Raw genomic sequence first — 144179 nt, 5'->3', positions numbered from 1 at the left:
TGAAATTGATCGATTTTGTAGCTGTCGGGTTCTTGTTTCTGTGACTGCTCCAGGTTCCAATATGATTTTTCCTTCCTTTTCAATTTCTGGAAATATTGTTTGAATTGGGATCTTTTGCAACTTTTAAATAAGTGGCCATACTTCTTCGTCCTTCTTCCATTCATCCCTTGATTCATTTATCCAATCAGGTTGGATAATAGAAATAGCACAAAACAATGCTTCCACATCCTCATCCTTGAAGAGTCTTCCCATTCGGTAAGGTTGCCATTTTTTAAGTGCATGTAGTATTTCCAACATTTCCTTCTCATAATAGCTTGCTTGAGATGTAGCAGTAAAAATACCCAATCACCTACATCAAAACATTTTTCACCACAATGTTGATCTACATGTTGCTTCATTTGATTTTGCACCAAAGTGGCATTGTCCTTTAAAAGTTGGAGATGCTCGATGTGATTTTTTTCTGCTTGAACCTTTTTCTTCTTGATATGTTCTATCTCTAGAATTTGAGGAGTGGTAATTTCTTCCAATCCTTTACAAGATATGGTCAGATTCATTTCTTGATGCTCGATTTGATCTTTCACTTCTTGAACATTTTTCTTCTTGATATGTACTTCTATCTTGATAGTTTGAGGAGTGGTAATTTTTACCAATGAATTACAAGATATGGTTGGATTCATTTCTTCTTTCTCGATGTGATCTTTCACTTCTTTCACCTTTTTCTTCTTGATATGTCCTTCTATCTTGAGAGTTTGAGGAGTGGTAATTCTTGCCAATGCTTGACACGATATGGTCTGATTCATTTCTTCTTTCTCTAGGGTGGGGTCTTGGCGTATATCCTCCTCTTTTGATGTTTCTTGTTCCCTTTCTTCCTCCTCTTCATATTCTATGTAAAATAATTTCTTCTCAGCACACTTATTACCTTTAGTGCATTTGCTATCACAATTGTAACAAATCCATTTTTCTCTTTTTTCTTCCAATTGTTGTGGTGTAACCCTTGTAGGTTGTGGAAGGCTAGGAGAAACAACACTTCCATATTTATAGTTGTGAGGGGTATGCTTCCTGGTTTCCATAATTTTGCTTTCCACTATGTCACAAAGCCCTTTTACTCTTTCCAAGTGTTGTGGTGTTGCTCTAAAGAAGGTGTTGCTCTTTGTATCCTCATAATGTGCTACCATTTCCTCTGTGAATATTGACCACGTAACAAGTTGTTTACGAGAAAAAAGCCCTTCATACCATAAAAATTGATCGGGTTCTAAATATGAAGATGCAATACATACCTTTTGTAACAGTGGTACACAATGTAGATCAAAATATTGCTCCATCTGAAGTATCCAATTTACCGGATCCTTGCCATCAAACTTCCTCATCTTGCTTTTTATTGATTTTAGGAGCTCGATCTTGAAACGACTGTAACTCTGTACTTTCGGATTTTAAGTTCTGAAATTGCAACCTTTAGTAGCCCTCTGCGTCCTATTTCCAATGCCACCAGTCTTATCCAAATTAGATTCTCCAAGGAAGAGTTATGCACAATCTCCCAAGATGACTTGATTATAGACTAGTTCAGTAGAGCGAATTTGTACGACGTGCCACGAGTCACTGTTTCAACCTTTGGATTTGAAAAAGATATACAAGAAACTACAGTCTGTCCTCTTTCTGTACCTTCTTACGAAATTTCAATCTGATGCCCAGAGAGAAAGTTATGAGTATTTTTCCCAGGTCACTTGTTTGGAATGTAATTCAGGAGTCTGCAAAAAGACCAACTTCCTTAGATCATATCTCCGCAAATATAGCGCGAAAAGCTCTGAAATTTGGACCTGAGATTTAGAGCGATTTCTTCTCAAACGGGATTTTTTTTAGCTTCTGAAACATCGCAAACAAAAATTTATAGTGAAAATGCCACGATGACCTGTTTGGAGCAGCGAAACCCTAGAGTCCAAAGCTCCGGTACCAAATGTTATGAAACCAGCTCAAGAAAAGATAGAAAAGATAGATCAACACCTTAGAATTTAGCCTCTTTGAGGGGTCAACCTCCTTTACATTACATAAATGAACAATTCTTGGATGATACAAATGAAAATACCACCTTTCTATATATAGGAGTCTAAGGGGTCATAACATAATCAAAGCCGACATAACAATAATAATGTAAGGGCACAATAATAACAATAGTAGGATTCTATGGGGCACAATAGTAACAATATGGGCACTACATGGGTACATCAATATAATAAGTGGTTTGTACTAATAATAATTAGGGGTTACACTAGTAGTATAGGGGCCTAACAAATTTTCCTCAATGTCTGCTAAATAAGTCTTTCATCAGATGTCATAGGAATAGTGTGTTGGATAATAGAGGTGTCGTATGTTTTGAGATCTTCATAGTTCCATGCAAAGATACTCTTATATCTTTTCAAAAAACTTATAGAAACTTCTTTTTCATTTGATGTAAGGCCTAGACCTAAGTTAATGTTTTGAGGTTTTAAATCAGTCCCAAGATTGATCAATTCAAACCTCAGATTTGAACTCTTAAATTTTGAATTAGTAGATCATTTATATATGTCTTTGAGGTCATATAAATCTTCCAACTTAACTATAGACTTTGGTATAGCATTAATGACCATTTCTTGTTTAAGTTGGTTATCGTGCTAGTCTTCATCAACTACCTGGTCATCGTATGAGCCTTCTGAGGTTAGGAATATTATGGTATCCAGATTTTCACTGAAGACTCTCCAGTTGGTGATATTGTCAGGGATGGAAGGCCTAAAGATTAATTCGATGGAGAATTGATCTAGGCTATAATCTTCTGAAGAGATAAGCTTGGAAGCAACATTACCTATAAGATCGGCACTAGCATTCTGGAGTCTTGGGATAGAGGAGATATTAAATGCAGTAAAGTGGAGAGTCATATCTTGAACTAATGATTGATAATGTTCCAAGTGTCCTGATAAATAATGTGTAGTGTTTCTTGCCTATTTTATGACAATTTTTGAATCCCTGAACACTTGGAGGTATTTTACGTTAAGGCGAATTGCCTTATACAAACTTTGAACTAGTGCCTCATATTGAGAAATATTGTTGGTGCAATCAAATTCAAGTATGCATGCTAGCATAGTTTTCTCCCCCTCTTGGCTAACTAAGATGCAACATGCTCCTGCTCCATCATTGGATTTAGATCCATCAAAAATAATTTCCAAAATACAGATTTAACTATAGGTTTATCTACAAAATTTACACATTTAGAAGTGTGTGTTTTTTGAGAAAAAAATTCAATTTTAGAGACAACAGAGTTTTCTAAGAAAGGTGAAGTATGAGCATTGAAATTTCCTAGAAATGATTCTACAGAATAATTTCCAATGATATTGTTGCTATACGCAATTGGTTCGTTTTCTCCTTCTAATTTTGTCACTATGAACTTCTAATGTTTCTCACGATCAACCCTTATTTGATTTGGTTTACTGTTATAGGGAAGCCATAGGTGAGACCAGTCAGTTGCAAAATAACCATGAAATTTTTCTAACCATTCTCTACTAAGGATTAAACCATAGAACTGAAGAATGTCAGCTACAAGTATGTCAATGAATTGGAAAACTTTGGGGTTTGATGAAATTCTGATGGTTACTTGATTAAGTTCCTTGACGACTTCGACTGGAGAGCAATATAACTGAACTATTCATACAAAAAAAAATTTAGGCTAAACATCCAACTTCTCACAAACTGTTCTGGAAAATATGTCAGATGAAGCTCCTGAATCAACCAGACAATTGTGTAAGTTTTTGTTAAAGAATTTGAAAGTAAGAAGAAAAGGTGGAGTGTGTGATTTTGGTCTTCCTCCAATTAAAGTTATATCAATTGGATCTATTTTATTCAAAGAATCTCTAGGGGGTCTTCCCATTTTTTGGGCAGTGGGAGAGATTACGGCTCTAGGAGGTGGTGTAGTAGGTACTGCTTTAAGTTCTTTCAGAAGTAACTTTTGTTGATGTTTCAATTTTCTAAGCTCATGAAATATAATGTTTGCCCTAGTTTTCTTCATATCATCGATAATGTTATATTCCATTTCATCATAAACTATCAAAGTTTTAGATGAAGGAGAAGGATCCAATTGAGTAGGCGTTGTCTGAGTGGGTTTCGGTACCGATTTCTTACTTATTGCTTTATCCCTAGCGGGTGGCATTGAAGCCTTCTATTTTTCATTTGTTTGTGACATCTCAATAGGATTTTTACTTCGGGTAGCTACAGTTAACGCTTCTTGAGTTTCTTCATCGGGAAGTATAAAATCCCACATCCATTGTAACTCTACTACTTCCACCTCGTCTGTTTGTTCTTCACTAGGTGAGACTTCATCCTCATTTGACTCGACATTTGTTATGGCATTTGGAGGTTCAGGATCAACAGGGGAATTCCTTTTAAATGGTCTGAAAGGTTTTTAGAGGAAGTCTCTTCTACCTGTTTCTTAATATCAACCATTTCATTAGACATGGTTTTGAGGAGTTTCTGTAATACTTCAAGATCAAAAGGATCTTCTGGTGGTTTCTTCTTAGAGTCATCTCTGAAGGTTACTTTCTTAGACTTTTGTTCTTCTAATGTGTTTCTATTTTCAACAACTAGGATGCATTTTTCTACAGCTATTGCCTCTTTCGTATTTTCTACCAAGGTTTGTTTGGCAGCTCTATCAACAAAGATAGTTGTGTTTGATGGTAGATCAGAGATGTACCATTAATTTTGGACCTCATCAATAGGATTAGATTCCACTATTATTTTATTCAATAGTTTATTAAAGTGGGAGTTGAAGTCCTTGATAGGCTCTCTTGGCTCAGCCTTCAAATTGAAGAGATCATTAATTAAGGTAGTTGTAGATCTATCATCTCCAAACTTTGTTAAAAATTTCTCTTGAAAAGCATCCTAACTATTAGTAGAACCTGATGGTAACGAAAAGTACCATGATCCTACTACTCCTTGCAAAGTATATGGGAACAATATTACAATTGCATCTTCCTCCTCTACTTGATTCAAGTTAATGGACAACATAAAATTATTTGTATGTTCCTCAACCAATAGGCCATTATCAGGATTGAATTTGGGTAGCCATTTTTCTGGATGTGCTTGTAATTGACGTAAAGGAGCAGCAATCCTAACATCCCCTGGGTTTTTCCATGGCCTTGGAGGATTTTGTGGGGGATTCTGTACCATTGTTGGTATGTGGGTAGGGGAAGGTGTTGTAGTAGGGTTTGAAGGTGATTGAGTAGAGGAATATATAGCTCCTGTACTTGTGTGATTCACGATTTAGAGTGGTGATATGGATTATTGATCTTGTGAGGGTATAGATGAGATGGATGAAGGTGATGATAAAACCTCACTGTGAGATTCATGTGGTGTCTTCTTAGCTTTTCTCAACTTGGAAGAGGAAATTCGAACAAAGGTATTCCAAACTTTTCACTTAGTGCTCTAGTTAACAATCGAGATTGAGTGATCTTAGAAGTAACACTATCTTGGGATATCTCAGATCCTTCTTGTGATAGTGAAATTCCCTGTAATTTGTGAATCAAATATTGAACTTCAGGGGCCTTGGTAAGAGAAGAAAGCTCTGGATTGATTGGTTTTTCAACAATGGGTTGTATAATGTCCTATGCAACTTCTCGTTTAGGGTTAGGGGACTTAGAAGACTTTCGAGAAGTTGGAGGAGAGGGTGAGGGAGTTTTACACTTAGAATGGCCTATTAATTTGGATTTACTTGCCATTCATTGTTCAAGCCCTCCTCCTAGCGCCAAAATGTTGAAGCCTAAAAAATCGTTGGCTCAACATGGGGGAAAACCACCTAGTCAGGACCTTAAAGCAACTCCTTTTCCATTTGGAATAGTGGCTCCGACTGCAGATAATGGGACCAGTTTCTCAATATGTTTAATGTTAGTGCGAAATGGGGTGATGTATGATGTGTTTGAAATAGTGCTTTAAGCTAACGTTAATCTAGTCTAAATTAATCAATTACAAATGCATTTAACTTCTAATTTCTAAAGCTATCTAATCATAATATACCCAGGATAAACTTGATGTATGCAATCTACAATAATTTCTAAAAGCAATTTGTAATAAAGATCATTCAATTACGATTAGAAGTGAATCCGTTTTAACAATAATCGTTTCCTATAAAACGTTAGCCGAAACAATTGTGAGAAATGTATCACATAAAGAGTTATTCATATATTCAACATAAAATAAATATCATCGTCATACAAAAGTGCAATAATGATAATCGAAATTCAGACTTTCATACATAAATAATTCGAAAGGAAAAGATTGCTTAATACATAAGTAGAAAGGATTACGAGATAAAAGTACCATTTATAATCCGTCCTACTCATGTGTTTCAGCAATATTGATCTACCTTTAATCCATTCAACATCATATAAGTTTACAAAAGTGCAATTTCAGTAGAAGATGCTAAGTCAGATAAAAATAAATCATGTTCCATATATTTCACCATAACTTCCTAAAGGGACAAAAGTGCATGTTTTGAAGAGAGTTTCTGATACAATTCTGGACCCCTCTCTAAATGCATGAGAGGGGTTTAAATACTAAAACTATAAGGCTAAAAATAGATTATTACAAAAATAGTTGAGGAGGTTTAAATGACCTGCCTCAATTTATGCAAAAATAAAATCAAAATTAAAATAAACAGGGTGACCAATTGTTAGTGTGAGTATATGCATACTTCCATCAGGGATCAAATCTTCTCTTTTCATTTTCATTTTAGGTGTCTCATACTGAATTTTTGATCATTCCACTAGGCCATGCCAAAATGGTCCACTGATGGTTGTCTTCTTCTCAGAAAATCAAATTTTTCCTCATGAGGTACATTTGCTGACCCATCTCCATGTTGCATTTAGTTATGGTTTCAGTTATGTTGCATTCAGTTATGGTTTTAGTTATGTTATTTTTAGAGTCAAGGAAGTCATGTTTCCATTAGGTCTTAGGGTTCATTTCCAAGGTCAAAAGCATAGTTTTAGTGTAAATAAAGGGCAGCAAAGGTATGAGGAAGACCAATAAACAAAGAGTGATTAGTAGCGAGTCATGGTTATTGTACAAAGTTCTTATTTCACTGATGTAATTTTCATCTCAAAAACATGTTTTTGAGATGAAAACTGAGTATTTTAGTTTTTTCATATTTTTGATGTAATTCAAGTCATTTTATGTAATAATTGTTCCCATAAGCTTCCCAAGCATTTCTCGTTGCTGCAAGAAATGAACCATTGAAGAAATCAGCTCAATCAAAGCATCATCCACCTAAAAAGAGATAAAGAAAGAGAAGCATCAGACAATGATTTGAAAACAAAATAAAAATTTCCAAACAAACATTATAAAGTGGGTTTTTCTAAGAAAAAATCAAACTCATCCTCTATATAAGATTTCAAAGGTATATTTCAAACTTCATTTGTTCTTTTGCACCCTAAGCTCTCCTTGGCAAAGAGGAAATTGAGTGAAGGTTTGAAAAAATCATGACGAAGTTGTGCATTTCACTTGGATGCCACATGCTGGGTAGATTCGTTGTGCGCTTATGCAATTAAGGGCGCATTTTCCCAACCGAGCTAGAGAAAATTTCAACAGTGTTGCGCGCCTGTCCACTAAAGGGTGTGTTTGCTGAGGACATTGTGCACTAGCACTTGGTGCTACACGTTCAACCAAAGGAGCTTGGAAAACCATTGGAGAGACAAAACATCACTTTCTTTCATTTTCTCAAGCCACAAAAGCTTCAATTACCTGCATACAACAAGTGGCCCAATATCTCTTTTTCTCCATCAATTAAGCAAATTGCCACCCTAAATTTTGAAACCCTAGAAAAGCTCTCTTGCATGTTTCCAAAATAACCTATTTGATCAGAGTTACATCACTTCATAGACTTTGTCACCTTCCAATCATCCTGATTGTGTTTCACTTCACCTCCTCATTTTTTCATTCACCTTGACATATATATTAGTCCCTCAAGTTTTCACCTAAAAACCATGGCAGAAGATAGTAGTTCGGAAGAAGGGGAAAGATAGCCAAGGAGGCCAATCAAGAAAGGAGGGATAATTATCATATTTCTGATGCTACAGAACTTATGGCATCACCACTTGCAGTATCATGTTTCAAGTACATGGGTTGTTTTGAGTTTTTCCAAAGGGTTGAAAGGGTGAATTTTCATTAGCATTTCACCAAGGAGTTCATCCTCAATTCACAAAACAACTAGGTCCCTTTAGCCGTGGTCACATTCACTATATCTCCTGCCATCATATCATAGGCCACTAGAATTCCAAATGCAAGAGCGAAATGGTTCAAGCAAATAAATCTGCGTCACAGTCTTTATGAGCCATATCTTAAGACAAGGTTCAAAAATGATAAGAAAAGAATTTTCCCTTTCTCTTATCTTTTGGACAAGTATGTGCCATTAATGAAGATCATATTGAGGTATTTCACATGTGAGGGTAGGTTTTCCAGACTATACTCGTATCATATCAGGCTTCTCATGCACTTTGCCAGGGTAAGAGTGCTCAGTTTTCCATATTACCTTTTCAGAAGTATTGACAAGATGACATATATTGCTAAGAAAAGGGATCCAACTCATCATATGCATAGTATTTTCCATGATTCTCTTATCAAAATGATAGTTGCTTGGGAGACCTTCATAGCTAATGAAATATTTAATGAACCACCTACTCAACCAACTCCCCACATTCCTCCATCATCCTCCACTCATCCATCTACTTCTTCTCATTCACCATAGATTACTTATCACTCATCCTCAATAGATCATGCTTCACCAGACACCTCCACACCATCTACATCACCATTTCATGTATCCATTCATTCACCCAATGGAGATGATGATAGTGATGAGGAACATGATGAGCATGATGGAAGTGAGGGACATGATGTACACACTGAGCATGGTCAGAGCAGTATACCACAGAGGAACAGTTTGCAGCCATTTTCTTTCACCTATCAGAGGGGAAAGAGGCAGGTGTTTACCCCATGGAAAGTGGGAGGGGCCTTGCCTTTGTCATCAACATTACAGGTTAAAGGAAAAGAGAAAATGGTAGAGGAAGCAGAGATCAAACAGTAACATGAAGAACATGACATTGAAAAGGAGTTTCTCCTTGTAGACACTAGTGATGAGGAGGGAAACAAATCTTCCCAAGCTGCCTTAAGAGAAAAGGATGCCAAAATCACAGAGCTTGAGTTCAGTTTACAAAGAGTCCAATATGTTATCTCCTTTTATGAGCAATATAACAAACAACTAGAGGTTAAGGAGGAGTTGATGCAAACCAAGTACATCAAGGCAAAGAGGGAGGTTGAGAAAGCCAAGTTTCAGCTTGATGAGGCTTATGGAGATTATGGAGAGCCAGATGATTAATAGGGAAAAAGAAAAAGGCCAAGAACAAGAGGATTAAAAAATTCCTTAGAGCTTGAAAGACAAAAAGAGATATAATTGGAGGAGCAGCTCACTGTAGATGAGCAATTGCTCAAGGACATAGCGGAGAACAAAGACTCTTAGCTTGAGAAAGTGAACACACATTTGGAGACCATCTTGGACAAAGAAAATAGGGATGTTTAGTTACAAAGGAAGATGGCCAAGTATAATGCAAGGAGAAACCAAGTGACAAAGAGTAAGCTCAAAAGAGCTCATGAGAAAATTGACAAATTTACCAAGCAAGGGAAGAAGAGGAGACTTGACATACTTACTGAGGCATCCCTACATGCATCTAACCTTTGATCATTCATAAAAACACACTTTTGGGCATGTTGGACCATTTTTGAGCTTGAAGGAAGTTTTTTTTCTTTTCAGTTTAGTTTTTTCACAGTAATGGAAGGAAAACGTGCAATTCCTTGGGCGCTGCACTCTTTTTTGAGGCATCTAATCAGAAAAAGGTCAAAATTTTTGGGTTTCTAGTGATTAAGACATACATCTTGTACTTTTTCTAAGGATTTGGAGGAGAACTAGTTGGACAAAAGGTCAAAAAACACCCAAAAAATGGCCTTTCTGCCCTCCGTTTTCCTCGGGCGCTGTGCGCTGAGAAGTGTTAGGATATTTGGTTTTTGGCTGGGCAAATGATATCCAAATTTAGAAATTAAAGTTGTTCTAGAAAGAAGATAGGCAGAGCTTTCCGAAAAGCTATTTTGGACCCAATTTGGACATACAAAAAGCCTCCAAAAGTGCAGCTAAAGTTGAAGGGTGCGCCTGCACTTGGCATTGCGCGTTTGACACTTTGCCCAAAATTTCACATGTTCAACCCAATTTTCACTTCTACCATGACAAATGATGTTTTTACCCTTGTAATTCATAATTTGAATGTAATTATGATGCTTCTAGAGCTTAGTAGGGTAGATTCATTAGGTAAAACAAATTTATGAGGTGTAATGTATCAGTTTGTTTGGATTAGGGATGAGTCACTTTGACCACCCTATTTTCTTGTTAGCAATTCAGATTTTGTTGGAAATAGATCCTCCTATCATGGATTCAACTCCCTGAGCTTAGGATGAGTTTTTTTGGGTCTATATGATGCTTTTCCTTAGTCATTGTAATGGTTGGACTCTGTGGGATGCTCAGGCTTTGATAGACATCATTCTGTACTAGTTATAGCAGGAGATTAATGAAAAATTTAAGCTATTTCTTTGGGATCCATGCAGTATGATGTTCAATTCATTTTTTCTTATGTTTTCATGTGTTAAAATGTATTGTTGACTCCATTTCATTATTTCATACTATTTATGTGAATGTATACAAGTCTAGGGTAGACATTTCACAGTTTGTGTTTTCTTTAGTTTAGGAAGAATCCATGAGGTTTACATGCTCTTCCTAGCTCCTCACCTATCTTTTCACCTCATCCATCCAACCCTAAGGTTCTGATCATTGTGCCTACCTTGCCCCATCAAACACCCTGCATTTTTGACCTAATTTCCTTTCCTTAACTATTTGGCTCCTCCTGGTCCAGGAAAGCCCTTCAAAAGCAAATCATATATTAGTTTCTACATCCAGTCAATTTGGTTGAGATCCTTATGGAGAGAGCCCTCTCTTGGCCTAGTAGGGCTAGCTACTTGGCTAAGCGTGGTTTGTGGTTACCCTAGCATTTCCTTTCTTTAGCCTGAGGTTCAATCCAGGTACTAGCACTAACTATGCTACATTTGATCCTTTAGATCACAGATATCCACCATAGGCTTCTGTTGTGTAGGTGTGCCAACTTCAGCTTTCAATTTTCCATTGAATACAACATCGGTCAGTGCTAGTGCCATTTTCTCGGCAGAGGTGGTTAGGCATCGCAGGGTCATCCATTGGCTGTGAGGCTTGACCAAATGTTACCAATATGCCTCCCAGTTTAGTCTGGTCTTTTGCCTTATCACTTCTGCTTTGTCTTCTGCAACCTGTTTCCATTGTTGTTCGAGCTATTTTGCGTCTAGAAGGAACCCTAGAATGGACTTTACTACTAGATTGGGACCATGAAAATTCTATGATGATGTTTGCTATCACTGCCGCTTCGGTTGTTTCCTTTTTTGCTTCTTTTAGCCAAGAATCCCAACTTGCAAATAGAATTTCCTTATGTGATTCTTCTAGATTCGGCAAGTTGACCTTTCTTCCCTCCTCTATATTTTTCCAAGTGATGTGATCAGAGAACTTTTTAAAGATCTCATCATATTCAAGTTGCATTTCTATGACTTGAATTGTCAGTTTATCACTTGTTTCACAATAAGGTTTCCAGTGTGAAATTTTCTGGCACTGTAATTCTTTTTGACGTATCAACTGGGATAAGTCTAAGTGCTTTGGTGATGAACTGATCGATTTTTGGATCATATTTATTAAGATTAATTATCACCTGTGCCTGTGCTTCCTTCTCAAATAAGCTGATATGATGTTCTATTTGCATTTTTTCAAATTCCTGTTGATGCTTAGCCAATTGTATCTTTGCTTACTGATCGGATTTGACTTGCTGTGACTGTTGCTCGAGCGACGTTATTTTATTTTCCTTTTCTCTAACCAACAGTTGGACTTTTGTTGCTTTATCTATGGTCGTTGTATCATATGCATGTGCAAACAGAAAGAGTCTAGTTAAGTTGTCAGATGGATCAACAGGTGAGACCTTCCATAGAACATCCATTAGTTCATTTTCAGGGGTAGTAATTGCTACGGAGTCCAATTTTCTTTTCCTTCTTTGCCTTTTCACCACAGTCTTATGCTGTGGGCTATAGAATACATCTAGAGGGGGTATTTCTTCAATCTTTAGAATTATCTCAGAGGTGGGGGTAATAGGGTATGCTCTACTCCTGGTTCATTTGTAGTTTCTTCTACTATAATTTCCAGAGCTGTCTTGTGTTGTAGCATTTGTAGCTTTGACACCTATTCCTCTATATGGAGACTTTTATTAAAATTATCCGACTCCTCCTCTATGTCAATTACCATGGGTTTCACTGGTTTCACAGAGGTTGTAGGGATTTGAACCTACTTGCTAGCTAAAGCTTGTTCAACTAGTTGTTGTGTAGATTGGGCCATATCCTCGATTCTTCTGCTTTTTCCATTATGTGATGAATTTCGGGATTTCCTAATAGATTTTTCTTCAGACTCTGCTCCTGAATCGGATTTGGAGTTTTCTTTAGTGTTGTTAGGCCTCAAAATAGTCCCTATTCTCACTCCATTATTCACCAATACCTTCACATTACTTCCATATTACCTTCATGTCACCTCCATTCCACCTCCACATAATTACATTTAGCTCATCATTGGGTTATAACTATGCTTTTCCAAAGTTTATTAATTCTTAACATTTTTAAGTGGATTTATGGTTAAACTTTAGAAAATAATATGCTTATACTTATACCTAACAATTAGAATGAGTTTGTTGAGATGTGTAGGTACAAAGGAAGCTTCCAAGGCATCTTTATGTGGCACTCTATGTTCAAATTCGAATTTGAGGAGATCATGGACTTCATGGATAAGATCATGGACCTCATGGAGAAGATCATGGAGGATAGGGTTATGTGTCACCATTGGTTGAGAGATATGTGGATTTGAAGAGGGAATAGTGGATCATCATTATGAGTTTGTTATCCCATCTTGTTGTATAAATAGGAGTGTTATCTTCTTCATTTGTAATCTTAATTTTTAGAATCTAGAAACTTAGTCCTTCATTTGTAATTTTATATTTTAGGATCACTGTAATGGAGATTTAGAACCTTTTGGAAGGTAGAACTTGGAGCTTGTAATTGCAATTTGTAATTGACGATAAATAAAGTAGATTGGATTTTCTTCTACATTTGACTTCTTTCTAGGTGTGCTTGTCGAGCTATGGAGGACCCCCGTTGCCTCACTTGCATGCTCATTTTTTTTTGGTAAACTTTAATTTTATGTTTGTTTGTGAGTTTAATTAGATTAAATTACTAATTCATATGCTTGAGATATAAATGAATAGTCTCTTGTAAGAGAGCTTTAATATTTCATGCAATCAATTAGAATTAGATTTAAGTGTTTTAATTTCATTAGTTTAAATAGTTTGTTGATTAAGATGATTAGAAATATTAATGAACAGTCTCCTTTAAGGGAGCTTTAATATTTCCTACACTTGCCACAATGTCTTTAGATTTCATTTTGTTAAATGATTAAATGGGTGTTGGAGATTCCAATGAAAAATCTCCAGTCAGAGAGCTTTGGCATTTCTTCACCTAGGTTAGTTTAGTTTATGTCTAAGTCCATATATATTGGATGATCCTCGAAGGTTACTTACCCAAATTGATAGTAATGAAACTCTAATTTGCATCCACATTTTAGACCAAACAGGTGTCACCTTCTATAGTCACACTGGGAGTAGGCTCCCTTATTGGTTCAATTAACAATTGGTCCAATGGGACTATTGCCAGCCTTCTTTCTCTGTAACTGTAAAATGTTTCTAGATCTTCATGGTAAAAAATTAGTTGGGCCATATGTTTCACCTCTAAAAAGGTGTTTTTCTACAAAAATATATCATCAAAAGCATCCTCCTCATTGGTGAATACTTTTATTTTCACCATGGTGGTGAAATTCTTGACTGTGCCAAACGGGTCATACTGCTGTCCAGGGAATTTGGGTAATTGCAGAGATAGCATGTTCTCTGCTTCTTTGAACACGTGTCCCAGGTCATGTAGTGCAAATTCTCCACACTGTATAGGGAATGCAGGCCAAATGGCCTTCTTTGACTCTTTAATTGTATGGCTCATTCCTCTGTCACTAGCTGTCTGGTAGGCTATCTACTTAGCCATCAATTTATCTGGAACATAGTATGGGACGATGTGGGGGGAGGTGATGCTGCCAAAAACTCTAATGTATGTAAATGTTTCCTCCCCGAACCATTTGGCCACTGAGAGGATGTCTACTTTAGCTTCTTGGGAAAATCTGGGGGCATCTCGATTATACAGCCACTTGTAAATAGTAAGCATAACTCCATGGAAAATATTGAAAAAATGTGGTTGAAAATTGGATTCCCACATGACTTTATGGTACACGTGAATGGGAAGTGGATTCTGAATAGTCCATTTCCATCCCATGATGGGGAACTTTGAACTAAAACAAATAGCATCCATAACATAGGTGCTCATAAAAAATGGAGGGTAAACCCTCGAAGCAATGCTTCATCTCCTTCTATACTCAATAATTGTTTTTGCTAAACTATCTGACAAGATTTGGGCCCAATTCATGATAGTTGTGTTAATGACTGCTTCAATTAGCAACAACCAATCCAGGGAGAACTTGGTACTATCAGGTCTACCAGCCAATTGACATAACATAGCCGCAACAAAATTATAAGGGGGACAAATAGATGCAGTAGTGTAGATACCATTTTTGTCTTTCTTGATCTTATCTTCATTATTCAACCAGTCACGAGTGCAATCTGCTCGGTCATTGTTCTCTTTAACAAATGTTTCCACGAATTTCCTATTATAGATGACCTGTGGCTCTGGTAGGTGGTACATAAGCCATAAATTGTTAGGGGTAAAGGATCTAATGACCCCTTGGCTTCTCATCCTGAATTGTCTATCTAAAATATCTGCTTCATCGATAACCCATTTTACCATATCGGTATAGGGGATTATCTTTGGCCGAACAACTATGTGGTGCAAGAATGAGCAAGTCGTATCTAGCATGGAAGCATCTAAGGAATCTCGGCCGTCAACTGTAACATTTGTTTCCATAATCCTCGACTATTCCTCCTCCAGTATGTTGTACATATTCTCCCATGTATAGGTTCCTCCCTCTCTGTTGCATGTGGTGTCTATGAATAGGGGAGTCATCTCTGTCTGCTCAGAGGCTACAGCCTTTGCTTTCTTCCCCATTGTTCTTAATTCTCTACTCTACGGGTTTTTCCTAAAATGAAGAACAAAAGCTATTGAATAGTCAAAGATGAACATAAAAATGAAATAATGCAGATAGCTTGTAAAGGTGGTAAAAGAAGAATTATTTGAATGCACATAACAAGATGTCGTATCAAGGTAAAAGGATTTTCACACATAAATGTAGTTATATCCCACTAATGCCTACTAATGATTCATTATCCCTTAACTTTATTGCTCATAAATGTTTGCATTGAAAAACGGGATGAAGTCTCCAAGGGTGGTCAGCCATTATACTGCGATGATGGCAATTGTGCGATTTGCGAAGCAATATCACAGATCACAACATCGCAATATGTGCCTTTTAACATTCTTACCCCTTGTTGTATGTCCATGAGATGCGATATGTGAGCTGTCCATTAGCTATTTCATGTATGGTTAATTAGTAAGCTCATCCTAGGCAATCGACTTGACAGACTCAAAATATTTGCTTTTAGTACTTTACGGTGTCGGTCCGTGCGGAAATTTCATATCGCAATATCGGCTTATGGTAAGTGAAAAGTATTTTCTTGAATACCTGAAATGCGATGCGATAAAAGCCAAAGAGCCATCGTGATTCGCAACTTGCAAACCTTTCTATATCGTATTTAAGAGAGAACTCTTAATGGGTCGTGTTTATGCGAAGCGAGACTTAAGCCTAAAAAGTTTAAGGACTTCCATTTTCGTTGGATTTTATGATAATTTAGACCATGGAGGACTTATTTTAAATGCTTTTCTTGATTTTTTGGAGGTTTTTTAGAAAGGTCCTTTAGTGGGTTTTTAGACGTGCTATATATGAAAAGGTAAGTCTTTAGTAGTTCCCAAAAAGGTTTTGATTGTTATTTTTCTTTATTCAAAAATTAAAAGAAATGACTAAATGCTAAGTTTTGTTTTTTAAATGAAAAATTTTAAAGGGTCCCCATTTAGTCAATATAACGTTAACTGCTATTATTCACAAAATGGGGGGTTGTTGAATACCACAACAATTGGCAATTCACTTGGAAGAACTAGTTATCTCTGAGAGTTTTTTGAATTTTCTAAAACTTCCAAAATAAAGATAGTTTTGAAAATAAAACAAATTATTTGGAATATAAGGTAAGAATTATTTCCTTTGTAATAAAACAATCATTTGCCTAACTACCATTCTTTTGACTATTCCATTCTTATAAAAAGGTAACATTGTCTACATCAGTCTTTACTTGGTTTTTTAAAGATAAAGCCATGAGTCTCTCCCCATATTTCTTTTTCGGTTTACTTTGTTGTCATAGGTAAAGCCTTTGCTACCATCAGGTGTTCATAGCCTCGACAAGATTACATTTTAACCAACAATGACCCAGTATTCCACTTAAATCAGAATGCAATTTTAAAGATAAGCGTGTAATATATTTATTGCTTTCTTTATTTTCTAGATTAATTTATTTGTTGCTTCAGCTTTTCATCTATATTTCCTAAAGGACAATGTCTTGATTTGGTGACCAACATTGACAATGCCATTCCCTTGATTCGTAACATAACTGAACAAGTTGGCTCATGATGAGACCCCTTGTCTTTTGATTATTATAATGATAAGACATTACCCTATTTTAGTATGAAGTTTTGGTAATGTTGGTTCAGTTATAATCTTATGATCATGGTAAGCCAGCTCTTGATGAGACCTCTTATCCCTTAAGTTTAGATATATTTTACAATTACACTTTAAAAATGAAAACTGACTAAGTGTAGAGGATCATTGGCCCCTTAAGAGGTTCTGGATCACAGTTGTAGAGTTTTTAGAGATGCATTTCTGGAGAGAGACTTTTCTTTGTATAGATACTTTTCTAGATTGATATAAAGGAGTAGTTTCTCTTTCAAAGTTAAGTTTTATCAAAATAAGGTAATTAAGGAGGAAGACAGTCAATTTAAAAGCAATCAAACTTAACTATACATTTCATATGTGAATATTATTTTCATAAAAATCTTTACTTATACAAGCGAAAAGTCAAAATTAAAAAGAGACTATCCTTTGTAAAACCAAAATTGAATGCTTTTGAATTGGTATTATTATTTCTAAAAACAATTTTAACTATGCACAATAATATACAATGAACATAAGAGATCATCTTCTATGGAAAGTATTTCTTTAGGACCTGTCCATTAACAAGTAGAGATTCTCTCTTACCTGATAAATCATGTAGCAGAAAAGTTAATGGACCAAACTATTCCACAATCTGAAAAGGAACGAGCCACATTTGTTGGAACTTGGTATGCTTAGCTTTCTCTTCATGGGCTTTATCCCATTTTAATACTAGGTCTTCGAGTTGGAAAGATTTTGAAGCTACAAAATTTGAATCAAAGGAGGCTTTGACTAACTTTTGATGATGTGCATGCATAGTCCTAGCTTTTTCCCTTTCCTCTTCGAGCTTAAGAATTTGTAATTGTCTAACCTGGATAGATGAGGAAGGGGTTTCTCCAATCAATTGAAATAAGGCTAAGGAAGGAATGGCTACATTTGTTGGTAAGACTACTTCTTTCCCATATACCAAATTAAAAGGAGAAGTGCCAATGGAGGCTTTCTAAGTTATTTGATCTTCCCATAGAGCAAACACTAAAGACTTATGCCAATTCTTTTGGCCTTGGTCAATAGTACATTTAATGATCCTGATGAGGTTTTTTTTTGTGGATTCGGCTAGTCTATTTCCTTGTGGATAATAATTTGCCAAATACTTAAGCTTAAAACCTCTTTTAAGAACAAATTATGTCATTGCATTGCCTGAAAAATAAGATGAATTATCAAACATTAAAGCAAATGGTAAGCCAAATTTGGTGATGAAAAATTGATCTATAAATTCAATAATATTTTCTGAATTGGCTACCTTCAGTGGGATTGCCTCTACCCATTTGGTGAAATAATCAGTGGTCGTAAGAATGTATCTATGCTATTTAGAAGAATGAGGAATGATCTCACCTATTACATCCAATCCCCATTGCTCAAATGGTTGGTCGATGTTGATGGGTTGTAATGGTAGCATAGGTTTTCTCTGTCTTCCAGTAGTTCTTTGATAAACCTTACATCTTCTTACATAACTGTGTGCATCTTTGAATAGAGTTGGTCAATAATAGCCGGCGTGTAGGATTTTATGTGTTGTAGTGTCACCGCAAAAGTGACCGCCAGATGGTCCATCATGAAGTTCCTGCAACACCTTCTCTGCCTCAGATTTCTCAAGACATCTAAGAAAAATAGAATCATAATTTCTTCTAAAAATTACATCATTGACATTCTAATATTGCCTTGCTTTTAATCTCAGGGATATTTTCTTTTTGTAATTCAATTGAGCTGGTGTGTATCCATTTTTCAAGTAAAATATGATATCAACATACCTTGATTCTATGTTGTTGAGTCTTACCTCATAGATTTGTACATCGTCACCTGAATGCTTCAACTATGATAGATTTGAAGCGTCAGCGAGTGTCCTACAAAAACCTTGACCTTTTACAATTTTAGCTGGTTTAATTTCTATGTCATATTCTTGTAGGGCAGTGACCCAATTTGCTCTTTTTTCTCCTACGTCCCTTTGTATTGAAATATTTCTTACTGCTGAGAAGGGTACTATGACTTTAGTGTGCTTCTTGAGGAGAAAAGGTCTGAAGTGCTTTATAGATTTGAAAACAGCAAAAGCCTATTTTTCAACATCTGAGTAATTTAATTCAACTCCTTGCAAATTAGAGCTAAAGAAAGAGATAGGAGCTTCAACCTTATCTTGATTTGATTGTGTTATTATGGCCGCATATGGTTTCTTGGAAGAAAAAGTGTATAAAACGAAATGATTGGAAAAATTCAGGGTTGCTAGAGATGGGGTGTTAATAATTTCTTGTTTTATCAAGCTAAAAGCTTCATGTTCCGAATGTCCCCATTTAAAAAAAGAATTTTTCTTTATCATGGATTGAAGAGGCAAAAAAATTCTTGAGAAGTCAAGGACAAATCTTTTAACAAAATTTATTTTAGCTAGGAAAGATTGCATTGATTTCTTGTTATGTGGTAAAGGTATTTTAGAGATTTCTCTAATTCTACTAGGGTTAATATGAATTCCTATTTTGGAAACAATGGATTCAAGCAGCTTTCCTTCACTTAACGTGAAAAAAGACTTTTTGGGGTTTACAGAAATTCCATACCTTTGGCAACGTTCAAAGATTTGTTTCAAGTCTCTTATATGATTACTGCATTTTTTGGAGTATACTGTTATATCATCTAAGTAGATCACTATTGATTTATTTAACAAACCTTTGAAGGCTATATCCATGGCTCTCTGGAAAGTAGCACCACCGTTGATCAATCCAAATGCCATCTTCTAATAAGCATAAGTGACCCATTTTGTCTTGAATGTAGTTTTCAACTAGTCATCTGGATGTACTAAAATTTGGTTATAACCCAAGAATCCATCTAGGAAAGACATCAGTTCAGAGCCTACTACTGATTGCAAAATCTGTTCCATAGGAGCTAATAGGAAATTGTCCTTTTCGCAAGATTTATTGAGTTTGAGGAAATCTATAGATATTTGAATATCATCATTCTTCTCTTGGACTGGGACAAGATTGGAAACCCATCGGGAGTGCCTGACAGGAAAAATAATTTTGGCTTTCAGCAGTTTATTCAACTCAGATATAATTTGACCTTCTAATTTAGGATGGATTTTCCTCAATTTTTACTGAATAGATCTTTCGTTAGATATCATAGGAATAGTGTGTTGGATAATATAGGTGTCGTATGTTTTTAGATCTTCATAGTTCCATGCAAAGATACTCTTAAATCTTTTCAACAAACTTATAAATGATGCTTTTTTGTTTGATGTAAGACCTAGACCTTGTAGGTTTTATCCCCATATAGAAATTACTTGCATAAGAATTCTAAAACACAGAAAATGAACAATGCGAGAGCATAACACATAAAACACATATACACAGATATTTTCCCCTAGATCCCAAAACCAAGACTACTAGCTTGATTTTTCATTATATTCCTTGCAATGTTACAATACATATTTATACATGTTGAAGCATCCAATACCATGGACCAAAAACCATCGTGTCCAAAACCATGTGCAAAAATCATGCACAAAACCATCGGTAGGTCCACCCAACCCAACATAGGATCCAAAACCAAAATTTTATGGGGCACTCCCTCGGACCCCATAGAGTGGGGATACCTGCACCCCTTAAACCCCCTGTGACTCCTCCCGTCATGCAATCAGTGCAACGAAGAGGGGGCTCTGCCCCCCTTCTAACCCCCTGGTTAACTACGTGGGCTAGTCATGGAAAGAATATAACAAAACCCAACATTATCCCACTTGTTGTTTTTTTTCCATAGGGGGCCACAAGAGAGCTTAGTCATTTATCAAGCCCTGCAATGCCCATTGTTTCTCTACACCAAGAGAACTTCTCAGAGCTCATAGATTTTGTCAATGCATCTGCATTATTTTTCAAAGTGTCCACCTTTACCAGCAACATCTTTTTGTCTTCTATCATATCCCTCACAAAGTGATACTGAACATCAATATGCTTTGTCTTTGAATGATATGCAGGGTTCTTTACCAAGAAAATTGCACTTTTCCTGTCACAGTCTATCCTTATAGCTCCCTGTACTAACCCCATGCTTGAACACAATCTTTGCAACTAAACTGCTTCCTTGCTTGCATGAGTGGCTGCCATGTATTCTATCTCTGTAGTTGATAGTGCCACTACAGATTATTTCTTACTCATCGAACTGATTGCACCTCCAAATAGGTTAAACACATACCCACTCGTATATCTTCTCTGATCTAGATCTCCAGCCCAGTCTGCATCAACAAAGCCATGAATATCCAACACTCTGTCCAATCCTGGTCTTCTTTGGTAGCACAAACCATAATCACTAGTGCGACGCAAATACCTGAAAACCCACTTCACTGTTGTCTAGTGCTCCTTCCCTGGTTTTGACATAAACCTGCTCAATACTCCCACTGCATGTGCAATGTCTGGTCTAGTATAGACCATCACATACATCAGGCTACCGACTGCACTTGCATATGGAACATGGGACATTTCCTCTTCCTCTTCTTGTGTCTTGGGACACTGTTCAACATATAACTTTATACCTACAGAATAGGAACCTTCACCGGTTTACTATCCTACATATTAAACCTCTGCAATATTTTCTCGACATATTTCCTCTAGTTTAACTAGAGGTTCCTCTTTGTCCGATATCTTTTAATTTCATATCGAATTTGGAGGACGAATGGGTCTTCAAATCCTGGATGATTTCTTTGTCATTTCTAACCAGCAACATATAATCCACATACAAGACCAAATAAATAACACGGTCACCAATTAATTTAAAATACACACAGTGATCTAATTTGCTTTTGGTGAAGCCAAGTCCCCGTATAAATGTATCAAATTTCTAATACCACATCGTTGGTGACTATTTTAACCCATACAAAGATTTCTTTAACTTTCATACTAGTTCTTTCTTACCTTTCACCGCAAAGCCTTTAGGTTGCTTCATGTATATCTCCTCTTCCAGATGCCGGTGAAGAAATGATGTCTTCACATCCATCTGTTCTACCTCAAAATCAAAAGCAACAACAACAGATAAAAGTAATCTAATAGAAGTTACCTTGGTAACAGGAGAAAAAATATCACCAAAATCAATTCCCAGCACCTGGGAATAACCTTTTGCTACCAACCGAGCTTTGTATTTCTCCACCTTTCCTTCTGCATTTGGCTTCTTCTTAAACACCCATTTGCTACCAATGGGTTCCTTCCAGCTGACAACTCCACTAGATCCCAAGCCTCATTTTTGTACAAAGATGCCATTTCATCAACCATGGCCTCTTTCCATAGTTTTCCATCCTCTGAATCTACTACTTCCTTCACAGTTCTAGGATCATCATTAGTAATAAATAAAGAAGAATTTGAATAGAAAGAATATGGACTATACCTTTCTCGCTGCCTTCTTTCTCGCACTGACCTTGTCACACCTAGAGTTTGTGGCTCTTCATCTTCTGATTCCTCCTCTACTATAGAGTCTGGTTCTTCCTCCTTTAGCTCAAACTCTATCTTCTCAGGTTCCTTGGTTGGAATTCATGTTTAATAACATCTTTCACCTCTCTGAACACGACATCTAGGCTGTACACAACCTTCCTTGTTAATGGGTTCCAAAGCTCATAACCCTTTAAACCATCCTTATACCCAATAAAGATGTACTTTTCAGATTTACTATCCAACTTGGTTCTTTTCTCCTTTGGAACGTGTACATATGCATCACATCAAAATACTCGTAGATGTGAAAGAGAAGGTTTCTTACCAGCCCATACCTCTTGTGGAGTCTTATCTTCCAATGTTGATGAAGGTGATCTGTTGACCAGGTAACATGCAGTCTCTGTCACCTCTGCCCAGAATTCTTGTCCTAACCTGGCACCACTAAGCATGCTTCTTTCCCTTTCCATCAATGTCTTTTTCATTTTTTCTGCAACTCCATTTTGTTGAGCTGTATATGGAGTAGTCTTCTGCCATGCTATACCTCACTTCTTACAGAATTCTTCAAATTCTTTACTGCAAAACTCTCCATTGTTATCTATCCTGAGCACCTTTATCTTCTTCTCTACCTGGCTTTCCACCAGAGCCTTAAATTCTTTAAACCTGTCAAAGACTTCAGATTTCTTCTTAAGGAAATATGTCCATGTATTCCTTGAGAAGTCATCTATAAATGATACATAGTACACAAAATTACCCAGTAATGGAACCTTCACAGGTCCAAACACATCCCTGTGCACAAGCTCTAATATCTATTTCACCCTCTTACCACGAGAGGGGAAACTCCCATTATTCTGCTTCCCATATACACAATTTTCATAGAAATCAAAATCCAGAGAGCTATTACTCATACCTTCTACCATACCTTTACCATGAAGTATTAGAAGGCCCTTCTCTGCAATTTGTCCAAGCCTTTGATGCCATAACATGGTCTTCTCTCCAGAGACCACTAGATTTTTCGCTCCACTTTCAGGAACCACAGAACTATTGCACCGATCGAAAATAGTGCTACCTTGCAGCTTGTACATAGTTCTGGTCCGAACTCCCTGCATCAATACCAGTGCTCCCTGAACCATCTTGCAGGTATCCTTCTTGAACACTATTTTTACACCTGCATCATCTAGCTTGCTTACAGAGATCACATTTCTAGCTAATGTAGGAATATGGAGAACATCTGGAAGTGTTCTAAGCCTTCCATCTTTCAACTTCAACTTTACTTTTCTGCGACCAATGATTCTAGCCTTCCTATCATCCCCTAAGATGACATCACCACCATCATATTTCTCATACTCGCAGAACCACTCTCTATGGGGAGTGAAGTGAAAGGATGCACCTGAGTCAATCAACCATCCCTCATGATCTACATGTGTACTTGAAGAAGCCAAATACACATCCCCACCTTCATCATAGGTGGTTTTCGCCTCTGCAGAAGGAGCATCATCAGATCCCTTTCCTTTGTCAGGAGCTTTAGATTTACAGTCCCTTTTGTAGTGCCCTTCCTTTCCACATTTCTAGCAAACCACCTTTAAAGGTTTTCCTGGAGATTTAGATCTCCCTCCAGATTTAGATCTCCCACTCGATGACTTATTTTTGTTTTTGTTCTGGGACCGTTGTTGAGTCTTGGAAATGTCATTCATTTCCATTACACTTTCACTATTATGTCCATTATATCACCTCCATTTCACCCCCATTTCACTACTATGTCACCACATTCATCCCACTTTCATTATCATTGGGCCACATTTATGTTTTTCCAAACTTTATTAATTCTAAGCTTTTTAAGTGAATTTGTGGTTAAAAATTAGAAAATAATGTGCATATGCTTATACCTAACAAATGGGTTGAGATTGTTGAAATGTGTAGGTTGAAAGGAGGCTTCTAGAAGACCCTTATGTGGCACTCTAAGGCCAAATTCGAATTTGAGTGGAAAGAATCATGGGATCATGAGGATATGTGCCACATCTCCTAATTATATTGTAACTCTAAGAAGACATGTGTCTTATCAGTTCCTATTTTGATTAGGACTCTAGAGGTAGAGGGAGAGATTCATGGACTCTCATTAATGAGATGGCTTCTCATCTTTTTGTATAAATAGGAGATCTCTCTCCTTCATTTGTTAGTTCTTAAGTCTTAGTTTGTTAGTTCTTAAGCTTGTTAGCTTGTGAGATGGCTTTCGAAAGATTTGGAGAGCTTTGTTGTACTTTGTAATTTTGAAGAATTTGAATAAAGCTTTGATGTTCTCAACATGGAATGAGATGTGATGTAGATTTCATGGAGCATATTAGAATGTAAGCTAGAGTAGATTTCATTTTGTAATTTTTCTTTGATTTCATTTTGTAACTTTTCTTTGAGGAACAATTTATTCACCAGAGACTTAGATTGGTACAAAGTCCCTAACCTATCCCACAAAGCCTTCACCACAGCTTCCCCTGATACATTCAACAATATTGAATCTGGGACACATATTCATATTGTGCTTTTAGTGTTCCAATCCAACTTCTTTCACTCTTCATCAGAAAGTCTTGTCGGTTTAGTACTTGGATCTACCGTGACCCACTGATCATTATCCACCAACAGATCCTCCATCTTGAGTTTCCATAACTCAAAACTCTTACCATTAAAATTCTCGATCTCTATCTTTCCACTACTCGCCATCTTATTTCACCACCAGAATCAATCCCGTAGATCTACCACTGAACAGGGTCCACCACAAGCTCGAGCAAAACCCCTCAGCAACAAAGGTGTCCCCTTGAAACCAAAACAACTTTGATACTAAATGTAGGTTTTAACCCCGTATAGAAGTTACCTACATACGAATTCTAAAACTGAGAAAATAAATAATGTGAGAGCATAACACATAAAACACATATACACAAAGATTTTCCCCTGGATCCCAAAACCGGGACTACTAGCTTGATTTTTCATTATATTCCTTTCAATGTTACAATACATATTTATATATGCCGAAGCATCCAATACCATGGACTGAAAACCATCGCGTCCAAAACCATGGACCAAAAACCATCGGATCCAAAACTATCTGTGAAAATCATGCACAAAACCATAGGTAGGTCCACCCAACCTAACATAGGGTCCAAAACCAAAATTTTCTGGGGCGCTGCCCCAGACCCCATAGAGTGGGGTTACTTGCACCCCTCAAATCCCCTGTGACTCCCCCCGCTACGCGATCACTGCAACAAAGGGGGGGCTCCGCCCCCCTTCTAACCCCCCGGTTAACTACGTGAGCTAGTTGTGGAAAGAATATAACACAACCCAACAGACCTAAGTTAATGTTTTGAGGTTTTAAATCGGTCCCAAGATTGATCAATTCAAACCTTAGAGTTGAACTCTGAAGTTTTGAATTAGTAGATCGTTTAAATCTGTCTTTGAGGTGATATAAAGATTCCAACTTAACTACGAACATCGATATCGAATTAATGACCGTTTCTTGTTTAAGTTGGTTATCATGTTGGTCTTCATCAACTATTTGGTCGTCGTATGAGCCTTCTAACGTTAGGAAGCTTATGATATCCGGATCGTTATTGAAGACTCTCCTGTTGGTGATATTATCAGGGATGGAAGACCTAAAGATTAATTCGATGGAGAATCAATATGGGCTATAATCTTCTGGAGGGATAAGCTTGGAAGAAGCATTAGCTACAAGATTGGCACTAGCATTCTGGAGTCTTGGGATGGGGGAGATATTAAACGCGGCAAAGGGGAGAGTGAGATCTTGAACTAACGATTGATAATGTTTCAAGTGTCCTCATAAACAATTTATAATGTTTCTTACCTATTTTATGACAATTTTTGAATCCCCAAACACTTGGAGGTATTTTACGTTAAGGCCAATTTCCTTATACAGACCTTGAACTAGTGCCTCATATTCAACAGTATTTTCAGTGCAATCAAATTCAAGTCTGCATGCTAGCATAGTTGTCTCCCCCTCTGGGCTAACTAAGATGCAACCTGCTCCTGCTCCATCATTGGATTTAGATCCATCAAAAAATAATTTCCAAAATACAGATTTAACGATAGGTTTATCTACAAAATTTACACATTTATAAGTGTCTGTTTGAGAAAAAATTTCAATTTGAGAGACAACAAAGTTTTCTAAGAAAGGTGAAGTATGATCATTGAAATTTCCTAGAAATGATTCTACAGAATAATTTTTGATGATATTGCCATTATACGCAATTGGTTCATTTTCTCCTTTTAGTTCTATCGCTATGAACTTCTGATGTTTCTCACGATCAACCCTTATTTGATTTGGTTTACCATTATAGAGAAGCCATAGGTGAGACCAGTCAGTTGCAAAATAACCATGAAGTTTTTCTTAGCAGTATCTACTAAGGTTAAACCATAAAACATAGGAATGTTAGCTACAAGTATGTCGATGACATGGAAAACTTTGGGGTTTGATGAAAGTCTGATGGTTACTTGATTAAGTTCCCCGACGACTTTGACTTGAGAGTGATCTAACTGAACTATTCGTACAACAGATTTCTGAGGCTGAACATTCAAATTCTCACAAACTATTTTGGGCAATATGTTAGATGAAGCTATGAAATCGACTAGACAATTGTGTAAGTTTTTGTTAAAGACATCAAAAGTAAGAAGAAAAGGTAGAGTGTGTGGTTTTGATCTTCCTCCAATGAAAGCTATATTAGTTGGATCTATTTTGTTCAAAGGAGCACTAGGGGGTCTTCTCATTTCTTGGGAAGCTTGAGAGATTATGGCAACATGAAGTGGTATAGTAGGTGCTGCTTTAAGTTCTTTCAGAATTAACTTCTGCTAATGTTTCAATTTTCCAAGCTCATGAAATGTAATGTTTCTTGTAGTTTTCTTCATATCATCGATAATGTTATATTCCATTTCATCATAAAATATCAAAGTTTTAGATGAAGGAGAAGGATCCAATTGAGTAGGTGTTATCTGAGTGGGTTTCGGTACCGATTTCTTACTTATTGCTTTATCCCTAGGGGGTGGCATTGAAGCCTTCTGTTTCAAATTTGTTTGTGACATCTCAACAAGGATTTTCTTCGGGTAGCTACAAGTAAGGCTTCTTGAGTTTCTTCATCGGGAAGTATAAAAGCCCACATCCCTTGTAACTCTGCTACTTCCTCCTCATCCGTTTGTTCTTCGCTAGGTGAAACTTCGTCCTCATCGGACTTGGCATTTGTTATGTAATTTGGAGTTTTAGGATCAGTAGGGGAATTACTTTTAAATGGTCTGAAAGGATTTTTAGAGGAAGTCTCTGCTACCTGTTTCTTAATATCAACCATTTCATTAGACATGGTTTTGAAGACTTTCTGTAATCCTTCAAAACCAAAAGGATCTTTCGGTGGTTTATTCTTAGAGTCATCTCTAAGGGTTACTTTCTTAGATTTATGTTCTTCTAATGCATTTCTCTTTTCAACAGATAGGATGTGTTTTTCTATAGCTATTGCTTCTTTCATATTTTCTACCAAGGTTGGTTTGGCAACTCTATCAACAAAGATAATTATGATTGATGGTAGAGCAGAGATGTACCATTCATTTTGGACCTCATCACTAGGCTTAGATGCCACTGGTATTTTATTCAATAGTTTATTGAAGTGGGAGTTGAAGTCCTTGATAGGTTTTCTTGGCTCAACCTTCTAATTGGAGAGGCCATTAATTAAGGTAGTTGTAGATCTATCATCTCCAAAATTTGTTAAAAATTTCTCTTGAAAAGCATCCCAACTGTTAATAGAACCTGATAGTAATAAAAAGTACCATGATCCTGCTACTCCTTGCAAAGTGTATGGGAATAGTCTTACAACTGCATCTTCCTCCTCTACTTGATTTAAGTAAATGGACAACATACAATTATTTATATGTTCTTGAGCCAACAAGCCATTAACAGGATTGAATTTGGGTAGCCATTTTTTTGGATACACTAATAATTGATGTAAAGGAGCAAACATCCTAACGGCCCCTAGGTTTGTCCATGGCCTTCCAGGGTTTTGTGGGGGATTCTGTGCCATTATTGGTATGTGGGTAGGGGAAGGTGTTGCAGTATGGTTTGAAGGTAATTGGGTAGAGGAAAATATAGCTCCTGTACTTGTGTGAATCATGATCTGGAGTGGTGAGAGGGATGATTGATCTTGTGAGGGTATAGATGAGATGGATGAAGGTGATGATAAAACCATGCTGTGATATTCGGATGGTGTCTTCTTAGCTTTCTTTCGACTTGGGAGAGGAAATTCGAACAAAGGTATTCCGAACATTTCACTCTATGCTCTAGTTAACAACCGAGATGGAGTGATCTTAGAAGTAACGCTATCCTGGGATATCTCAAATCCTTCTTGTGATAGCGAAATTCCCTGTAATTTGCGAATCGAAAATTGAACTTTAGAGGCTTGGGTAAGAGAAGAAAGCTTTGGATCAATTGGGTTTTCAACAATGGGTTGTATAATGTCTTGTGAAACTTCTTGCTTAGGGTAAGGGGACTTAGAATACTTTCAAGAATTTGGAGGAGAGGGTGAGGGAGTTTTACTCTTAGAATGGCCTGTTAACTTGGATTTACTTTCCATTCATAGTTTAAGCCCTCCTTCTAGCGCCAAAATGTTGAAGTCTCGAAAATCGTTGCCTCAACATGAGGGAAAACCACCTGGTCCGGACCTTAAAGCAACTCCTTTTCTGTTTGGAATAGTGGCTACAACTAGGGATAATGGGACTGGTTTCCCAATCTGCCTAATATTTGTGCTAAATGGGGTGATGTGTTTGAATAACGCTTTGAGCTAACGGTAATCTAGTCTATACTAATCAATCAAAAATGCATTTAACTTCTAATTTCTAAAACTATCTAATCATAATATACCCGAGATAAACTTGATGTATGCAATCTACAATAATTTCTAAAGCAATTGGTAATAAAGATAATTCAATTATGATTAGAAGTGAATCCATTTTAACAATAATTATTTCTCATAAAAAGTTAGTCGAAACCATTGTGAGAAATGTATCGCATAAAGAGTTATTCATATATTAGCATAAATTAAAGATCATCATCATACAAAAGTGCAATAATGATAATCGAAATTCAAACTTTCATACATAGATAATTTGAAAGGAAAATATTTCTTAATACATAAGTAGAAAGGATTACGAGATAAAAGTACCATTTATAATACGTCCTACTCATGTGTTTCAGCAATATTGATCTATCTTCAATCCATTCAACATCATATAAGAGTACAAAAATGCAATTTCAGTAGAAGATGTAAGCTAGATAAAAATAAATCTTGTTCCATATATTTCACAAGAACTTCCTCAAAGGGATAGAGGTGCATGTGTTGAAGAGAGTTTCTCATAAAATTCTGGACCCCTCTATAAATGCATGAGAGGGGTTTAGATACTAAAACTATAAGGCTAAAAATAGATTATTACAAAAATAGTTGAGGAGGTTTAAATGACCTGCCTCAATTTATGCAAAAATAAAATCAAAATTAAAATAAACAGGGTGACTAACTATGCTTCATTCGATCCTCTAATTCACAGATATCCACCACAAGCTTCAGCTATGTAGGCTTGTCGACTTCATCATTGAACTTTCCATCGAATATGGCATCGGTTAGCGCTGGCACCATTTTCTCGGCAAAGGTGGTTAGGCATCACAGGTTCATCCATTGGTTGTGAGGCTTGACCAAATGTTGCCAATATGCCTCCCAGTCTAGCCTGGTCATTTTCCTTATCACTTCCGCTTTGTCTTCGGCTGCCTATTTCCATTATTGTTCAAGCTATTTTGCATCTGGAAGGAACCCTGGAATGGACTCTGCTACTAGATTGGCACCATGCAAATTCTCAGTTATATTTTCTATGATGATGTTTGTTGCCATCACCACGTCTGCTATTGCCTTTTCTGCTTCTTTTAGCCGAGAATCCTAGCTTGCAAATAGAATTTTCCTTATGTGATTATTCTAGCTTGGGTAAGTCGACTTTTCTTCCGTCCTCTATATTTTGCCAGGCGATGTGATCAGAGACCTTTTTAAATATCTCATCATATTCAAGTCACATTTCTATGACTTGAATTTTCAGTTTATCACTTGTTTCGCAATAAAATTTCGAGTGTGAAATTTTCTGGCATAGCAATTCCTTCTGATGTATGAATTGGGAATTAAGTCCAAGTGCTTCGGTGATAAACTGATCGATTTTTTGATCATCTTTATGTAGATCAGTTATCGTCTGCACCTGTGCTTCCTTCTCAGCTAAGCTAATATGATGTTCTATTTGCATTTTTTCAAATTCCTATTGAAGCTTGGCCAACTGTATCTTTGCCTGCTGGTCGGATTTGACTTGTTGTAATTGTTGCTCGAGCGATGTTATTTTATTTTCCTTTTCTCTAACCAATTTTTGGAATTCTTTTTCTTTATCTATGGTTGTTGTAGCATAAGCACCTACAAACTCCGAGAGTCTAGTTAAGTTGGCGGATGGATCAACAGGTGAGTCCTTCCATAGAACATCCATTAGTTCCTTTTTGGGGGTAATAACAGCCGTGGAGTCCAATTTTCTTTTCTTTCTTTGCCTTTTCACCACAACCTTATGATGTGGGCTATAGAATACATCCAGAGGGGGTATTTCTTCAATCTTCAAAATTATCTCGGAGGTGGGTGTTACACTAAAAAATGTCACCATGACTATTTACAGTTAGTATGGCTCTATCAACAGTCATGCTATCCTCTTAGGCAAGTCTTATGCCTCTGCTCTCCATGTCAAACTGCAAAAAGAGAGAAAGTCTTTATAAATGTATTTATCTCTGGGTACGCAGGTTCTCTCAACCTTACCTGCGGGTACGCACCCAATGTTCACAAAAGTTGCGTCCTTGGATGCTCTGTATGTAAAGGGGCAGGTGCGTCCCCCTGTAAAGGTCAAAATGCGCAAGTTTCATCTTTAAAAAGTTACTTGTGGTCATTTCTAGAGCATTCTAGAAGGTTGTTCGACGTGTATTGAGCGCCTCCAGATGGTTCATGTACCCCTACCAAAGAGGAACTTATCCCATCAATAAGGGAGCTATCCCATCCAAAGAGGGGATTATCCCATTGATGGTGGACCTGAATAACTTCCTCTTGAGCACTATAAATACAGGCATTAGGCCAGAAGGAGGAGAGGTTGGAAGCTATACATTTCTAAGGGTAAATGCTGCAGGAATTAGGACTCCCATTTAGAAGCTTGTGAGGAGAGATTGTCATCTTTACTTGTTCTATTTGGAAGTGGGTGAGCTTTGTCAAAGTAAAGGAGAACTCTTGATGGACCCTGGGAGGGACTTGCACAACACCAAGGCTCAGGTTGTAATTGTTCCTTTTGTTTCCTATTAATGCAAATGAGTCCATTCTTCTCAATAACTTGTTATTTATGAGTTGTTTCATGTACTCCTTGGTCTATGTGTTAAATATGTTTTATTCTATGAGATTATCAAGTGCTATTTAATCGTTTGATTGTTAGTGGATGCAGGTTTCAAAGTGAAGGAGGAGCTCATCCGGATCCGCGGAGCTGGACTGCTACAACAGCGTTGGACTACAGGTAGGATCTAAACACTTGATTTCTTATATGGTAAATGCATGTTTAGAGAAGGATTGCTCTTGTTTGTCTTGTTTGTCACTAGAGAGTCTTAAGCTCCTAGGGAGGTTGATTTGTGTCCGCACTATCGACTCTTTCTGCCTGACAAAATGGCGACTCCGCTGGGGAATCCATTGATGTGAAAGTCTTTTCCTTTGTATGCAACTTTGATCTGAGAAAAGTCATTTATTTTCTGGTTTTTGGCTCTGTGACTTTGTTTTTGGGTGGGTTAGCTTAGGGTTAGATTCAATTTAGTTTTTCTTGAATTTTCCAGTAGGACGCACCCTCTGAGTATTGCACAGTGCGTCCCTGCACGCACTGTCGTTGTGTGCACAGAGTGGGCCCGCACCTGTCTTAACGGGTTGCCTGCGTCCCCTGCTAAAATTTAAGAAAATTTCATTTTTTGCATTTTTTCTCTTAGATTTTGCTTTTTCTTAGTTTTTACTGCCCAGATCCATTAGTCTCTTGTCAAAGATCTTCACCTAAGATTTTTTCATTGGCATTCCTGCTTTAAGCTTTCATCAATTGGGTGTTTTGAGTCTCTTTTTTGAGGAATTCTTGATTTTATTTCCTTTGGTCATTACTTGGCGGTTTGTCTCAGTCTTTTCACAATTTTGCATCTTTTTGCTTTCGTTTTTGCAAAAAAATATCCCCCTCATTCGCCGGGGGGGGCTAAATTGTGTATGAGTGTTAATCGCCTTTGAGTGTTTTTATGTTTTGATCTTTGGAACTCTCACCCAATTTTCTCAACTTGCACTTGGTTGGTTCTTAGATCACATTAGAATCGTCTTGTGTTTGAGAATTCTCTTGCATAGATCACATTTGCATAATTAGAATTCTCATTTTCAGAATATGAATGGAAAATGTGTATAGATTACATTTGCATACTTTTCAAGTGAATTGTGCATAGATTACAATTGCATAGTTTACATTCTGAAAAATCAATCGTAGATTTAGATCAGCTTTCTTTGATTTGAATTTACACAACATAAAAATAAAAATAAAAAAGGTTTGGAATTGATTTGCATTAGTTTTTCTTGATAAAATTAGTGCATTAGAGAATTTGTTATATTTTCTCTTAGTGATCAGTTTTGCGTTGTTGGAAGTGAATGGAAACTCTCTCCTTACTTTAGTTAGGATTCATCGAATTGAAAAGATTACATTATCATATTCGATTGCATTCAGTTGAGTCGGGTCATAACACCATTGGTTTCATATCCATTTACCCATTTGAGTAATAACAGCCTTAATAACACAACGCTTAATTAAAATTCATCTAGTAATTTTTACATTTCTAGGGCTCTGAAACACCAACATAGCTTAGGCTAGTGTCTTGGAGTAGGAGAGTAATTAACTCTCCAAGATAGTAAAACCAAACAAGTAGCTCATCTTGTGGTAGGATAAATCCAACTGTTTCATTTGTACTCTGGGAAAGCTCCTCTTAAAGGAGAAGCACGAGCTCGTGTCCAAACCAGTGAGGGGATCAATCCTCCCTCGTTGGGAATGACGCCAGACACGCATGTATTACAAACGGTAAACCTCGGATTAACCATTGTCGAGGAGCCAGGGGTCACTTGTCGGTAAACCTTAGATTATTGTCAAGGAGCCGGCAAGGGGATTGAGCTTGATACTCTGCCCTTGCGTGCTGTCGGAGTGTAGACTGTTCCCCCAGGTGCATTTGTTGCTGTTGGTAACCTTAGTGACCATTATCTTTAGGATTCTACCCAAGGTGACGGTGGAGGGAAGATCCCACTGTACCTGGAGCAGACGTCGGCTAGACTCACTTGGATTTTCTGGGGGGTTCACTTCACTCGAGACGGTTAAAGTGGAGGAACTTGGTCCAGTCTATTCATTAAGCAGGTTGCCGGGGTAACTGTTCCACCCACCACTTCTATACTGAATTCAGCGATGTTGGGTTTCATCACCAACTAGTGTTTTCGGTCCGGAAGGCTACTGTTTGTGTATGGTTTGACTCCTAGATTTTATAGCGCGTGTTAATTTGTTTGTTTTTACTTTTAGAGACCATAGGTGTGAATTGTGAATTTTAATTGTTAGGTGTGAATTGTGAATTGTTAATTTTAGTTATAAATTGTTAATAAAATTCACTGAAGTTGAAAATAATGGCAAATGTTCCGGAATTTACCAACCTAGGAACCCCTCCTAATGAGAATCCTAGTACTTTTCCTTACTTTGGAAATGTTGGTCCTCCTTATATGGCTACTTTGTCATTACCTAGATTTACAATAGGATTACCGATATGGTTATTTTCAACTTCGTTGGCCCAAAGTACTCCAATTGTTCCATCTCAACCGGATGCTTCACCTCAACAGAGTTCACCATCTCAACATCACCAACCTTCTTTTGACCCTTTACCTTCTTCGCCTAATTTTTCTTCCTCCATTTCTTCCTCTTCGCCTGGTAAAAGCCTTGATGCGAGTAACCAGGAGGCTAAGAAGAAGAAGAAAGGGAAGAAGAAGAAGAAGAAGAAGAAGCAAGATAAGAAAGAAGTCAACCAACCAACCATGGTTGTAAGTGTTAGTTGTGTTGAGGAAAATTCCGACATGCACCGTAAACCCAAATACCCTTGCAGGCTTTGTAAGGGTGACCACTTCCTTGTCAATTGTCCTGGTATTCCAAAGGTCTTGGAAGTATGGTCAGAAAAATCTCATCAACTTTCCGTTGATCCATCAACCAGTGATAGTCAGGTTCCTGGGAAAAAGAGTAAAGTTAGGTTTCCTTGTAAGTTATGCAAAGGGAGTCATCAAACTCACATTTGCCCTCACATGGATGAAGCCTCAACATTGTTGGAAAAACTTACTGTTCCACAGCAAGAATTTCCAACTGGTTACCGTAAAATTTCTCCCAACCTACCATCAACTGACAGAGTGATTGATCTGAATTCAAGTACAGTCGATCACACTTTTCCATTGGAGAGTGAAACTCATGTCACTCAGGTTGATGATCCATTAGTTGATCAAGTGGTCGATTCAATTTCACATTCGGTCGATCCCACTTTCCCTTTAGAGAGTGAACTTCATACCGCTCAGGTTCTTCTTGTTACATCAGATTCTTCTATGCCAGGGGGCATTTCACCTGTTTCTATAGAACCCCCTCCAAGCACTGAGGTATTTTCCTTTGATTGGAATAGACTGACAGAACCTCGTCTTCCTTCCTCCATCCCTTTCCAAATCATTGTCAAGGCTAGGGACATACATCGTACACAGGTAGATGAAGGTGCTTCTATTAGTATTTTATCCTCAACTGTTTGGAAAGCTTTGGGTTCCCCTCAGCTTGTGCCTATTACGCAGAATCTGAAAGCTTTTAACAGAACCATTAGTGAACCTTTAGGGATCCTTCCTAAGTTTTCTATTACCTTGGAGGGTAAAACTGTCTGTATTGATCTTATGGTAGTTCGAGGTCCCTTGGATTTCAATTTACTCCTTGGGCGAGATTATGTTTATGCAATGAAAGCTGTCGTATCGACACTCTTTCGCGTGATGTCTTTCCCTCACAATGGAAATATTATGACTGTAGACCAGCTTTCGTTCCCTAGTCTTGTTTCAACTACTAATAATATAAAATCCCTAAATGTTCCTGATTCTAAAGTGGTATCTACCCTGCCACGGGTTAATTATGTGGCAACTGGTCCCATGTTTTCAGTTACCGATGTAAGTGAGCCTCTCACTGTTTGCTCATCTTCCTTTGATTTAGATCCGGTAATTGACATGGAAAACTCTATGGGATTACTTGAACACGATGTCCTTATCCCTTTTGAGTCCCTTGACATGTGTTCCTTCCAGAGAACTATTCTTCCTTCTGACGAAGATCTCTTAGAAGCCATGATCAAGGTGTGTCCATTGACATGTCCTTCTTCCAATTGGAAGCCATGATCAGTGAGCGTGAGGATAGTTTCTTCTAGTCTCAACCTCATTAAAAATGAAACTGGAAGTCATGAGCATAGTTCCTTGTCTTGTGTCAAGCTCATTAAAAAATGAATCAAGGTTTTTAGAGTAGAGTTTTTTGTTAGGTAGTTTGTAGAGTAGTCATGAGCATAGTTCCTTATCTTGTGTCAAGCTCGTTTAAAAAATGAAACAAGGGTTTTGGGGATAGTTCTTTTCCTGTTTCAACCTCACTAAAAAATGAAACATATCCCACAAGTCTTTCCAAGATCTTGAAAGTAAAGCTTCCATCCACCTCATTGAATGCAATGAAGCTTGGGGGGCATGTACCTCGATTTGCGTCATTATGCTGGGGGCATGTGAACTTATAACAAGCATAGTTTTTCGTTTCAAGCTTGTGTAAACATGAAACCGGATCCGAGCATAGTTCTTTTCCTGTGTCAAGCTCGTTAAAAAATGAAACAAATCCTCCTCTACTTGAGTCGAGAGTTTGACTTGATCTCGTAAATGTTAAGTTGTATATTTAGGTTAGTTATTTTAGTTTTTACAGTTTTAGGTCGAGTCTTTCAAATGATCTCATAACTCAACTTTCATTCCATCCAGCTTGTATTTAGTTGAATGAAATGAAGCTGGGGGGCATGCGCTCTAGCAGTTACGCTTAGGGGGCATCAAGCACAGTTTTCTCTCTGTTTCAAGCTTGTGTAAAAATGAAACTACTTTGAAGCATAGTTTTGGTCTGTTTCAAGCTTTTGTAAAAATGAAACCTATCTCGAGTCAATTTCAGTTATTTTCAAGACTCGTTAAACTCATGAAAATCCCGAGATTATTTTGCTATTTTTCATTCTCGTACAACAAATGAAAATGCCGAGTTCTTTCCGTCGTTTCCTGCTCGTAAATTAAATTGAAAGTCGGCCATATGAGTACATTTTTATCATTTTTGCGAACTCGTTAAAACTTATGAAAAAATGAAACCTCAGAGTCATCTTTTAAGCCCTTTTCTGACTCCTAAAATATGAAAAGATTGCCGAGCGTTTCTTTTACACTCGTTAAAACGGAATTAAAAGACGGTCCCCTTATAGCCCTTTTCTGACCGTAAAAACAGGAAAAGATTGCCGGGTTTTTGTCGTTTCAAACTCGATACTGGAAATAAAATGACGTGTCCTTGATCGCTTTTTACTTTTCAGGTCAGTGGCACTAATTATGAAAGTACTCCTTGGTCGCAAGATCAAGCGATTCCCCCAGGTATTATTTTATACTTTTTCGGGCTTGAGGGACACCAATCTACGAAAAAGTTCAACTTGGAGTCTTCTTAAGTTTTTCAGACTCTCTAAAATTGAAAAACGCCGAGTTTCTCCTATACTGGGCTCGTTAAAATTTCACAGTAAAGGACCTGTTCAATTACAAACAGGAACGAACCACTCCTTCCTAGGGTTCGAATCAAAACTAGGTTGGACTCATCCGAAGGATGAGCTTATAATCAAGCATATGTTATCCTCCTCAAGCTTGTTAAAAATAAAGAGGTACTTGCCAGAAATGGTGGGGGAAAAGAGAGAAGAATGAACCTATTGTTATCTTTTGTCTCAGAAGAAACTTTATTACCACTCTTGAACACGACACTTTTCATTCACCTGGGTTGGGAAATCTTTTACCTCACAGTTGATCAAACCACATTGAAAGTCTTCAGCCGGGTTCCGGGGATTAACTTTGAGTCATTCGTCACCAAGCCATCTGTTGTGTCGTTATGTGTTCAAGAGGTCTGCAAGCAAAACTTTCATCTGCAAAATACTTGTCATCCATTTGACCATCCCTGAGTCAGTCCTTACAGCAACATTTCTTCAACTTGAACAATGATTTCGTGTTGTGGGCTTGCCTGCAACGGGTCGCTTTCTATCGACATCAGCACATTATCTAGAGAGATGACTTAGAAATCGTCAGTGCCTTGAAGTCTGCATGCATCAATGGCAGGTTTCTCGCCTTTGACGTCAGTTTACATCATTGACTTTCGATCGAAGGATACCGTGAAATGTTTGACATCAACTCATTCATTCACATCTCATGGATTGTACTGGGTACTTTGAGAACCATTGACATTACTGGTGGTCTCTCTCACACTTGTTAACAGTTTACATCATCGACTGGTAATCAAGTGGTTTCTACCATGTTCGACATCAACTCATTTATTCGCATGGCTAGAATCGTACCAATTCGGGAAGCAGAAATGAAGACCCTGGATCTAGTTTCCACCATCCAGGCTGCGAGGAGTTTTGTATTCATTATCTAAGTAGACTAATCATAAACAGATGGCTACGCCCATACTGTGTCTACAAAAGTCTATGATTATGATGTACTGCAAGATCATTCCTGTATCAGAGTAGTTAGTCTGTTAGTTAAAGTTTTGATCTGAGTATGGGAATGCCTACCTCAGTGATGATATAATCTTATACGTGTATTTTGTGTTGAAAATTGCAGGTTCTGACCAGGCTCTCCACGAGATAATCCTTGAAATGATAAAGCGCTTCACCCTTCCTAGATAATACAAAACCCTAATCTACTACAGGCTTCGCACTTTAGGGGGCAATCTGTTACACTAAAAAATGTCACCATGACTATTTACAGTTAGTATGGCTCTATCAACAGTCATGCTATCCTCTTAGGCAAGTCTTATGCCTCTGCTCTCCATGTCAAACTGCAAAAAGAGAGAAAGTCTTTATAAATGTATTTATCTCTGGGTACGTGGGTTCTCTCAACCTTACCTGCGGGTACGCACCCAATGTTCACAAAAGTAGTGTCCTTGGACGCTCTGTATGTAAAGGGGCAGGTGCGTCCCCCTGTAAAGGTCAAAATGCGCAAGTTTCATCTTTAAAAAGTTACTTGTGGTCATTTCTAGAGCATTCTAGAAGGTTGTTCGACGTGTATTGAGCACCTCCAGATGGTTCATGTACCCCTACCAAAGAGGAACTTATCCCATCAATAAGGGAGCTATCCCATCCAAAGAGGGGATTATCCCATTGATGGTGGACCTGAATAACTTCCTCTTGAGCACTATAAATACAGGCATTGGGCCAGAAGGAGGAGAGGTTGGAAGCTATACATTTCTAAGGTAAATGCTGCAGGAATTAGGACTCCCATTTAGAAGCTTGTGAGGAGAGATTGTCATCTTTACTTGTTCTATTTGGAAGTGGGTGAGCTTTGTCAAAGTAAAGGAGAACTCTTGATGGACCCTGGGAGGGACTTGCACAACACCAAGGCTCAGGTTGTAATTGTTCCTTTTGTTTCCTATTAATGCAAATGAGTCCATTCTTCTCAATAACTTGTTATTTATGAGTTGTTTCATGTACTCCTTGGTCTATGTGTTAAATGTGTTTTATTCTATGAGATTATCAAGTGCTATTTAATCATTTGATTGTTAGTGGATGCAGGTTTCAAAGTGAAGGAGGAGCTCATCCGGATCCGCGGAGCTGGACTGCTACAACAGCGTTGGACTACAGGTAGGATCTAAACACTTGATTTCTTATATGGTAAATGCATGTTTAGAGAAGGATTGCTCTTGTTTGTCTTGTTTGTCACTAGAGAGTCTTAAGCTCCTAGGGAGGTTGATTTGTGTCCGCACTATCGACTCTTTCCGCCTGACAGTGGGGGTAACAGGGGTATGCTCTACTCCTGGTTCATTTGCAGTTTCTTCTACTGTAATTTCCCGAGCTGGCTTGTGTTGTAGCATTTGTAGCTCTTGCACCTGTTCCTTTATGTGGAGACTTTTATTAAAATTATCCCATTCCTCCTCTATGTCAATTACCGTGGGTTTTACTAGTTTCATAGAGGTAGTATGGATTTCAACCTGCTTGCTAGCTGAAGTTTGTTCAACTATCTGTTGTGTAGATTCGGCTATATCCTTGATGCTTCTGCTTTTGCAATTCTATGATGAATGTCGTGATTCCCTGACATATTTTTCATGAGACTCTGTCGTTGAATCGGATTTGGATTTTTCTTTGGAGTCACCTTCTATAGTCACACTGGGAGTAGGCTATCTTATTGGTTCAATTAACAATTGGTCCAATGGGACTGTTGTCGGCCTTCTTTCTCTGTAACTGTAAAAATTTTCTAGATCTTCATGGTCAAAAAGTAGTTGGGCCATATGTTTCACCTCTGAAAATATGTTTTTCTGCAAAAATATATCATCAAAATCATCCTTCTCATTGGTGAATACTTTTGTTTTCACCACGGTGGTGAAATTATTGACTGTGCTAAATGGGTCATACTGTCATCCAGGGAATTTGGGTAATTGCAGAGATAGCATGTTCTCTGCTTCTTCCAACATGTGTCCCAGGTCATGTAGTGAAAATGCTCCGCACTGTATAGGGATTGCAGGCCAAATGGCCTTCTTTGACTCTTTCAATGTATGGCTCATTCCTCCCTCACTAGTTGTCTGGTAGGCTATCTCCCTAGCCATCAATTTATCTGGAACATAGTATGGGAGGATGTGGGGGGAGGTGATGCTGCCAAAAACTCTGATGTATGTAAATGTCTCCTCCCCGAACCATCTGGCCACTGGGAGGATGTCAACTTCAGCTTCTTGGGAAAATCTAGGGGCGTCTCAATTATACAGACGCTTGTAAATAGGAAGCATAACTCCGTGGCAAATCTTGAAAAAATGTGGTTGAAAATTGGATTCCCACATGACCTTATGGTACGCGTGAATGGGAAGTGGATTCTGAATAGTCCATTTCCATCCAATGATGGGGAACTTTGAACTAAAACAAATAGTGTCCATAACATAGGCACTCATAAAAAATGGAGGGTAAACCCTTGAAGCAATGCTTCTTCTCCTTCTATACTCGATAATTGTTTTTGTTAAATTATCTGACAAGATTTGGGCCCAATTCATGATAGTTGCGTTAACGACTTGTTCAATTAATAGCAACCAATCTGAGGAGAACTTGGTACTATCAGGTCTATCAAGTAGTCGACATAACATAGCCGCAACAAAACTATAAGGGGGACACATAGATGCAGTAGTGTACATACCATTTTTGTCTTTCTTGATCTTCTCTTCATTATTTGACCAGGCACGAGTGCAATCTGCTGGGTTGATGTTCTCTTTAACAAACTTTTCCATGAATTTCCTATTGTAGATGAGTTGTGGCTCTAGTAGTTGGTACATAAGCCATAAATTATCTGGGGTAAAAGATCTGAGGACCCCTTGGCTTCTTGTCCTAAATTGTCTATCTGAAATATCTGCTTCATCGATAACTCATTTTACCATATCGATATAAGGGATTATGTTTGACCAAGCAGTTATGCAGTGCAAGAATGAGCAAGCCGTCTCTAGCATGGAAGCACCTAAGGAATCTCTACCATCAACTGTAACATTTGTTTCCATAAACCTCGATTGTTCCTCCTCCAGTATGTTGTACATAGTCTCCCATGTAGTGGTTCCTCCCTCTCTGCTGCATGTGGTGTCCATGAATAGGGGATTCATCTCTGTCTTCTTAGAGGCTACAACCTTGCCTTTCATCCCCATCATTCTTAACACTCTGCTCTGCGGGTTTTTCTTGAAATGAAGAACAAAAGCTATCGGATACCCAAATATGGACGTAAAAATGAAATAATGCAGATAGCTTGGAAAGGTGGTAAAAGAAGCATTATTTCAACGCATGTAACACGATATCGTATCAAGCTAAATGGATTTTCAAACATAAATGAAGTTATATCCCACTAATGCCCACTCATGATTCATTATCCCTTAATTTTATTGCTCATAAATGTTTGCGTCGAAAAATAGGATGAAAGCTCCTAGGGTGGCGAGCCATTATACTGCGATGATATCGATTGTGTGATTTGCGAAGCAATATTGCAAATCGCAATATCACAAGATGTGCCTTTTAGCATTCTTACCTCCTGTTGTATGTCTGTGAGATGCGATATGCAAGCTGTCCATTAGTTGTTTTATGTATGGTTAATTACTAAGCTCATCCTAGGCAATAGACTTGACGGACTCAAAATTTTTGCTTTTAATACTTTTCGGTGTGGGTCTGGGCTTGAATCGCATCTTGCAATATCGGCTTATGGTAAGTGCAAAGTATTTTCTTGAATACCTGAAATACAATGCGATAAAAGCCAAAGCATCATCGCTATTTCACAACTCGCAAACCTTGCTATATCATATTTAAGAGGGGACTCTTAATGGGTCGTGTTTATGCGATGCGAGACTTAAGCCTAAAGAGTTTAAGGACTTCCGTTTTCATAAAATTTTATGATAATCTAGACCATGGAGGCCTTATTTTAAACACTTTCTTGATTTTTTGGAGGTTTTTTAGAAAGGTCCTTTAGTGGGTTTTTTAGACGTGCTATATTGAAAAGGTAAGTCTTTAGTAGTTCCCAAAAAGGTTTTGATTGTTATTTTTCTTTATTCAAAAATTAAAAGAAATGGCTAAATTCTAAGTTTTGTTTTTTGAATAAAGATTTTTAAAGGGTCCCATTTAGTCAATATAACATTAACTACTATTATTAACAAAATGGGGGGGTTATTAAATACCACAACAGGATGATAAAATACATCTTTGGCACAATAAAGTTCAATAAATACAAATTAGTGGAAAACATATAAAGGATTTTGCTAAGATGAAAGAGGATTCCCTAAACCATTTCATTTTTTATTTAGAACCTAACCACTCCTTCATTTAGGATGAGGAAAATATTTTATAACACATACTGCAATTTATTTCTCTAAAATATATAACGGGATGCTCAATTTACCTATCTCTATGGAAAGAATATGGTAAAAAATCTCTTCCTTTGATCTTGATAAATCTCCTAACCTAGACAGATTCATAGTTAAATTATATAGGAAGTAATGGAACATCATTAAATCTAACTCACTTGGGATGATAAACTTTTCTCAATGAACAATTTAGTTGGGAGGAGGAATAAATTCAACCTCTCTTACCCTAGTTCCAAAAGAGGTAAATCCGTTTTTCAATATTATATCCAATATCTTTATGTAATGTATCTCATAAAACAATTCTTAAAATAATAACTAACCATATAAAACATATTCTTCCTAATATCATTTTTGAAAACCAAGCAGGATTTGTGGGGATATAGAAAATCACGGACAACATAATCCTTATACAAGAAGTAATTCAATCTAGTATAAATTGAGGAGAAAAATATATTGTAATAAAATTGGATATGGCCAATGCCTTTTATTATCTTTACCAAAAATTCCTCTTCACTATTCTTATGAAAATAGGATTTGGAGAAAACATAATTAACTAAATCTCTACTTGCATTAGAAACCCCTTAATCTATCCTTTGATGAATGGAAAATCTATAAGGTTATCCAAAGCCACAAGATTCCCCTTGCAAGATGTCCTCTCTCTCCTCTTTTATATATATTGATGATTGAATCTTGAACTATAAAATTATAATATGAAATATTGTCATGGTAGCTTCCCAAAATCAAATTCATCTACAGAGTCAAAAGTATTAACCATGCCCAATTTTCTAACGATAATTTGTTTCTATGAGAAACCTTAGTAATGATATCCTCTAAATTCAAAATTGTTTGAATTTTTTTTTTCCAAAGCCTCTAGAGGAAAACACAATTAAAAATAAATCCATTTATACACCTAGAATATCAACAATCAAACTCAAGCTACCCCACATAAAGTTTTGTGTTTCCCAATACAAAAATTTGATCTAATTTTTTTATTTAATCTAGGAATCCCTGTTTATGTCAAGTCCTTCTATCATCCTTAATTTATTCCTCCTCTTACCAAATTAAAAAAGAATCATGTAATGGGTTGTGCAATGGTTAAGCCTAATTAGGTGATTAACTCTTAAAACTAGTTCTTTAAGCCCTCCTCTCTTCCAATTCTCTCCTCTATTGGTATCAATTGAGGTTAGGATGGAATTTTTTCAAGAAATACATGGATAAATATAGAAATAAAGGAAATAGAACAATAAGTATTATCATTTGGTAAAATCGGTAGTGATTTTCACCCAAACAATTCATGGAGTCTTGGGAATCAGAGACCCTTATATGATGAATATAATAGTGGGAGCCAAATCTATTTGGAATTTAATGACATATAAGAATGATTGGTGGAAGCAAGTTTTCCATAAAAATATCCTACAAGAGAAATAAAATGTTATTTAGATTACTCTACTCTACCAAAAGGGGGATCACAAATATGGAGACTTCTAGAAGAATCCCTCCATCTAATCAATTCTTAAGTCACATGGATCTTGGGCTGTGGGTCTCAAATTAATTTCTTAGAAGAAATCATCCTTCGTTTTCCTCCCTTGTGACTTAATCGATACCTTTTATCTTTGTAATAATGGATGGAGAACAATGGGAATAAATATCTTATTGAAATCTCAAGTTGAGCATCCAATGGGAAATGGATTGGGAGGAATTTTGGAAATTTTCCCTCTCATTTACAATCAACATTATGCCTTTTTATATTGTCTCATAAGGTGTTCTCTAAGCCACAGAAATGAAGGAAATTATAGAAGATATGGAGACTTGATATACTAAATGCACAAACGGCATGAGTATATTCTCTTCCCTAATGGACTCACAACGAAATCTAGGCCTTGGAAGAAAATTTGTAACATAGATAGGATTCCTAAAATTAACATGTTCTATCACATACTAATGCACCAAAAAATTCTTGTTGTTGAAAACCTCACTAAAAGAGACATCCATGGACCATCATTCTATTTTTTCTTCCCAGAGAGTCATGAATCCATCTCCCATTTATTCTTGTTCTATCAATTTACCAATCAAGCATGAACTACAACCTCCAAAGTCCTAAATCCAAGACTTCAATTATCTTCCCACATACATAATTTTTGTGATGCTTGGTATAGCTTATATAAAGGAATATTTTTAGGAAAATATGTTTTAAAAAAAGAATCTAATAGTCTTTCCCCAAATTTAGATGTTGGAAATTATGGTTAGCCCATAACAGAGCTATCTTCCAGGAAATTTATTCCCATCCTATAATTGTCACTAAAAAGGAAATATCATTTCTCATTGAAGATATCAATACCAAAAGTATAGTTAGCTCTTGGGAAAAATCTTTGGACAAACAAGAAAACCATTCGTTTTTTTCCTTCAATCTAAAAAATCATAGCTCACCTAACTCTCCCCCCTAAAGAAAATGGAATTCAATGATATCTTCCAAAAAATTTTACCATTATATAACATCGCAACAAAGATATGATATCTATTTTGATGGGGTTTTGAAGCATAACCCAACAGTGCTAAGTGTATTATGGAGGACGGGGGGTGTGGTGGTGCTAGTGCACCCTAGAAGACAAGAAAAGATAGCCTTTACCTGGATCTTGGGTAGAGCCTTGAATAATTAAATAGAGGCCTATGAAACTTATCAAGGAATCAAACAAGCCACAACACTAAAAGTTAACATATTAGTCATAGTGGGATACAAATTACTTATATTAAAGTATCTTCATTCTAATTTTCTTCCCATAGAGGATAGAATCAATATTCAAAATGATTTGTTAAACTTTGAATCAAGTCTAGAAATTTCAAACGATTTATTGAGTTGATAAGCTCATTCTACAACCCAGTGTAGTGTCGATGTGTAATTTTTCGGTGCTCAACGTGGAGTTCACACGTGTCCCTTCTAAAATAAAAGCAAAATAGTGTTTAAATTAAAAAATAATGTCATCTATACTCAAAATAAAAGACAAGTATATATATTTTCTTAGTTTTACTTAAAAATATTATAAAACTTAGCCCCACTCTAATTGTACTTTCTTTATTGGTTCTCTATATTACAATACAAAGGGGACATGGTAAAAATATTTCAATCACACTCCAAGTTGTTAATAAAATATTTCCATCTCAACGTGAAATAAGATAGTTTTATATCAACTTTTAAAATACTTTTAAAGTAATTAAAACAAACATATATATATATATATATATATATATATATATATATATATATATATATATATATATATTTCATATTTCAATTGGATAAATAAACAATAATATTTATTTTAACTAATTTATTTTAATATCAATTTAGGAAGACACACACACACACATATAAACCACAATAAAATATTTCAATGAGCAAAGAGATAAAGTAATTAAAATTAATATTGAAATGTATTTAAAAATATATTAATAGAAAAGTGTGCGAGAATGTAATCCATAAATAAAATATATTAATGGTCATGTTAACTAAAGTATTCCAATGTCAACCATTTATATATTATATATGGTTTAAAATAATAATAATAATTCTAACTATTATATAAAGTAATTGAAATGTTAAATTCTTATTGTCATAGAATTTCAAGTATCAATGTTTCACATTTTGACCAATCTATTAAAGGCTAATCTTGAATAGAGCATATATTTGTATGAATTGCATGTTTTATCTATTTTATTCCATGTACTGAAGGGATTTTCAAGGGTTGTGAATCCCTTAATGCATTAACAAATACAACTTAAAAATTGTATCTATATATATATATAGAGAGAGAGAGAGAGTGAGAGTGAGAGCGAGAGAGGGAGAGAGAGAGAGAGAGAGAGAGTGAGAGAGAGAGAGAGAGAGAGTTGGGCGCGAGATCCCCCAAGGGAAGTTTTGGGGCTTAATGCCTAGATTTTGACTAAATCCAATGTAAAGACTTTGCATTTTGTGGGCGCAGAGCGCAAGATTGTAAATGAGTCATAGGATTGTCCGCCCTTGTTTTTGTAATGTAATGTCAGCTTTAGAGATCTACGCATAGTCCGCGGACCATGGGATTGTATAAATAGAGCGAGGCTCTAAGTTGTAAATCAACGAAGATAAGGAATCAATTGAGAAAGTAATAGATGGAGAATTGAGTCTTATCTAAGTGTAGAGTCAAGTCTTGGGTTGTAGAGTAGGAGAAGGCTCTGCAATTGAGTGCGCAGAGGCCTAGTAGTCCGTAGCTGAGTGCGCGGACCCCTGCAGCTAAGTGCGTAGGGCGAGTTGAGTCTGTAACCATTGGAGAAGTAATAAAGAGAAGTTTCATATCATTTCTGTGTATCTTTTTCCTGTTTTGTGCATTGAATGTATTGGGTATAAATTACAATTTCACTATTTATATGTTGCGCGAACTTATATGATTGTGTTGATTAAGTGAATATAAGATAAAGTATTTGTTTACGCGAAGTTAACTAACAGTTATAAGAAGATAAGTAAGATATGCAGTGTAACTTGGGGAAATATCACAAAACGCTGCCCTAGCAGCTCGAAAGCACCTAAGCCCCTGGTTAGGGTTGCGTGAAGGGGATTATAACAGATCGCAAAGGCCTCGCAAGGTAGGATAGTGCTTGAAGTGACCTGCATGAAGGTATTCACAGTTCGACTAAATCGACCCCTCAGACATCTCAAGGGTGCAGAAACTTGGTTCCAGCATCCCCCCATACTGCTTCGTGTGAGACCTTAGTCCGCGCTCCACGGGCTATTGTCGAAAGGGCCAGTAGCGTAGCGATTTGTTTGGCTAATTAACTCCGAACTTGGGTCAGGCCCCCTCAAGCCAACAAATAGTTTCGTTGCCAAGACCGGAATCTGCATAGAGATGTCTGATGTCATATCATTGGAATCCAACTAAGAAGGAAATTGAAGGTTGGCTGGACAGAAGAATTCACGAGTTCGCGGCACTAGAGAACAGGAACCCACGACTGACAAAATAAGAGTGGCTAGACTGCTACTTGTACACAAAGATCCATGAAATATTTTTTGCATCTTTCCCTGCTGAGTTGTACGAGTGGATCGAGGAGCTCGCAGATAGCCAAGGAAGGTGGAAACTCGACAATCCTATTGTGTGGACACCAGAGTTGGTGCGCAGATTGGAAGCATTGGAGAATAAGATCATGCATGATGTTGATCATTGGTTCGATCGGATTATAGGAGGACTCATTACTGAGTTCGCGGTATATACTTCAGTTAGCTATAGTGAAGCGGAGAGACGCTTTCTCAAAGGACCACGAGGTAAGTATGTAAAGTCTCTGAATACTTGGATTAAAATACTATTGTGTGAAAAGAGGGTTATGCAATTACCTTGATGTCTGGAGCTATGCGAAGTAGAAAAACCTACAGAAATGAAGGAAGTAAGGGACCTGAGAATAGCCCTTTGATTTCACCTCCACGAGGGGATGAGGAACAACTCATGAAGGTGTCTGCGCGAAGTTCGATCCATCTGATAAGGGGGAGAATTCCGTGCATACCACCCCCACCCACATGACCACCAGCTTCACCGCCTTCACCTCCATCTTTGCCCGTACCATCTCCGCCACCACCACAAGTCAAAATGGAAAGCACGGTAAAGTTGCCTATGTTCAAGGGAGTAGGAAATGAAGATCCAGACTAGTTTCGGTTCGTGATAAGAGCCATATGAAAAGTGAAGGGAGTTACAGATGATAAGAGACATTGGTCAGCGCTCTGTAAGATCATGCGCTGACCTGGTATATTAAGCATTCTAATGACAATCTGAATGCAGGAATCACGGATATCCAAATTGCACTAAACAGGGAATTTAGCAGGCCAAAGTCAGAAGTGCAGTCGATCATTGGATTCAAAGAGATCACAATGCTACCAGAAAAACTCCTTGGGAGCTGGATCAGAGGTTGAAGTGTACAATTTTTGAAGCTAATATGAATCTAACGGATGGAAAACATTGCGAATGGTTTGTAGCATTGCTAATGCCACATATGAGTAGCGCGATGTCACACCAAAAGTTAACGACTCAGGCAGAGTCCTTAGAGATCGTGATGAGGTTAGATGAAACCCCGATGTAGGATCCTAACTCGGGAGTTCAACAGATCCACACGCAGCTGAAAAACTTATGCCTTGAGATGTAGAGTCTGAAACATGACAGGACAGCTCGATTAGAAGTGCGCGAAGAGGTGTGGTGCGTAAAATGAAAGGGTCAGGGTCATGATAAGGACCGCTACCTGATGTTCACAAATTACCTCATGGGATGAGGACCGTTGCCGTTAAGACCGGAGGCACAAGTAGGACCTAGCGCGGAACCTTCTTTGTGGTGCGCGACTTATCAAATAGGAGCAAAACATGCTACTGACAATTGCCATTTGTTACAGAAGTATACACAGAATTCCCAATAGTTGTTCTGTAAATTTTGTAGATCAGTTGGACACGATGAGTGCACTTGTAGAAGCTACGAGCTGATGATGGATAGAACTCCCACCTATAGAGTTCAGGCTAAAACATGGCCCCTAGACTAGAACAAAGGAGTAACACAAATAGGATTTTAGGGGTGTGGATGAGGCCGAGGTGGAGGAGGACCTGGAAGAGGTCGCAGATAGCTGATATGTTACAATTGCAGAGGGCCTGGACATTATGCCCATGATTGTACGAATCCAACGCGTCTATCATGTTCGTATTGTACCTTGTTTGATCATGAGACAGAATATTGTCCTACGCTAATAGCTAGGATACGTGACGAGGGAGCGGTACCACCTCCCCTAACTCAAAACCTACAGATGATGAGGTCTCAGCTGCACGAGGAAGATCCAAATGTGAACATTGTGCTCTGAAGTGGAATCGTGACGGGAGATGATAAAGGAAAATAGACTAAAGATAGTACTTTGGTTCACAATGCTCTGACAAAAGAAGTAGAGTTTGATTTGGAGCACACTATGGAAACCTTCATGGAAGTTAAGAAGAGCTTCGTTGATGCCTCCACTTCAAGAAGTAAGGATAGACTGGAGCCAGAATTGGACCCATCTATGATTACGACGTTTCTGGAGACATGAATGAAGTTACTGCGTGACACTAAGGCTGTAAAGGGACTACATGAATTCATTAATAGATGCGCTAGGAACACGCTAGGAGAACTGCACATAGTCCGGAAGATTGGAAAGCATACGATGAGGATGGGAATAGAAATGAGGTTAACTGTGCAGATTGGAGAACATGAGATGGACCAGGTAATTTTAGATTTATGATTGGATGCGAACATTCTACCGAAGCAAACATGGGAGCGCATGGGGAGGCCTACACTGTAATGGCCTCCTATTTAGCTACGAATGGAAAACCCACAAAAGAGAATACCCATGGGACGATTGCAGGGAATCACTGTGGATATTGAGGGAGCGAGTGCGCTAGCAGACTTTGAAGTGATGGAGATTGTTGATGACAACAATCCTACCCCGCACTCTTAGGAATTTATTGGGCCACTGACATGAATGGGGTGATTAATCTAAAGAAGCGCAAGATGAATTTTGAGAAGAAGTCTCTGTGCGTAGTTATACCCTTAGAAACTGTTGAGGGATTGGGCTACACTGAGCTGGTGCGCGGCTATGAAAGCGGCGATGATTTGGACTACATCTACAAGAAAATTGTGCGAGAGCAAGAATGGGTAAATCCCACCACAGACGGATGGATCTCATGGGAGCGCGAAAGCTCTTGTACGTCAGATTTTGATGAGGAGATAGAGCGATGGAAAAACCAGTTACACGAGGTAACCATGCTAAATTGTAATATGATGACAAGATCGTTGCACTGCGTATCGACAGAAGTAAGGGATCCACCTACTTATGATGGGTTAAGTGAGGTAGATACTTTCCTAGATAAGTTTGAAAGGGAGGTGTTGGAAAAGTAATGTTTCCAGGCCTTGAATTAGGTATTGCGCGCTATGCTCACGAGGTGGTGGGGTATGCATAAAGGGACCTTTAAGGACTGGCACGAATACAGTAGAATGATGTGCACATAGTTTGGGAAGTGTAGAGTGCGATTGATAGATAAATGCAATAGGAAGGATAAATCGTGCTCACATTTAGCTAGATGGATGCTGACATATGGAAAGAAACCTACGGGGATGCACATGAACTTCAAATTAGGAGATACGGTCAATAAGCATGTGTTGCGGGGGCAATTGCGTAAATGGCTCCTTGAGTTGGAACGACATAATTATAGAAATTCTCACTGTAGATCACCTGATAATGCAATATACTAAAGAAAAATACTTGATCTACTTCTATAAACAAACTTGTCGAAGCTTAATCGATGTTGAGAAAGATCAAATAGAACACATATAACAAATGAAGAAGAAATCAATCACACATGAACACAAAGAATACTCTAGGGAAAGTCTCAGCCAAAAACCCCGATCTCTGTATTATCACACAAGTGGAAATATCTCTGGATTACACAAAGTTTTAGCTCAAAAGCTATCCAGCTCTCAGTAAAATCCCTCAGTGCTACTCATAGACTAAACAGACACATCATATGCCTTCCTTGAGTCCTCTAAGCCTCCTATTTCCTTGTGCAATTTCTCCTATGTCCTCTAGCTACCACCTGTGTGTTTCTCACCTCACACATTGCTTTGACCTTTGAAATAACTGCGCAATCGTGAAGGAGATAATTCCTTCTGCATGGATGAGTTTCCTATATAGGAAAATTCCTCCAACTGATAATACACTATCCCATACTTTAATCTCAACTGGGTCTCTGTCTAAACTAACATGCATGAGTTATTTATGAGAGAATATTCAGTTATCTAAAGTACACTAGTTGCATGCATTGACTAACTGAACTCACAATCAGTTCCACAAACTGTTGGAACCAATCTAACTAGACATAACTGAGTTAACTGAGCTAACTAATTACAACTCAAAGTACAACTCATCCTGATCTCCTTAATTAATGGATAACTTCCTCAATCAAAGGGATAATTGTTGCATGCCTTCACATAGACTTCATGTTTGATTTTCTCCAACTAATTAACTCAAGATGAATTAATTAATTATTTTTCAAACAACAAGTGAGACTAAATTCGAATTTTAATTCTCAATTTTAATTCAGGACTAATTAAAATTGGAATCTATCCTGAAATGCTATTTATAGCAATGCTATTTTTAGCATTTCTATTTTATCATTCCTTGTTGCTATTTCCAACACTGGTACCTGAGATGCTATTTATAGCAATGCTATTTATATCATTTCTATTTTTAGCATTTCTTGTTGCTATTTTCAACACTCCCTCTCAACAAGAAAGGCATTCATATCGAACCTGATCCTGAACCTTTCGAATGTTCTGCATGCAACACTTCTCTCAAGTGTTTTTGCTCCAGTAACTCCAGAAACAAAAAATATCCAACCTGAATCAGAATGATGCCTCTATCATCAAAGTCTCTGACTGTTATTGCCTTTGTCGACTAAAAACTCTACACCTCTGTGCTCTTCATTATCTAACTGCTTTAGCTTTTGTTACTTTGATCTCTGACTGCATCCATCATAGTGATTCCTCCTGCTGCATCCGTGTTGCTGCTGGTCCTGTCTCCTGGCACTACATCCGAACTGCACCTCATCTCATCATGTTGCATCATGTTGCCTGCTGCTGCACTGCAAATCAGTTACTGAGAAGTAAGTAACTGATCTCCCAACGTTCTCTGATGTTGAAGCTTCCTCTGCTGCTCCATCCGCATCTGTCTCTACCCACTTAGCCAGTCCTGTTACTCCTCGTCAGGGCTCCCATAGCAAGGTCTAATCAAAGAGATTGGGTACCTCAAGGATCCTACCCCTATTTCAGCCTTCTTGGGACTATCATTTCACAATGCCACACCTCACACATGGAGTTATGGCTGCATGTGATCCCTCTGCCCAATTGGCTCGAAATTTCTCCCTATGGGAGGTCTCTACATGAGTGGATACCTCCACTCGGTCTCCTCTCAGCATCTCCAATTGTGGCTCCTCTACAATTGTCTGAGACTTCTTCTAGGGCTACGTGTTGAGAGGTAATTTACTCTCCCTCTCAACCACCAAGTATCTAACATTTTCCTTTCTCCTCAAGGCTTTGCATGCATCTTGTACCTCAAGTGCATACAGGTTCTTGGCTAGCACACCAATTTGTTTCATATTTCTCGCTGTTACAAAATTTTCTTGAAAAAGAGTTGATTTTAAATCAACGATATCTCCCTCATCCGAACTCTGATTCAGCTGATCTATTTTTGAAGTTGGGTATTTTTTGCAATGAATCCATATCTACTATTTGTTTCTGAAAATTTTGCACAAAAATTTTTAGATATTCTCTGCAAACTCGTGGCCCATTTTTTTTTATTTTTTTTTTACTTCAAATTCTCTTCTTCATATACTATTCAGTGCTCTGATAAAAATTTCTCCAATAAACTTGGCTCTGATATCATGTAGAAATTCTCACTGTATATCACCTGGTAATGCAATATACTAAAGCAAAATACTTGATCTACTTCTACAAACAATCTTGCGGAAGCTTAATTGATTTTGAGCAAGATCAAGTAGAACACATATAATAGATGAAGAAGAAATCAATCACACATGAACACAGAAGAATACTCTGGGGAAAGCCTCAGTTAAAAACCCCGATCTCTGTATTATCATACAAGTGGAAATATCTCCGAATTACATAAAGATTTATCTCACAAGCTATCTAGCTCTCAGTACAATCCCTCAATGCTACTCATAGACTGAACAGACACAACATCTGCCTTCCTTGAGTCCTCGAAGCCCACTATTTCCTTGTGCAGTTTCCCCTGGGTCCCCCAGCTGCCACCTGTGTGTTTCTCACCTCACACACTACTCTAACCTCTGAAATAATTGCGCAATCCCGAAGGAGATAATCCCTTCTACGTGGATGAGTTTCCTATATAGGAAAATTCCTCCAACTGATAGTACACTATCCCTTCCTTTAATCTCAACTGGGTCTCTGTTTGAACTTACATCCATGAGTTATTTATGAGAGAATATTCAGTTATCTTAAGTACACTAGTTGCATGCATTCATGCATTGACTAACTGAACTGACAATTAGTTCCACAAACTATTGGAACTAATATAACTCAATTAACTGAGCTAACTAATTACATCTCAAAGTACAACTCATCCTGATCTCCTTAATTAAGGGATAACTTCCTCAATCAAAGGGATAATTGTTGCATGTCTTCACATAGACTTCATGTTTGATTTTCTCCAACTAATTAACTCAAGATGAATTAATTAATTATTTTTCAAATAGCTAGTGAGACTAAATTTGAATTTTAATTCTCAATTTTAATTTAGGGACTAATTAAAATTGGAATCTATCCCAAAATGCTATTTATATGACTGTTATTTTTAGCATTTCTATTTTATCATTCCTTGTTGCTATTTCCAACATTGGTACCTGAGATGTTATTTATAACAATGCTATTTATAGAATTTCTATTTTTAGCATTTCTTGTTGTTATTTTCAACAGTGGAGAGAATGATCTCAAAGAAGGTTATCCACGCGAAAGCATTTAACAAGGTGTGCAAAGCAATGAACACGTTATGTAGTGCACAGCGAATTGATTGGGACCTGCAAGTACCTGCAATATTATGGACTTATAGGATGACATGCAACAAATTAACGGGACAGACACCTTTCTAGCTGGTCTATGGAGTGGAAGCTATAATGCCGATGGAATACATCGTGCCTAGTCTTCGCATAGCAGTGCTCACAGGTATGATGGACCATATAGCCCTGGAGGAGAGGCTTGTGCAGTTGGAGGAACTTGAGGAAGAATGATTTTTGGGTGGATTTCACCAACATGTACAAAAGCAAGGCGGAAAGGCCTGGACGATCGACATATTAAGTTACGCACCTTCAAGGTGAACGATTTGGCGTTACTGTATGATAGTAAGTTTGATAAATTCCTAGGAAAATTCAAAATGCATTGGCTGGGACCATACGTTATTAAGGATGTCACAGATGGAGGCATGGTGCAATTGGTAAAGTTAAATGGAGACCCTTTCCCAAGAAGAGTGAAAGGTAGTCGGTTGAAGCCATATAGGGGTGACTCGACTATCTGACTAGCCGACCGAAGCACAGTCTTAGCATTCTAGGTAGCTGAAAGGAGGGGCAGGACTATAAACAGATGCAGGGAATGTAGGAGAAGATACAAGGAAGTAGTTTAGATAACGTAGTCTCTGAACAACGCGTCCAAGAGGTACAACATGCAGCTGCTCAGTGCACTACTGATCTTTGCAATTCGGGCAGAGTTGGGGGATTATCCACATGAATATCTCCACACCGATAGAGTGACTCGAGGGTGAGTCACGATGTTTGTGTTGGGGGCCTGTTGGGGGCCTGTTCAGTGCGGGATCCCCCAAGGGAAGTTTTGGGGCTTAAAGCCCAGATTTTGACTAAATCCGATGTAAAGACTCCGCATTTTGTGGCTGTAGAGCGCGAGATTGTAAATGAGTCATAGGGTTGTCCGCCCTCATTTTTGTAATGTAATGTTGGCTTTAGAGATCTACCCATGGTAGCTAGACCATGGGATTATATAAATAGAGCGAGGCTCTAAGTTGAAAATCAACAAAGAGAAGTAATCAATTAAGAAAGTAATAGATGGAGAATTGAGTGTTATCTAAGTGTAGAGTCGAGTCTTGGGTCGTAGAGTAGGAAAAAGCTCTGCAACTGAGTGCACAGAGGCCTAGTGCGCTGCACCTAAGTGCGCAAACCCCTACAGCTGAGTGCGTAGGGCAAGTCGAGTCTGTATCCATTAGAGATGTAATAAAGAGAAGTTCCATATCATTTCTATGTATCTTTTTCCTATTTTATGCATTGAATGTAATGGTTATAAATTGCAATTTCACTGTTTATATGATGTGCGAACTTGTATGATTGTGTTGATTACATGAATATAAGATAAAGTATCTGTTTACGTGAAGTTAAATAATAGTATAAGAAGATAAGTAAGATATGCGGTTTAACTTGGGGAAATAGTGCATTACGCTGCCCTAGCAGTGCGAAATCACCTCAACCCCTGGGTAGGGCTACGCAAAGAAAATTATAACAAATCACGAAGGCTTCGCAGGTTAGGATAATGCGCGAAGTGACGAGTGTGAAGGTATTCATAGTTTGACTAAATCAACCCCCTAGACATCTCAAGGGTGTGGAAACTTGGTTCCAACATCCCCCCCTACTGCTTCAGGTGAGACCTCAATCCACGCTCCGCGGGCTGTTGCCGAAAGGGCCAGTAGTGTAGCGATTTGTTTGGCTAATTAACTTTGAACCTGGGTCAAGTCCCCTCAAGCCAACAGAGAGAGAGAGTCATCTTAACCATCATTTATCAAGTCCGTAGAGTTATGCAATCTTTGGAGGTGAAATTTTTTTAAGTTTTGCACAAAATGGGTTTGCACCTCAAGAGATTTGATCCCTCTCAACTCTTTCTAGATCTGTAGTTAAGATGGATATATACTAGTTTACCAAGACAAAACAATAAACAAGTGGTTGAGCTACCAACTCACACAATATAGTAACGAAAGAAAACCTTAACAATAAATGAGAAGGGACTCTATCCTCCAATCTCGTGACCACAATTAAGGATAGAAAGTAAAATATGACAAGTAACAACATCAATTTACATGTGGAAAATTGACATCATTGGAAATCATTTAAAATCTCCCCTACACCAACCTCACATGATTCCCTGTTCTGCCACACTTGTTTCAGTACTCATGGCAACCTATACAAATGATGCAAAAGATGAACTAAATGTCCCAAATCTATACCACATCCAAAAATTTGAACTTGTACATATAAGGTTGTCTTCATGCCTACTTTTTCTATAGTTATGGGGAATAAGTAGTTAATTTACCCTCAAATTAATTGCAGTCCTCAATTTTCTTGGCCTTTCACTCTATGTTTAACTTTATCCTCACTCCAATTCTTGTGGAGAGGGTGGAAATGGGATTCCTTCCGTATTGAACCCTAATCCCAAACTTTCTACTCAATCTTATATTAGTAGGAAATGTATTGGATTGTAAATATTTAGCATTCAATTGCAAGGAGTTAACCCGCATCATCCTTTCGGTGGATATGGAAAAACATTCCAAGAAGGACCAAAAGAGCACCTTATCCAATTTTGTAGAAAAAGTTGTTGACCTAAAAGAAAAAATGAGTTAACTATAGATTTAGCAAGCATAATTGGCAATAAATTTTGCCATCACCATGGAAATTCTAATTAGCCAAAGGAAACAAATCCATAGTGCAGAGGAAAAAATCGATGCATTCGGGAACAAAATTGAAGAATTGAAAATATCAGGACAGCATCTTCACTCTCGAATGCCTTCAGCTCTCTAAGTGAGGACTTATCCTTCTTCTCTACTTAATTTAAATGTAAAACCTCGGTGTCTTCCACATAACCCCTCTCACTATTTGTCTTATGCAAGTTAAAACTTATCAAATTTTAGGAATTTTCTATATAATATATACATTTAGAAAAAAGAAATATGATATGCTTAGTCTAATGAATTGCGTAAAATTTGGCCCATGGGGCTTCGGATTGACGGTGAATGGGTGCACTCATAAGGCACTCCTTATGATAGGTCACTGATTCAAATCCCCCGTGGGTGCTTACCTATCAAAATAAAAAGAATTGCATAAAATTTGGGTCCTTATCCTCAATGGAAAAAATGAGTAAATAATAAAATTTTAACGTAATCTAGATTCTACATAGATTTGTATTAATATCAAATTCTCACCTACATTGTTCAGAAGAAAAGAACCTATATTGTTAAGAAAAAAGAAAAAATCTGAGAGTACTTACCTACCAAAAAACGAATTACATAAAATTTACCAAAAAAAGAATTGCATAAAATTTGAATCCTTATCCTCGATGGAAAAAATAAGTAAATAATAAAATTTTAATGTAATCTAGATTCTACATAGATTTGTATTAATATCAAATTCTCAGCTATATTTTTAAAAAAAAAAAAAACAATTTCAATGTAGGCTTAAAAAAATCCTCTGGTAAAATGTAGCATGCTAATTATTCTTAATTAATTTTTAAGTTAACTACTATATTATATAAGAGCACATTTTCTTTTTCTTAATAAAACAGTAATAGTATTATGGGACAATGTAATACTTGTCTTGTTCTTAAATCATTTTTTAAGATGTATTATATTTGATAAAGATAATTTTGAATGGAAAATGGCTGTAAACTAATTATTCTTAATTTAATATCAAATTAATTATTAATAATAAAGAAAAAATAATTTAACTAATGGTTATTTATAAAAATGAAAATATCATAGATTATAAATTATATTAAATAAATTTGAAATAAATAAAAATAACCAATTAAAAAGTAAAAATATTAATTATATAAATATTTTGAGAATAGATATTTGCACTTTTATTTATATTATTTATAGTTATAATGTGTAAAGAAGAGTCAACATCTTAAGAAGAAAACATAAATTTTAAATAGAAATTTATGTTGTTGTCTATTATTATAAGTTTTGGAGTTTTTGGCTAGAATCTCATAAAACAATTTTTGGTCAAACCTTGATTTTTTTAATTCAATTTTCTTTAAGACATTTAAATCGTGTAAAGGTCACAACTCAAACTTGTGATTACAAAAAAATCTTAGACAAATTAGAAAAAAAATATACCAAAAAAACTTCAAAATATATAACAGATAAACTACTATAAAAATTATTTATTTAAATTAAATTAAAATAACATTTTCACATATTTATCTGATGGAGCTGTGTCCAGATACATGATAAGAATCCAAAATAATAATTCTTTAAGAAGAGCGTGAGGAGGGTGAAGTAATTAGACAACTAGGCTCTAACACCTTTGTGAGTTGCAACGTGACGAGAGTCATTAATTCGTCGGGATAACAATTAATGAATTGTGATATGGCTTCAAATGAAATCCCTTATGCTCGAATGGATGTTAGTGGCATCGCATTCATTGTGAAATGATTTGTGATATGGCTTCAAATGAAATCCCTTATGCTCGAATGGATGTTAGTGGCATCACATTCATTGTGAAATGAGGGTGTGTTAAGGTATGGGGTTTATTATTGATGACATTTTTAGTTCTAAGGTTCACAATTCAAGTTATACTTCTAAGATAAGAATGTTTCCATTTCCAACATGGATATATACTAGAGAAAAAATAGAGAAAAAATAATTATGGCGGGCAGTTTGGTACTTTTCAATTTTTAGTGTTTTTTAATCTTCTTATTGGGACAAGCTAAATAGAAGGACCAAGCCCTTTTCCCTCGTCCTTTTTATTTTCTTTCATTCATATCTAGGTATGTCTTTCTTGTGCCTGTGAGCCCGCAAGTTGCAAGGGGATTTTGATGGTGTCATGCATTCAGTGAACTTGTACACTCCCTTACCACTCAGTGATAGGGCATGATATGCTTTAGGTATATAGTATAATTCTATCCTAAATATATCTCATTTCTTGTTGGACATTGTTCTATATTTCTATATTCCTTGGAGCTCTTTACTTCTTAGGGTACTCTAGCCTCCAACCCTGACACATTATCCATTACTTAGCCAACCATAGTGTCTTTCTTATAGGGATACCTATTGTATAGAAATCGAGCTCTCCATATTAATTTCTCCCATTTCCTGTTTCATAATTCCATTTCCCACTTGCATACAAAGAAGAGAGAAACGTAACCGCTAGCAATGTAAGGGACAAAAAAGAACCTTCCCATGGATGGGGATGATATTCACCCAAGTCATTTCTATTTTGCTCCGCATGTGTTATTTCATTATTTTGATTAATAAAAATGTTGTATTTATATTGGGTTCAATCTGTAGTGCTTAATATTCTTTTTTAGTTCCTATATTTCAATTGCATGGTTTTTCACTGACACTTTTACGCTGACCTGAAGACAATTGTTGAGCATTGAAGGTTTTTTTTGGAGTTCATTTTCCAATTTCTTTGTTGTTAATATGTTTAGTCACCAACAGTAAGAAATATTGATTGAGAGGTTATGGGGATCCTCGTTGCATACAAATGTCTTGCTTAAGTCGGGATCCATTGGTTTGTGAAACCAGAGGTTCTAGTTTCAGTCCCCTATGGGGTCACCATTTGTTAGGAGAGAAATTTTGGATAAGTTTACTAGCAACTCACTTTTTACTTTTGGGGACTAAACAACCTGACAACAAAGAAAGTGCTAGCAGGAACTCCAAGAAAAAATTCAAATACTTAACAAATATCTTCAGATTTGCATGAAAATATTTATAGAAATCTATGAAATGAAGATGCAGAAGCCAAAACATAAATATTAAGCACTGCATAAATTGAACCATAATGTTTTATTAATCAAAATAATTGAAATTACTCTGAGGAGTGAAAAAGAAATGACTTGATTCAATATCGTCACCTTCTGTGGGAGGGTTCTTTGATGTCTCTTACACTGCTAGTGGTTGCTTCTCTCTCGTATATGTATACAAATGGGAAATGGAATTATGAATGAGAATATGGGTGAACTCAAGCTGGAGAGCTCAATTATTGTAAGATCAAAATGAAAATGATGATAATGTTCGTATGTAAAAGGTGAGAGAAAAACCTCTCTATTTATAACAAAATGCTAGATTAAACGATATATAGTTAAATAACAAACTATTTGGTTGACAAGATCAAGATCTAATTGTTATAATTATTTTATTATTTTTCGGAGATGAAAAAATTAAAGAAATAGTCAATAATCATTATTTAATTAACTAACTAAAAAATGATGTTAATTGAGTTAATTAAAAAAAAAGGTGAAATAATTAATAAATAAAAATGTTTTATTAATTATTTCTAGGTGGTATCATCAAACTAAGTTAGAAATAATTATTAGTAATGATTTAATAACTATTTCATAGGAGAAAAGTGAAATTATTAAAGAATAGTAAATAAATAATGATTTATTTAATTATTGTGGTAGAAATGTCAAAATTGAGTAAAAATAAAATTAAATATTTTTACATAGGTGGGTAAATATATGAAAATGAAATTAATAGAATAATTTTGTGGGTTATTTTCATTGCCTAAATTAAATTGAAATCATTTAAGGGAAAGTGGTTCACTAAATTATTTGTTATCATGCAAATGGATTTTAATGTGTAAAACCCATACTACATTATGTATTTTGATAATCCTAATGGAAAATATCTTAATGAAAAATGGATAGATGATCACCTTTTTTGGTGATAACAATATGGATGCGCTTCTACTTTATGTGGAGGAGCTACATCTTCTCTACCATATAATGGGTGAACATATGCAATACATAGAGGTAACCATTCTACAAGGCATAAAGCCACTTCTAGTAGGCAACACTGATCAATTTTTTGGTGATAACAATATGGATGAGCTTCTCCTTTATGTGGAGGAGCTACATCTTCTCTACCATATAATGGGTGAACACATGAAATACATGGAGGCAACCATTCTACATGGCATAAAGCCACTTCCAGTAGGCAACACTCAAGTAGTTAGTTTCACTGTCTTTTATAGATATGATTTAAGTGGAAACCATACTTAGTTTCAATGTCTTTTATAAATATGATTTAGGTGGCAACCATATTTTTAGCTTATAATTAGCTTAGTTTCATGTGATACCAATCACATTCTTTCCTAGATTGTTTATTAGAGACATTAGCTCTATTATGCATAAAATACAAATTTCACAAAACCATGTTAGATACTTAATTGTTGTTTATGTTTTGATTTTTAGAGTGATAAATAAAGGCAATTTGAGAAATTAATAATCAAATTTAGTGTTATAAAAAAAAAAAGTACGAGTAATTTATTAATTACAAAAATATCTAATAAAAAATTAAAATTAAAATTTAATTTTTTGATTAAGATAAATATATAATTATCCAAAAAGAAATCTGAAATGAAGTATATTCATTTTATTAAAAGAGCCTGTCATCACCAAATCACTAAGAGTGCTAGTTTGAAATATCCATATATCTTTTAATAGTATATTATTTTTTTTATTTAAAAGACATTTATAAATTATTTAATTAATAAAATATTATTAATTAAGCAAAGTGAAATCACATTTCAGAAATTTTTAACGTTCATCATCCAAACCATTAATATGAATAAATTATGATAATAATAAAAAATAATATAAAATTATCATTATTAAGAAATCATAAAATTAAATAATATATTTTTCTTGATTTAATATTGCCTCGGCTTGAGTCGAGTTCATGCCTTGGCTGATAGGTATCATGAGTATATTCTATTGGTTATTGAATGAGATAATCTTTCTAATTCAAAGGTTATGACATCAGTTTCAAATTGGGTCCCATATTTAAGCACTGCTAGAAGTTGCCAAAATCAATATGTATTTAAACACTGATAGAAATTGCCAAAATCAATACCTCCATAGACGTCAATTCACACATCAAGAATCTTTCTGGAAAGGTTTTGTGTGAGCCCAATGAAAACATGGATGAGCTTCTCCTCCATATAGAGGAACATACGAAATAAATGAAGACAACGTTGAGCACCTTGCATCGTGCAACTTCCACCAAGCAACCTTGAACACCTTGCACCGAGCAACTAGTTTCACCCTCTTTTATGAATATGCTCTACATTAAAACTTTATTTTTAGCTTGCCAGTAGTGTAGTTTCTTGTGTCTTATAATTACTTATAATGTGATGCTAATTACGTTCTCGCCTAGCTTTTACACTAGAAAGATCAGCGATATTATATATCTCAGGTAAATTTTGCAAAATCTATGTTTTATCCTCAATTGTTGCTTACAATATGATTTTCAGACTAATAGAATAAAGCAATCCGAGATACTAATAGGAAAAAAAATCACATATTATTTAATAATTTATTAATTACAAAAAATATAAAAAAATTAAAATGAGAAAGTGAGTTTTTAGTGAAGGAAATATTTCATCAAAATAATTATTGTAAAATGAAAATGTAATCATTTTATTAGGACATCATCACTAAAACAAAAATTAAATAATGTGAAATTTGTAATGTTTAAAAATATTTTAAAAATTTTCTCCAATGATTTAACAGACCTCTTAAAAAGAAACGTGTGCTCTTACCATTAAGTTAAAATTACACTTATAATATAACAAACTATACAATTACAATATAACCAATTACATTTTCAGTTATAATATAATTAATATAAATTTTTAATTTTTTTCCATAATATTTTTAAATTAATTTTAACAGAAATCTAGTAAATATTTGTTTAATTTTAATTTGAATTTTTTAATATAAAATAATATTAAATTCATTTAAAATATACATATATTTTTAAATTAAAATAATAATAATAAATATCTAATTATATGATAGAAAAAAATAAATATTTAAATAAATGACACTAAAAATTCCTTTGGAGAAAGCTAAAAGTAATCAAGTGTAAGACCACATCATACACATCGTTATAGTATTACAAAGAAACAATTTACATGAAAACTGGGTGAGATTTTCATTCTCATGAAAACCAACTCTTCGGGTAATAACCAGATAAATTTGATTAAAATGTCTTATAATTTTTTTTTTTCCATGATAAATTAGTTACCTATATAAACTTGTTGGAATAATATGGAAGATGCTCAAAATATGGCATACTTTTTTTTCTTAACCGTAATGAATTGGTCTCTGGTTACAAACTTATCGGAATAATCTGGAAAATGCTCAAAATGCGTTACAGTTTTTTTTTTCTTTAACTATGATGAATTGGTCACTGGCTTTTTTAACTATGATGAATTGGTCGCTGGTTGAAAACTTGCTAGAATAATTCCCTTTTTTAAGTATGATGAATTGGTCACTGGTTTTTTAACTATGATGGATTGGTCACTGGTTTTTTAACTATGATGGATTGGTCATTGATTAGAAACTTGTTAGAATAATCTGAAAAATGCTCAAAATGCGCTCTAGTTTTCTTTTTAAGCAAAATGAATGGGTCACTTGTTAGAAACTGGTTGGAGTAGTCTGGAAAATGCCCTCTAGGCTAACGGACATTTTTTAAGTTGATGTAGGAAAAACATAAGGCCGTAAGTAGTACCCACGTCCTCTTCGAAGACAGACAGACAGCTTCCTTAATTCTTGTAGCCATGACCTGATCACAAGAAGGAGGAGCTCCTGCTGCCCATTATATCCTCGAAACATTATTGGTGCTACTTTTTCTGCAATTGTTAAGTTTGGCGATGATCGTTTGCAAGCAGCTCTGCAATTTTCTTTACACCTACTGGTGGAAGCCATGCACCATCACGAAGATCATGGAAAGGCAAGGAATCAGCGGCCCGCCGCCTCTTTTTGTGAGTGGAAATCTGTGTGACATGACTAAACACAGAGAGTGCGAAGCCGCCAATGACATTGAGCCTATCAGTCACGACATTGTGGAAAGACTCTTGCCCCGCTATGTGCAATGGACAAATGATTATGGTATGTCAATTTTGACACTGCTAGGCTAGAATATTTTCATAAACTTTTGCCATTACTAGTTCTGCAACGACTTAGAAATTTTCTCAAGCTTCTGTTGCATAATGCAAGATATTGCGTGCAGGCTTGAACTAATTAGCTTAGGTTCGAATTTCAGGTTTAACGTGATGAACTGTTAATTTTAGTGCCACACATTAGTATTAGACCCATTCTTGGAGGAATATAAAACTTGAAACGTAATAGAGAAATATAAAATTTGAAGCGTAATTTTTAGACCTCTTTATGGTAAATTAGCATGAGCAGTCACACAGAATATAAGAGGTTTAGTGTAGGTTTTCATCGAACATTCTGTATATCTATTTTAGTTAATAAATAAATACAAGTTTTTAATTGTAATTTTCTTTACAATTATGAATAAAGGGACTACAGGAATTCATTAAAAGATGCGTTGGACCCACACGGACCCACACTAGGAGAACTGTGCGTAGTCTGGAAGATTGGAGACAGGAAGAGAAAAGAGGTTAAACATGCAAATTGGAGAACATGAGATGGATGAAGTAATTCTGGATTTTGATCGGATGTGAACGTTCTGCCGAAGTAGACATAGGAGTGCATGGGGAGGCCTACACTACAATGGTCTCCTATTCAGCTGTGAATGGCGAACTAGCAAAAGATAATACCCATGGGATGATTGCAGGGAATTACTGTGGATGTTGAGGGAGTGAGTGCGCTAGCAAACTTTGAAGTGATAGAGATTGGTGATGACAACAATCCCTACCCCGCGCTCTTAGGAATTGATTGGGTCAGTGACATGAATGGGGTGATTAATCTGGAGAAGTGCAAGATGAATTTTGAGAAGAAGTCTCTGCGCATAGTTATACCCTTAGACCCTGCTCAGGGATCACACTACACCGAGCCGGTGCACAAATATGAAAGCAATGACGATTTGGACTGCATCTACAAGATAACTGCATGAGAGCAAGACTGGTAAATCCCACTGCAGATAGGCGAATCTCATGGGAGTGCGAAAGCTCATGTACGTCAGATTTTGATGAGGAGATAAAGCGATGGAAGAATCGGCTACACGAAGTAACCACGCTAAACTGTAATATGATCACAAGATCGTTGCACTGCATATCGATGGAAGTAAGGGATCTACCTACTTATGATGAGTTAAGTGAGGTAAATACTTTCCTAGATAAGTTTGAAAGGGAGGTGCCGGAAAAGCAATGTTTCCAGGCCTTAAATTGGGTACTGTGCACTATGCTCACGAGGTGGTGTGGTACGCACAAAGGGACCTTTGAGGACTGGCACGTATGTAGAGGAATGATGCGCATGTAGTTTGAGGAGCCTAAAGTGCAATTGACAGATAAATGCAATAGGCAGGATAAACTGCACGCACATCTAGCCACATGGATGCTGACATATGGAAAACAACCTACGCGGATGCACATGAAATTTGCGTTGAGAGATAAAATCAATAGGCATGTGTTGGTGGGGCAATTACACAAAGAGCTCCTCAAGTTGGAATGACAAAATGTGGAGAGAACGATCACACAAAAGGTTATCTATGCGGAAGCATTTAACAAGGTATGCGAAGCACTGAACAAGGTATGTAGTGCATAGCAAAGTGATTGGGACGTGGACCTACCTACAATATTATGGGCTTATAGGATGACATGCAAGAAACTGACAGGACATACACCTTTCTAGTTGGTCTATGGAGTGGAAGTTGCAATGCCGATAGAATACATCGTGCCTTGTCTGTGCATAGTAGCGCCCACAGGTATGACAGACCGCGAAGCCCTAGAGGAGAGCCTCGTGTAGTTGGACGAACTCGAGGAAGAATGATTTTTCACCGGCTTTCATCAAAAGGTACAAAAGCAACGTGAAAATGCCTAGAACGATCGACATATTAAGTTACGCACCTTCAAGGTGAACGATTTGGTGTTACTATATGATAGTAAGTTTGATAAATTCCCAGGAAAATTTGGAATGCGTTGGCTGGAACTGTGTGTTATTAAAGAGGTCACAAACGGAGGCACGATGCAGTTGGTAAAGTTAAATGGAGAACCTTTCCCAGGAAGAGTGAATGGTAGTCGATTGAAGCCATACATAGGTGACCCGGCTATCTGACTAGCCGACCGAAGCACAGTCTTAGCATTCCAGGTAGCTGAAAGGAGGCACAGGACTATAAATAGATGAAGGGAAGGCAGGAGCAGATACAAGGAAGAAGTTCAGATTTCACGGTCTCTGAACAACGCGTCCAAGGGGTACAACATGCAACTGCTCAATGCGCTGCCAATTTTGCAGCAGTTCAGGCAGAGTTGGGAAGTCTCTGTGTGAAGATCTTCGCACCGACAGAGTGACTCGAGGGCGAGTCACAATGTTTGTGTTGGGGGCCTGTTGGGCGTGGGATCCCCCAAGGGAAGTTTTGAGGCTTAAAGCCAAGATTTTGACTAAACCCGATGTAAAGACTATGTGTTTTGTGGGCACGGAGCGCGAGATTGTAAATGAGTAATAGGGTTGTCTGTAGGGAAAATTTTAAGGATGGAAAATTATCTTTAAGTTTAAAAACATTGGCGAATCTCATTAGTCCCTAATATGCAAAATATAAAATGTTAATTGATGTATTTGTAAAATTATTCAAATTTATACTTATTTTATATATACTCTTTATATAATGTTAGCAATTTTTAATGTAAAAGAATTTTATATTGTAAAATTTGGGCAAATTATTTTTATAAAAAATGGAAATTGGCAAACCATTTCTTTTAAAATCATGGAAAACTAGCCAACCTACGAATATTAACCCCTAAAATTTTCCATGGTTGTCTGCTCTCATTTTTGTAATGTAATGTTGGCTTTAAAGATCTACCCATGGTCCGCGGACCATGAGATTGTATAAATAGAGTGATGCTCTAAGTTGTAAATCAACAAAGAGAAGGAATCAATTGAGAAAGTAATAGATGGAGAATTGAGTCTTATCTAAGTGTAGAGTCAAGTCTTGGGTCATAGAGTAGGAGAAGGCTCTGCAACTGAGTGCGCAAAGGCCTAGTAGTATGTAGCTGAGTGCACGGATCCCTGCAGCTGAGTGCACATGGCGAGTATCATTTCTGTGTATCTTTTTCCTGTTTTGTGCATTGAATATATTGGGTATAAATTTCAATTTCACTGTTTATATGCTGTACAAACTTATATGATTGTGTTGACTAAGTGAATATAAGATAAATTATATGTTTACACAAAGTTAACTAACAATTATAAGAAGATAAGTAAGATACGTAGTGTAATTTGGGGAAATAGCGCAGAACGCTGCCCTAGCAGTGCAAAAGCACCTCAGCCCCTAGTTAGGGCTACACGAGGGCGATTATAATAGATCACGAAGGCCTTGTAGGTTAGGATAGTGCATGAAGTGACCTGCACGAAGGTATTCATAGTTGGACTAAATCGACCCCTCAGACATCTCAAGGGTGCGGAAACTTGGTTGCAGCATCCCCCCATATTGCTTCAAGTGAGACCTCAGTCCGCGCTCTGGGGTTGTTGCTGAAAGGGGCAGTAAATAGGGATTTGTTTGGATAATTATGTCTTAACTTGGGTCATCCCCCCTCAAGCCAACAGGGAGAGACAGGGTGTTGTCTTAACCATCATCTATCAAGTCCGTAGAGGGATGCAATCTCTGGAGGTGAAATTTTTTTAAGTTTTGCACAAAATGGGTTTGCACCTCAAGAGATTTGATCCCTATTAGCTCCTACTAAATCTGTAGTTAAGATGGATCTATACTAGTTTACCAGGACAAAACAATAAACAAGTGCTTGAGCTACCAACTCACACAATATAGCAACGAAAGAAAACTTTAACAATAAATGAGAAGAGACTCTATCCTCCAATCTTGTGACCACAATTAAGGATGGAAAGTAAAATATGACAAGTGACAACATCATTTTACATGTGGAAAATTGACATGATGGGAAATCATTTAAAATCTCCCCTACACCAACCTCACATGATTCCCTCTTCTCCCACACTTGTCTTAATACTCATAGCAACCTATACAAATGATGCAAATGATGAACTAGATGTTCCAAATCCATACCACATCCAAAAATTTGAACTCGTACAAATAAGGTTGTCTTCATGCCTACTTTTTCTATAGTTATGGGGAATAAGTAGTTAATTTACCCTCAAATTAGTTGGAGTGCTCAATTTTCTTGGCCTTTCATTCCATGTTTTACTTTATCCTCACTCCAATTCTTGTGGAGAGGGTGGAAATGGGGTTCCTTCCCTATTGAACCCTAATCCCAAGCTTTCTACTCAATCTTATATTAGTAGGAAATGTATTGGATTGTAAATATTTAGCATTCAATTACAAGGAGTTAACCCACATCATCCTTTTAGTGGATATGGAAAAACATTCCAAGAAGGACCAAAAGAACACTTTATCCAATTTTGTAGAAAAAGTTGTTGACCTAAAAGAAAAAATGAGTTAACTATAGATTTAGCAAGCATAATCGGCAATAAATTTGGCCACCACCATGGAAATTCTCATTAGCCAAAGGAAACAAATAACTCATAGGAAAAAATCAATGCATTCGGGAACCAAATTGAAGAATTGAAAATATCAGGATAGTCAGATCTTCACTCTGGAACGTCTTCACCTCTCTGAGTGAGGCCTTATCCTTCTTCTCTACTTAATTTAAATGTAAAACCTTGGTGTGTACTGCACAACCCCTCTTGCTATTTGTCTTATGCAAATTAAAACTTATCAAATTTTAGGAGTTTTCTATATAATATATACATTCAGAAAAAATAAATATGATATACTTAGGCTAATGAATTGCATAAAATTTGAGTCCTTATCCTCGCTGGGAAAAAATAACTAAATAATAAAATTTTAACATAATCTAGATTCTACATAGATTTGTATTAATATCAAATTCTCAACTATATTATTAAGAAAAAGAAAAAAACAATTTCAGTGTAGGCTTAAAAAATATGCTCTGGGAAAATGTAACATGCTAATTATTCTTAATTCATTTTTAAGTTAACTACTATATTCTTAATAAAATAATAATATTATGATGGGACAATGTAATACTTGTCTTCTTAAATCATTTTTTAAGATGTATTATATTTGATAAAAATAATTTTGAATGGAAAATGGCTGCAAAGTAATTATTCTTAATTTAATATCAAATTATTTATTAATAATAAAGAAGAATAATTTAATTAATTATTATTTATAAAATTGAAAATACTCTACATTACTTTTTTACTACTAAATAAATTTAAACTAAATAAAAATAAACAATTAAAAAATACAAATATTAATTATATAAATATTTTGAGAATAGATATTTCCACTTTTAACTATATTATTTATAGTTATAATGTGTAAAGAAGAGTCAATATCTGAAGAAGAAAAGAAAAATTTTAAATAGAAATTTATGTTGTAGTTTATTATTATAAGTTTTGGAGTTTTTTTGACTAAAACCTCATATAATAATTTTTAGTCAAAACTTCATTTTTTTAATTCAAATTTTTTAATACATATATGAAGTTCTTTAAGACACTTCAATTGTGTAAAATCATTACTCAAATTTTTAGATAAATTAGAAAAAGAAATATATCAAAAAAACTTTAAAAGATATAACAAATAAACTCTTATAAAATTTATTTATTTAAATTAAAATAACATTTTCACAAATTTATCTCATGGAACTCCAAATACATGACAAGACTCCAAAATAATAATTCTTTATGAAGAGCGTGAGGAGGGTGAAGTAATTAGACAACCAGGCTCTAACACCTTTGTGCCACGAGAGTCACTAATTCGTCGGGATAACAATTAATGCATTGTGATATGGCTTCAAATGAAATCCTTTATGCTCGAATGGATGTTAGTCGCATCAAATTTAGTGTGCAATGAGGGTGTGTTAAGGTATGGAGCTATTATTAATGGCATTTCTAGTTCTAAGGTTGACAATTTAAGTTATACGTCTAAGGTTCACAATTTAAGTTATACGTCTAACATAAGAATGTTTTTATTTTCAATGTGGATATGTATTGGAGGAAAAATAATTATGGCGGGCAGTTTGGTACCTTTCAATTTTTTAGTGTTTTTTCTTATTTTGTTATTAGCACAAGCTAAACAAAAGGACCAAGCCCTCCTTTCTTGTTCTTTCTATTTTCTTTCATTCATATCTAGGTATGTCTTTCTTATGCTTGTGAGTCAGTAAGTTGCAAGGGGACTTTGATGGTGTCATACATTCAGTGAACTTGTACACTCCCTTACCACTCAGTGATAGGGCATGCTATGCTTTAGGTATATAGTATAATTCTATCCTAACTATATCTCATTTCTTGTTGGACATTGTTCTATATTTCTATATTCCTTGGAGCTCTTTACTTCTTAGGGTACTCTAGTTTCCATCCCCGACACTTTATCGATTACTTGGTCAACCGTAGTGTCTTTCTTATAGGGATACCTATTTTATAAAAATCGAGCTCTCCCTATTAATTTCTCACATTTCCTGTTTCATAATTCCATTTCCAACTTGCATATGAAGAAGAGAGAAGCGTAGCCACTAGCAATGTAAGGACAAAAAAGAACCCTCCCATGGAAGGGGATGATATTCACCCAAGTAATTTCTATTTCGCTCCTCATGTGTTATTTCATTATTTTGATTAATAAAAACATTGTATTTATATTGAGTTCAATATGTAGTGCTTAATATTCTTTTTCAATTCCTATCTTTCAATTGCATGGTTTTCCACTATCACTTTTATGCTGATTTGAAGACAATTGTTGAGCATTGAGGGTTTTTTTGGAGTTCATTTTGCACTTTCTTTGTTGTTAATATGTTTAGTCACCAATAGTAAGAAATATTGATTGAGAGGTTATGGGGATCCTTGTTGCATACAAATGTCTTGCTTAAGTCAGGATCCATTGGTTTGTGAAACCAGAGGTTTTGGGTTCGGTCCCTAGTGGAGTCACCATTTGTTAGGAGAGAAATTTTGGATAAGTGTACTAGAAACTCACTTTTTAATTTTGGGGACTAAACAACCTAACAACAGAGAAAGTGTCAACATGAACTCCAAGAGAAACTTGAAATACTTAACAAATATCTTCAGATTTGCATGAAAATGTTCATAGAAATATATGCAATGAAGATGGAAAAGCCAAAAAATAAATATTAAGAACTGCATAAATTGAACCATAATGTTTTATTAATCAAAATAATTGAAATTACACCTGAGGAGTGAAAAAGAAATGACTTGATTCAATATCGTCCCCTTCTGTGGGAGGGTTCTTTGATGTCTCTTACACTGCTAGTGGTTGCTTCTCTCTCGTCTATGTATGCAAATGGGAAATGGAATTATGAATGAGATATATGGGTGAACTCAAGTTGGAGAGCTCAATTATTGTAAGATCAAAATGAAAATGATGATAACTTTTATATGTAAAAGGTGAGAGCAAAACCTCTCTACTTATAACAAAATGCTAGATTAAACTAGATATAGTCAAATAACAAACTATTTGGTTGACAAGATCAAGATCTAACTATTATGATTATTTTATTATTTTTGGGAGAGGAAAAAATTAGAGAAATAGTCAATAATCATTATTTAATTAATTAACTAAATAAATAATGTTTAATTGAGTTAATTAAAAAAATGGTGAAATAATTAATAAATAAAAATGTTTTATTAATTATTTCTAGGTGGTATCATCAAAGTAAGTTAGAAATAATTATTAATAATGATTTAATAATTATTTAGTAGGAGAAAAGTGAAATTATTAAAGAATAGTAAATAAATAATGATTTATTTAATTATTCTGGTAGAAATGCCAAAATTGAGTAAAAATAAAATTAAATATTTTTACATAGGTGGGTAAATATATGAAAATGAAATTAATAGAATAATTTTCTAGGTTATTTTCATTGCCTAAATTAAATTGAAATCATTTAAGGGAAAGTGATTCACTAAATGATTTCTTATTGTGCAAATGGATTTTAAAGTGTAAAACCCATACTACATTATGTGTTTTGATAATCTTAATGGGTGAACATATGCAATACATGGAGGTAACCATTCTACATGGCATAAAGCCACTTCCACTAGGCAACACTGATCACTTTTTTGGTGATAACAATATGGATGACCTTCTCCTTTATGTGGAGGAGCTACATCTTCTCTACCATATAATGGGTGAACATATGCAATACGTGGAGGCAACCATTCTACATGGCATCAATCCACTTCCAGTAGGCAACACTGAACACCATGTACCAGGTAGTTAGTTTCACCGTCTTTTATATAGATATGATTTAAGTGGCAACCATAGTTAGTTTCAATGTCTTTTACAAATATGATTTAGGTGGCAACAATATTTTTAGCTTGTCTTTTATAAATATGATTTAGGTGGCAACCATATTTTTAGCTTATAATTAGCTTAGTTTCATGTGATACCAATCACATTCTCTCCTAGATTGTTTACTAGAGACATTAGCTCTATTATGCATAAAATACAAATTTTGCAAAACTATGTTAGATGCTTAATTATTGTTTATGTTTTGATTTTTAGAGTGACAAATAAAGGCAATTTGAGAAATTGATAATCAAATTTAGTGTTATAAAAAAAAGAAAAGTACGACTAATGTATTAATTACAAAAATATCTAATAAGAATTTAAAATGAAAATTTAATTTTTTGATTAAGATAAATATATAATTATCAAAAGGAAATCTGAGATGAAGCGTATTCACTTTATTAAAAAAACATGTCATCACCAAATCACTAATTATAAGAGTGCTAACTGTAAATATCCAGATAACTTTTAACTGTATATTATTTTTTTATTTAAAAGATATTTATAAATTGTTTAATTAATAAAATCTTATTAATTAAGTAAAGTAAAATCACATTTGAGAAATTTTTGGTTAAGTGTGGTTCATCATCAAAACCATTAATACTAATAAATTATGATAATAATAAAAAATTACTGTTATTAAGAAATCATAAAATTAAATAATATATTTTTCTTGATTTAATATTGCCTTGGCTTGAGTCGAGCTCATGCCCTGGCTGATAGGTATAATGAGTACACTCTATTCGTTATTCAACATGAAATTGATGATATCGATCAAGAGGTGTAGATGAATGAGATAATCTTTCTAATTTAAAGGTTATGACATCAGTTTCAAATTGGGTCCCATATTTAAGCACTGCTAGAAGTTGCCAAAATCAATATGTGTTAAATCAATATGTATTTAAACACTGATAGAAATTGCCAAAATCAATACCTCCATAGACGTCAATTTACACATCAAGAATCTTTCATGGATGAGCACGAAATAAATGGAGCCAACGTTGAGCACCTTGCATCGTGCAACTTCCACCCAGCATCCTTGAACACCTTGCACCGAGCAACTAGTTACACCCAGTAATGTAGTTTCTTGTATCTTTTAATTTCTTATAATGTGATGCCAATTACGTTCTTGCCTAGTTTTTACAGTAGAAACATCAGCGATATTATACATATCAGGTAAATTTTGCAAAACCTATGTTTTACCCTCAATTGTTGCTTACAATCTGATTTTCAAACTAATAGAATAAAGCAATCCGAGATACTTACAGACAACTTCCAGAAAGCTTCCTTAAATCTTGTAGCCATGACTCGATCACAAGAAGGAGGAGCTCCTGCTTTTCATTATATCGTCGAAATATTATGTTTTACAATCTGATTTTCAAACTAATAGAATAAAGAAATCCGAGATACTTACAGACAGCTTCCTTAAATCTTGTAGCCATGACTCGATCACAAGAAGGAGCCCCTGCTGCTCATTATATCGTCGAAACATTATTGGTGCTACTTTTTCTGCAATTGTTAAGTTTGGCGATGATCGTTTGGAAGCAGCTCTGCAATTTTCTTTACACCTACTGGTGGAAGCCACGCAGCATCAAGAAGATCATGGAAAGGCAAAGAATCAGAGGCCCGCTCCCTCTTTTTATGAGTGGAAATCTGTGTGACATGACTAAACTCAGAGAGTGCGAGGCCGCGAATGACATGGAGCCTATCAGTCACGAGATTGTGGAAAGACTCTTGCCCCACTATGTGCAATGGACATTGTGGAAAGACTCTTGCCAGAATTTATTCAGAAACTTTTGCCATTACTGGTTCTGCAACGACTTAGAAATTTTCTGAAGCTTCTGTTGCATGATGCAAAATAATGCGTGCAGGCGACTGGATGAGTAACTTGAACTAATAAGCTGAGGTTCGAATTTCAGGTTTAACGTGATGAACTGTTAATATTAGTGCCATACATTAGTATTAGACCCAGTCTTGGAGGAATATAAAACTTGAAACGTAATAGAGAAATATAAAATTAGAAATGTAATTTTTGGACCTCTTTACGGTAAATTAGCATGAGCAGTCACAGAGAATATAAGAGCTTTAGCGTAGGTTTTCATCGAACTTTCTGTATATCTATTTTAGTTAGTAAATAAATACAACCTTTTAATTGTAATTTTCTTTACAATTATGAATAAAGGCAGATTTATCAGTTCCCGTTTTTATCATTAATTTAATTTAATTTTAAATTTAAAACACTAGTTAGATTATTTGCAAATAGATTTTAAACTTAAAAAAATTAATATTACTTTTCCAAAATTTGATATATATATATTGGAAAATTTGATATATATATATATATAATAGAAAGAAAAACACTTCTAATATTCATATTATCAAAACCCCCTGCATAGACATATAGTCATAATTGTCCACCATTAAATATTTTTTATTATCACATGTAACAAAGTCAAAACTATTTAAAAAAAAAGCATTTTGATTCAACAAATATAAGTAAATTTATATGGTAATTTAAATCATGTGTTCAGCAGTAAACCATCTTATAAGATAGCCTTATTTTAATTTATTGTTTTAACAGGAACCTAGTCAATTTTGAAGGTTGCACCGCAACATCAAAACTTTTATTACATATATTCAATTGAAATAAAGGAAGATGAAATCTTTCTAATTTTCTTAAAAAATTTATAATTTTAAAAAATACTTAGATGAAAGAAATTTAAGATGATTTTTATATTAATATAAATTTATAACCATTAGTTTATTTTTAATATAGATTAATTATATTTAATAAGAGTTTCTATTTCAAAATTAAATTGTTAGAAGACACAGTTTTTATTAATATATTTTTGAAAATTTTGAAATATTTTAGTAAATATTCCCTAATATTAAAGAGCTAACAAATTTGATAGAAATTTTAGGAAGAAATTTTTGAAAATTTAGATTATAATTGTCAAGATTTTGAATGCAGAAAAGTTTTTGATGATGTTAAATCAATTTCCACTATAAAATTACTATTAAACATTCTAGCATTGAGAACATTATAATTTTTGGAAAAAAAATTATACAAGAAATCTACTATCCAGGCGAATCTGTAGACAAAGCCGATATTAAATAAACAATATTTTATATAGGAAACGTAGTCCCCCAAAATCACTGTAGAACATGCCAGAGAAATGAAATATTCCAATTTCATGTTGGTTAACCACAATTTCAGTTACTGCGCTAGTATAGTAAATAAACATGATCATGCCACAGGAAAATGAATGAAGCATTCCAATTTAGTGTTTGCCAACCACAAGTTTGACTGCACTAATATAGTAAGTAAACATGATCCTATTATAAGTGGGGCAAATTCATTATAATATCGTGTGTACAGGCCGGCGCTCCTTATTCTGGTGGGGCAATGAACCTCGGTTGTCGATTACAGAGCCAGAGCTAATCAAAGAACTTCTCTCTGCAAAGAACGTCCTCTCCTATGGAAAATCCCAGTTGCAGCAAAAGGGTGTGAAGTATTTCATCGGCAAAGGCCTGTTGATGGCGAATGGATAAACCAACGGCGTGTCACAGCTCCTGCTTTCAACTACGAGAATCTCAAGGTACTGGACATTGCAATTCCATGCACGTTATGAATATTAACAAACAAATTTAGACATGACAAAAGATCGATGGAGGAAAAATGCGAAAGTTGGGCTATATCTGAAAAATCATAAACCAAAAAACCAAGAAAAAGAGATTCTTGAAACAGCTATCCGAGATTTATTTAACTGGGAGTTATTAAATTTCAAGAGAATATAAAGCTGGAAGTGTTTCTTTTTCCATGATTCTTTATCTGTAGGGCAGTTTATTTGACGAAAATAATATTGTGCAGGGACAAGTGCCATACATGATCGAAAGTACAAAACGTATGACAAATGAGTGGAAGAGAAGTCTGGAGCAGGGGGCCGGAGCTCCGGAGATTGAGGTGAGCGAGCAATTATAGCGAAGACGGAATTTAGGAGCAGCTACGAAAAGGGAAAAGTAGTTTTTGAGAAGCCGGGTCTCTTGCAGAACCTAGCATCTCGTGCTGGTCGTTACTCTCGGTTTCCCGGTAGCAGGTAAATCTGAAATTTACTGCCTACATGATTTGGGTATATGATAAAATAATAGAATGAGAGAAGAAATGCTGCAAGCTTCATGTAAATTATAATTGATCTGCAGCAATTTCACCAAGAACAATTGTTTATATCATATGAACGAAATTAATATTAATGTGACTGAGTTTGAGTTTTCTGAATATTTTGGAAGTTATATTATATTATATTCATGAAACCTTCAGAATATTGCAAAATCTATAATTAAATTAATCATAAATTTATATCAACGTACTAGGGAGGTGAGTTCTGAGATGCAATATCTCCTCCAGTATATATATAATATATATATATAATATATATATACAGAGAGCGTTCCCTTAGATACGATATAACTTGGGACGAGACATATATTTTAAGATTAACGTATCTTAAATTGGGACCAATACAATTAGTTACAATGACAATGAAGAGCAGGGCGTTGGGTCAAATCTTTCCACACCACTGCCTCGAGGAATATTTAAGAGGGGGTGGCAGCGTCTACTCCACATGCATGTTTATGTAAAGATTAAAGGTAGCATGAAGCGGGATGATAGTTGTGTTAACTTGCTTCTATAAGGTGTATGAAGGATTTGATTTAGTGAAGTAGCACTCCAGAACTCATAGATGGGGTTTATGTAAAGATTAAAGGTAGCATGAAGCGGGATGATAGTTGTGTTAACTTGCTTCTATAAGGTGTATGGAGGATTTGATTTAGTGAAGTAGCACTCCAGAACTCAAAGATGGGGTTGTGGAAAGGGAATGTTTCCGTGGAATTTCTATGTAAATTTTTTTATCTAGTTGGTATAGTGTTGTTTTTTTTTCCTTGCTTGTCTTTGGCTTTGGCTCAATTACATGGAAGTTGGGTCATAATAGGGCTCTAGGTGTCTCACTGTCATGTTGAGGGGTGTGTTTTTACATAAGTTTCTCTAGTTAGAGAACCTCAAGGGGTGGAGTGCATTCGATTTCTTCCTCATGGGCATGAAGGGGACCACGTTTGTCAATATGGGGTAATTTTGGTTTATGTGGGCCTAAGTAGGGTAGCGAGACAACGGATTTCAGGGAGATGAGAGTGGACATGGAGAGTATGCACAACCATTGCTCCAGAATGTTGGTAGGGGTAGGGTTCTTCGATCGAAAAATGGTGGGTGTCTACACTAGCTGTGCGATTCATAAGAACTGGCATCTCAACCACCGCTCTGAGACACATAATTCTAGTGACCTAGATTTGCTTTCTTAATTTATGCAAACCTATGGCCTTGATATGTGATTTCTTCTGCTTTGGTCAATCAATTTGGTGGATGGGTGTCATCTTGGACTTATTGGGTGCAGGAAAGCTATGGTTTTTTTTGTAGCTACCTTGCATAAGGCAATTATCTAGTCTTTTTTCTTCTGTTTTAAAAATTCTAGGAGGCAGATTGGTTGTTGTGGTATGGATCATAATAATCTAGAATGGTTTTGGGACCATGGGTTTGGTTTTATTTGAAAATTTTGGTTTTGTATCTTGTTAATAGGGGAGTATTCTTTCCTCTTGTCATCTCCTCTTTAGTTTAGGCCTTGCATTCCAATGTTTGTTTTTGTCAATTTCTTTTACACCGCTTGCTCCAGCTCTTTCATCTACTATATTTATATGTTTTCTTTTCTTAGTAAGGGTTCTAGGCAAGTGACTCTTTTGTGCGACATGCCAAGATAAAATATGCACAGTCGTAGCCCTAGTGATAAGGTCTCTCATGAAGGCACTTTTTATTTTGTTGTGCCTCCTATAATTCGTAAAGAGATTCATAATTTGGAGTCCCCGCCATGGAGTGCCAAAAGTTTCTCGACACATATCTTGGAAGAGGTCTCTTACTGGTTTTTTGACCCTAGCAATAATAGAAAAGGAAGGGAACAATACTTCAACAACGTATCTCTGTACTAGCAAATGAAGACTCTACTTGCTCGGTTCTTGAAAAAAAAACAAAAAAAAATGATAAAACATATTTTCCTCAAAAAAAATAAAAAAAATATAAAACAAGCTCAGAAAAACCAACATATCTATTCGTAAAGACTCATGTTAGATTTGCTCATTTGAAATGTTTGCAGCGTGAATCAACCCCTCACTTCCTCCAAAACCCACTGCCAAAGACTCAATACCTATTACATCTTTTGATTCTTGATGGGCTGCAATATCTAGTAGTTTCTTGGTACTAAATCCGTTAGTTTTATTAGGTTTTCTATGTCTCGGACTATTTTGGTTAAGAATAAATGCGTGAGTTTCATCAACTTTATCCAGCACTTGGATTTATATAAAATATTTTATAAATAACATATTAATTACAGATTTATTATAACCCCTTGCGAGACCAATCACATTTTATTTTTATTTATTTAATGAAATTTATTCTAATTCCATATTTTAAAGTTTCAAATAAATTTGCACATAATTAACAATATTGTTTTGTATGGGCAGATTTGGTGTGAATCGACAAGTGATGGACCTGAAAAAGGATGTAGAGGAATCTCTGCAACAAGTGGTAGAGGCCCGGCGACGCGCAACGACTATGGGGAGGAGTTGCTCATACGGGCATGATCTGCTGGGATTGTTGCTCGCGGGAGGAGAGAAGGGGTCGACGCAGTTGACAATGCAAGAGTTGATGGAGCAATGCAAGACCTTCTTCTTTGCAGGTCAGGACACCATGTGTGCTCTACTTACATGGACAACCATGTTGCTGGCGCTCCATCCGGATTGGCAGCAACGAGCCCGCGACGAAGTCCTCAGAGTCTGCAATGGCACTTCACTTCATTTCAATGCTCTTCAAAATCTAGAAATAGTAAGATATATATTGTTGTTTTGCTATATCGGTATATAACTTTTCTTATTTGTTTATTAATAAAGCCCAAATATATAAATATTTGGAATTAAAAAAATTCTCAAAACATATATATACTTTATTGTAAATCAGATTAATATATTGTAAAAACAAGAACCTGATCCATTTAGATATAGGATGACCGTAAGTACTCATATTAATTATAATCAACATTTAAGAACAAAATACATTTACTTTTATTTTATTTTAATATAGATTAATTTAAAATTAACTATATTATTATTATCCATTTTTTTGTTAAATATAATTTTATGGCATATTGATTAAGATGAATGAATATGAATGAATATTTAGCTCTAGTAAAGGTTGATTAAGATGAATGGATATTTAACTTTAGTAAAGATTGACTAATATGAATGGAGTTTATTTGAGAATACAGTTTTTTCACTCTTATGGCAATATCATTTATTAAGTATTCATTTTTATTTTTCTATAATCTATTTTTTTTCTTTTATTATGCTTGATTTTTTCTTTATATAGATCATATTTTCATTCTTAGTTGAAGTTAATCTAACTTGCTAAATACTTTATTATATAGAGTACTTTTAACTTTTATAGGCATAATAACTAAAATCTTCATAGTAAATTACATGTCCACTATGATTTAGAATTTACTATTTATAACTTAAAAAAAAATCATATTAAGATATCTAGAAATCATTTTTTCCTCTAAGTTAACATATGGGTTAAAGATCTAGTTGCATCTTTTCCTCCAATTAATGTGTTGAAGTTGATATAGTTTACTAAATACTTTATTATACTAAATATTTTTAGCTTTTATATTCATAACAATGAAAATCTTTTTAGATGGTCTAGGATTTATCATCCCTATTTCTTGAAAAATCCAAATTAGAATTTATGGGAATCATTTCTTCATCTACCTTGTAATATCTTGTGAGACCTCCTTTCATCTACCATGTAATATAAGACGATTGCATTCTTTTATCCTATTTTGGATCTCCTCTTTATCTACCTTGTTGATAATATGAAATCTAAACACCTTTTTACCTTATTCTCAAAATCCTCAACCTTTCTAAAAACAATCTACATTTATTATTATTATTAATATTTCAACAATATTCTTCAAAATTTTCAAATTTACATTACATATGATCTTCCCTACCTTAATCTTCTTTTTATTCTACTTATAAATACATTAACCCTAATCCACTACATTATTATTAATATTACGTTATATGAAGTCTAACCCATTAAACCTCAAGTAAACTCATGCAACTCATACCAAAGTAACAATACTCTATTATTAATATTACTTTATATAAATTCTAACCCATTAAACCTCAAGTAAACTCATGCAACTCATACCAAAGTAACAACCAATTAAGCCAATTGTTAACTTTGAACATTTTGTAGGGGATTTTTTCTGATAAAATCCCAAAAAACAAAAATTCAAACACACAGAGGCAATGCTCTGTTTCCTTTGCTCCAGGATCTTTTTGTGCACAGGGAAGCTTAATTTTTTTTTACTGAGAACAGAGTATTACACCACCACAAAAAGATTTCTATTGATTACAACAAAATGTCTGATACATATTCATCCTCTTTGCTGAGAGGGATTCACCAAAAACAACATTCATCCAACAAAAATAAATTCTGTCTCCTCCTGAGAATTTACTGTGCTGGGTAATATTCTCATTTACATTCACTGCTGTGAAATCATATTACTTACTGGTGTAAAAACCTTCTTTTACATACTGCTGTAATTTTTTTTTACAAATGCTTACAAAACAAATGCGCTCCTCTGTTCTTCGTGGATAGCACTGCTGTGCATAAACTTCAGTTTCGTTTCATTACATCAGAGAAAAATTACCCACGCCCCTGTTCTTGTTTTTCTACACACTGTTGTGTGTTTCCTTGCTAATACAATGAACAACTCCCGAGCATATGTGTTTTTTGCTCGTTATCAAAAAAAACTTAATGCTAAAAACATTCTATACTACCGTGGGTTTTTACAATACATATGGTCAACGCATTAAAAAAAAACTTACATATTGTACATATGCCATACCAAAAATTACGTAACGTGCATATGTGCCCATACCTCCGATATATAAAAACATTAAAATTTAAAACACTTACCAATACTCCTACGGGCATATTTAATTCATTAAATTATTTTACCAGCGGTCAACGAAACTTGAATTTTACTCCACGCAAAAACTTTAATGTTGGTTTGTATGCAGCTTTACACAATCAACGGACGAGAATGCTGGAGACAATCGAACAGCGGACAGAGATATCGGGAGCCACTTTAATGTTGAACTTTACCTCCCGAAATGTTGCGTATGCTGACGTATGGGGTGGGACGCGTGCCCAAATTTTATTGCATCGGGCTCAAATATACGGAAACCACTTTCATGCAAAAGTGGTCCGATATCCCTCAAGGTGGTTTGTGGTCTTGCTGCGCGGTTTGGGCGTTGGTACGGCTGCGTTGAAATTACATATTCAACACTCCCCTTTAATTTCAACTGCTGGGCATTCAGTCATACCCAGACACTTCCTCAAAAATTCAAAGCTTTTCTGATCCAGTGGCTTTGTCAAGATGTCTGCAACCTGTTCCTGAGTCGTGCAATGTTCTAAGACAATTTCTCCATTATTCACCAATTCTTTGATGTAGTGAAACCTTGTATCAATGTGTTTCGTTCTCTTATGAAACACTGAATTCTTTGACAATGCAATAGCTAAGCTATTGTCACAAAAGATCACTGTCGCTTTTGCCTGCTCTTGGCCTAAGCTCCTCAACATTCTTCTCATCCACACTGCTTGACATGCTACTACTGTAGCTGCCACATATTCAGCCTCTGCTGTAGACAATGCTACAATGGACTGCTTCTTAGAAGCCCATGAAATGGCTCCTGAACCCATATGAAAAACATAACCGGAAGTGCTTTTCCGATCATCTACACTTCCAGCCCAATCACTATCAGTGTAACCAACCAAATCTCAATGTTCTGAGACATTATATAAAATTCCAAACATTTTGGTACCTTTGACATACCTCAAAATTCTCTTTGCTGCCTGCCAATGTGCCTCCTTTGGCCTCTCCATGAATCTGAAAATTAAACTAACAGCATACATAATGTCAGGCCTAGTTGTTGTTAAATACATAAGGCTGCCAACAATACTTTTGTACAAACTAGGATCAAAATCCTTGCTGCTGTCCTCTCTGCTAAGTTTTAATCCCATTACTGTGGGAGTGATTGCTGCCTTGCATTCTTGCATGTTAAATCTGCCCAACACTTGATTTACATATCTAGTTTGTGAGATAAAAATTCCTTTTTCATTTTGATCTACTTCTATGCCTAAGATGTATCTCAAGAAACCCATGTCAGTCATTTCAAATTCCTCTTTCATGACTGATTTAAAATTCTTAATGAGCTGATCATCATTACCTATGAAAATAACATCATCAACATATAAGACAACAATCAGAATTTTACCATCTTTTTCTTTGATGTAGACGGTGGGTTCTCCCTCACACTTGTCGAATTCATTATCCAATAGATATGAATCTATTCTGCTGTACCACGCTCTTGGCGCTTGCTTCAGCCCATAAAGAGCCTTCTTCAATTTGCACACTTTGTGCTCTTCACCTTTCTTCTCATAGCCGAGAGGCTGTTCAATGTACACCTCTTCTTTTAACACTCTATTTAGGAATGTTGACTTCACGTCCATTTGGTAGACTTTCCATTTGTTTTGTGCTGTTATGGACAACACTGCTCTCACGGTTTCCATTCTTGCAACCGTTGCGAAAGTCTCCTCATAATCTCTTCCATACTGCTGCTTGTACCCTTTGATAACCAGCCTTGCCTTGTGTCTTTCTATTTTACCTTCAGCATTGCTCTTAGTCTTGTAAACCCATTTGACTCCAATGACTTCTTTGTCTTTTGGTAGCTCAACCAAATCCCATGTTTTGTTTCTCTCTATGGCATTCATCTCCTCATCCATAGCTTCTATCCATTTCCTATCTTTAATTGCATCTTAGAAATGAATAGGATCATCAACATGACAATACAAGGCAAATAAGGAATTCATTCCTTCATCATAAATATCACTTAGATTTCTAAATTTCTTACCTCTTTCATTTGGTGTGCAAGTGCTTGAAGATGCACTTGAATTTCCTCCTTGTGGTGTGCTTGGAGAAGCACTCTCATTTATCCCCAATGGTGTCCCTTGCTGTCCTTGTGTTGGCGATGCTGTTTGGGGATGCATTTCAGCCACCTCCTCATCATCTTCATCATGAGACAAACAGTTTTTAACATTAACTGTCTTCTCTATGCTTCCATCCCAAGCTTCCTCTTCAATGAATTGAACATCTCTGCTGACAAAAAATTTCTTGGTAGATGGGATATACAACCTGTAAGCTTTGGATTCCTCACTGTATCCAATGAAGATACATTTCTCCCCTTTACTGTCCAACTTCCTCCTTAGCTGATCTGGAATGTGTGCATAGGCCACACATCCAAAAACTTTCAAGTGGGTGACACCTTGCTTTCTCCCACTCCATGCTTCTTCCGGCACTTTGTTCAACACTGCTTTTGTAGGACACCTGTTCAAAATATACGCTGCACAATTTACAACTTCAGCCCAATAATCATTTGGCAAATGCTTTGCCTTCAGCATGCTCCTCGCCATATCCATGATGGTCCTGTTCTTCCTTTCAGCAACTCCATTTTGCTGTGGGGTATACCTTGCTGTAAACTGTTTGTAAATTCCATTTTGTCTGCAAAATCTTAGGAATTCCTTGGAGATATACTCACCTCCTCTATCAGTTCTCAAAACTTTAATATGCAGCCCGCTTTGGTTTTCCACAAGTGCTTTGAAATTTCTAAATTTTTCAAACACTTCACTTTTGTTTTTAAGGAAGTATACCCAAGTTTTTCTTGTAAAGTTATCAATGAATGTTAGAAAATATTGGCTGCCAGCTAATGATGGAGCTTGCATTGGTCCACATAAATCTGAGTGGATGATTTCTAAGGGTGCCTTTGCCCTTATGCTCTTCCCTGATGGAAAACTTTCTCTGTGTTGTTTTCCCAAAATGCAACCTTCACAAAGGCTGTCTGGTTTCTCTATCAATGGTAGTCCTCTTACCATTCCTTTCCTACTCAACAAGTTTAGACCTCCAAAGTTGAGATGTCCAAATCTCAAGTGCCACAACCAATTTTCATCCTTTGGCACGCTTTGGAAAGCCTCTTGGGTAACTGCTGCAATTTCATTTTTGTTTTTCAAATCTGCCTTGATCTTGAGAGGGAACATCATGTTCCTTGTCATTTTTACTTCAGCAATGCATCGTTTGCTGGGTGCTATATCCATGATGGTGCATACATCATTTTTAAAGAAAACATTGTACCCCTTATGGACAAGCTGTCCAACACTCAAGAGGTTACATCTCATTCCAGGGACATAGTAGACATCTGCTATGGTTTTCCTTTCTCCTTGCTTTGTAAATATTTTTACCTCTCCTTTTCCCATAACAGAAATTTTGCTATCAGTTCCTAGTGTGACTTCTGATTTCATATTTTTATCTAGGGCAGAAAACAGGGCTAAGTTTCCTGTCATATGGTTGCTGCAACCTGAGTCTAAAAACCATATGTCTTCACTGTTTGTTTCAGCCATGTTACAAGCTAACAACACATTATTTTGGCTACTGTTTTCTCTAGTGACATTTGCATTTTGTCTATCACTCATATCATGCTGCTTCTTCCTACATTCACTTGTATAGTGCCCAAATTTTTTACAATAATAGCATTGGAGATTGGATTTTTCATACCTTTGTCCTTGAGCATGATGTTGTCCTCTTTGTTGGTTGCTGCCTTGACCTTGGTTCTGATTTGGATTGCTGCCTCTTCCTTGAGCATTTGCTGGGCTATTCCTTCCACCTCTGTTTTGACTTCTACCTCTTCCTCTTTTGTTTCCTCTGCCTTGACCTCTTCCTCTTCCAAAAGACATCTGGGTCTTGAAGGCTTGCTCTAGAGATGAGTTTTCATTTCTACTCAACCTCTGCTCATGTGTTATCAGTGATGCATGAAGCTCATCAACTGAAAAATTTGAGAGATCCTTTGTCTCCTCTATGGTGGTGACAATCGCATCAAACTTTGAGGGTAAGACCCTCAATATTTTCTCCACAATCCTCCTTTCTTAAATGGTTTCTCCATGAGTCCTCATCTGTGTGATCAATCCAATCACATGTGTGAAGAATGAGTCAATATTATCTGACTCCTTCATGCTCAGATTCTCAAAATCTTTTCTCAGCAATTGTAGTTTTGCTGTCTTCACTCTCTCCATGCCTTGGTAGGCTGTCTTGAGGGTTTGCCATGCTTCATTTGCTGTCTTAGCTGCTGCTAACCTTGGAAACACACTCTGGTCTACTGCTAGATACAACAACATACAGGCTTTTGAATCCTTCTTCCTATTGCTCTTCAGGAGATCTCTCTCTCCCTGAATTAATGCATTGAACTCATTTTCATCTGCTGGTTCTTCAAAACCATCTTCAACTATTTCCCATAAATCTTGAGAGGCAAACAGGGCTGTCATGGTTATTGACCAGTAGCCATAGTTCTTCCCATTAAACTGTGGGAGCTGGGTATTAAACATACCCATACCAGTGCTTGTGCTAGCCATTCCTTGCATCCTTAGTTATGCTTCAATTTCTTGACTGTGTATTTTAAAACAACTGACTGCTTCTTCAGCAACACATAAAAAAACTTTGTGAAATACCTGAGTATTTTCTTGACTGAGCCTTCACTCTGCTGGAGAAGATTTACCGCTGCAACAAAAGACTCCTCCTTTCAGCTTCTTTGTCACCTTCAAAGAGCCTAAACCTGCTCTGATACCACTGTTGGGGATTTTTTCTGATAAAATCCCAAAAAACAAAAATTCAAACACACAGAGGCAATGCTCTGTTTCCTTTGCTCCAGGATCTTTTTGTGCACAGGGAAGCTTAAAATTTTTTTACTGAGAACAGAGTATTACACCACCACAAAAAGATTTCTATTGATTACAACAAAATGTCTGATACATATTCATCCTCTTTGCTGAGAGGGATTCACCAAAAACAACATTCATCCAATAAAAATAAACTCTGTCTCCTCCTGAGAATTTACTGTGCTGGGTAAAATTCTCATTTACATTCACTGTTGTGAAATCATATTACTTACTAGTGTAAAAACCTTCTTTTACATACTGCTGTAAAAAAAATTTACACATGCTTACAAAACAAATGCGCTCCTCTGTTCTTCGTGGATAGCACTGCTGTGCATAAACTTCAGTTTCGTTTCATTACATCAGAGAAAAATTACCCACGCCCCTGTTCTTGTTTTTCTACACACTGCTGTGTGTTTCCTTGCTAATACAATGAACATTGTTTTTCTACACACTGCTGTGTGTTTCCTTGCTAATACAATGAACAACTACCGAGCATATGTGTTTTTTGCTCGTTATCAAAAAAAAATTAATGCTAAAAACATTCTATACTACCGTGGGTTTCTACAATACATATGGTCAACGCATTTAAAAAAAACTTACATATTGTACATATGTCATACCAAAAATTACGTAATGTGCATATGTGCCCATACCTCCGATATATAAAAACATTAAAATTTAAAACACTTATCAATACTCCTATGGGCATATTTAATTCATTAAATTATTTTACTAGCAGTCAACGAAACTTGAATTTTACTCCACGCAAAAACTTTAATGTTGGTTTGTATGCAGCTTTACACAATCAACGGACGAGAATGTTGGAGACAATCGAACGGTGCACAGAGATATCAGGAGCCACTTTAATGTTGAACTTTACCTCCCGAAATGTTGCGTATGCTGACGTATGGGGTGGGACGTGTGCCCAAATTTTATTGCATCGGGCTCAAATATACGGAAACCACTTTCTTGCAAAAGCGGTCCGATGTCCCTCAAGGTGGTTTGTGGTTTTGCTCTGCGGTTTGGGCGTTGGTACGGCTGCGTTGAAATTACATATTCAACACATCTAACCATTATAACTTATTCCCCCTCCTTTTAGGCAGCTCCACACGGGTAACGGGTAGTCGACCTATTGCAACGAAAAAACATAGCAGCTAAATGATTATAATATATTTTTGTTATTAGTATGATGACTTTTTAATTGACTTTGAACGCATTAATATTTTTAATATATTCGATATTAACCTGAAACAATGAATTTTTTTAACGCAGATGGAAATGATACTGAAAGAATCCTTGCGACTGTATACACCAGGGAACTTATTTGCCAAGGACGCATTCACGGATATGAAACTGGGCGATCTCTTTATACCCAAGGGACTATCCGTATGGATTACCACACTGGCCATTCATCACGACAAGAACATATGGGGTGAAGATGCCAACGAGTTCAATCCACAGCGTTTTGCTCAGGGGACTGCAAAGGCGTGCAAGAATAATCCTATGGGCTTCATACCATTTTCGCTGGGCCCTCGCAAGTGCGTAGCACAGACCTTTGCCATCATGGAAGCCAAAATAGTGATGGCCATGATCATCACCACTTTCGCGTTTGATTTGTCTCCTTCCTATCGCCATGCCCCCATTTCTGTTCTCACGCTCAAGCCCCGCCATGGCCTCCAAATCATACTCGGCCGCGCCAACATTCACTCACCTTCAACTATATCAGTGACTGATTGATTGGTAGGTGCCTCTTGGCTTTGTCTCCACACCTAGGGTTGTAGAAAAGTGTCCCGTGGTTTTTTAATGAGATGTCCTGTTTGTAGATCAGATTTGAAATTGAGACGACGGTGGGAAAAAAGTGGCAAGCATGAAGATTTCTTTCCGGTACAAGCGAATCAAGTGACATAATGTAGAACTATTTATCTGTTTCCCTATTCTCTGTTTTGTCTCTACTAAGATTGGGCACTGTAATCATTAGAAAGAGTCTGTGTTTCTAACTTGTCAAACTAAAGTTGAAAGTGAATGCTATGACCGTGACAACTCTGAGTGGTACACATCTGCATTTTTCCTGATAAATCCCTACTTCAGTATATATCATGATTAATCACGCATATAGTCGTTTCTACGTTTCATAAAATAAAAAAAGTAAACAAAAGAAAAATGTGTTATTAGTGTCATTTCCCAAAGGATAAGGCAAATCTTTATCATTGTCATTCGTATAAAGAATCTTAATCTATCATCGATTATGCTCTGTTGGAACCGATACTGATGAATGCTACGGTACAATGAAGATTAGTGTCATTTATTACCTTGGCTTTATTTTAACATTCACTATCGGATTTATTTTCACTATCACTATTGTAACAATCACGAGTCTCTGAGCTTCGGCACCATGGTGCATAGTAATTAACTCACAATTTTTCATATTATACGTGTAAATCAACCATTTTTTTTAATGGTTTATATTATATATATATATATATATATATATATATATATATAACCTTCGGTTTCATGATGTTGTCACATTTTTTAAAGTTTTAATATATAGTAATAGTCTCTATTATTTTTGTTTTTAATTGTTCTCAACATTTCATTAATTGTGAAAAGATAAAAAATTAAGATATAAATATTTAAAGTTAGATAATTATTTATATATTTATTATTTATCATTTCTTTTTTTTCATAACATTAATTTCCCTTTTATTATTTTTTAAAGATTAGATAATTAAATTATCATAAAAAAAGACATATCGATCTATTATTTTCTTTTCACATCTAGTTATATGAGACTAACAATAAAGATATCATATCAAAAAACATGCAAATAGTTTTATTTTAAATTAATTGATAAATAAACAATATTACACTATATTTATATTAATTTGAATTATTTATTATTGTGATTTTTCATATTAAATAATAATAATTATTATTATTATTAAAAATATTTAATTTCAATTTATGTGAATTATTTGTTCCTACTTTATGGTGGTGGATTATCGTATTTATTTCAAGTCCACGCTTTATTTTCTACTTTTTCTGTAAATTCAAAAATAATTTTATAATTGTGTAGTAGTTTTATTTCTATTATTTTTTTCACTGAACGAGCTATAGGACATAATTCCCTTGGTGGGGGGATTTTAGTTTTTCTATTTGTCACTTCAAATAATTAGAAAAAAACTAATTTTGTGAGTGGTCTTTGCATATGTGAGTGCTCTGACACTGAGACTCATATAGTTATGCAAGTACAGTGCCCAATCATTCCAAAACTCATGCAGTTGGAGGTGCCTAAACTTATGTCCAACTCATTATGCAAAGGAAGTGTATTTTACCTATACGAGGGGGGAAATAGTGGAAGGGGATTGATTTATTTGTTCTTCTCTGACAATAGGGCTTAGGTGTTCATTATGATTTTATCTGTGCAAGCACAAATGATTGGGTAGGCAGTAGTTGGACCAAAGCATAAGATTCACCATCAACATCTCGCAATGTAGCAACAACTATATTAGCCATCAATTCACAAGAGTAAATGATTAACTCTAAAATAAAATTAAAGAGCAGTTGGGTAGAGTTCTCATTCTAGAGCTATGGAGAATGGGGAGTTTTAGAGTTGCTTTGACAGTGTGCTATTGCTCTGAGCATTGGTGTTAGAATTGAATCTTTTTCCACGAGGTATGTGAAAGAGAACATGATAATTAAAATTAGTATGCTTCATTGTGCAAAGTTATTACAATGTTCAACTTTTGTATTGGGAACACAAAAAAGTATTATGTTTTATTGAGTAGATCTTTTGTTGTGCACATGACGGGGTATTTTTGGATTAAAGGGGTGTGCATAGGAAAACTAAGGTTAAATTGTTATTATTTTTATTATGTTTCATTGTTCGGAGCTTTGACTGAATGGAAGATGGGGAAAGTATGTTGATTTTTCGAATAAATGTTTACGTTAGCTCGAAAGGAAAATAGAGAATTGTGCAAATTAAGTTGTGGAAATATTTTGAAATTAAGTTACCGAGAGAAAAACAATAACTAAATAAGTAATGATTTACTTTGATATATGGTATAGGCAATGAATTAAATAGAACAATATAGGTAAATGTTATGCATGGAAATTAATTTTGTTAATGTCGAATTTTACATCACAAGTGTAATTGGTCAACACTCAAATGTATCTGGACATAAAAATCTAATAAAATATATATGCTAAGCACATGAAAAATATAAAATAAAATAAAATAACTAACTTTAAATCAAAATATCTTTACCATTAATCCCTAAGATTGAATAACTAAAATAAAATAGCTTGATGCTTAAACCTAGCTCATTCTCGATATGTTAAAGAATATCTAAAAGTAGCTTGAGAACTAACTAGGGTCTTGAATCAGAACAATGGTGCATAGGGATAATGTTACAAGTTTTTCTTGTGTGGAGACACGAGGTATGTGTGGGAGAACAGGGTGCATAGGGAACTTAATGATAGAAGGTTTCCTTTTGCAGAGCTTTTACTATGAAGAGAACGAAGTATGTACGGGAGAGAAGTTGCATAGAGATTTTATTTTAGAGCTATGGAGAACAAGGAGTTTCGCAAATGCTCTCAAAGTGCGTTATTGCTTTGAACATTGGTGTTTGAATTGAATCTTTGTGGAGGAAGGGGTATGTATGCACAAGCTCTAATTTTTCGTTCTTCTTTTCTTTCCCAACTCTAAGTAATCTGACTCTCTTCTGTTTTCCATAAACAAAATTCTCATAGAATTTTAAATCAACATGCTTCAAACCTGGCAACAAATTTCTTGAGTGAAGAATCTACATCCCCTTCTCTCTCATGTGCCTGAGCCTATGATGCCATAATGTCATATCTTCTCCTATAGAGGTTAATGCATTAACAAAATTATAAATACCATTGCATAAATACAATGTACCAACCTTTCCTCCTTTCGCTATTACCAAGGATCCTTTAGTGATCTTCCAGGTTTTATCTATTAAATTAGTTACGCAACCTTCACCTCCCAACTGCCCTGTTGAAATTAGATTTTTCTTTAGATCTAGAACATGCCTTACCTCCTTCAATAGCCACTGATGTCGATTTTGCTGTTTTATGAAAACTGTACCCATTCCAATGATTTTACAGGGTTTATCATCACCCAATCAAACCTGTCCAAAATCTCCTTGAACATAATCATAAAAATGTTTCCTATTAGGTGTGGCATGGAATGAGGCCCCTGAATCTACCACCGAGTCATCAATAATATTTTCTAATGAAAAAATCAAAGCATATTGCAACACATCACCTTTTACATTCGCTTCATGATTAGTTTCTTGTTGCGTGTCTCCTTCTTTTCCCTTTCGAGACTTGAAGTCTTTCTTCAGGTGTCCTTTCTTCCCACATTTACAGCACACTATCCCTAATCTGGACTTGGATCTACCTTTTCTTGAGTTACTGCAATATCCAGGGCTCTTTCCTCTTTCCATTTTTCTTCCTCTAGTCTCTGCAGTCAAAGCATTACATGATGTCTTACCGGAGGTTGTCCGTCGCATTTCCTCGCTAAGGATTGCACCGACAACATCATCAAACTTTAAAGTACTAGATCCAGACATAGAGTTACTAATGGCCATAACTAAACCATTCCAACTTTCTGGCAATGAACACAGAAATAACAGAGCCCTAACTTCATCATCAAAAGTTACCCCTACAGAACTTAACTGACTGGTAACTGTATTAAGTTCATTTAAATGATCAACAACAGATCCACCTTTTGACATTTTCATATTAAATAAACTCTTCGTAAGAAATACCTTATTTGAGACCGAGGGCTTTTCATACAGTTTGGCCAATGTTGACATTAAACCTTTGTTGTCGTTTCCTTTGAAATATTAAACGCTACTGACGCTGCTAGGCACAACTGTATTGTTCCAAGTGCCTTTCTGTCGAGAATATCCCATTCTATGCCTATCATACTCATCGACTTCTTTGCCTTTCCGTTCAATGGTTGGTACAGATCTCTCTAATACAGATAATCTTCCATCTGCATCGTTCGCGGCTGGTAGTTTTGGCCGTTGAATTTTTTGACCCTAACCCTACCATCTTCTGCCATTGCTCCCACTCGAACCACGAACCCTTCTCTCCTCCGAGTTTATCAGCTAAATAGACCTTCGACTCTGATACTAGTTGCTAGAAAATTATATATTACAGAGCAATGGAACACATAAAATATTGCAGAAATATAAACACAGAAAACACATAAAACAAGAAAGACACGGATATATGTGGTTCACGTAGTTTGGGCTACGTCCGTGGAGAAGCAGCCAGTCCTTATTTTTATATTATCCAACAAACTAAAGAGATACAACCTACAACAAATCCACTGTAATTCCTTTTTCGCTCTCAATCTCCTCTCTCTTCCTCACTCAGAATACAGAGATATATAGATGAAATACAATTACCTCATATATAGCGAGGGTTTACCTTCTAGGGAAAAGAACCCTAAGCTAAACATAACTTCTACCATCAGATATCTGCCTAATGAACGACCTAGATTGACTATGAAATTATAACATTTTACAAGGCAATTTTACATCTATTCTTAGCTTTGGGGGCGCTACCCCCCCTGGACCCCCCCTGGACCCCCCTGCAGTGAATATTTTACCGGTGGCGTTGCCGCCCCATTACGAACTGGGTTCCAATATGGAGATACCTTTGAATATAGAAGATAATCAGGCTTCGCACCCAACACTGTCAATTTTGATTTACTTGCCATTCATAGTTCAAGCCCTCCTTCTAGCACCAAAATGTTGAAGCCTCGAAAATCGTTGCCTCAACATAAGGGAAAACCACCCGGTTCGGACCTCAAAGAAGCTCCTTTTTTGTTTGGAATAGTGGCTCCGACTGGGGATAATGGGACACATTTCCCAATCTGTTTAATACCTGTGCTAAATGGGGTGATGTGTGATGTGTTTGAAATAACGATTTAAGCTAACGGTAATCTAGTCTAAATTAATCAATCAAAAATGTGTTTAACTTCTAATTTCTAAATCTATCTAATCATAATATACACAAGGTAAACTTGATGTATGCGATCTACAATAATTTCTAAAAGCAATTGGTAATAAAGATCATTCAATTACAATTAGAAGTGAATCCATTTTAACAATAATCATTTTGTACAAAAAGTTAGCCGAAACGATTGTGAGAAATGTATCACATAAAGAGTTATTCATATATTTAGCATAAAATAAAGATCATCATCATACAGAAGTGCAATAATGATTATCGAAATTCAGACTTTCATACATAAATAATTCGAAAGGAAAATACTGCTTAATACATAAGTAGAAAGGATTACGAGATAAAAGTACCATTTATAATACATCCTACTCATGTGTTTGAACAATATTGATGTATCTTCAATCCATTCAACATCATCTAAGAGTACAAAAGTGCAATTTCAGTAGAAGATGCTAAGTAAGATAAAAATAAATCTTGTTCCATATATTTCACCATAACTTCTTCAAAGGGACAGAAGTGCATGTTTTGAAGAGAGTTTCTGATAAAATTCTGGACCCTTCTCTAAATGCATGAGAGGGGTTTAAATACTAAGACTATAAGGCTAAAAATATATTATTACAAAAATAGTTGAGGAGGTTTAAACGACCTGCCTCAATTTATGCAAAGATAAATTCAAAATTAAAATAAACAGGGTGACTAACTATGTTGCATTCGATCCTTTAGATCACAGATATCCACCATAGGCTTCAGCTATGTAGGCCTATCAACTTGAGATTTCAACTGTCCATCGAATACGGCATCGATTAATGCTGGTGCTATTTTCTTGGCAGAGGTGGTTAGGCATCGCAGGGTCATCCATTGGCTGTGAGGCTTGACCAAATGTTGCCAATATGCCTCCCAATCTAGCCAGGTGGTTTGCCTTATCATTTTTGCTTTGTCTTCCACTACCTATTTCCATTTTTGTTTGAGCTATTTTGCATCTGGAAGGAACCATTGAATGCACTTTGCTACTAGATTGGCACCATGCAATTTCTCATTTATATTTTCTATGATGATGTTTTATATTGCCGCCATGTCCCCTATTGCCTTTTCTGCTTCTTTTAGCTGAGAATCCCATCTTGCAAACATAATTTCCTTATGTGATTCTTCTAGCTTGGGTAGGTCAGATTTTATTCCCTCTGTATTTTGCCAGGCGATGTGATCAAAGACATATCTAAAGATCTCATCATATTCAAGTCTCATTTCTATGACTTGACTTGTGAGTCTATCATTTGTTTTGCAATAAGATTTCCAATGTGAAATTTTTTGGCACAGTAATTCTTTCTAATGTATCAACTGGGAATTAAGTCTGAGTGCTTCGGTGATAAATTGATTGATTTTTGGATCATCTTTATGAAGATTAGTTACCACCTACACCTGTGCTTCCTTCTCAGCTAAGCTGATATGATGTTCTATTTGCATTTTTTGAAATTCCTATTGAATCTTGGTGAATTGTATCTCTGTCTGCTAGTCGGATTTGACTTGCTATAACTGTTGCTCGAGCGATGTTATGTTATTTTCCTTTTCTCTAAGCAACATTTGGACTTTTATTGCTTTATCTATGATCACTGTAGCATAAGAGCTTGCAAACTGCGAGAGTCTAGTTAAGTTGGCGGATAGATCAACAGGCGAGTCCTTCCATAAAACATCCATTAGTTAGTTTTTGGGGGTAGTAACAGCTATGGAGTCCAATTTTCCTTTCTTTCTTTACCTTTTCACCACGGCCTTATGCTATGGGCTATAGAATACATCTAGAGGAGGTATTTCTTCAATCTTCAGAATTATCTCGGAGGTGGGGGTAATAGTGGTATGCTCTACTCCTGGTTCATTTACAGTTTCTTCTACTCTAATTTCCAGATCTGTCTTGTCTTGTAGCATCTGTAGCTCTGGCACCTGTTTCTCTATATGGAGACTTTTATTAAAATTATCCCACTCCTCCTCTAAGTCAATTACCGTGGGTTTTGTTGGTTTCACAGAGGTAGTATGGATTTCACCCTGTTTGCTAGTTGAAGCTTGTTCAACTATCTGTTGTGTAGATTGGGTCGTATCCTCGATGCTTCTGCTTTTTCCATTTTGTGATGAATGTCGTGATTCCCCAATAGATTTTTCTTGAGACTCTGCTCCTAAATCAGATTTGGAGTTTTCTTTGGAGTCACCTTCTATAGTCACACTAGGAGTAGGCCCCCTTATTGGTTCAATTAACAATTGGTCCAATGGGACCGTTGCTAGCCTTCTTTCTCTGTAACTGTAAAAATTTTCCAGATCTTCATGGTCAAAAAGTAGTTGGGCCATATGTTTCACCTCTGAAAAGGTGTTTTTATGCAAAAATATATCATCAAAATCATCCTCCTCATTGGTGAATACTTTTACTTTCACCATGTTGGTGAAATTCTTGACTATGCCAAACGGGTCATACTGCCGTCCAGGGAATTTGGGTAATTGCAGAGATAGCATGTTCTCTGCTTCTTAATGTGTGTCCTAGGTCGTGTAGTGCAAATTCTCCACACTGTATAGGGAATGCAGGCCAAATGGCCTTCTTTGACTCTTTCAATGTATGGCTCATTCCTCCCTCACTAGCTGTCTGGTAGGCTATCTCCCTAGCCATCAATTTATCTGGAACATAGTATGGGAGGATGTGGGGGAGGTGATGCTGCCAAAAACTATGATGTATGTAAATGTCTCCTCCCCGAACCATCTAGCCACTGGGAGGATGTCAACTTCAGCTTCTTGGGAAAATCTGGGGGTGTCTCGATTATACAACCACTTGTAAATAGGGAGCATAACTCCATGGAAAATCTTGAAAAAATGTGGTTGAAAATTGGATTCCCACATGACCTTATGGTACATGTGAATGGGAAGTGGATTCTGAACATTCCATTTCCATCCCATGATGGGAAACTTTGAACTAAAAAAAATAGCATCCATAACATAGGCGCTCATAAAAAATGGAGGGTAAACACTCGAAGCAATGGTTCTTCTCCTTTTATACTCGATAATTGTTTTTGCTAAATTATCTAACAATATTTGGGCCCAATTCATGATAGTTGCGTTAACGACTGCTTCAATTAACAACAACCAATCTGCGGAGAGCTTGGTACTATCAGTTCTACCAAACATTCAACATAACATAGCCACAACAAAGCTACAAGGTGGACAAATAGATGCAGTAATGTACATACCATTTTTGTCTTTCTTGATCTTCTCTTCATTATTCGACTAGGCATGGGTGCAATCCACTGGGTCATTGTTCTCTTTAACAATCCTTCCCATGAATTTCCTGTTGTAGATGACATGTGGCTCTGGTAGGTGGTACATAAGTCATAAATTATCTGGGATCAAAGATCTGATGACCCATTGGCTTCTCGTCCTGAATTGTTTGTCTGAAATATCTGCTTCATTGATAGCCCATTTTACCATATCATCATAAGGGATTATCTTCGGCCGAGAAGTTATGCGGTGCAAGAACGAGCAAGCCATCTCTAGCATGGAATCATCTAAGGAATATCAGATGTCACTTGTAACATTTGTTTCCATAATCCTCGGCTGTTCCTCCTCGAGTATGTTGTACATAGTCTCCCATGTAGAGGTTCCTCCCTCTCTACTGCATGTGGTGTCTGTGAACAAGGGAATCATCTCTGTCTTATCAGAGGCTACAACCTTGCCTTTCTTCCCCATTGTTCTTAACGCTCTACTCTGTAGGTTTTTCCTGAAATGAAGAACAAAAGCTATCAGATACTAAAATATGAACGTAAAAATGAAATAATGTAGATAGATTGTAAAGGTGGTAAAAGAAGAATTATTTGAATGCACGTAACAAGATATCGTATCAAGATAAATGGATTTTCACACATAAATGTAGTTATATTGCACTAATGCCCACTAATGATTCATTATCCCTTAACTTTATTTCTCATAAATGTTTGTGTGGAAAAACAGGATGAAAGCTCCTAGGGTGGCCAGCCATTATACTGCGATGATAGCAATTGTGTGATTTGTGAAGCAATATCACAGATCGCAATATCGCAAGATGTGCCTTTTAGCATTCTTACCTCCTGTTGTATGTCTGCGAGATGTGATATGTGAGCTGTCCATTAGCTGTTTCACGTATGGTTAATTACTAAGCTCATCGTAGGAAATAGACTTGACGGACTCGAAATATTTGCTTTTAATACTTTACGGTGTGGGTCCAGGCGCGAATCGCATATCGCAATATCGGGTTATGGTAAGTGCAAAGTATTTGCTTGAATACCCGAAATGTGATGCAATAAAAGCCAAAGCATCATCGCGATTTCGCAACTCGCAAACCTTGCTATATCGTATTTAAGAGAGAACTCTTAATGGGTCGTGTTTATGCGATGCGAGACATAAGCCTAAAAAGTTTAAGGACTTCCATTTTCGTCGGATTTTATGATAATTTAGACCATGGAGGCCTTATTTTAAACGCTTTGCTTGATTTTTTGGAGGTTTTTTAGAAAGGTCCTTTAGTGGGTTTTTTAGACACACTATATATGAAAAGGTAAGTATTCAGGAGTTCCCAAAAATGTTTTGATTGTTATTTTTCTTTATTCAAAAATTACAAGAAATGACTAAATGCTAAGTTTTGTTTTTTGAATGAAAATTTTTAAAGGGTACCCATTTAGTCAATATAACATTAACTGTTATTATAAATAAAATGGGGGGTTGTTGAATACCACAACAGGATGATAAAATACATCTTTGGCACAGTAATGTTCAATAAATATAAATTAATGGAAAACATATAAAGGATTTTGCTAAGATGAAAGAGGATTCTGTCAACCATTTCAATATTATTTATTTAGAACCTAATGACTCCTTCAGTTAGGATGAGGAAAATATTTTATAACATGTACTGCAATTTATTTCTCTCAAATATAATGGGATGCTCAATTTACCTATCTCTATGGAAAAAATATGGTAAAAAATCTCTTCCTTTGATCTTGATAAATCTCCTAGCCTAGATAGATTCATAGTGAAATTCTATAGGAAGTAATGGAACATCATTAAATCTAACTCACTTGGGATGATAAACTTTTCTCAATGAACAATTTAGTTGGGAGGAGGAATAAATTAAACCTCTCTTACCCTAGTTCCAAAAGAGGTAAATCCGTTTTTCAATATTACATCCAATATCTTTATGTAATGTATCTCATAAAACAATTTTTAAAATAATAACTAACCATATAAAACATATTCTTCCTAATATCATTTCTGAAAACCAAGTAGGATTTGTGGGGAGATAGAAAGTCATGGACAACATAATCCTTATACAAGAAGTAATTCAATCTATTATAAATTGAGGAGAAAAATATATTGTAATAAAATTGGATATGGCCAATGCCTTTTATTATTATTACCAAAAATTAGTCTTCACTATTCTTACAAAAATATGATTTGGAGAAAACATAATTAACTAAATCTCTAATTGCATTAGAAACCCCTTAATCTATCCTTTGATGAATGGAAAATCTATAAGGTTATCCAAAGCCACAAGATGCCTCTTCCAAGATGTCCTCTCTCTCCTCTTTTATATATATTGATGACTGAATCATTAACTATAAAATTATATTATGAAATATTATCACGGTAGCTTCCCAATATCAAATTCATCTACATTGTCAAAAGTATTAATCGTGCCCAATTTTCTAAAGATAATTTGTTTCTATGAGAAACCTTAGTAATGATATCCTCTAAATTCAAAATTGTTTGACAAAGTTTTATAAAGCCTCTAGAGGAAAACACAATTAAAAATAAATCCATTTATACACCTAGAATATCAACAATCAAACTCAAGCTACCCCACATAGAGTTTTGCATTTCCCAAAACAAAAGTTTGATCTAATTTTTTTGTTTGATCTAGGAATCCCTGTTTATGTCAAGTTCTTCTATCATCCTTAATGTATTCTTCCTCTTACCAAATTGAAAAAGAATCGTGTAATGGGTTGTACAATGGTTAAGCCTAATTGGGTGATTAACTCTTAAAACTAGTTCTTTAAGCCCTCCTCTCTTCCAATTCTCTCCTCTATTGGTATCAATTGAGGTTAGGATGGAATTTTTTCAAGAAATACATGGATAAATCTAGAAATAAAGGAAAGAAAACAATAAGTGTTATCATTTGGTAAAATGGGTAGTGATTTTCACCCAAGCAATTCATGGAGTCCTGGGAATCAAAGACCCTTATATGATGAATATAATAGTGGAAGCCAAATTTATTTGGAATTTAATGACATATAAGAATGATTGGTGGAAGAAAGGTTTCCATAAAAAATATCCTACAAGAGAAATAAAATGTTGTTTGGATTACTCTACTCTACCAAAAGGGTGATCACAAATATGGAGACTTCTAGTAGAATCCCTCCATATGATCAATTCTTAGGTGACATGGATCTTGGGCTGTGGGTCTCAAATTAATTTATTAGAAGAAATCATCCTTTGTTTTCCTCCCTTGTGATTTAATCGATACCTTTTGTTTTTGTAATAATGGATGTATAACAATGGGAATAAATATCTTATTGAAATATCAAGTTGAGTATCCAATGGGAAATGGATTGGGAGGAATTTTGGAAATTTTCCCTCTCATTTACAATCAACATTATGCCTTTTTATATTGTCTCATAAGGTGTTCTCTAAGCCACATAAATGAAGGAAATTATAGAAGACATGGAGACTTGATATACTAAATGCACAAAGGGCATGAGTATATTCTCTTCCCTAATGGACTCATAATGAAATATAGGCCTTGGAAGTAAATTTGGAACATAGATAGGATTCCTAAAATTAACATCTTCTATCACATACTAACCTACCAAAAAATTCTCGTTGTTGAAAACCTCACTAAAAGAGACATCCATGGACCATCATTCTATGTTTTCTTCCTAGAGAGTCAATAATCCATCTCCCATTTATTGTTGTTGTATAAATTTACCAACCAAGCATGAACTACAACCTCCAAAGTCCTAAATCCAAGTCTTCAATTATCTTCCCACATCCATAATTTTTGCGATGCTTGGTATAGCTTATATAAAGGAATATTTTTAGGAAAATATGTTTTAAAAAAAGAATCTAACAGTCTTTCCCCAAATTTATATGTTGGAAATTATGGTTAGCCCATAATAGAGCTATCTTCTAGGAAATTTATTCCCATCCTATAATTGTCACTAAACAGGAAATATCCTTTCTCATTGAAGATCTCAATACCAAAAGTATATTTACCTCTTGGGAAAAATCTTTGGACAAACAAGAAAACCATTGGTTTTCTTCCTTCAATCTAAAAAATCATAGCTCACCTAACTCTCCCCCCTAAAGAAAATGGAATTCAATGATATCCTCAAAAGAATTTTACCATTATATAATATTGTAAAAAAGATATGATATCTATTTTGATGGGGTTTTGAAGCATAAACCAAGAGTGGTAAGTGTATTATGGAGGACGGAGGGTGTGGTGGTGCTAGTGCACCCTAGAAGACAAGAAGAGATAGCCTTTACCTGGAGCTTGGGTAGAGCCTTGAATAATCAAATAGAGGCCTATGAAACTTATCAAGTAATCAAATAAGCCACAACACTAAACATTAACATATTAGTCATAGTTGGATACTAATTACTTATATTAAAGTATCTTCATTCTAATTTTCTTCCCATTGAGGATAGAATCAATCTTCAAAATGATTCGTTAAACTTTGAATCAAGTCCAGAAATTTCAAATGACATATTGAGTTGATAGGCTCATTCTACAGCCCAGTGTAGCGTCGATGTGTAATTTTTCGGTGCTCAACCTTGAGTTCACACTTGTCCCTTTTAAAATAAAAGTAAAATAATGTTTAAATTAAAAAATAATGTTAGCTATACTCAAAATAAAAAACAAGATAATATTTTCTTAGTTTTACTTAAAAATATTATAAAACTTATTCCCACTCTAATTGTACTTTCTTTATTGGTTCTTTATATTACAATACAAAGGGGACATGGTAAAAATATTTCAATCACACTCTGAGTTGTTAATAAAATATTTCCATGTCAACATGAAATAAGATAGTTTTATATCAAATTTTAAAGTAATTAAAACAAACAATAAATAAAGTTGATATATATATATATATATATATATATATATATTTCATATTTCAGTTGGATAAATAAACCATTTTAATATTTATTTTAACTAATTTATTTTAATATCAATTTTAGAAAGACACACACAGATATATATATATATATATATATATATATATATATATATATATATATATATATATATATATATATATATATATATATATCTGTGTGTGTCTTTCTAAAATTGATATTAAAATAAATTAGTTAAAATAAATATTAAAATTATATATATATATATATATATATATATATATATATATATATATACCACAATAAAATATTTCAATGAGCAAAGAGATAAAGTAATTAAAATTAATATTGAAATGTACTTAAAAATATATTAATAGAAAACTGTGCGAGAATGTATCCATAAATAAAATATCTTAGTGGTCATGTTAACTAAAGTATTCCAATGTCAACCATTTATATATTATATATGGTTTAAAATAATAATAATAATAATAATAATAATAATAATAATACTAATAATAATAATAATAATAATAATTCTAACTATTATATAAAGTAATTGAAAAATTAAATTCTTATTGTCGTAGCGTTTCAAGTATCAATGTTTCACATTTTGACCCATCTATTAAAGACTAATTTTGAATAGAGAAGATATTTGTATGAATTGCATGTTTAATATATTTTATTCCATGTATTCAAGGGATTTTCAAGGGTAGTGAATCCCTTAATGCATTAAAAAGTACAATTTAAAGATTGTATATATATATATATATATATATATATAGAGAGAGAGAGAGAGAGAGAGAGAGAGAGAGTTTTGGGCACGGGATCCCCCAAGGAATGTTTTGGGGCTTAAAGCCCAGATTCTAGCTAAATTCGAGGTAAAGACTTCGCATTTTGTGGGCACGGAGTGCGAGATTCTAAATGAGTCATAGGATTGTCCACCCTCATTTCTGTAATGTAAATCAGCGAAGAGAAGGAATCAATTGAGAAAGTAATAGATGGAGAATTGAGTCTTATCTAAGTGTAGAGTCGAGTCTTTGGTCATAGAGTAGGAGAAGGCTCTCCAGCTACGTGCGCAGAGGCCTAGTGGTCCGCAGCTGAGTGTACAGACCCCTACGGCTGAGTGTGCAGGGCGAGTCAAGTCTGTAATTGTTGGAGAAGTAATAAAGAGAAGTTTCATATCATTTTTGTGTATCTTCTTCCTGTTTTATGCATTGAATGTATTGGGCAGAAATTGCAATTTCACTATTTATATGTTGCGCAAACTTATATGATTGTGTTGATTAAGTTAATATATGATAAAGTATTTGTTTACGTGAAGTTAACTAACAATTATAAGAAGATAAGTAAGATACATGGTTTAACTTGGCGAAATATCGCAGAACGCTGCCCTAGCAGTGCGAAAGCACCTCAGCCCCTAGTTAGGGCTGCACGAAGGTGATTATAACAGATCGCAAAGGCCTCGCAGGTTAGGATAGTGCACGAAGTGACCTACATGAAGGTATTCACAGTTGGACTAAATCGACCCCTTAGACATCTCAAGGGTGCAAAAACTTGGTTCGAGCATCCCCCCATATTGCTTCAGGTGAGACCTCAGTCTGCGCTCAGCGGGCTATTGCTGAAAGGGCTAGTAGTGTAGGGATTTGTTTGGCTAATTAACTTCGAAGCTGGATCAGAACCTCTCAACACAACAATGGTTCTGTTGCTGTGACCGCAATCTGCATAGAGATGTCTGATGTCGTATCATTGGAATCCAACTAAGAAGGAAATTGAAGGTTGGTTGGATAGAAGAATTCACGAGTTCACGGTGCAGGAGAACAGGAACTCGTGACTGACAAAATAAGAGTGGTTAGACTGCTACTTGTACACACAGATCCATAAAATATTTTTTTCATCTTTCCCTACTGAGCTATATGAGTGGATCGCGAAGCTAGAAAATAGCCAAGGAAGGTGGAAACTTAACAATCCTATTGTGTGGACCCCAAAGTTGGTGCACAGATTGGAAGCATCGGCAGATAAGATCGCGCACAATGTTGATCACTGGCTTGATTAGATTATAGGAGGATTCATTACTGCGTTCGCGGTAGATACTTCAGTCAACTATAGCGAAGCGGAGTGACACTTTCTTAAAGGACCACAAGGTAAGTACGTAAATTCTTTGAATACTTGGATTAAATGCTATTGTGTGAAAATAGGGTTATGCAATTACCTTGATGTCTGGAGCTACACGAAGCGGAAAAACCTACAGAAATGAAGGAAGTAAGGGACTAGAGAACAACCCTTTGATTTCACCTCCACGAGGGGACGAGGAAGAGCTCGTGAAGGTCTCTCCATGATGTTCAATCCATTTGATAAGGCAAAGAATACCGCGCATACCACCCCCACCCACACTGCCACCAGCTTCACTGCCTTCACCTCCATCTTTGCTTGTACCACCTCTGCCACCACCACGAGTCAAAATGGCAAGCACGGTAAAGTTACCTATGTTCAAGGTAGTAGGAAATGATGATCCAAACTAGTTTTGGTTTGTGACAAGAGTGGCATGGGAAGCACAGGGAGTCACAAATGATAATATAAAGAAAGCGACAATGGTTAGCACTCTGCAAGATCACAAGCTGACCTGGTATATTAAGCATTCTAATGACAATTCGAATGCGAGAATCGCAGATATCCAAATTGAGCTAAACAAGGAATTTAGCAAGCTGAAGTCAGAAGTGCAGTCAATCATTGGCTTCAAAGAGATCACAATGCTACCAGGCGAAACTCCTCGGGAGCTGGATCAAAGGTTAAAGTGTATGATTCATGAATCTAATATGAATCTGACAGATGGACAACACCGAGAATGGTTTGTAGTGTTGCTAATTCCACATCTGAGGAGCATGTTTTCACAACAGAAGTTAATGACTCAGGCAGAGGCCTTAGATATCACAATGAGGCTGCATGAAACCCCGATGGAGGATCCTAACTTGGGATTTTAGCAGATCCACACGCAGCTTAAAAACTTATTCCTTGAGATGTATAGTCTGAAACAAGACAAGACAGCTTGACCAGAAGTGCACGAAGAGGTGTGGTGTGTAAAATGTAAGGGTTGGGGTCATGATAAGGACCACTACCCGATGTTTGAGAATTACCTCTCGGGAGGAGGACCGATACCGTTAAGACCGGAGGCACAGGTAGGACCTAGCACAACACCTGCTTTGTGGTGCACGATTTGTCAAATAATAGGAAAGAACGCTACTGACAACTGCCATTTGTTACAAAAGTATACGCAAAATTCACAATAGTTGTTCTGTAACTTTTGTAGATCGATTGGACACGATGAGCGCACTTGAAGAAGTTACGAGCTGATGATGGATAGAACTCACACCTACAGAATTCAGGACAAAATGTGGCCCCTAGACTAGAACGTAGGAGTAGCACGAATAGGATTTCAAGGGTGTGGATGAGGCCAAGGTGGAGGAGGACCTGGAAGAGGTCCTGGACAACTGATGTGCTACAATTGCGGAGGGCCTGGACATTATGCCCGTAATTGTATGAATCTAATGCGTCCGTCATGTCTGTATTGTACATTGTTAGATCATGAGACGGAATATTATCCTACGCTGATAGCTAGGATACGCGACAAGGGAGCGCTACCGCCTCCCCCAACTTAGAACTTATAGATGATGAGGTCTGAGCCATGCGAGGAAGATCCAAATGTGAACATTGTGCTCCGAAGTGGAATCATAACGGGAGACGATAAAGGCAAACAACATGAAGATAGTACTTGGGTTCGCAAGGCTCAGACGAAAGAAGCAGAGTTTGATTTTGAGCATGCTAAGGAAACCTTCATGGAAGCTAAGAAGAGCTTCACTGATGCCTCCACTCTAGGAAGCAAAGATAGACCGGAGCCAGAAATGGACCCATCTATGCTTATGATGTTCCTGGAGACATGCATAAAGTTACTGCGCGACAGTAAGGATGTAAAGGGACTACAAGGATTCATTAACAGATGCATTGGGACCGTTGCAGGAGAACCACGTGTAGTCTAGAAGATTGGAAAGCATACGACGAGGACGGTAAGAGAAATAAGGTTAACTGCGCAGATTGGAGAATATGAGATGGACCAAGTAATTCTGGATTTAGGATCAGATGCAAACGTTCTGCCGAAGTAGATATGGGAGTGCGTGGGGAGGCCTACGCTACAATGGTCTCCTATGCAGCTGCAAATGGTGAACCAGCAGAAGATAATACCCATGGGATGATTGCAGGGAATCACTGTGGATATTGAGGGAGCGAGCGCGCTAGCAGACTTTGAAGTGATAGAGATTGTTGATGATAGCAATCCCTACCTCGCACTCTTAGGAATTGATTGGGCCATTGACATGAATGGGGTGATTAATCTGAAGAAGCGCAAGATGATTTTTGAGAAGAAGTCTCTATGCATAGTTATACCCTTAGACCCTGCTGAGGGATCACGCTAGACTGAGCTTGTGTGCAACTATGAAAGCGACGATGATTTGGACTGCATCTACAAGATAACTGTGTGAGAGGAAGACTGGGTGAATCCCACCGCAGATGGACAGATCTCATGGGAGCGCGAAAGCTCTTGTATGTGAGATTCTGATGAGGAGATAGAGCGATGGCAGAACCGGTTACACGAGGTAAACATGCTAAACTGTAATATGATGACAAAATTGTTGTGTTGCGTATCAACGGAAGTAAAGGATCTACCTACTTATGATGGGTTAAGTGAGGTAGATACTTTCCTAGATAAGTTTGAAAGGGAGGTGCTAGAAAAGCAACATTTCCAAGCCTTGAATTGGGTAATGCGCCCTACGCTCGTGAGGTGGTGGGGTACGCACAAAGTGATCTTTGAGGAATGGTGCAAATGCAGAAGAATGTTGTGCACGCGGTTTGGGAAGCCTAGAGTGTGATTGACAGATAAATGCAACGGGCAGGATAAACTATGCGCACTTGTAGCCAGATGGATGCCAACATATGGAAAACAACCTAATTGGATGCACATGAACTTCGCGTTGGGAGATACGGTGAATAAACATGTTTTCGGGGGGCAATTACGCAAATGACTCCTCAAGTTGGAATGACAGAATGTGCAGAGAATGATCGCATAGAAGGTTATCCATGCAAAAGCATTTAATGAGGTGTACGAAGCACTGAACAAGGTATGTAGTGTGCAACGAAATGATTGGGACCTGTGCGTACCTGCAATATTATGGGCTTATGGAATGACATGCAAGAAACTAATGGGACAGACACCTTTCCGGCTGGTCTATGGAGCGGAAGCTATAATGCCGATGGAATACATCGTGCCTAGTTTGCGCATAACAATGCTCACAGGTATGACAGACCGCGGAGCCTTGGAGGAGAGGCTCATTTAGTTGGAGAAACTCGAGGAAGAATGATTTTTAGCTGGCTTTCACCAACAGGTACAAAAGAAGTGCGAAAAGGCCTGGCAAGTTTGACATATTAAGTTACACACCTTCAAGGTGAATGATTTGGTGTTACTGTATGATAGTAAGTTTGATAAATTCCCAGGAAAATTTAGAATTCATTGGCTGGGACCGTATGTTATTAAGGAGGTCACAAACGGAGGTGCGGTGCAGTTGGTAAAGTTAAATGGAGAACCTTTCCCAGGAAGAGTGAATGGTAGTTGTTGGCCAGATAAATCAATCTTGCGGACAAGACTAATCTCCCTAGTATCAGAAGATAGTCTAGCAACAAACAGACAAACAAATCTATCTTTCTCTAGACATATGCGATTTATAAATAAATACTATAAAGGTGTTAAGACCCTACCTTAGATCCAATGCTTGTTCGTAGTAGCCATCCTTCAACCATTCGAAAGAGTTACCTTTGAGGACCTACAATCACAAACAAGAAAACATTAAATAGCACCTGCATAGCAAATATCATAAATCATTTCTATTATGGTGATCAAGGAATCCATAAAATAAACCATAAACCAACAACTTATTGAGAAAAACAAACTTATTTGTATTAACTTTGAAGTAGAAGAACCTTGCAACCTTTTCAACCTTGATGTTGAACAAGCTCTTTCTGGGGTCCGAAACAGGAATTTCCTTTACTTTGAAAAGCCTTGCACTCTTCCAAATGAGATCTTAGAGGTATGTAATCTCTCCTCATAAAAAATCAACCAAAGACTAAGTTCCAACAACATTTCACTTCAAAAATATTCAACTTTTAGCCTCTCCAGTAACCAGCCCAATGCTTCATTTTATAGTGCAGAGGAGGAGGTTACAGGTCCACCTATGAAGGGATAGAATCCTCCTTCAAAGGGATAAGCTCCTCACATGCAGGGGGTAGCTCCTTAAGGTATGGGATGCATGAACCTTAAGAGAGCAAACTTGCCACCTCAAGATTCCTTCCATAAGCTTCTAGAAATGACTGAAAGTGAGTTTTTTAGAATGTACTCGCACCTTTTTAACTTTTACAGGGGTCCGCACCCATAACACAAAGGCAGAGTGGTCAGGTGCGCAGGAGACATGACCATTAGGTGCGGGACCGCAGGTAATGCAAAGAGAAAGTGCGGAACCAGAGTTTTAGAGACTTTTGAGGGCTTTCTCTTATTTTCAAGGCTTGATATGAGGAACTGAGGCTTAAGACTTGCAAAGGGGAAGTATGAGTGGTAATGGACTCACACAGATTGCAGAATGTCAATGTGACAATTTTTAGTGCAACAGATTGCCCCCTAAAGTGTGAAGTCTGTAATAGATGAAGATGAAGAGTGAAGTACTTTATCATTTCAAGGATCATCCTGTGGACACCCCAGTCAGAACCTATAAAAACATTCAATGAAAAATATATATATGTAGACATATCATCGCTGTGGTAGGCATTCCCATACTCAGATCAAAACTGACTAGAAAATTGACTAAACTGTTCTGATACAGGAATGATTTTGTAATACATCAAGAGTATAGACATGTGTAGACACAGTATGGGCACAACCATCTGTTTATAAATAGTCCACTATATAATGAATAACAAAATTCCTCACAGCTTGGATGGTAGAAACTAGATCCAGGGTCTTGATTTCCGCTTCCCGAACTAGTATGATTCTATTCATGTGAATGAATGTATCGAAGTCGAACATGGTAGAAACCACTTGATTACTAGTCAATGATGTGAACTGTTAACAAGTGTGAGAGAAACCACCAGTAATGTAAATGGTTCTCAAAGTACTCAGTACAATCCATGAAATGTGAATAAATGAGTTGAAGTCAAACATGTCATAGAATCATTCGATCGAAGGTCAATGATGCAACCTATCATCAAAGGCGAGAAACCTGCCATTAGGGCATGCAGATTTCAAGGTACTAACGATTTCTAGATCATCTTTCTAGATAATGAACTGAAGTCGATAGAAAGCGATCTGTCGTAGGCAAGCCCTCAACACAAAATCATAGATCAAGTTTTGAAGAAATATATTGGCAAGGACTGACTTAGGGATGGTCAAAAATGGATGACAGATATTTTGCAAATGAATGGTTTATTTGAACTGACCTCTTGAACACATAACGACACTGCAGATGGTTTGGCGATAATTGACCCAAAGCTAATACCCAGAAACTGGCTGAATACTTTCAATATGGTTTGATTAACTATTTGGCAAAGGATTTCCCAACCCAGGTGAACAAAAAGTGTCATGTTCAAGAGTGGTTAATGGCTTTTCTAAAACACAAAGTGTAACAAATAGGTTCATTTTTCTCTCTTTTCCCCCACCATTTCTGGCAAGTACCTATTTATTTTTTACAAGCTTGAGGAGGATAACATTTGCTTGTTTATAAGCTCATCCTTCGGATGAATCCAATTTAGTTTAAAATTTGAACCTTAAGAAGGAGTGGTTTGTTCCTATTTAAAATTGAACAGGTCCTTTACTGTTAAATTTTAACGAGTCCAGTATAGGAAAAACTCGGTGTTTTTCAATTTTAGGGAGTCAGAAGAAAAACTTAAGAAAACTCCATGGGGGTCCTTTTTCATAAATTTGTGTCCCTCAAGCCTGAAAAAGTATAAAATAATACTTGAGAGAACCGCTTGACCATTACGATCAAGGAGTACTTTTCATAATTAGTGACTCCGATCTGAAAAAGTAAAAAAGTGATCGAAGACACGTCGTTTCATAACCAGTATCAAACTTGAAACGACAAAAGTCTAGCGATCTTTTCACGTTTATACAGTCAGAAAAGAGCTGTAAGTGGACCCCGACAATGTTTTCATATTTTGAGAGTCTGAAAAGAGCTTAAAGAGGACTCCAACATTTCTCTTTTTCGTAAATTTTTGAAAGAGTTTGAAAAAGTGATAAAAGTATGCTCTTTGTTGAAAAATGATCAATTTTCCTAAAAAATCCAATATTCTGCACAAAAACTCAAAACATTACACATACCTGTTTAAGATAAATAAAAATGATTTTAAAAATTTACCTTTTTAAAGTGAAAAATAAATAAATTAAAAATTCATTTATTCGAAAAAACTTATAAAAAGGGGTTTTCCAACTTCATTTTTACCATTTGAGTTCAGAGTGAAAAGTGAGAGCTTTTTGGTAAGAAAGTTCCTATGAAGATTCTGGAAAATCCATCTGTCGGAATCGAAAACCGTCAGCTCCAGGTAATCCACATCCTCCTTAACTTGCATTTCATCCATTTACATTTCGTGTTTAGGCTTTAGATTTGATTTTTGAAGGAGAAATGGGTTTAGAAAATCGCTCGTGGGGGTCTGAAAGTGCAACACGCGGCCCCTGTGGACCCCAACTTTTTTCTACAAAGAAAAAGGTCGTGGGTCCGCACCTATTGCCAACAACGTGTGTGGACCTACGCACTGTTTGTAAGCAGCGGGTGCAGACCCCGCGCAACAAAATTTAAATATCCAAATTTCTCAATTTTCGCCAAAATTTTTTCTAACTAACTTGTTCTAAATTGTCCTTTTTGCATTGCAGGACACTCAAAATGCTTATTTGGCAAGAACGCGAGCACAAGGATGTAGATCTTGCCACAATAAATCATTTTCCCACATTGCAGGCATTGAGAGCATGCAAATTGTTTAAGTTCTGGGCAATACCGGGCATGAGGGCCCAAGTAGACCTCTTGCAATGGCTGGTAGACAGATGGAACATGCAGGACTAGTGTTTCATGATTGGTGGCCACTGGCTCGAAATCGAGCTGGAGGATATATATTTTTTGACTAGTTTGTCCAAGAGGGGTGAGCAATTATCTCTTTTCGGGACTAGGCCAGGTGGCCAGTCTGTCGCTAGTCTCCGATTGGAGTTTTGCAATGATCAAACAAGGGACAAACGGATTGATATTAAAACTATCAACCATCCTGAACTTAAGGTTATTGCATTCACTGTTACCAGGCTATGCGGGAGTGCAGCATTGCATGTGGCTACTGGATCCCAGATGCAGATGGTTGTAGATGGTTTTCGAGGCACCATATTCAACTGGTGTGAGGTTGTGTTGGCAAATGTGAAAGGCCAACTACCCACAACAAAGAATGGACAGCTGAAAAACTTTGGATACAGATTTATCGTTATCAGCTTTGCTCTAGAGAGGATCCCCATGTTAGCCCTGCAGCATATTCCTGTTGATGTTGGTCTTCCTCGAGAGCCTAGAATAATGCGTTGGATTGCTTTGATGGCCCGTCACCCTGAGGAGGGCTTAGAGGTTGTTCAATTTCCGCCTGAGTATTTTCATTGGTTGAACAACCAAATTTTTATGATTCAGGATTTTCCATATGCCGGGATGGATTATCACGGTGACCTAGACATGACTCTTCCACCATGAGAGCAATGGGATGATTCAGGTAAAATCATTTTCAACACTTTCTAAGTTTTAATTTTTTTTTATTTTAAATCATCCAAAACTGACAATTAAAAATTTTAAATGCAGATGTGGGTCCACGATGACCAGCCACTCTCCAGCCTTATGAGAGGAGATACCCAGCTGTAGCAATACCAGCCCCACGGGACCAATCAACAGAGATCCTGACCGATTTGGAGCATCATCTAGAGTGCTTGACAGTAGATATTCCAGAGACTGGCATAGATGATATTCCACCTAGGCTACAGAGATATGTGATTGGGGTCCCAGGACCTTTTAGGAGGTTCCTATGTAGGGTGACCCGAGTAGTGGTTTCTTATCGTGATCATTGCCAGGGATAGGATGATCGATTTTGTAGACTCACACAATATTTTTGACTTTTTGTATTATCATTTTTGCCGATCATAAGGTGTTTTTCAACCTATGATCGAAGACGATGTATATTTTTGAAACACACTTCTATGCTATGATATATCACTATTACCGGCTATCTCGTGTAACATGTTATTGAATGTTCTTAAATTTACTATTTTGATTATTGCAAATGTCTATTTATCATATGAGAAGCAACTGCATCTGCTAATGTATTTAAATGTCTTGGAATATATTGATATTCAATGTAATCAAATTCATGTTCCAAGAGACGAACTCTCAAAAATAATCTTAATAACACTGGATTTCTAATGTCATAAACCTTGTTAAGCTATAATACAACGAGTTTAGAATCTAACCTAACAATCAAACTCCGAATCCCAAATGAGATGGATTCAGTTAATAACTCAATCACTGCACTATACTCTACAATGTTATTCGTTGTTTGACCGAGGCTTACCCCATGCATAGATACTAACTCATGAGTGGGTGAATAGATAACCCAAGCTGCGGAAGAAATGTTCTGTGTTCTACAACAAGCACCATCAACAAAACCAATGTATGTTTGAAGAGACGTCGACATCTACAATATCAAGAGTAAAATCAAGATAAGTAGGAATAGTGATAAAAGCACTCTCTAAACTAGGCACACTTTTCTAATCTAAAACACACTAGCTGTAAAGAAACTAATCTAACAAAAAATCTCCACATAGAATTTAAGCATAATATCTCTTCAGATAAAGTCCATTTCCAGGTTTACACAAAGAGACACCATCAAAATCAGTCTTGCCGTCTGCTGAAAATGTAGGCATTGCCTCAACCCACTTAGTAAAATAATCTACTGCTAGGATAATATACGCATGCCCCCCGGCCGAGTGAGGGTTACATGTAATAAAGTCAATACGCCACTTTGCGAAAGGACTGACAACAATTTGAGGGTGGAGAGGAGCAAACACGTCACAAAATTCTTGAAATAGGGCTTTATAAGTTTGGATTCCATCGTCCGTACAGGAAGCACCTATATGAATGTTTTCAATAATTCCAGACTTAACTGAAATGTCAATAGGAACCGTTTGAGAGATATTTTCCAAATTTAACTCATAATCAGAATGTTGCAATGGATTCTGCGGGTATTTGACATAGTCAGTAGTAAAAATAGAGGAAAAATCATTTTCAAAATGATCAAGCTCAAGTAAAAACGAAGATCGGTGATGAAGATTTTCCCATGGTAAATCATCAACAGACAAAAGTTCATGAATCTGCTCATCAGTATGAACAGGATCAGAAAGTGTTGATGTAACTGAGGTTGATATCTAAAGTGATTCCCCATAGACCACATTCATTGGATCAGTTTCGGTTGAATAGGAATCAGAAAACAACTGTACAGCCTGATATGCAATTTCAAAGGGACTCAAAGGCATCGCGTCACCAAATGAATCCACCTCAGAATCGGAAGGTATGATCCAAGGATCATCAAAAGCAATAGTGTTCGATGAAAGCATATGAATAGTTGCAATAGAAGGTGATACGTTAGGAGGAGGGAAGGAAAAAGTTCCTAGTAAACCAGAATATTTAATCAAACCTACTCCAACATCCTTGTAAGGGATAGTTGTTTTACCAACGTGTTGAATACTATTTGTAGAGGCTGGGTCAGATGAGAAATAATTCAGCTGGTCTATTGTAATGATATTTCTGTTATGAGGAAACTTGATAAGCCGAAAGACTGATGAAACAATAGCAGTCATAGCGTAAGACCAACTGCGACCCAGGAGAAGGTTGTAATCTAGAGGGGCATCAACCACTTCCACATCTAGATTTACGGTTTTGCCTTCAACCCCTATAGGTAAATCCTGCAAAATACCAAAAGAATGGAACCCTCGGCCATCAAAAGCCTTTAGAATTGTTGGAGACTGATTGAGTGTGGGAGAACCAAGCGATCTCCAACATTGGATCAACATAATACACGTAGAAGCGCCTTCATCAATCACAGTCCGAAAGCAAGGTCTACTTTTGAATAATAATGGAATCTGGAAAGCCATTTGATGAGGTAGGCGAGGTGTACTATTCTCTAAATCGAAGATTATTACGTTCGAATCCTGAATATCGACAGCTCCTATAGAAGAGAATAGTAATTTACGCTATGCTGGGCACGATTGCAGCACTTCCAAAGTTGACATTGCTGAAGGGGAAATAGCTAAGTCTTCAACAATGTTATAATTCTGAGCAGCTCTCGCATGTGGATTGAAAGCTGATTTCCGAAGTATACCTTTAGCAGGTGGTTTGATTACTGAGTCAGGGTTGGGTTTCTCGATCTGTAGTGGACCGAAACCAGGAGGAGGTGAAGTTGATGTGTTTGAATTAGAAGATTCTACTTCTTTACCACCAACAAGATTTTTACTACCATAATCTTGCGATCACGTCGCAATCCTGACATGAGACATCATCATAATGGGTTCTTCTGAGGCATTTAAGGAAGAACCAATCATCTTACTATCTTGAGTAGGAAAAGGATCCTTCAAGATAGTAGGCATTTGAGAACCTTTAACGATTTTCGAAACCTCTGCTCGATGTGGGCAGTCTTTGGTAAAATGATCCTCGTCGCAAATGAAACAAGGATAGCGAGGTTTACGTTTTTTGTCAGTAGATTCACTTTTATCTGTTTTATCTTTTGAATTTTGTTTTTTTTTCTTCTTCCATTTCTTTTTACTACCAGATTTTGATTTGGTTGTAGATGATTCTATGACATGAATGTCCGCAGAAATTTCAGCGGAAGAATCTCCTATCAGGGAATCAGGTAAAGTTATTATAGGAGAAGAATTCTTTGAAGATTTCTTCTTACTCTTAGTACTAACTGAACCAATCATACCATCAGTGGCATGAGACCCTAAAGGAGCTGCAGTTATTTGACCATGTTTTGGAAGATCAGGGATGTTTTCATGTAAAGTACCTGACTGTGTATAGATGAGGTCAAGGTACCGAGCCTGAGAAATGACTTGCTCTTTAGTGACAACTCCTCCCTTAGCTACATCTTCAATGATTTTGGGTAACAATGATCTAATGAACCATTCCGCTAAAATTTGATCCGGAATGAAAACCTTCACTGAACGCCTTCTACATCGCCATTCATGAATATGATGAGAAATATATGTGGACGTGGATTGTTTTAGTGAAGTTAACAGTTCCATGCCATTGTCGTATCTGACAGGCAACTGAAAATGAGTTAAGAAAGAAGTGGCTAACTGATTGAAATTATAAAAAGAGGCTCATGGTAACTCAATGTACCATTTGGCGGCAAGACCAATAAGAGTTCATTGAAAAAGATGCAATCGAATTGAATCATCAATGATTGAATTAGATGCACACCAGAGGTGATAAGTCATAACGTGATTTGACGGATCCTCTCCTGACTTATCCTCAAATTTTGGGATATCACTGGGCAACTTACTAGGCACTGGCAGCCAATACGGAAGATAGTAAATCGGATCGTTCATAAGGTGCGACAAATCAGGTAAATCCAAAGTTGTAATAAATGGTAACTGACAGTTAGGGTCGCGAAAACCTTGAGTAACGAGACCAGCTCCAGGAGGAGGATATCCAGGATAACCTGGAATTGGATTTGCATTAGGAATGTTATAACCTCCTGGGAAACTAGGATTAATGGGACCAAACTGGGGTTGTTGAGGCTGTTGATAAGTATAGCCAGAATATGGTTGATACTGATAAACTAGGTTTTGTACTGTAGTACTGAATTGATACTGTCCCTGGTACGGTGGATAAGTGAATTGCAGTTGACTTGTGACAATCGTAATTGGACCAGCTTGTCCTGCAGGCATCTGGACCGAAGTCTGAATTGTAGGGCCTAACTGTGGTAAAGAGGCTTGAGGAGTTTGCACTGATGCAGGAACAATAGAAACCGGAGCTACAGATACTCTAGAAATAGGTGTGGTAGGTTGAACAGAAGCTGCAGTAGTTGTAGCAACAGTTTGAGGTGGAGTTCGAGGTGAGCTAGGCCCAGGCTGCTGAACTAAACTAGGTGTAGAGGTTTGAACAATAGGTTGGACAGGTTGCTGGGTTGGACTAGAAACCAAAGGTTGTCCAGGTTAACTTGATAACTACACATTAGGTTGCATAGTCTGTTGAGTTTGAGACGGATCCCATGCCATATTCATTCCGGAGTATGGACCCATAAAAGGTTGTGTAGATAATTAAGCAGTACATTTCTAGTTCCTTGTAAAAATGATTGACCAGAAGGCGGTTGGAAACCTTGAGTTGGGTACTGACCTTGATGTTGATAACATTGAGGCACGTACTAAAACTGGGGTTGACCTTGAGGTATGTACTGAAACTGGGGTTGACCTTGAGGTATGTACTAAGTTTGGGGTTGACCTTGAGGTATGTACTGAGTCTAGGGTTGACCTTGAGGTATGTACTGTCCCAAAGGTATGTACTATCCTTGAGGTTGCCCCCCAGGCAGTAACTGACTACCTTGAGGTTGCCCCCCAGGCGGTAACTGACTACCTTGAGGTTGAGGATTTGGAATACTACTAGACATCATAAGGATTTCTTCTGCGTTCAATGCTTGAGTTCCATTATTACCAGCTGATAACTCATGTTCAATTGGTTGAGGAGATGCTCCTGAAAAAGTACCAGTGAGTGACTGGTACCCTGAAGGAACAGAAGGACCACCATATAAAAATGTTTCTGGTGATTGGGAAAACATAGATGATTGTATTGACATGTTCAATGGAGGATAATAACCTCTTGGTGTAGGATGAAAAGGAATTTGAGGTGGTGAAAAACTAAGACCCGGGTTTTCTAAAAAATTTGTCAATGATACATACCAAGCTTCACTCCTAAAAGGACTGTAGAATATTGATTCACGCTCCCTAAGATTTAAAATTGGTTGGTTTTTGGGAAGAGTTACATCTTCATCTGGACTGACAAGTTCTTCAATAGAAATGAGACCAGAAGGAAGATTTAGGGTAATGATATTTCCTACCTAGGTGAACGAGGACCACTACAAGTTGGAGGAGAAAATCCTGGAGTTGAGTAGCAGCACGTTCAGTGTCAGGCTCAGAAATTTCAAGTTCTTCAACTAATTCACTGGAAGGAGAAATACTACCAGTAACTTCGGAAAATGAAATTGGCTCTTGAATATACTCTGTTGTTTGTAGTTGATAATCAGGATGAACAATTAAAGATTACTCTCTGGCTTCTGGTGATCCAACTCTACTATCACTAGGTGATACAAGAGCTCGTAGCCCTTCAAGCTGACTTGGTGTGTACTCAAGAGGTTTCCCCTGAAGTCTATGAGATTGTCTCGGTAATTCAGCCATGATTAAATATTAATTAATCACATGTAAATAAAGAAAATTTCAATAAAACCACCTAAAGTCTCTAAAGAAACAAATAGTTGAATCACATGCCTAAAAAAGATCTAAGAGTTCAAACCACACACAAACAGTAACTTCCGTACTAAAAACAGTAGTTAGCAGGGAAAATTTTAAGAACCGCCCTAAATTTATAAATATAATAAATGGGCGAATCTCCATGGTATATAGGAAAAATGGAAGGCGATTTTATCAATAATATAATATGTATATATAATTTTTTGGCGAATCTCTCACTAGGCATGGCGAATATTTTACTCAATTATAAAATCTTGTAAGATCTTGGCGAGTCTTTCACTAAATAATAAAACTTTGTAAAGTCCTAGTGAATCTTAGCATTGTGAACTCTTGGAGAAGAGTAAAAGTGGATCTATGCTGGTTTAATTCCCCCATTTAAATAGGCCACATTCCAGGTGAATACCATGGGTCAATACCATGTGCCATTTTTATTTTTATTAATTCTAATATTAGGGTTAATAATGGTTTTTTGCATGGTATTAATAGCAATCTAGTCCATGGTATTTTTCCCATAGTATTTTTCCCATAGGTTTCACCTAAATATAACCCATTTCTTGAGTGTTCGTAAATATAAGGTGAATTATGGAGTAAATATAAAAAAATGTTTTATTTGTTTACCATACCTCTAGTTTATTTATATTTTTATTAATTTACCATACATCTGTTACAAATATGGTATTTGGCCCATAGGATTCACTTAAATAAAACCTCTTTCTTGAGCCTTCATAAATAGAACGAGGGTTATGGACTAAATATAAAAAGAGGTTTTATTTATTTACCATACGTCTAGTTTATTTATATTTTTATTTATTTACCATACCTTTTGAGTAAGTATAAAAAGACGTTTTATTTATTTACCGTACCTCCACTTTACTTATATTTTTATTTGTTTACACCAGGTGACTTATGGAGTAAATATAAAACATATTTTATTTATTTACCATACCTCTCATTTATTTATATTTTTATTAATTTACCATACCTCTTTTATAAATATGGTATTTGGCCCATAGGATTCACTTAAATAAAACCTATTCTTGAAAATGGGCGAATGGATTCACTTAAATAAAACCTATTCTTGAAAATGGGTGAATGGAAGGTTGTAACTCCTAATTTCAAGGGCTAAATTTACCTTTTTTACCCTCTCCCTTAAAATAAGGTGGGCTATTTGAGGTGATTTGTAAAAATGTACTATGATACAAAATATTCACCCACTAAAAATTTAAAACCCCTTAATTTCGCCAAAGGGCGAACATTCACCCCTAAAATTATCCTTGGTAGTTAGTGATGAAATCCAACGTAGTAGAAGTTTAATACAAAAAGGGCAGTTGGAACAGTTCAACGGACAACCTGCTTAATGAAACAGACTAGCACAAGTTTCTTCACAAAACCATCTCGAGTGAAGAGAACCCCCTAGAGAGTCCAAGTGAGTCTAGTCGACGTCTACTCTAGGTGCAGTGAGATCCTTCCTTCACCGTCACATGAGGAAATAATCTTAAGTTTATGGACACTAAGGTTACCAACATAAACAAATACAACTGGGGGAACAGTCTACGATCCGATCTATGCGCAAGGGTAGAGTAACAAAGCTCAATCCCCTTGAAGGTTCCTCGACATGGGAAATCCAAGGTTTACCAACAAGTGACCTCAGGCTCCTCGACAATGGTTAATACAAGGTTTACCATTTATAATATGCGCAAATCTTCTATCTTTCCCAATGAAATAGAATTGATTGTCTCAAACATTCGAACATGATCTCGTGATTGAATCCTTTAAGAGAAGCTTCCCAGAATGTATCAATTACAATTGGATTTATTTCCTACCACAAGATGTATCTACTTGTTTGTTTTAACTATCTTGGAGAGTTAATTACTCCCTACTCCAAGATACTAGCCTAAGCTATATTGGTGATAAGAGCCCTAGAAATAGAAAAGATTACTAGATCAATTTTAATTAAGTGTTTCTTTTATGGGTTGTTCTTTAAGTCAATAGGTATGGAAATGAAACTTTGATGGTGTGAATACTCGACTCCAAAAACACTAAAAATATGCACCTAAAATGATAAGCAATTAGTTTTTCTTTCAATGAAATTCTAGCTAAAAGAAAGAGTTCGAGAATGCAATTCTTTAAGAAACAATTCTTTCTTTCAACATGGAAATGGAAAGAAAATATTTTTGTCTTTTTCAATAAGAACTCAAAATGAGACTACTAATTAATGCTCTCAATAAATTCCTTTCCCTTTTCAAAACTCGAAACTACAAAAAACAATTTGCTTCAAAAGAGATCTACAAGTTCTAGAAAAACACTCAAAACTACAAAAACTAATTTTGAGATCTAAAAACTTTTAAAAATCTAATTAAATAAAAGCTTCAATTCCTTTTGAGGACATTTTTCTTAGTCATTCAGTAAACTAAGAATTCATTTGTTCAGAATAACAAATCAATCAAGAAAAACATCCAGATATGTTTTCTTTTGTAAAAATGAAATTCAAAACTTATAACAAAGTTTGTTCAAAGATTTGCAAGGAGAAAACTAAATCTGTTTCTCACAAAGGATAGATTTCACAACCAAGTCAGACTCATCAAGAAGATGAAAAAACACTAGGGTGATCTAAGGTTTCTCAAGCTTCTAATCTTTGAGTCACTACAGAGACCAAGCGAAAACCACTCCAAGCATGCAAAACTTCTAGAAAATCATCTAAAACAAAAATACCATCGGAACTCACTCACAAGAGATTTTTGACAAGAAGAATACAGATCTGGGGAGACACTAAAAGTCCTAAATGAAACCTAAACTTAACTGGAAGAAGATATTTTAGTTTTTCAAAAAAATTTACACGGTTCGCAAGCTCCAGAAGAAATAGGTGCAGTCCCGCACTATTTACTAAAGGAAAAGTGTGGTTATGCCCGCACTGTCTGTAAAGAGAAAGTGCGGTCCCATGAAAACTTCGAAAAAAACAAAAAATAATCCAGATTCTAAAAACTACCCAAGCCAGTATACATCAATCAAAACCAGAAATGAAAACAAGTCTCTCAAGTCAAAAACAAAGGAAAACCAAAAACCAAATTCAGATCCCCAGTGGAGTCGCCAATTTGTTGGCTGGATAAATCGATCTTGTGGACAAGACCGATCTCCCTAGTATCAAAAGATAGTCTAGCAACAAATAGACAAACAAATCTATCTTTCTCTAGACATATGCGACTTATAAATAAATACTATAAAGGTGTTAAGACCCTACCTTAGATCCAATGCTTGTTCGTAGTAGCCATCCTTCAACCATTCGAAAGAGTTACCTTTGAGGACCTGCAATCACAAACAAGCAAACATTAAATAGCACCTGCATAGCAAATATCATAAATCATGTCTATTATGGTGATCAAGGAATCCATAAAATAAACCATAAACCAATAGCTTATTGAGAAAAACAAACTTATTTGTATTAACTTTGAAGTAGAAGAACCTTACAACCTTTTTAGCCTTGATGTTGAACAAGCTCTTCCTGGAGTCCAAAACAGGAATTTCCTTTACTTTGACAAGCCTTGCACTCTTTCAAATGAGATCTTAGAGGTATGTAATCTCTCCTCATAAAAACTCAACTAAATAAGACTAAGTTTTAGCAGCATTTCACCTCAAAAATATTTAGCTTTTAACCTCTCCAGTAACGAGCCCAATGCTTCATTTTATAGTGCAGAGGAGGAGGTTACAGGTCCACCTATGAAGGGATAGAATCCTCCTTCAAAGGGATAAGCTCCTCACATGCAGGGGGTAGCTCCTTAAGGTATGGGATGCATGAACCTTAAGAGAGTGAACTTGCCACCTCAAGATTCCTTCCAGAAGCTTATAGAAATGACTGAAAGTGATTTTTTTAGAATGTACTCGTGCCTTTTTAACTTTTACAGGGGTCTGCACCCATAACACAAAGACAGAGCGGTCAGGTGCGCAGGAGACATGACCATTAGGTGCGGGACCATAGGTAATGCAAAGAGAAAGTGTGGAACCAGAGTTTTAGAGACTTTTGAGGGCTTTCTCTTATTTTCAAGGCTTGATATGAGGAACTGAGGCTTAAGACTTGCAAAGGAGGAAGTATGAGTGGTAATGGACTCACATAGATTGCAGAATGTCAAAGTGACAATTTTTAGTGCAACAGCAGTCGGTTGAATCCATACACGAGTGGCCCGACTATCTGACTAGCCAATCGAAGCATAGTCTTAGCACTCTAGGTAGCTGAAAGGAGGCGCAGGACTATAAACAAATGCAAGGAATGCAGGAGTAGATACAAGGAAGCAGTTCAGATATTGCGGTCTCTGAACAACTTGTCCAAGAGGTACAACAGGAAGCTGCTCAATGCGCTGTCGTTCTTGCAGCAGTTCAGGCAGAGTTGGGAGGTCTCCACGCTAAGACTTCTGCACCGACAGAGTGACTCAAGGGCGAGTCATGATGTTTGTGTTGGGGGCCTGTTGGGCGCGGGATCCCCCAAGGGAAGTTTTGGGGCTTAAATCCCAGCTTTTGACTAAATCCGATGTAAAGACTTTGCATTTTGTGGGCGCAGAGCGCGAGATTGTAAATGAGTCATGGGGTTGTCCGCCCTCATTTTTTGTAATGTAATGTGAGCTTTAGAGATCTACCCATGGTCCGCAGACCATGGGATTGTATAAATAGAGTGAGGCTCTAAGTTGTAAATCAGCGAAGGGAAGGAATCAATTGAGAAAGTAATGGATGGAGAATTGAGTCTTATCTAAATGTAGAGTCGAGTCTTGGGTCATAGAGTAGGAGAAGTCTCTGCAACCGAGTGTGCAGAGGCCTAGTAGTCCGCACCTGAGTGTGTGGACCCCTGCAGCTGAGTGCGCAGGGCGAGTTGAGTCTGTAACAGTTGGAGAAGTAATAAAGAGAAGTTTCATATCATTTTTGTATATCTTTTTCATGTTTTGTGCATTGAATGTATTGGGTATAAAATGCAATTTGATAGTTTATGCTCTACATGAAAACCTTGTTTTTAGCTTGCCAGTAATGTAGTTTCTTGTGTCTTATAATTTCTTATAATGTGATGCCAATTATACATCAACGATATTATACATATCGGGTAAATTTTGCAAAACCTATGTTTTATCCTCAATTGTTGCTTACAATCTGATTTTCAAACTAATAGAATAAAGCAATCCGAGATACTAATGGGAAAAAAATCACATATTGTTTAATAATTTATTAATTAAAAAAAATATAAAAAAATAAAAATGAAAAAGTGAGGTTTTAGTGAAGGAAATATTTCATCAAAATAATTATTGTAAAATGAAAATGTAATCATTGTATTAGGACATCATCACTAAAACAAAAATTAAATAATGTGAAATTTGTAATGCTTAAAAATATTTTAAAAATTTTCTCCAATGATTTAACAAACTTCTTAAAAAGAAACATGTGCTCTTACCATTAAGTTAAAATTACGCTTATAATATAGCAAACCATACAATTACAATATAACCAATTACATTTTAAGTTATAATATAATTAATATAATTTTTTTATTTTTTCAATAATATTTTTAAATTAATTTTAACAGAAATCTAGCGAATATTTGTTTAATTTTAATTTGAATTTTTTAATATAAAATAATACTAAATTCATTTTAAAAATCAAAAATTTGTTTTTAAATTAAAATAATAATAATAATAAATATCTAGTTAAATGATAGGAAAAAATAAATATCTAACTAAATGATACTAAAAAATTCCTATGGAGAAAGCTAAAAGTAATCAAGTGTAAGACCACACCATACAAATCGTTATAGTATTACAAAGAAACAAGTTACATGAAAACTGGGTGAGATTTTCATTCCCATGAAAACCAACTCTTCTCGTAATAACCAGATAAATTTGATTAAAATGTCTTATAATTTTATTTTGCCATAATAAATTAGTTACTTATATAAACTTGTTGGAATAATATGGAAAATACTCAAAATATGGCATACTTATTTTTCTTAACCGTAATAAATTGGTCACTGGTTACAAACTTATTGGAATAATCTGGAAAACACTCAAAATGCGTTATAGTTTTTTTTTTCTTTAACTATGATGAATTGGTCACTGGTTTTTTAACTATGATGAATTGGTCGCTGGTTAAAAACTTGTTAGAATATTTTTTTTTTTTTTTTTCTTTAACTATGATGAATTGGTCACTGGTTTTTTAACTATGATGAATTGGTCGCTGGTTAAAAACTTATTAGAATAATTTTTTTTTAATTATGATGAATTGGTCACTGGTTTTTTAACTATGATGGATTGGTCACTGGTTAGAAACTTGTTAGAATAATCTGAAAAATGCTCAAAATGCGCTCTAGTTTTCTTTTTAAGCAATATGAATGGGTCACTTGTTAGAAACTCATTGGAGTAGTCTGGAAAATGCCCTCTAGGTTAACGGACATTTTTTTAAGTTGATGTAGGAAAAACATAAGGCCGTAAGTATTACCCACGTCCTCACCTGAGTACCGTCCAGTACCTTATGCTTTTGCAGCTGTAAATTGCATCTCCTCTTCGAAGACAGATAGACAGCTTCCTTAATCTTGTAGCCATGACTCAATCACAAGAAGGAGGAGCTCCTGCTGCCCATTATATCATCGAAACATTATTGGTGCTAGTTTTTCTGCAATTGTTAAGTTTGGCGATGATCGTTTGCAAGCAGCTCTGCAATTTCCTTTACACCTACTGGTGGAAGCCACGCACCATCAAGAAGATCATGGAAAGGCAAGGAGTCAGAGGCCCGACGCCTCTTTTTATGAGTGGAAATCTGTGTGACATGACTAAACTCAGAGAGTGTGAGGCCGCAAATCACATGGAGCCTATCAGTCACGACATTGTGGAAAGACTCTTGCTCCAGTGTGTGCAATGGACAAATGATTATGGTATGTCAATTTTGCCACTACTAGGCTAGAATTTTTTATAAACTTTTGCCATTACTAGTTCTGCAACGACTTAGAAATTTTCTCAAGCCTCTGTTGCATGATGCAAAATATTGCGTGCACGCCACTGGATGAGTAACTTGAACTAATTAGCTTAGGTTCGAATTTCAGGTTTAACGTGATGAACTGTTAACATTAGTGCCATACATTAGTATTAGACCCATTCTTGGAGGAATATAAAACTTGAAACGTAATAGAGATATAAAATTTGAAGCGTAATTTTTGGACCTCTTTACGGTAAATTAGCATGAGCAGTCACACAGAATATAAGAGCTTTAGTGTAGGTTTTCATCGAACTTTTCGTACATCTATTTTAGTTAATAAATAAATATGACTTTTTAATTGTAATTTTCTTTACAATTATGAATAAAGGGACTACAGGTATTCATTAACAGATGCATTGGGGCCGTGCCAGGAGAACCACCCGTAGTTCGGAAGATTGGAAAGCATATGACGATGACAGGAAGAGAAATGAGGTTAACCGTGCAGATTGGAGAATATGAGATGGACAAAGTAATTTTGGATTTAGGATCGGATGCGAACATTCTACCGAAGTAGACATGGGAGCGAATGGAGAGGCCTACGCTACAATGGTCTCCTATTCAGCTGCGAATGGCGAACCAGCAGAAGATAATACCCATGGGACAATCGCAGAGAATCACTGTGGATATTGAGAGAGCGAGCATGCTAGGAGACTTTGAAGTGATAGAGATTGGTGATGACAACAATCCTTACCCTACGCTCTTAGAAATTGATTGGGTCACTGAAATGAATGGGGTGATTAATTTGAAGAAGCGCAAAATGAATTTTGAGAAGTCTATGCACGTAGTTATACCTTTAGACCTTGCTAAGGGATCGCGCTACACCGAGCCGGTGCACGACTATGAAAGCGAAGACGATTTGGACTGCATCTACAAGATAACTGCGCGAGAGCAAGACTGGTAAATCCCACCGCAGATGGACGGATTTCATGGGAGTGCAAAAGTTCATGTATGTCAGATTTTGATGAGGAGATAGAGCGATGGCAGAACCAGTTACACGAGGTAACCATGCTAAACTGTAATATGATCACAAGATCATTGCGCTGCATATCGATGGAAGTAAGGGATCTACCTACTTATGATGGGTTAAGTGAGGTAGATACTCTCCTAGATAAGTTTGAAAGGGAGGTGCCGGAAAAGCAACATTTCCAGGCCTTAGATTGGGTAGTACGTGCTACGCTCACGAGGTGGTGGGGTACGCACAAAGGGATCTTTGAGGACTAGCACGAATGCAGAGTAATGATGTGCACGCAGTTTGGGAAGCCTAGAGTGCGATTAACAAATAAATGGAACGGGTAGGATAAACCACACGCACATCTAGCCAGATGGATGCCGACATATGGAAAACAACCTACGTGGATGCACATGAACTTCGCATTGGGAGATACAGTCAATAAACATGTGTTGGTGGGGCAATTGTGCAAATGGCTCCTCAAGTTGGAACGACAGAATGTGGAGAGAACAATCGCGCAGAAGGTTATCCACGTGGAAGCATTTAGCGAGGTGTACGAAGCATTGAACATGGTATATAGTGCGTAGTGGAGTGATTGGGACCTGTGCCTACCTGCAATATTATGGGCTTATAGGATGACATGCAAGAAACTAACGGAATAGACACCTTTCCAGCTAGTCTATGGAGTGGAAGTTGTAATGCCAATGGAATACATTGTGCCTAGTCTATGCATAGCAGCGCTCAGAGGTATGACGGACCACAGAGCCTTAGAGGAGAGTCTCGTGCAGTTGGAGGAACTCGAGGAAGAACAATTTTTGGCTGGCTTTCATCAACAGGTACAAAAGTAGCGTGAAAAGGCCTGGAACGATTGACATATTAAGTTACGCACCTTCAAGGTGAACGATTTGGTGTTACTGTATGATAGTAAGTTTGATAAATTCCTGGGAAAATTTAGAATGCATTGGCTAGGATAGTATGTTATTAAGGAGGTCATAGACGGAGGCGTGATGCAGTTGGTAAAGTTAAATGGAGAACCTTTCCCAGGAAGAGTGAATGGTAGTTGGTTGAAGCCATACACAGGTGACCCGTCTATCAAACAAGCCGACCGAAGCACAGTCTTAGCGTTCCAAGTAGCTGAAAGGAGGCACGGGACTATAAAGAGATGCAGGGAATGCAGGAGCAGATACAAGGAAGAAGTTCCAATACCGCAATCTCTGAACAACGTGTCCAAGAGGTACAACACGTAACCACTCAGTGTGTTGCCGATCTTGCAGCAGTTCGGGCAGAGTTGGGAGGTCTCCGCGCGAATATCTTCGCATCGATAGAGTGACTCGAGGGCAAGTCACAATGTTTGTTTTGGGGACTTGTTGGGCACGGGATCCCCCAAGGGAAGTTTCGGGGCTTAAAGCCAAGATTTTGACTAAATCCGATGTAAAGACACCACGTTTTGTGGGCGCAGAGTGCGAGATTGTAAATGAGTCATCGGGTTGTCTGCCCTAATTTTGTAATGTAATGTTGGCTTTAGAGATCTACCCATGGTCCGCGGACCAAGAGATTTTATAAATAGAGCGAGGATCTAATTTGTAAATTAACGAATAGAAGGAATCAATTGAGAAAGTAATAGATGGAGAATTGAGTTTTATTTAAGTGTAGAATCAAGTATTGGGTCATAGAGTAGGAGAAGGCTCTGCAATTGAGTGTGATGAGGCCTAGTAGTCTGCAGCTGAGTGTGCACAGCGAGTCAAGTCTGTAACCATTGGAGAAGTAATAAAGAGAAGCTTCATATCATTTCTGTGTATCTTTTTCCTATTTTGTGCATTGAATGTATTGGGTATAAATTGCAATTTCACTGTTTATATGCTACGCAAATTTATATGATTGTGTTGATTAAGTGAATATAGGATAAAGTATCTCTTTACACGAAGTTAACTAACAGTTATAAGAAGATAAGTAAGATATGTTGTGTAACTTGGGGAAATAGCACATAACGCTGCACTAGTAGTGCAAAAGCACCGCAGCCCCTAGTTAGGGCTGCGCGAGGGCGATTATAACATATCGTGAAGGCCTCGTAGGTCAGGATAGTGCGCGAAGTGACCTACGCGAAGGTATTCACAGTTGGACTAAATCGACTCCTCAGACATCTCAAGGGTGTGGAAACATGGTTCCAGCATCCACCCATATTGCTTCAAGTGAGACCTCAGTCCGCGCTCCGCAGGATGTTGTTGAAAGGGCTAGTAGTATAGGCATTTGTTTGGATAATTAACTCTGAACCTGGGTTAGGCACCCTCAAGCCAACAGAGAGAGGAAAAGAGAGTTGTCTTAACCATCATCTATCAAGTCCATAGAGGGATGCAATCTTTGGAGGTGCAATTTTTTAAAGTTTTGCACAAAATGGGTTTGCACCTCAAGAGATTTGATCCCTCTCACGTCTTGCTAGATCTGTAGTTAAGATCGATCTATACTAGTTTACGAGGACAAAACAATAAACATGTGGTTCAGCTACCAACTCACACAATATAGTAACGAAAGAAAACCTTAACAATAAATGAGAAGGGACTCTATCCTCCAATCTCGTGACCACAATTAAGGATGAAAAGTAAAATATGACAAGCGACAACATCAATTTACATGTGGAAAATTGACGTGATGGGAAATCGTTTAAAATCTCCCCTACACCAACCTCACATGATTCCCTCTTCTCCGACACTTATTTCAGTACTCATGGAAACCTATACAAATGATGCAAAGGATGAACTAGATGTTCCAAATCCATACCACATCCAAAAATTTGAACTCATACAAATAAGGTTGTCTTAATGCCTACTTTTTCTATAGTTATGGGGGTATAAGTAGTTAATTTACCCTCAAATTAGTCGCAGTCCTCAATTTTCTTGGCCTTCCACTCCATGTTTTACTTTATCCTAACTCCAATTCTTGTGGAGAGGGTGGAAATCGGGTTCCTTCCCTATTGAAAACTAATCCCAAGCTTTCTACTCAATCTTATATTAGTAGGAAATTTATTGTATTGTAAATATTTAGCATTCAATTACAAGGAGTTAACCCACATCATCCTTTTAGTGGATATGGAAAAACATTCCAAGAAGGACCAAAAGAACACTTTATCCAATTTTGTAGAAAAAGTTGTTGACCTAAAAGAAAAATTAAGTTAACTATAGATTTAGCCAGCATAATTGGCAATAAATTTGGCCAGCACCATGGAAATTCTCATTAGCCAAAGGAAACAAATCCGTAGCACAGAGGAAAAAATCAATGCATTCGGGAACCAAATTGAAGAATTGAAAATAACGGCACAATCAGATCTTCACTCTGGAACGTCTTCACCTATTTGAGTGAGGCCTTATCCTTCTTCTCTACTTAATTTAAATGTAAAACGTCTTCACCTATTTGAGTGAGGCCTTATCCTTCTTCTCTACTTAATTTAAATGTAAAATCTTGGTGTGTTCTACACAACCCCTCTCACTATTTGTCTTATGCAAGTTAAAACTTATCAAATTTTAGGAATTTTCTATATACATTCAGAAAATATAAATATGATATACTTAAGCTAATGAATTGCATAAAATTTGAGTCCTTATCCTCCCTGGAAAAAAATAATTAATAATAAAATTTTAACGTAATTTTAGATTCTACATAGATTTGTATTAATATCAAATTCTCAACTATATTGTTAAAAAAAAAAAAAAACAATTTCCGTGTAGGCTTAAAAGAAATCGCTCTGGAAAAGTGCAACATGCTAATTATTCTTAATTCATTTTTAAGTTAACTACTATATTATATAAGAGCACATTTTCTTATTTTTAATAAAATAATAATATTATTATGGCACAATGTAATACTTGTCTTTTTCTTGAATCATTTTTTAAGATGTATTATATTTGATAAAAATAGTTTTGAATGGAAAATGGCTGTAAAGTAATTATTCTTAATTTAATATTAAATTATTTATTAATAATAAAGAAAAAATAATTTAACTAATTATTATTTATAAAATTGAAAATATAATAAATTATTTTTTACTATTAAATAAATTTAAACTAAATAAAAAAAATAAACAATTAAAAAATAAAAAAATAATTATATAAATATTTTGAGAATAGATGTTTTCACTTTTATTTATATTATTTATAATTATAATGTGTAAAGAAGAGTCAACGTTTTAAGAAGAAAAAAAAAATTAAATAGAAATTTATGTTGTAGTCTACTATTATAAGTTTTGGAGTTCTTTTGGCTAGAATCTCATCAAATAATTTTTAGTCAAACCTTGATTTTTTTAATTCAATTTTTTTTTTACTACATATATAAAGATCTTGAAGATCTTTAAAACACTTAAATTATGTAAAATCACAACTCAGATTTGTGATTACAATGAATTTTTGGACAAATTAGAAAAATAAATATACCAGAAAAACTTCGAAATATATAAAAATAAACTATTATAAAATTTATTTATTTAAATTAAAATAACATTTTCACAAATTTATCTGATGGAGCTATCTCCAAATACATGAGAAGACCCCAAAATAATAATTCTTTAAAAAGCGTGAGGAGGGTGAAGTAATTAGACAACTAGGCTCTAACACCTTTGTGAGTTGCAACGCGACGAGAGTCATTAATTCGTCGGGATAACAGTTAATGAATTGTGATATGGCTTCAAATGAAATCCCTTATGCTCGAATGGATGTTAGTCGCATCAAATTTATTGTGCAATGAGGGTGTGTTAAGGTACGGGGGCTATTATTGATGGCATTTCTAGTTCTAAGGTTCACAATTTAAGTTATACGTCTAAGATAAGAATGTTTCTATTCTCAATGTGGATATATATTAGAGGAAAAATAATTATGCCGGGCTGTTTGGTACTTTTCAATTTTTAGTGTTTCTTCCTATTTTGTTATTGGCACAAGCTGAATAGAAGGACAAAGCTCTCCTCCCTCGTCCTTTTTATTTTCTTTCATTCATATCTAGTTATGTTTTTCTTGTGCTTGTGAGCCCACAAGTTGCAAGGGGACTTTGATGGTGTCATGCATTCAGTGAACTTGTAGACTCCCTTACCACTCAGTCATAGGGCATGCTATGCTTTAGGTATATAGTATAATTCTATCCTAACTATATCTCATTTCTTGTTCCACATTGTTCTATATTTCTATATTCCTTGGAGCTCTTTACTTCTTAGGGTACTCTAGCCTCCATCCCCGACACTTTATCCATTACTTGGCCAACCATAGTGTCTTTCTTATAGGGATACCTATTCTATAAAAATTGAGCTATCCATATTAATTTCTCCCATTTCCTGCTTCATAATTCCATTTCCCACTTGCATATGAAGAAGAGAGAAACGTAGCCACTAGTAATGTAAGGGACACAAAAGAACCCTCCCATGGAAGGGGGTGATATTCACCCAAGTCATTTCTATTTCGCTCCTCGTGTTATTTCATTATTTTGATTAATAAAAACATCGTATTTATATTGAGTTCAATCTGTAGTGCTTAATATTCTTTTTCAGTTCCTATCTTTCAATTGCATGGTTTTCCACTATCACTTTTATGTTGATCTGAAGACAATTGTTGAGCATTGAGGGTTTTTTTGGAGTTCATTTTGCACCTTCTTTGTTGTTAATATGTTTAGTCACCAACAGTAAGAAATATTGATTGAGAGGTTATGGGGATCCTTGTTGCATACAAATGTCTTGCTTAAGTCGAGATCCATTGGTTTGCGAAACTAGAGGTTCTGTGTTCGCTCCCTAGTGGAGTCACCATTTGTTTGGAGAGAAATTTTGGATAAGTGTACTAGAAACTCACTTTTTACTTTTGGGGACTAAAAAACCTAACAACAGAGAAAGTGCCAACATGAACTCCAAGAAAAACTTGAAATACTTAACAAATATCTTCAGATTTGCATGAAAATGTTCATAGAAATATATGCAATGAAGATGCAGAAGCCAAAAAATAAATATTAAGCACTGCATAAATTGAACAATAATGTTTTATTAATCAAAATAACTGAAATTAGACCATAGGAGCGAAAAAGAATGACTTGATTCAATATCGTCCCCTTCTGTGGGAGGGTTCTTTGTTGTCTCTTACACTGTTAGTGGTTGTTTCTCTCTCATCTATGTATGCAAATGGGAAATGGAATTATGAATGCGATATATGGGTGAACTCGAGTTGGAGAGCTCAATTATTGTAAGATCAAAATGAAAATGATGATAATGTTTATATGTAAAAGGTGAGAGCAAAACCTCTCTCCATATAACAAAATGCTAGATTAAGCTAGATTTAGTCAAATAACAAACTATTTGGTTGACAAGATCAAGATCTAACTATTATGATTATTTTATTATTTTTGGGAGAGGAAAAAATTAGAGAAATAGTCAATAGTCATTATTTAATTATTTCTGGGTGGTATCATCAAAGTAAATTAGAAATAATTATTAATAATGATTTAATAATTATTTGGTAGGAGAAAAATGAAATTATTAAAGAATAGTAAATAAATAATGATTTATTTAATTATTCTCGTAGAAATGTCAAAATTGAGTAAAAATAAAATTAAATATTTTTACATAGGTGGATAAATATATGAAAATGAAATTAATAGAATAATTTTCTGGGTTATTTTCATTGCCTAAATTAAATTGAAATCATTTAAGGGAAAGTGATTCACTAAATTATCTCTTATTGTGCAAATGGATTTTAAAGAGTAAAACCTATACTACATTATGTATTTTGATAATCTTAATGGGGAATATCTTAATGAAAGATGGCTAGATGATCACCTTTTTGGTGATAACAATATGGATGAACTTCTCCTTTATGTGGAGTAGCTACATCTTCTCTACCATATAATGGGTGAACATATGCAATACATGGAGGTAACCAAGCCACTTCCACTAGGCAACACTGATCACTTTTTTGTTGATAACAATATGGATGACCTTCTCCTTTATGTGGAGGAGCTACATCTTCTCTACCATATAATGGGTGAACATATGCAATACATGGAGGCAACCATTCTAGATGGCATAAAACCACTTCCACTAGGCAACACTAAGCACCATGCACCAGGTAGCTAGTTTGACTATCTTTTATATAGATATGATTTAAGTGGCAACCATAGTTAGTTTCAATGTCTTTTATAAATATGATTTAGGTGGCAAACATATTTTTAGCTTATAATTAGCTTAGTTTCATGTGATACTAATCACATTCTTTCCTAGATTGTTTACTGGAGACATTAGCTCTATTATGCATAAAATACAAATTTCGCAAACCTATGTTAGATACTTAATTATTGTTTATGTTTTGATTTTTAGAGTGACAAATAAAGACAATTTGAGAAATTAATAATCAGATTTAATGTTATAAAAAAAATAAAAGTACAACTAATGTATTAATTACAAAAATATCTAATAAAAATTTAAAATGAAAATTTATTTTTTTGATTAAGATAAATATATAATTATCAAAAAGAAATCTGAGATGAAGTGTATTCATTTTATTAAAAAAACATGTCATCCCCAAATCACTAATTATATGAGTGCTAGTTTGAAATATCCAGATAACTTTCAACGGTATATTATTTTTTTATTTAAAAGATATTTATAAATTATTTAATTAATAAAATATTATTAATTAAGTAAAGTGAAATCACATTTGAGATTTTTTTAGTCGAGTGTGGTTAATCATCAAAACCATTAATACTCATAAATTATGATAATAATAAAAAATAATATAAAACTACCGTTATTAAGAAGTCACAAAATTAAATAATATATTTTTCTTGATTTAATATTGCCTCAGCTTGAGTCGAGCTCATGCCCTGGCTGATAGGTATCATGAGAATACTCTATTGGTTATTGAACATGAAATTGATGATATCGATCAAGGGGTGTAGATGAATGAGATAATCTTTCTAATTTAAAGGTTATGACATCAGTTTCAAATTGGGTCCCATTTTTAAGCACTGCTAGAAGTTGCCAAAATCAATATGTATTTAAACACTTATAGAAATTACCAAAATCAATACCTCCATAGACGTCAATTTACACATCAAGAATCCTTTTGGAAGGATAGAGAAACTGCACGTGCTATGCCATATCATGGAGGAACATACGAAATAAATGGAGACAACGTTGAGCACCTTGCATCGTGCAACTTCCACCAAACAACCTTGAACACCTTGCACCGAGCAACTAGTAACACCCTGTTTTATGAATATGCTCTACATGAAAACCTTGTTTTTAGCATGCCAGTAATGTAGTTTCTTGTGTCTTATAATTTCTTATAATGTGATGCCAATTACGTTCTTGCCTAGTTTTTTCACTAGAAACATCAGTGATATTATACAATCTGGTTTTCAAACTAATAGAATAAAGCAATCCGAGATACTTACAGACAGCTTCCAGAAAGCTTCCTTAAATCTTGTAGCCATGACTCGATCACAAGAAGGAGGAGCTCCTGCTGCTCATTATATCGTCGAAACATTATTGGTGCTACTTTTTCTGCAATTGTTAAGTTTGGCGATTATCGTTTGCAAGCAGCTCTGCAATTTTCTTTACACCTACTGGTGGAAGCCACGCACCATCAAGAAGATCATGGAAAGGCAAGGAATCAGAGGCCCGCCGCCTCTTTTTATGAGTGGAAATCTGTGTGACATGACTAAACTCAGAGAGTGCGAGGCCGCGAATGACATGGAGTCTATCAGTCACGACATTGTGGAAAGACTCTTGCCCCACTTTTGCCATTACTAGCTCTGCATCGACTTAGAAATTTTCTCAAGCTTCTGTTGCAGGATGCAAAATATTGTGTGCAGGCGACTGGATGAATAACTTGAACTAACTAGCTTAACGTGATGAGCTGTTAATATTAATGCCATACATTAGTATTAGACCCATTCTTGGAGGAATATAGAGCTTGAAACGTAATAGAGAAATATAAAATTTGAAGTGTAATTTTTGGACCTCTTTACGGTAAATTAGCATGGGCAGTCACACAGAATATAAGAACTTTAATGATCGAACTTTCTGTATATCTATTTTAGTTAATAAATAGATACAACTTTTTAATTGTAATTTTCTTTACAATTATGAATAAAGGCAGATTTATCAGTTCCCGTTTTTATAACTAATTTAATTTAATTTTAAATTTAAAGCACTAGTTAGATTATTTGCAAATAGATTTTAAACCCAAAAACAATTTAAAAAAATTCATATCACCTTCCAAAATTTGATTCCTCTATATATATATTAAAAGGAAAAATACCTCTAATATTCATATTATCAAAACCCCCTGCATAGACATATAGTCATAATTGTCCACCATTAAAGATTTTTTATTATCACATGTAACAAATTCAAAACTATTTAAAAAAAAAAACATAAGTAAATTTATATGGTAATTTAAGACATGTGTTCAGCAGTAAACCATTTTATAAGATAGCCTTATTTTAATTTTATTGTTTTAACAGGAACCTAGTCAATTTTGAAGGTTCCACCGCAACAGCAAAACTTTTATTAGATAGATTCAATTTAAATAAAGGAGGATGAAATCTTTCTAATTTTCTTCAAAAATTTGTAATTTTAAAAAATACTTGGATGAAAGAAATTTAAGATGATTTTTTATATTAATATAAATTTATAACTATTAGTTTATTTTTAATATAGATTAATTATATTTAATAAGAGTTTGTATTTCAAAATTAAATTGTTAGAAATAAAAGTTTTTAATATATATTTTTGAAAAATTTTAGTAAATATTATATAATATTAAAGAGTTCACAAATTAGTTTATAAAATAATAGAAATTAATAGATTTTTTAGTCGGAGATTTTGAGTGAGGAAATGTTTTTGATAATATTGAATCAATTTCGACCATAAAATTATTATTTAAACATTCTAACATTATGGATATTATATTTTTCCATTATTTTTTGAAAAAAAAATAATACAAGAAATCTAATATCCAGGCGAATCTGTAGACAAAGCCGATATTAAATAAACAATATTTTATATAGGAAAAGGAGTCCCCCCAAAATCACTGTAGAACATGCCACTGTAGTCAACCACAATTTCAGTTACTGCGCTAGTATAGTAAATAAACATGACCATGCCACAGGAAAATGAATGAAGTATTGCAATTTGGTGTTTGCCAACCACAAGTGGGGCAAATTCATTATAATATCGTGTGTACAGGCCGGCGCTTCCTATTCTGGTGGGGCAATGAACCTCGGTTGTCGATTACAGAGCCAGAGCTAATCAAAGAACTTCTCTCTGCAAAGAACGTCCTCTCCTATGGAAAATCCCAGTTGCAGCAGAAAGGTGTGAAGGATTTCATCGGCAAAGGCCTGTTGATGGCGAATGGGCAAGACTGGATAAACCAACGGCGTGTCACGGCTCCTGCTTTCCACCACGAGAATCTCAAGGTACTGGACATTGCAATTCCATGCACGTCATGAATATTAACAAACAAATTTAGACATGACAAAAGATCGATGGAGGAAAAATGCGAAAGTTGGGCTATATCTGAAAAATCATAAACCAAAAAACCAAGAAAAAAAGATTTTTGAAACAGCTATCCGAGATTTATTTAACTGGTAGTTATTAAATTTCAAGAGAATATAAAGCTGGAAGTGTTTTTTTTTCCATGATTCTTTATCTGTGAGCAGTTTATTTGACAAGAATAATATTGTGCAGGGACAAGTGCCATACATGATCGAAAGTACAAAACGTATGATAAATGAGTGGAAGAGAAGTCTGAAGCAGGGGGCCGGAGCTCCGGAGATTGAGGTGAGCGAGCAATTTGCCCGTTTGGCTGCAGATATTATAGCGAAGACGGAATTTGGGAGCAGCTACGAAAAGGGAAAAGTAGTTTTTGAGAAGCTGGGTCTCTTGCAGAAGCTAGTATCTCGTGCTGGTCGTTACTCTCGGTTTCCCGGTAGCAGGTAAATCTGAAATTTACTGCCTACAAGGTTTGGGTATATGATAAAATAATAGAACGAATGACTAAATGCTGCAAGCTTCAGCTAAATTATAAATTGATCTGCAGCAATTTCACCAAAAACAATTGTTTATATCATATGAACGAAATGAATATTAAGGTGACTGAGTTTGAGTTTTCTGAATATTTTGGAAATTATATTATATTATATTCATGAAAACTTCAGAATATTGCAAAATCTATAATTAAATTAATAATAGATTTATATCAACGTACTAGGGAGGTGAGTTTTGAGATGCAATATCTCCTCCAATATATATATATATATATACAGAGAGCGTTCCCTTAGATACGATATAACTTGGGACGAGACATATATTTTAAGATTAACGTCTCTTAAAATGGGACCAATACAATTAGTTACAATGACAATGAAGAGCAGGGCGCTGGGTCAAGTCTTTCCACACCACTGCCTCGAGGAATATTTAAGAGGGGGTGGCAGCGTCTACTCCACATGCATGTTTATGTAAAGATTAAAGGTAGCATGAAGCGGGATGATAGTTGTTTTAACTTGCTTCTATAACGTGTATGAAGGATTTGATTTATTGGAGTAGCACTCCAGAACTCATAGATGGGGTTGTGGAAAGGGAATGTTTTTGTGGAATTTCTATGCAATTTTTTTTATCTAGGTTGTATAGTGTTGTTTTTTTTCTATTGCTTGCCTTTGGCTAAGTTACATGGAAGTTGTGTCACAATAGGGCTCTAGGTGTCAAGTTGAGGGGTGTGTTTTTACATAAGTTTCCCTAGTTAGAGAACCTCAAGGGGTGGAGTGCATTCAATTTCCTTCTTGTGGCCATGAAGGGGACCACGTTTGTCAATATGGGGCAATTTTGGTTCATGTGGGCCTAAGTAGGGTAGCGAGACAAGGGATTTCAGAGATGAGAGTGGACATGTAGAGTATGCACAACCATTGCTCTAGAATGTTGGTAGGGGTAGGAGTGGACATGTAGAGTATGCACAACCATTGCTCTAGAATGTTGGTAGGGGTAGGATTCTTGGATCGAAAAATGGTGGGTGTCTACACTAGCTATATGATTCATAAGAACTGGCATCTCAACCACCGCTGTGAGACACATAATTCTAGTGACCTAGATTTGCTTTGTTAATTTATGCAAACGTATTGCCTTGATATGTGATTTATTCTGCTTTGGTCAATCAATCTGGTGGATGGGTGTCATCTTGGACTCATTGGGTGCAGGAAAGCTATGGATTTTTTGTAGTTACCTTGCATAACACAATTATCTAGTCTCTTTTCTTCTGTTTTACAAATTCTAGGAGGCGGATTGGTTGTCGTGGTATGGATCATAATAATCTAGAATGGTTTTGGGACCATGGGTTCGGTTTTCTTTGAAAATTTTGGTCTTGTATCTTGTTAAAAGGGGAGTATTCTTTCCTTTTGTCATCTCCTCTCTAGTTTATGCCTTGCATTCCAGTATTTGTTTTTGTCAATTTCTTTTACACTGCTTGCTCCAACTCTTTCATCTACTATATTTATACGTTTGCTTTTCTTAGTAAGGATTCTAGGCAAGTGACTCTTTTGTGCGACATGCCAAGATAGAGTATGCACAGTCTTAGCCGTAGAGATAGGGTCTCTCATGAAGGCACTTTTTATTTTGTTGTGCCTCCTATAATTCGTAAAGAGATTCATAATTTAGAGTCCCCGCCATGGAGTGCCAAAAGTTTTTCGACACATATCTGAGAAGAGGTCTCTTACTGGTCTTTTGACCCTAGAAATAATAAAGGAGAAAGGGAACAATACTTCAAGAACATATCTCTGTACTAGCAAATGAAGACATATCTTTGTACTAGCAAATAAAAACTCTACTTGGTCGGTTCTTGAAAGAGAAACCAAAAAAATGATACAACATATTTACCTCTCAAAAAAATATAAAACAAGCTCAGAAAAACCAACATATCTATTCGTAAAGACTCATGTTAGATTTGCTCATTTGAAATGTTTGCAGCGTGAATCAACCCCTCTCTTCCGCCAAAACCTAGTACCAAAGACTCAATACCTATTACATCTTTTGACTCTTGATGAGCTGCAATATCTAGTAGTTTCTTGGTACTAAAGCCGTTAGTTTTATTATGTTGTCTATGTCTCGGACTATTTTGGTTAAAAATAAATGAGTGAGTTTCATCAACTTTATCCAGCACTTTGGATTTATATAAAATATTTTATAAATAACATATTAATTACAGATTTATTATAACCCCTTGCGAGACCAATCACATTTTATTTTTATTTATTTAATGAAATTTATGCTAATTCCATATTTTAAAGTTCCAAATAAATTTGCACATAATTAACAATATTGTTTTGTATGGGCAGATTTGGTGTGAATCGACAAGTGATGGAACTGAAAAAGGATGTAGAGGAATCTCTGCAAGAAGTGGTAGAGGCCATGGGGAGGAGTTGCTCATACGCGCATGATCTGCTGGGATTGTTGCTCGCGGGAGGAGAGAAGGGCTCGACGCAGTTGACAATGCAAGAGTTCATGGACCAATGCAATGACACCATGTGTGCTCTACTTACATGGACAACCATGTTGCTGGCGCTCCATCCGTATTGGCAGCAACGACCCCGCGACGAAGTCCTCAGAGTCTGCAATGGCACTTCACTTGATTTCAATGCTCTTCAAAATTTAAAAATAGTAAGATATATATTGTTGTTTTGCTATATCGGTATATATTTTTTCTTATTTGTTTATTAATAAAGCAATTAAAAAAATTCTCAAAACATACATATACTTTATTGTAAATCAGATTAATATATTGTAAAAACAAGAACCTGATCCATTTAGATTTAGGATGACCGAAAGTACTCATATTAATTATAAATTTAATTAACATTTAAAAACAAAATACATTTACTTTTATTTTATTTTAATATAGATTAATTTAAAATTAACTATATTATTATTATCCATTTTTTTTTGTTAAATATAATTTTATTGCATATTGATTAAGAATATTTAGCTCTAGTAAAGATTGATTAAGATGAATGGATATTTAACTTCAGTAAAGATTGCCTAATATGAATGGAGTTTATTTGAGAATACAGTGTTTTCACTCTTATGGCAATATCATTTATTAAGTATTCATTTTTATTTTTCTATAATCTTTTTTTTTCTTTTATTATGCTGATTTTTTTTCTTTATATAGATCATATTTTCATTCTTAGTTGAAATTAATCTAACTTGCTAAATACTTTATTATATAGAGTACTTTAACTTTTATAGGCATAATAACTAAAATCCTCATAGGAAATTACATGTCCACTATGATTTAGAATTTAATACTTACAACTTAAAAAAAAATCATATTAAGATATCTAGAAATCATTTTTTCCTCTAAGTTAACATATGGGTTAAAGATCTAGTCGCATCTTTTCCTCCAATTAATGTGTTGAAGTTGATATAGTTTACTAAATGCTTTATTATACTAAATATTTTTAGCTTTTATATTCATAACAATGAAAATCTTCTTACATGGTCTAGGATTTATCATCCCTATTTGTTGAAAAATCCAAATTAGAATTTATGGGAATCATCTCTTCATCTACCTTGTAATAGCTTGTGAGACCTCCTTTCATCTACCATGCAATATAAGACGTTTACATTCTTTTATCCTATTTTGGATCTCCTCTTTATCTACCTTGTTGATAATATCAAATCTAAACACCTTTTTACCTTATTCTCAAAATCCTCAACCTTTCTAAAAACAATCTACATTTATTATTATTATTAATATTTCAACAATATTCTTCAAAATTTTCAAATTTACATTACATATGATCTTCCCTACCTTAATCTTCTTTTCATTTTACTTATAAATACATTAATCCTAATCCACTACATTATTAATATAAAGTACTTTATATGAAGTCTAACCCATTAAACCTCAAATAAACTCATGCAACTCATACCAAAGTAACAATACTCCATTATTAATATTACTTTATATAAAGTCTAACCCATTAAACCTCAAATAAACTCATGCAACTCATACCAAAGTAACAATACTCCATTATTAATATTACTTTATATAAAGTCTAACCCATTAAACCTCAAGTAAACTCATGCAACTCATACCAAAGTAACAACCAATTAAGCCAATTGTTAACTTTGAACATTTAACCATTATAACTTAATCCCCCTCCTTTTACGCAGCTCCACACGGGTAGTCGACCTATTGCAACGAGAAAACATAGCAGCTAAATGATTATAATATATTTTTGTTATTAGTATGATGACTTTTTAATTGACTTTGAACGCATTAATATTTTTAATATATTCGATATTAACCTGAAACAATGACTTTTTTTAACGCGGATGGAAATGATACTGAAAGAATCCTTGGAACTTATTTGCCAAGGAAGCATTCACGGATATGAAACTGGGCGATCTCTTTATACCCAAGGGACTATCCGTATGGATTCCCACACTGGCCATTCATCACGACAAGAACATATGGGGTGAAGATGCCAACGAGTTCAATCCACAGCGTTTTGCTCAGGGGACTGCAAAGGCATGCAAGAAAAATCCTATGGGCTTCATACCATTTTCGCTGGGCCGTCGCAAGTGCGTAGCACAGACCTTTGCCATCATGGATGCCAAAATAGTGATGGCCATGATCATCACCACTTTCGCGTTTGATTTGTCTCCTTCCTATCGCCATGCCCCCATTTCTGTTCTCACGCTCAAGCCCCGCCATGGCCTACAAATCATACTCGGCCGCGCCAACATTCACTCACCTTCAACTATATCAGTGACTGATTGATTGGTGGGTGCTTCTTGGCTTTGTCTCCACACCTAGGGTTGTAGAAAAGTGTCCCGTGGTTTTTTAATGAGATGTCCTGTTTGTAGATCAGATTTGAAATTGAGGTGACGGTGGGAAAAAAGTGGCAAGCATGAAGATTTCTTTCCGGTACAAGCGAATCAAGTGACATAATGTAGAACTATTTATCTGTTTCCCTATTCTCTGTTTTGTCTCTACTAAGATTGGGCACTGTAATCATTAGAAAGAGTCTGTGTTTCTAACTTGTCAAACTAAATCCCATGAGTGGTACACATCTGCATTTTTCCTGATAAATCCCTACTTCAGTATATATCATGATTAATCACGCATATAGTCGTTTCTACGTTTCATAAAATAATAAAAAAAAAAAAACAAAAGAAAAATGTGTTAATGTAAAATTATTAGTGTCATTTCCTAAAGGATAAGGTAAATCTTTGTCATTGTCATTCGTATAAAGAATCTTAATCTATCATCGATTATGCTTTGTCGGAACCGATACTGATGAATGCTATGGTACAATGAAGATCAGTGTCATTTATTACCTTGGATTTATTTTCACATTCACTATTGGAATTATTTTCACTATCACTCTTGTAACAATCACGAGTCTCTGAGCTTCGGCACCATGGTGCACACTGCATAGTAATTAACTCACAAATTTTCATATTATACATGTAAATCAACCATTTTTTTTAATGGTTTAATATTATATATTTATATATATATATATATAAAACCTTCGGTTTCATGATATGTTGTCACATTTTTTAAAGTTTTAATATATAGTAATATTCTCTATTATTTTTGTTTTTTATTGTTCTCAACATTTCATTAGTTGTGAAAAGATAAAAAATTAAAATATAAATATTTAAATTATATAATATTATATATATATATATATATATATATATATATATATATATATAATTTATTTTTATTATTTTTAAAGTTAGATAATTATTTATATATTTATTATTTATCATTTCCTTTTTTTCATAATATTAATTTCCCTTTTATTATTTTTTAAAGATTAGATAATTAAATTATAATAAAAAAAAGACATACCGATCTATTATTTTCTTTTGACATCTAATTATATGAGACTAACAACAAAGATATCATATCAAAAAACATGCGAATAGTTTTATTTTAAATTAATTGATAAATAAACATTATTACACTATATTTATATTAATTTGAATTATTTATTATTATGATTTTTCATATTAAATAATAATAATTATTATTATTATTAAAAATATTTAATTACAATTTATATGAATTATTGGTTCCTACTTTATGGTGGTGGATTATCCTGTTTATTTCAAGTCCACACTTTATTTTCCACTTTTTCTGTAAATTCAAAAATAATTTTATAATTGTGTAGTAGTTTTATTTCTATTATTTTTTTTCACTGAACCAACTATAAGACATAATTCCCTTGGTGGGGGGATTCTATTTTTTCTATTTGTCACTTCAAATAATTAGAAAAAAACTAATTTTGTGAGTGGTCTTTGCATATGTGAGTGCTCTGACACTGAGACTCATATAGTTATGCAAGTACAGTGCCCAATCATTCCAAAACTCATGAGGTTGGAGGTGCCTAAACTTATGTCCAACTCATTATGCAAAGGAATTGTATTTTACCTATACGAGGGGGGAAATAGTGGAAGAGGGTTTATTTATTTGTTCTTCTCTGACAATAGTGCTTAGGTGTTCATTATGATTTTATCTGTGCAAGCACAAATGATTGGGTAGGCAGTAGTTGGACCAAAACATAAGATTCACCATCAACATCTCGCAAAGTATCAACAACTATATTAGCCATTAATTCACAAGAATAAATGATTAACTCTAAAATAAAATAACTTGATGATTAAAGAGCAGTTGGATAGAGTTCTCATTCTAGAGCTATGGAGAATGGGGAGTTTTAGAGTTGCGTTGATAGTGTGCTATTGCTCTGAGCATTGGTGTTAGAATTGAATCGTTTTCCACGAGGTATGTGAAAGAGAACATGATAATTAAAATTAGTATGCTTCATTGTGCAAAGTTATTACAATGTCCAAATTTTGTATTGGCAACACAAAAAATTATTATGTTTTATTGAGTAGATCTTTTGTTGTGCACATGACGGGGTATTTTTGGATTAAAGGGGTGTGCATAGGAAAACTAACGTTAAATTGTTATTATTTTTATTATGTTTGACTTAATGGAAGATGGGGAAAGTATGTTGATTTTTCAAATAAATGTTTATGTTAGCTCGAAAGGAAAATAGAGAATTGTGCAAATTAAGTTGTGGAAATATTTTGAAATTAAGTTACCGAGAGAAAAACAATAACTAAATAACTAATGATTTACTTTGATATATGGTATAGGCAATGAATTAAATAGAACAATATAGGTAAATGTTATGCATGGAAATTAATTTTGTTAATGTCGAATTTTACATCACAAGTGTAATTGGTCAACACTCAAATGTATCTCGACATAAAAATCTAATAAAATATATATGCTAAGCACATGAAAAATATAAAATAAAATAAAATAAGTAAATTTAAATCAAAATATCTTTACCATTAATCCCTAAGATTGAATAACTAAAATAAAATAGCTTGATGCTTAAACCTAGCTCATTCTCGATATGTTAAAGAATATCTAAAAGTAGCTTGATAACTAACTAGGGTCTTGAATCAGAACAGTGGTGTATAGGGATAATGTTACAAGTTTTTCTTGTGCGGAGACACGGGGTATGTGTGGGAGAATGGGGTGCATAGGGAACTTAATGATAGAAGGTTTCCTTTTGCAGAGCTTTTACTATGCAGAGAACGAAGTCTGTACGGGAGAGAAGTTGCAAAGAGATTTTATTTTAGAGCTATGGAGAACAAGGAGTTTCGTAAATGCTCTCAAAGTGCGTTACTACTTTGAAAATTGGTGTTTGAATTGAATCTTTGTGGAGGAAGGGGTATGTATGCACAAGCTCTAATTTTTCATTCTTCTTTTCTTTCCCAACTCTAAGTAATCTGACTCTCTTCTGTTTTCCATAAATAGAATTCTCATAGAATTTTAAATCAACATGCTTCAAACCTGGCAACAAATTTCTTGAGTGAAGAATCTGCATCCCCTTCTTTCTCATGTGCCCGAGCCTATGATGCCATAATGTCATATCTTCTCTTGTAGAGGTTAATGCATTAGCAGAATTATAAATACCATTGCATAAATACAATGTACCAACCTTTCCTCCTTTCGCTATTACCAGGG

General features: G+C 35.8%; 1 protein-coding gene and 1 pseudogene across 1 annotated transcript; both read left to right on the top strand.

The window, feature by feature from the left end:
• Window positions 1-63614: 63614 nt before the first annotated feature.
• LOC149224161 (cytokinin hydroxylase-like) lies at window positions 63615-88135 on the top strand (annotated as a pseudogene).
• A 15998-nt stretch (window positions 88136-104133) lies between these two features.
• LOC149224160 (cytokinin hydroxylase-like) lies at window positions 104134-140903 on the top strand. The gene is made up of 7 exons (XM_089388100.1): window positions 104134-104338; window positions 121561-121579; window positions 123767-124059; window positions 135317-135546; window positions 135818-136065; window positions 138454-138826; window positions 140475-140903. The coding sequence occupies exons 1-7, from the start codon at window positions 104134-104136 to the stop codon at window positions 140901-140903; spliced, it is 1797 nt and encodes a 598-aa protein (XP_089244226.1).
• The last annotated feature ends 3276 nt before the right edge of the window (window positions 140904-144179 follow it).

Source organism: Pinus tabuliformis, chromosome Q, assembly GCF_031772625.1.
Source record: "Pinus tabuliformis cultivar Carrire ecotype Pingquan chromosome Q, CPIR1, whole genome shotgun sequence".
NCBI classification, from domain to species: Eukaryota; Viridiplantae; Streptophyta; class Pinopsida; order Pinales; family Pinaceae; genus Pinus; species Pinus tabuliformis.
Note: the sequence above shows the minus strand (reverse complement) of the source record. Positions and strands in the feature narration are given on the sequence as shown.

Excerpts from the sequence above, each read along its gene's own strand:
- LOC149224160 (XM_089388100.1), top strand. The coding sequence starts at position 104,134 with ATGGTTAGCACTCTGCAAGATCACAAGCTGACCTGGTATATTAAGCAT. Across the intron at positions 135,547-135,817 it reads TCCACCACGAGAATCTCAAG|GGACAAGTGCCATACATGAT; the intron begins GTACTGGACATT and ends AATATTGTGCAG. Across the intron at positions 136,066-138,453 it reads TCTCGGTTTCCCGGTAGCAG|ATTTGGTGTGAATCGACAAG; the intron begins GTAAATCTGAAA and ends TTGTATGGGCAG.